The 144,179-nt window shown below is 45.3% G+C and overlaps 1 long non-coding RNA gene across 1 annotated transcript; it reads left to right on the plus strand.

The window, feature by feature from the left end:
- The first annotated feature begins 6,462 nt into the window (after positions 1 to 6,462).
- On the plus strand, positions 6,463 to 112,697 carry LOC115086033. Its single transcript, XR_003855021.1, has 3 exons — positions 6,463 to 6,598; positions 10,414 to 10,573; positions 112,038 to 112,697. It is a non-coding gene; the product is annotated as an uncharacterized LOC115086033 (long non-coding RNA).
- Positions 112,698 to 144,179: the final 31,482 nt, after the last annotated feature.

Raw genomic sequence — 144,179 nt, forward strand, 5'->3', positions numbered from 1 at the left:
GGACTTTTGGCAAGTCTTGTGGGGGTCAGGAGGCCCCCCCAAGCTGGCCAAAAGTCCCTGGGGGTCCAGCGGGGGTCCGGAAAACGATCTCCTGCCGCGAATCGTTTTCCGTACGGAAAATGGCGCCGGCAGGAGATCAACTGCAGGAGGTCGTTCAGCGGGGGTTCCAGACCGCCGCTGAACGACCTCCTGCAGTCGATCTCCTGCCGGCGCCATTTTCCGTACGGAAAACGATTCGCGGCAGGAGATCGTTTTCCGGACCCCCGCTGGACCCCCAGGGACTTTTGGCCAGCTTGGGGGGGCCTCCTGACCCCCCACAAGACTTGCCAAAAGTCCAGCGGGGGTCCGGAACGACCTCCTGCAGTCGAATTGTGTTGGTCTATGGCCGCCGCCATTTTGCGCCGCCATTTTGAAAAATGGTGCCGGCTGAAGACAACACAATTCAATTGCAGGAGGCCATTCCGGACCGCTGCCGTTCCGGACCGCCGCTGGACCCCCAGGTAATTTAAGGCATTTGGGGGGTTCGGGAGGGTGGGGGATTTAATTTAAAGGGTCGGGGGTGGGTTTTAGGGGGTTTTAGTGTGCCGGCTCATGATTTTCATGATTTTCACGATACTTCAAACACCCAAACGGCAACAATACGATTCCCTCCCCCTCCCAGCCGAAATTGATCGTTAAGACGATCGAGGACACGATTCACATCTCTAGTAGCCTTGCTTAAGATGCCTCCAGCTTGATACTCAGGACAGCCATCCCCTTTTCCACCTCTCCTCAGTCCCATCTCTAGTTATTTTTATATAACCCCCACCCTGTAGACGTATTATTGGCAAACTTATAAGTCATTCTAACATTGGTAACATCGTTTCTTAGCCTAGCCACTGTGGTCAGGGGTAATTGATAGTGCTCTCCCTTTTGTATGGGTAATAGTGGTAAGTGTGGGGGTTTACATTAACCTCATGACATGCAAGCAATAGGGGTACAAACAAAAGACAGGTAAGTATTTGAAAAGGGAAATTTTAAGGGAATTGTACATGCAATCTAAAAATGTCTGAAGCTGGCAGAAAGCCATGGACAGATGTTTAGCAATGATGAGCTGGAGCTCATGTTAAAAGAAAATCAAACTAAAGCCAAAGTTTGGAGAATTTTCGTTTTCTAAACATCTGCTGCTACTAAACAGAAGGTATAAACAGAAGTTCTGTTTCTCATTTGCTTCGTTGACTGTGCTGCCAGTTTGTGGTGTTCATTCTGAATTAGTACACTTCCATGCAGTGTTGCATTAGGGATATGTATTTTTTTGAAATAAATGGGTAAAATGCATTGGATGAGTCCATTTTTGTTTCATTTGAAAAACGGAAATGAATGTAGGGCGCCAATAAATTTAAACATATTTTGGCTCATTTATTTATGTTTTCCATTGAAGTCTTTGGCCCATTCAAGTCTATGACTGTACTGAGCAAACAGCAGGTGCAGGCAGGGACTAAATGGAAAATACAGCAACCAACTCTTGCCTGAGTGACATAGCTGCCTCCTGGAAGCCGAGGTAGGACAAGTTGTCAAGGAGACTGGATGGAGGACAAATCACTGTGAAACATCTTTTTAACTAGCCCACAGCAGAAAATTAGATCAATTTACAGTGTCATTCTCACTGAAAGGTTTGAGCATATGCAATGAAACTCCATTTGCTTTGTTAGATTTGGCAATGAAGGATCCCTTTTCAGAAGCCCTCTGAGAGTTAAAGAAAAGCTTTAAAAAAGTAGGCACTGGCAAAGGTATTTTTCTGATCTTCTATGCTGTAGTACTAGTCAGTGGTTTCTCAATCACTGACAGAAAGAGAGGGGCAGTGGGACTGCTATCTGTGTTCACTGGGGGCAGGGTAGGAGTGAAGTGGAAATTGAAGCAGTGCTAGTGTAAGTGAAGACTAATTTTTGTTTAGCTTCACACAAACTGAAGTGAAAAGAAGCATAGCCTTGCCAGACTCCTTGGTTCTGTTTCTAACAGGTTTTTATTTGTGTGCAAAAGGAGTCAGTCAGCTGTGCATACATATGCACTGGATATGTGTGGGTGAGGCAGAGATATTTTTGTACACACTGTAAGGGAAAGCTCTAGAAAGACAGAGACTGAGTTTGTGCCACCACTAACAAGCTGCTGCTAACTCTGCTGGGCAAGTTGGAGCTGCGATTGCTAAACACTGACGTGAACTAGGTCTGTTAACTTGTCCTGCCCTCAGAGTTTGCTTTCTAATTTGAATTCCTAGACATTCAGCTAAACCATGTCTTCTCAGCTTCCAGAGAACTCAATTCTTAACACCAAACAATCGGGCCAATCCTGTATCGTGCGGTAGGAAGAGCTGCGTTAGTGCCTACGGCACCCGCGGTTACCGCCCGCACAGAGCAGCTCACCTACCGCGCGATCCTGAAGCCTAATTATATGTAAATGTAAGCCGCGTCCGAAAAGCCTTAGTCCCGCGCAACCCAGGATACTGGATAGAGCGCCTATACAGGATCCTGGGTGCGCGGGCCTAAGGCTTCACGCCACGCTGGTATCTGTCATTTCAAATGTCATTTGAAATGACAGATACCAGGAAGCAACGGCGGCGACAGCGCAGAAGCAACGGCGAAAGGACTTTTCAGTGTCCCCCCTCCTCTCGGAGCAGGGCGCGAAAAGCTGCCTTGCTCCGGGAGGAAGGGGGACACTGACAGCGACGAAGCTTTCCCCCAGCCCGGACACCGGCGAAGCCAGAAGACAGCGGCGGCGAAACGACTGTCAGTGTCCCCCCTCCTCTCGGAGCAGGGCGCGAAAAGCCGCCTTGCTCCGGGAGGAAGGGGGACACTGACAGCGACGAAGCTTTCCCCCAGCCCGGACACCGGCGAAGCCAGAAGACAGCGGCGGAGAAACGGCGAAACGACTGTCAGTGTCCCCCTCCTCTCGGAGCAGGGCGCGAAAAGCCGCCTTGCTCCGGGAGGAAGGGGGACACTGACAGCGGCAAAACTTTCCCCCAGCCCGGACACCGGCAAAACTTACAATTTTGCAGCCATGAGCCACGAGCAGGAACGCGAAGATCTGGCTCCGATAGCTCCTCCCGACAAGATGGCCGCCTGCACGGGGAAAGAGTACAATTGGCCGCTCAAGACGTGATGTCGTGACGTCACGTCTTGAGCGGCCAATTGCACGCTTTCCCCGTGCAGGCGGCCATCTTGTCGGGAGGAGCTAAGGCAGGCCAGATCGTGTTCGTGCTCGTGGCTGCAAAAAAGTAAGTTTTTTGCCGGTGTCCGGGCTGGGGGAAAGTTTTGCCGCTGTCAGTGTCCCCCCTCCTCCCGGAGCAAGGCGGCTTTTCCGCCCTGCTCCGAGAAGAGGGGGGACATTGACAGTCGTTTCGCCGTTTCTCCATCGCTGCTTGTGCGCTGTCAGTGTCCCCCCTCCTCCCGGAGCAAGGTGGCTTTTCGCGCCCTGCTCCGAGAGGAGGGGGGACACTGACAGTCGTTTCGCCGTTTCTCCGCCGCTATCTTCTGGCTTCGCCGGTGTCCGGGCTGGGGGAAAGCTTCGCCGCTGTCAGTGTCCCCCCTCCTCCCGGAGCAAGGCGGCTTTTCGCGCCCTGCTCCGGGAGGGGGGAGAAGAGACAAGCGGCGAAACAACTTACTTGCACGGGGGAAAGCGGTCTCCGTGGCAGCCCCAGTCCTCTCCCCTCCTCCCGAAGCCAAAAAAAAAAAAAAAGCTTTTTTTTTTGGCTTCGGGAGCAGGGGAGAGGACTGGGGCTGCCACGGAGACCGGCACCCATGATCGCGGCCGGGGCAGGTGAGCGGGGGCTGGGGGAAAGCTTGCCACCTACCCTGACCCCTGCCTCTACCGCCTGGGTCAGGGTAGGCGGTAAGTTTGCAGGTTAAACGCGCGACAAAGCGGCAGGGAAAGGTAGCGTTAGTCGGGGCGCGGGTTACGGGATGCTAGGGGAATAGCTAATTCGCTCGTTTGCATGCAATATCGCGCTAATTCGCTCGTTTGCATGCAATATACATGCCGCGGGCGGAAGGGGTTACCCGGGGAATTTAGGACGCGGTAGGAGTAGGTTAAAGGGGATTCGGGATCGCAGGAAGGGCTAACGCGGCCGGAACGTGAGTTAAAAGCGGCTTAGGAGCAGGGTAAATGCAGCCGCACTTTACAGGATTGGCCCGAATGTTTATTAGAATAAAGAGAAACAGTTTCAACACACACACAGGCCGATACAATAAGGAGCAGTAGGAAGAGCTGCGTTAGTGCCGGGCGCACCCATGGTTGCCGCACGCACAGTCCGGCTCACCTACCGCTCGATACTGTATGCAAATAGCTTGCAAATGCAAGCTGCGTCCAAGAAGTGTCCGTGAGGCCCGCGCAACCCATTTTACTGTATAGAACGCTATACAGTATCCTGGGTGCGCTGGCCTAACGCTTCACGGACATGCTGGTATCTGTCATTTCAAATGTCATTTCATTTGAAATGACAGGTACCAGGAAGTGGACGGTTCTCCTATGCTCGGGATTGCCAGTCCTCTCTCCCCTCCTCCCGAAGCAAGGCGCGTAAAGCAGCCTTGCTTCGGGAGGAGGAGAGAGAGGATTGGCAGTGTAAAGCAGCCTTGCTTCGGGAGGAGGGGAGAGAGGATTGGCAGTGTAAAGCAACGAAGCGACTTACTCGTCTTGCAGCCCCCCTCTGGAGACGGACATCAGCAGAGACGGACATCGGCGGAGACGGATCGCGGCTCCCCTGCCTCCAGTGAAGATGGATGCCTGCACGAGTGAAAGCGGCCCCTGTGCGTGCAATTGGGCCACTCAAGACGTGATGTCACATGCCGTGACGCCAAATGTCATGATGTCACGCCTTGAGCGGCCCAATTGCACACACAGGGGCCGCTTTCGCTCTTGCAGGCATCCATCTTCACCGGCAGCTTGGAGGCAGGGGAGCCGCGGTCCATCTCCGCCGATGTCCGTCTCCGAAGGGGGCTGCAAGAAGAGTAAGTCACTTCGTTGCTTTACACTGCCAGTCCTCTCTCCCCTCCTCCCGAAGCAAGGCTGCTTTATGCGCCTTGCTTCGGGAGGAGGGTAGAGGGGACTGGCAATCCCGAGCATAGGAGAACCATCCACTTCGTTGCTACTTTTTTTTTTTTCGCTTTTTTTTTTCACTTTTTCGTTTTTTTCCGCTTTTGTTGCTTCGGGAGGAGGGGAGAGGACTGGGGCTGCCCCGGAGACCAGCACCCATGGACGCAGCCAGGGCAGGTGAGCGGGGGCTGGGGGAAAGTTTGCCGCCTACCCTTACCCCTGCCTCTAATGCAGGGGTAAGGGTAGGCGGGTAAGTTAGCAGGTTAAATGCGCGGCAAAACGGCAGGGTAAAAAAGCGATAGTCGGGGCGCGCGTTACTGTATGGGAGGGAATAGCTAATTCGATCATTTACATCTAATATACATGCCGTGGGCGGAAGGGGTTACCTGGTGATTTAAAGAGGCGGTAAGAATGGGTTAAAGGGGATAGTGTATGGCGGGTTGGACTAACTCGGCCGAAAAGTGAGTAGAAAGCGGGTTCGGAGCAGGGTAACCGCGGCCACACTTTACTGTATTGACCTGACAGTAACTTGCAAGGTGAGAAGAATAGCTGTACAGACAGCAGCCTGGTTAGCTGTAAGGAATAGTGGAGCTTAGCAATTAGACAAAGATCACTGCAGCTTGTGATAGTTGATGCTACTAGCAATTAAAGCAGATTAGCAGTGCATATGATGTATATGTAGAAAGTAAGGTAAAAAGATGATGGCTTTCTAGGAGCTTGAAGAACATGAAGAACTGTTAGCTTCAGCCTGCTTCTAACTGAAACCTCAGCAGGAAATTAGATAATCCCAGATTGCTTTGAGTCAAAAGACCAATAGAAAGAAGAGAGAGAACACAGGCAGAAATAAAGGGCAAACAAGAACATATGCAATAAGGGTTCAGCAACATGCAAACAATATCCAATAAGGAGAGCTCCACAACATGCAGGGAATGTAAGCTGTGCAATTATCATAAGATAACACAGGGTGGCAGCATAATAAATATATGCATATACTGCAGAGGCAGAATGAGAACTGGATTGGTTATGTGTGACAGACACACTCTGCTATGCCCGACGGTCGCAGACGGCTGCGACCTCTCATGCTCAACTCTTTTTTCTCTGCACTGTCAATCATTGGGAGAATGGCAGTCTCCGCCAACCAACGCCGATCTCCCCGGCATCCCCGGGACAGCATGGGTGCTGCCGACCACCATCTTACTTCCGGCATCACTTAGGCGCGTGCGCACACGCAGGGCCTCCAAATGTATACGTCATAGCGGGAACCTCGGGGGCGTCCCCTCCCGATGACGTCAGCCCGCTAATGTACTTAAACCGACTGGCCCATTGCTAAGACGAGTTAGCAAGGAGTTCTCTCATTGTTAAATCCACTCTAACTTGGATCTTCTGTTGCAGTTTCTCCTCATGGTATTCGAACGCTCTGAGTACAAGCTCCATGGGGGATCTTCCGCGCCTTGGCTATCCGCTCCTCAGAGGGCCTTTCTGCCTTGGACTTTCCTGACCCGCTCCTTGGGTATCTCTGCTGGAACTTCCTTGTGTGAGTACCTTCTTCATCTCTTTCAACATTGCTGAAGTCTCCACGGTGTACCCCATGCCTTGGGCCACTACGGTTCTTCAGCATCTCAATTCTACTCATCCTGTACCTCAAGATATTGCTCCATCTACACAAGATCTATGGCCTGGTTCCAGCATCACAGACCTATGCCTTCTTGGCACCTACAGTACAATTTCCTTGGCATACGCACGCTGCGGGCCACTACTGGATCTGCACTCAGAGGCATCTCCATCAGCTTGCAGGAATCTCCTGGTGTACCCCATGCTGTGGTCCACTATCAGATCTTCTTATCTATAATACCATCTTGACTACTTTATCTGTTCAAGAACTGTGTTTGTTGCATTTCCTCCTCCTCGGGTTATGCATTATCTTTTTTCCCTAATAAACAGGCCGATACAATAGCCGGCATTTGGACGCGCGTTTTGGACGCGCTAGCTTTACCCCTTATTCAGTAAGGGGTAATAGCACGTCCACACCCCCCCCCCCCGAACCTAATAACGCCCGCAACATGCAAATGCATGTTGATGGCCCTATTAGGTATTCCTGCGCGATTCAGAAAGCAAAATGTGCAGCCAAGCTTCACATTTTGCTTTCAGAAATTAGTGCCTACCCAAAGGTAGGCGCTAATTTCTCTGGGCGCCAGGAAAGTGCACAGAAAAGCAGTAAAATCTGCTTTTCTGTGCACCCTCTGACTTAATATCATGGCAATATTAAGTCGGAGGCCCTGAAAGTTTAAAAAAGTAAAAAATAATTAAAAAAAATTTTTTAATGGGCCCGTGGCAGGCGAGTTGAAAACCGGACGCTCAATTTTGCCGGCGTCCAGTTTCCAAACCCATGGCTGTCAGCGGGCTTGAGAACCAACGCCGGCAAAATTGAGCGTCGGCTATCAAACCCGCTGACAGCCACCGCTTCCGTCAAAAAAAAAGGCGCTAGGGACATGGTAGTATTTCAACAACTGATTCAGAGGAAGATCTTGTCTGGGACCCCTTGAATCAGAAACTATTGAAGAACTAGTACCTGTTGTTGTAAGACAAGCATGCGTACGGAGGGAATGTCTAATAGACCTTGTTGAGAAGATCTTAAATCTTATGTAGGTTTGTATATTTTCAGTAAAGCATTAGACCAAGAATAAGAATACATATTTAACAGCTTAAAAGTGGTCATGGCAATCTTGTATTGAATTCACTTTTGGATTGGCAACCATTTTATTTTGGTAAACACAGGAGTAATATGATCAAAACGATTAGTACCAGTGATTAGTCTTGCAGTAACATTAAGAAGTAATTGCAAAGGGTATAGAGAGCTAGTCGGAAGACCTAAGTATAAACTATTGCAATAATCGACATGAAGGAAAATGATTGCACGAACGATAGTATGAAAAGCCTGATAGTGTAAGAGATGATGTATACCAGTGTTTTAGTAATGGGAATTCAGTATATTCCTGGTAAGAAACAGGCTAGAGTCAGTTAATCCTGTAAGATTAATATCTAGGGCTGAATTGCGTGTGTTTTTATCAGCCATTGATATAAGATTCATGTACTACTTGAACCTGAGAAGCGAGATTGTGAAGGGAGTTTAAGGTCACACATCCAGTTATACAGCTATGTATATCTCTGCTATACCTCTGTCTCTCCAATAATAAGGAGAACAGGAAAAATTAAAAAGTCCAGGAGAGAAGTTTATTTCCTGAGAGGGAAAAAGATTCATTAATGACATCTGCTATATGATAACCAGATCCTCTATGAAAGAGAGGAAATGACAGCTTCAGTGATTTTTTTGATAAGGTGTGTTTGGCTAGCTAATATGGGACTTAAGGGTCAATTTGCTTAAACTGCTTTCCTATATTACTTATAAGGTTAAGCAGTAACAGAATCCCAATGCACAAAGTTTTGCTAAGAAGGAAAATAGAGTGCAACACTTTACATTCAGTGTGAGGCTTTCACCTTATCCTGAAGGGAACAAATTAAATGCTGGAAAGGATTAGAACTGTGAGTGTGACAAGAGATACAAGTACAGCGGTGTACTATAATACTTGTACTGCAGCAAAGAGGACAACCCTATATTCTAACCCCAGGATATATATCTAAGAACTGACTCAGCCTTATGTTATTTAAATACCTGGTCTGGAAAACAGTGACCTGAAGTAAGTGTGAGAGAGTGAGAGTGTGTAATTTCTGTAAAACACACAGAAGAAACCGCTGAAGCAATTCCTCTGTGCATAGATAGAAGAGAGGGAAACAATTATTTTTCTATTTCATTCACTAAGCTAGCCAAGTCCAACAAGACTCCTGGGAACTCAAATTAGTACACTTGCAGAAGAGACTGTCGGTGCTAGTGTAGTTAGGAGTACTCTGTTTCTGCTATTTAAAGCTTAGCTAGGAACAAAGTCAAGCCAGGAGACTATGCTTCCCAGTTGGATCCGGTGACAGTGACCCTCTGGTTGCTCAAGCTGCAATATCTAACAGTGGTTTAGCCAGCTACATTATCAAGCATCAGTGGAGGGGGCGAAGATTGACTAAAGAGCAAAGGAAGTAGCCAAGTGTATCCATCCCAAAACCAACACAGTTTAGATAGACTAGGGAAAAACTAGGGATGTGCATTCGTTTCATACGTTTCCTATAAAGCATGTAAAATGAAACGTATGAAACGAATGCACATCTAATTGGCATGAAATGGGAAATGTATGAAATGAATTAAACGAATGAAATGAATGCACATCCCTAGGAAAAACTGAGATATCACCAACAGTTACACAGGGAATCCTAGAGAACGAGACTGAGACCATCGTACTTCCCTAGCTAGATTTAAATATTATAAAGGAGAGAAAGAGAACACTTACAGAGTTACAGTATAAAAAGAGACATAAAGAGAGAAAGTTACCTACATATCATAAGGAAAACAACCAAGAGAGAGTCACCAACACCAATTAAAAAAAGGGAGAGTAACAGTTTAATACCATATCCAGGAGAATCATAACTCCCTACACCTGGAAAATATAAAGTTAGTATAAAGACTCAATTTCGAAACGCAGTAAACAAACACATTTTACAAGAGAAAAGTGGCCAACTTATCTGAGAAGTACTCTTTTGGGGTAAAGAACTGGTTCTTTTCATTTTTTTTAAATGCGTAGATATCTATTGAGATAGAACAAGAAAATTATTAAACGATGATCCTGACAGTGTTATTGCTATTGCATACTTGTTTTTAAAACTTGATAAAATATAATAAATACAAGTTAATACTTTCAGTTATTTCCATATAACTGCATTCCATCTAAGTTATTTCCATCAAGACTCTATTTTCCCTCTCTACCTCTGAGAGGCTGCCTGTGTGGGTTTTGTCCCATATTTCTTTATCAGTACTTTGATAACATATGATAGTGACCCTCTTATTAACATCTGAAACCCTATTTGAAATTTTCCACTCAGTCACCGAAGCGGAAGAGTCACTACCACAAAGTGTCCAATTGGTGAGACTGGAACTGCAATCCAGTTACCCTACCTTTCAAAGGGAGGGGCTCTTGGACATGGATGATGGTACAAAAGGGAGCAGAGCAGTAAGAAGACACATAATGGACAAGGAAACCATGATTTTCTTATTTTGATCTTCCTTATGTTGTTTATAATTTTTACGATTTTGGCCAGGATACTCTTCTTTAAACTGAAGTAAACTATCTTTATTTTAAGCACCAATTTTGGTTTGGTTTTTTTTTTTGCCTTGCTCTTGCTGAATGGATGGTGAGTGGGGTGACTTATTGGACATTTTTGTTATTAGACTCCTCTTTGGTCTTATTCTAGGTTCTCCTACACCTTGTGAGCATCATCCACCTGGAGTAGGGACCTTTGGATTTATTCAAGACTGACCACGGCAGGGGACCAGAAAGTTAGTTTTCTCCCAAGCGGAGTTGAACCTGGATAAACTGTAGTATCCTGGATGATGTCAGCAACACAAATGGAGGTACCACTAGATAAAATTATTGCATTTCCAAAATAGTCGTTATATGTTTCAGCATTTGCTGATAATGTTGTTTTAAAAAAATGTGAATACATGGAACAGGTTAATTTCTCAATTTATCTGAAATGGCAAGAAACTTAGGGGCGGATTTTCAGAGCCCTGCTCGCGTAAATCCGCCCAAAACCGGGCGGATTTACGCGAGCAGGGCCCTGCGCGCCGGGAAGCCTATTTTACATAGGCCTACCGGCGCGCGCAGAGCCCCGGGACTCGTGTAAGTCCCGGGGTTTTCGGAGGGGGCGTGTCGGGGGCGGGCCCGAACCGCGCGGCGTTTTCGGGGCGTGTCGGGAGTGTTCCGGGGGCGTGGCTACGGCCCGAGGCAGCCCGGGGGCGTGGCCGCGCCCTCCGGACCCGCCCCCAGGTCGCGTCCCGGCGCGCAGGAGGCCCGCTGACGCGCGGGGATTTACGCCTCCCAGAGGGAGGCGTAAATCCCCCGACAAAGGTAAGGGGGGGGTTTAGACAGGGCCGGGCGGGTGGGTTAGGTAGGGGAAGGGAGGGGAAGGTGAGGGGAGGGCAAAGGAAAGTTCCTTCCGAGGCCGCTCCGATTTCGGAGCGGCCTTGGAGGGAACGGGGGTAGGCTGTGCGGCTCGGCGCGCGCCGGCTATACGAAATCGATAGCCTTGCGCTCGCCGATCCAGGATTTTAGCGGATACGCGCGGCTCCGCGCGTATCTACTAAAATCCAGCGTACTTTTGTTTGCGCCTGGAGCGCAAACAAAAGTAGGCTATTCGCGCTCGTTTTAAAATCCGCCCCTTAGTATTTATGTAAGGAGGCTGCCGATAACACTGGAAGTTAGAGATCTGAATTTACCAGATATTAGGTTACATAATAAGTTATAAAGGTTTGGATTGCAAAGGGTTGAGAGTTGTAAAGGACTGGGTGAGTGGTACATTAAATTTTACAGATATTAGTTTGGCAGGACAGAGCGTGAGCCCCCTGAAGTTAATGTAAATCCTCGAGGCAGCCTTCCCAGCCTTGGAGAGCACTGGATCCACTCAATCAGGATGGGGGAAAGGGATTCTGGGCTCTGTGGATTGGGGGCAGGACACACCTGCAATGCCAACCGGGCAGAGGTAATCGTCAAAAATAAAACACCAAGTTTGTGCTCTAAACAGACAAGAGTTTACTAGAGAAATTAGCCAAGTTTCAGCCAGCACAAAACATAAAGTCCAAAGCAGAAAAGCTCAGACACAAGAATACACAGTTCAATGCTCCTCCAAACTGACTTCTCCTAAGCAGATTTTATGCTCTGTAAGTCTCTACAAGCCTTAACACTGCTCATTCCTTCACAGGATCTCTACTGCTTTCCAGAAGAAGGCACAAAGTTTCTCATGCTCTTCTCACAATATTCACAACTCAGTAGATGACCCAATTCTAGTGGACAGAAGTTCCAGATCGCTCTTCTGAACACTTACACCGGCGTGTGGGCACACATTGCCATGTGTGCATCAGCGCATGCCCAGGGACTCAGCCATTTTATAACTTGGGGCCGTATATGCACATGTATATGCACTAGGGATGTGCAGACCAAAAGTTTATGTTCATAAGTCCATAAGTAGAAAGGGGGGGGTCAATTTCGGTCAGTATGGACATATGGAGAATTCCATAAGTTGAGTCTATGTCCATACGTGCACCGATTCCCTAAATAAAAATTTAAACCCCTCACCCTCCTTAATCCCCCCCAAGACTTACCAAAACTCCCTGGTGGTCTAGCGGGGAGTCAGGACGCCATTTCTGTACTCCTTTGCGAGGAGCACGTGACGTCGGCGTCACGTGATTCCCCGCGCGTTCGCTCCGGGACCCTCGTTGGACCCAAAAGGAACTTTTGGCCAGCTTGGGGGGGAGGCCAGCTTGGGGGGGAGGCCAGCTTGGTCAGGAGGCCCCCCCAAGCTGGCCAAAAGTTCCTTTTGGATCCAACGAGGGTCCCGGAGCGAACACGCGGGGAATCACGTGACGTCCGTGTCACTCCGACGTGACGCCGACGTCATGTGCTCCTCGCAAAGGAGTACAGAAATGGCGTCCTGACTCCCCGCTAGACCACCAGGGAGTTTTGGTAAGTCTTGGGGGGGGATTAAGGAGAGTGAGGGGTTTAAATTTTTATTTAGGATCAACAATCGCGATTTCCAACGTATTCAACATAGCTATGTTGAATAAGTTGGAAATCCGATCGTTTTCGCCTCATCACTTTTTTAAGTTAAAAAAAAAAAAGTTGCGTTTTACCTATAAGTTCAAAACGAATGCACACCCCTAATATGCACGCATGTTATAAAATAGCCTGGCTGCACGCACATGAGCACTTAATTTTAAGTGGGTGTGCTCATGGGTGTACAAATCCCACTTCTATCACATAAGTCAGGGGATTTTAAAAAGGACACGTGCCTATGCCATTGCCAGTTTCACCAGTTCTTCCACCAGCTCACCCAATTAAGAGCTAGGTCTTTCAAACTTCCCCTAGTTTACTAGCCTTTACTCCCCCCAGTTAGCCCAAACCCTTAATACCCCATAGATATGGCTAGATTTTTTTTTTTAACTTACACCTCCTCCATAGCAGAAGTAAACTTACGTGGCTCTAGACCTGGGTGTGGATGGATATCTCAGCCACACCTCAAAATGCCCATGCCCCACCCAAATTCTGCCCAGACCATGCCCCTTTCTGAATTGGAGTGAGATATGCACCTTGTGAGACATGGGTGGCTTTTAAAATATGGTGGACGCGAGCCCAACTTGTTTGCACTTTCCCTAATTGATGCATGCACCAGGCTTTTAAAGTTCATCTTTAAGAGATTAAGGTGGTACACAGAAATAGATTGAAGGGGGTGGCTGCTTGGGATGAGAAGATGTGACGGGTGAAGTAGGGGAAATGAGGAGGAAGTGGTAGTTTGGGGTGAGATAAAAGGGGGAATAAGAAGGAATTCTGAGGAATAAATGAAATAATGTTTTGATGTACATTGCAAAATGGTACATAGCAAAAAGACTTATGCACTGTTTTGTTCATTGGAATCTTAATTAAAAAGGTTTTTGCATAAATATATCTATTAGGGATGTGAATCATTTTTCAACGATTAAAATTATCGTCCGATAATTTTAAAATCGTCTTAAATCGTTAAAGAACACGATACAATAGGAATTCTAACGATTTATCGTTAAAAAATTGTTAATCGGGTTAGTGCGCACTAATGAGGGTTAGTGCGCACTAACCGGGAATTAGTGCGCACTAACAGAAAATGATACAAATTGACACTTTTCAGGACAGTTAGGAATGAATATGTATTCCTATTGGCTGGCTGCCCTCTTATTTATTGATGTTACCAAGGTTCCCACTGAGGTGATGGTTGGGGGGATGGAAAATGGAAACGGTTGGTAGCTTGACAAAGAAAGTAATGTGATCAGACTAGAACTTGTGCCTATCCCTGATACCGGGAGTGTTGTGATCTTCCTGCACACAGTTCCCTAACCCTGATACCAGGGGTGTTGTGATCTTCCTGCACACAATGCCCTAACCCTGATACTGGGAGCGTTGTGATCTTCCTGCACGCAGTGCCCTATCCCTGATACCGGGAGTATTGTGATCTTCCTGCATGCAGTGCCCTATCCCTGATACCGGGGGTGTTGTGATCTTCCTGCACTGAGCAGGGATAGGGCACTGCATGCAGGAAGATCACAACACTCCTGGTATCAGGGTTAGGGCACTGTGTGCAGGAAGATCACAACACTCTCGGTATCAGGGTTAGGGCACTGCATGCAGGAAGATCACAACACTCCCAGTATCAGGGTTAGGGCACTGCATGCAGGAAGATCACAACACTCCCGGTATCAAGGATAGGGCACTGCGTGCAGGAAGATCACAAGACTGCCGGTGTCAGGGTTAGGGCACTGTGTGCAGGAAGATCACAGCACTCCCAGTATCAGGGATATGGCACTGAGTGCAGGAAGATAACAACACCACTGGTATCAGGGATAGGGCACTGCGTGCAGGAAGATCACAACACTCCCGGTATCAGGGATAGGGCACTGTGTGCAGGAAGATCACAACACTCCCGGTATCAGGGATAGGGCACTGTGTACAGGAAGATCACAACACCCCTGGTATCAGGGTTAGGGCACTGGGTGCATGAAGATCACAACACTCCCAGTATCAGGGATATGGCACTGAGTGCAGGAAGATCACAACACCCCTGGTATCAGGGATAGGGCACTGTGTGAAGGAAGATCACAACACCCCTGGTATCAGGGTTAGGGCACTGTGTGCAGGAAGATCACAATACTCCCAGTATCATGGATAGGGCACTGCATGCAGGAAGATCACAACACTCCCGGTATCAGGGTTAGGGCACTGTGTGCAGGAAGATCACAACACCCCTGGTATCAGGGATAGGGCACTGCATGCAGGAAGATCACAACACTCCCAGTATCAGGGATAGGGCACAAGTTCTAGTCACATTGACTGATCACATTACTTTTTTTGTCAAGCTACCAACTGTTTCCATTTCCCATCCCCCATATATTGTCAGTGGGAACCTTGGTAACATGAGTAAATAAGAGGGCAGCCAATAGGAATACATATTCATTCCTAAATTGACCTTAACTGACCTGAAAAGTGTCAAATTGTATCATTTTCTGTTAGTGCGCACTAACAATGGTTAGTGCGCGCTAACTTCCTGTTAGCGCGCACTAACTCCCGTTAGTGTGCACTAATCGGAAAAACCGATTTTTTAACTAAAAAATCGTGCCAAACACGATTTTCTTCTCCTGCCAGACGATTTCGATCGTTAAGACAATCGGGTACACGATTCACATCCCTAATATCTATCTCACATTAATGAATGAATGAATTTATTTAGTTTACATTTTTGTATTTCGCCTACCCATGTAAGCAGATTCCAGCAATAAACTTAGAACAATGAAACACAAAATAAATCCATAAACAGACACGTTTATAACAAACTTTCTCAGTAGGCTAATTACATCTCCATTTGTGAAAAAGCTTCCCTACCAATACAGTTTTCATTTTCAATGTCTTATGAAACATTTTGAAATCAGTTAAATACCAAACTTCTTCAGAGAGATTACTCCATAATATGGACCCTACAATAGATATTGCTCGTTTCTTGTTTCCTGAAGATGAGACTTTTTAACAGGAGGGACTTCAAGAGGTAGGCTCCCAGCAGCATGCAATATTCTTTTGGAACATACCTTCTCATTTCTCCCTTTCCCTCCCTTTCCTATGTTTAGATATTTAAGTCTGTCCTATATGCTTTACAATGAAGACTGTTGACCAATTTAAAAGCTGCCTTCTGGACTAACTCTAACTGGTTTATAACCTTTTGAATGTTCAGTCTCTAGAATTGTTCTCAGTATTTCAAATGAGGTCTCAACAGAGACTTACACAGCATCTATATCACCTTTTTTTCTGGTTATTCCTCTTGCTATGCACCCAAGCATCCTTCTGCTTTTATCATTTCCCTGTCTACCTGTTTGGTCTCCTTATGATCATCATATATGGCCATCTTTTGATCCCGTTCTTATTTTGTGCACAGAAGAACTTCACCCCCTATTCTGTATAACTCCCTTGGGTTTTTGCAGTCAAAATGCATGACCCTGTATTTTTTAGCATTAAGTTTTAGCTGCCTGAGTCTAGACCATTTCTCAAGCTTCACCAGATCTCGTCTAATGTTTTTCACACCTCCAGCATCCTGCCATGTTGCAGACTTTGGTATCATCCATAAAAATGACAAACCTTTCTCAATAACAAAAATTCCCAAGGGGACAAACAAAATTCAATAATCTTTTTATTATAAATTCTTACACTTTTCAAAAGAATTACACTAATAGTTTATCAAAATTAAATAATACAAATACCCTGACAATGTGTCCTCCATTAATTCATGTTAACTTAAATATACATATAGAAATAATACAGATAAAAAAAACATTTATAATCATACACCCTCAATCATCCAACAGTCATATCTCAATATTACACCATCAGCCATATATTTAAAACCAACACATACATGTATAACATAAGAACATGGTACATACACTGGGTAACTAGAAAATTTTCTCTATATAGCCTACATCACACAACATAAGAGAAAAACACAATTTTATTCATATATTTTCACAAATAGTTATAAAGAATGTGTCCAACGTTAAAAAACATACACTCACACTCATTCACTCATTAAAATACTGGCAAGAGAGATACACAAAAGGCCAGCATATACCCGTATTAACAATATCTTCTCATAATTTTGTAAACATGGTTCCCTGTGGAAACCTCCACTTACAATCTAACAAACATTGGGGCGGATTTTCAGAGCCCTGCTCGCGTAAATCCGCCCAAAACCGGGCGGATTTATGCGAGCAGGGCCCTGCGCGCCGGGAAGCCTATTTTACATAGGCCTCCCGGCGCGCGCAGAGCCCCGGGACTCGCGTAAGTCCCGGGGTTCTCCGAGGGGGGCGTGTCGGGGGCGGGCCCGGTCGTCACGGCGTTTCGGGGGCGTGTCGGCAGCGTTTTGGGGGCGGGTATGGGGGCGTGGCTACGGCCCGGGGCGGTCCGGGGGCGTGGCCGCGCCCTCCGTACCCGCCCCCAGGTTGCGGCCCGGCGCGCAGGAGGCCCGCTGGCGCGCGGGGATTTACGCCTCCCTCTGGGAGGCGTAAATCCCCCGACAAAGGTAAGGGGGGGGGTTTAGACAGGGCCAGGTGGGTGGGGTTAGGTAGGGGAAGGGAGGGGAAGGTGAGGGGAGGGCAAAGGAAAGTTCCCTCCGAGGCCGCTCCGATTTCGGAGCGGCCTCGGAGGGAACGGGGGTAGGCAGCGCGGCTCGGCGCGCGCCGGCTATACAAAATCCATAGCCTTGCGCGCGCCGATCCAGGTTTTTAGCAGATACGCGCGGCTCCGCGCGTATCTACTAAAATCCAGCGTACTTTTGTTTGCGCCTGGAGCGCAAACAAAAGTAGGCTATTCGCGCGCCTTTTAAAATCTGCCCCATTGCATTTATATATGTTCACAAAAGCTGATCTGTGTAACCTCCCTTGTAAAATTTTCCAAATTTAAAGTTGATTGCATCCACGTGGTCAAACCCCGACAAGCGGCCCTTGTTTCACACACGTTTGCTTCCTCAGGGGGACTGCAACCACTGAATATGCTTTTATGACAATGGTTCACCAGGCCAGCACCATTAGATTTTCAACATATGTACGCCAAATATATTCACGAATTTTCAACGAAAATCCTTTTGCACACATAGCACAAGATCTTCGTAAACCTTCTCTTGGACAACACCGATACACTTATCATTTCCAGCTGCTTGCAACGTCTCTTGTTTCAGCATCAACTTCTAAATCTATGGCGCAGTTACAAGTTGATGCTGAAACAAGAGACGTTGCAAGCAGCTGGAAATGATAAGTGTATCGGTGTTGTCCAAGAGAAGGTTTACGAAGATCTTGTGCTATGTGTGCAAAAGGATTTTCGTTGAAAATTTGTGAATATATTTGGCGTACATATGTTGAAAATCTAATGGTGCTGGCCTGGTGAACCATTGTCATAAAAGCATATTCAGTGGTTGCAGTTCCCCTGAGGAAGCAAACGTGTGTGAAACAAGGGCAGCTTCTCAGGGTTTGACCACGTGAATGCAATCAACTTTAAATTTGGAAAATTTCACAAGGGAGGTTACACAGGAGAGATCAGCTTTTGTGAACATATATAAATGCAATGTTTGTTAGATTGTAAGTGGAGTTTTCCACAGGGAACCATGTTTACAAAATTATGAGAAGATATTGTTAATACGGGTATATGCTGGCCTTTTGTGTATCTCTCTTGCCAGTATTTTAATGAGTGAATGAGTGTGAGTGTATGTTTTTTAACGTTGGACACATTCTTTATAACTATTTGTGAAAATATATGAATAAAATTGTGTTTTTCTCTTATGTTGTGTGATGTAACATAAGAACATGCCATACTGGGTGAGACCAAGGGTCCATCAAGCCCAACATCTTGTTTCTAACAGTGGCCAATCCAGGCCATAAGTACCTGGCAAGTACCCAAAAACTAAGTCTATTCCATGCTACTGTTGCTAGTAATAGCAGTGGCTATTTTCTAAGTCAATTTAATTAATAGCAGGTAATGGACTTCTCCTCCAAGAACTTATCCAAACCTTTTTTAAACACAGCTACACTAACTGCATTAACCACATCCTCTGGCAACAAATTCCAGAGTTTAACTGTGCATTGAGTGAAAAAGAACTTTCTCCGATTAGTTTTAAATGTGCCACATGCTAACTTCATGGAGTGCCCCCCTAGTCTTTCTATTATCCGAAAGAGTAAATAACTGATTCACATTAACCCATTCTAGACCTCTCATGATTTTAAACACCTCTATCATATTCCCCCTCAGCTGTCTCTTCTCCAAGCTGAAAAGTCCTAACCTCTTTAGTCTTTCCTCATAGGGGAGCTGTTCCATTCCCTTTATCATTTGGTCATTCTTCTCTGTACCTTATCTATCGTAACTATATCTTTTTTGAGATGTGGCGACCAGAATTGTACATAATATTCAAGGTGCGGTCTCACCATGGAGCGATACAGAGGCATTATGACATTTTCCGTTTTATTCACCATTCCCTTTCTAATAATTCCCAACATTCCGTTTGCTTTTTTGACTGTTGCAGCACACTGAACCGATGATTTTAATGTGTTATCCACTATGACGCCTAGATCTCTTTCTTGGGTGGTAGCAGAACCTAACATTGTGTAACTATAGCATGGGTTATTTTTCCCTATATGCATCACTTTGCACTTATCCACATTAAATTTCATCTGCCATTTAGATGCCCAATTTTCCAGTCTCACAAGGTCTTCCTGCAATTTATCACAATCTGCTTGTGATTTAACTACTCTGAACAATTTTGTATCATCTGCAAATTTGATTATCTCACTTGTCGTATTTCTTTCCAGATCATCTAACTAGATAAATGAAGCTTGACCGACGTGCCGCAAATGCGCAGTAGAGAGCAGCTCTACTGCGCATGTGCGGCACAGAGAACTCTGAGCGACAGAGGGGAGGAGGAAACGGCAGGGAGCTGCCGCTGCGATATGTTAAGAGCCTGAGCCCGTCCCTCCTTCACCACCGGGGGGGGGGGGGGGGGGAGGAGTAGGGAGGGACAGCCGGACCATCACGAACAGGGACAGGAGGAGGAAAGAAGAGTCGCCAGCAAATGCAGTAGAGACCCACGTGCTGCAAAGGGGCCTTGCTCCTTACCTCCAGCTGAACATTAGAAGCAGCAGGAGCACAGCAAAGACAATGGAAGGGAGAAAATTTGAGTCAGACCGCCCCCTGAGTCCCGCGGATAAGGAGAAGCCAAGTAAACATTCAGTAACTGCAGCAGGGGGGAGGGGGGAGCAGTGCTATCAACCCGTGGGGGGGGGGGTCTCAGCCACCAGGGGAAGAGTTTACTTGGGCATTCCTCCACCCCCACTCCCCACATAGCAGAGCAACAAAAGTGAAAGCCAGAGCCCTTCTCCCTGCTCCCTCCTCCCTCTCAAGTCCCTGAGCAGATTTCTTAAAGGCACAGGTCTCCCAGAAAGAGAGCAAAGCAAGCCTTTACTTTGATGGAGCTCCAGCACTGCTCTCTGCATCAGTGGCAGAGAGGAAGAAAATTAGAAAGAAAAGGTTTCCAATAAGGGCCAAGAGTAACAGACTGCTGTGCCACAAGGGAAGGAGTGAGTCACATAGCGTAGTGACTGAGAGGGGACGGGAGGGGATGAGAGTGAGGGTGGGGAGTGACTGAGGAGGGGAAGGAGTGAGAATGAGGGAAGGGGAGGTGAAAGTGAAGGAAAGGGGGTTTCAGTGAGAGGGGAGGGAGGCAGTGGGAGAAAGAGGGTGAATAAGACTGAGGGAAAGGAGTTTGAGTAGGGGGCAGGGGAGGGAAGGGAGGTGAGTGGAGGAAGAGTGACCAAGGTGAATGAGAGAGGGAAAGGGGGAGTGAGGGAGAAGAAATGAGGAAGAGTGCCGTTTCCGAAAACCAAACCGAAAAAAAATGTTTTAATGTAGCCCGTTGTTTCGGGCTTACCAGCTTGTTTGTAAATATATTGAAAAGTACGGGTCTCAATACAGATCTCTGAGGCACTCCACTGCCACTCCCTTCCACTGAGAAAATTGTCCATTTAATCCTACTCTGTTTCCTGTCTTTTAGTCAGTTTGTAATCCACGAAAGGACATCGCCACCTATCCCATGACTTTTTACTTTTCCTAGAAGCCTCTCATGAAGAACTTTGTCAAATGCCTTCTGAAAATACAAACATACTACATCTACTGGTTCACCTTTATCTATATGTTTATTAATTCCTTCAAAAAAGTGAAGCAGATTTGATATTTAGAACACTTTCCACTATTTTTCCTGGCACTGAAGTCAGGCTAACCAGACTGTAGTTTCCTGGATCGCCCCTGGAGCCCTTTTTAAATATTGGGGTTACATTAGCCACCCTCCAGTCTTCAGGTATAATGGATGATTTTAATGATAGGTTACAAATGTTTACTAATGGGTCTGAAATTTCATTTTTTAGTTCCTTCAGAACTAAACATTTGGCCCAGGTGATTTACTACTCTTCAGTTTGTCAATCAGGCCTACCACATCTTGTAGGTTCACCGTGATTTGGTTCAGTCCATCTGAATCATTACCCATGAAAACCTTCTCCGATATGTGTACCTCCCCAACATCCTCTTCAGTAAATACTGAAGCAAAAAAAATTATTTAATCTTTCTGTGATGGCCTTATCTTCTCTAATTGCCCCTTTAACCCCTCAATCATCTAACGATCCAACTGACTCCCCCACAGGCTTTCTGCTTTGGATATATTTTTAAAAGTTTTTACTGTGAGTTTTTGCCTCTACAGCCAACTTCTTTTCAAATTCTCTTCTTTTTTTTTGTTTTTTTTTTATATAATTATTTCTTTATTGATTTTCCAATATTAACAATACAAGAAAAAAAAATATTATAACATAAAGTAATTAGGACTGCTTTCCATCCATAATCCAAAAAGAATAAATTACATTCCATCATGTCACTAAGTCAGCTCTAATCTTACTTTATATAATCAAATGCAATTTATACAGACACTAAAATATCCCTAATGGGGGGTTTATGAGATCTAAAGGGAGTTACATTCTCGAAATTAATATCTAAACAATACAAAGCTTAACATAGCAACCTGCACTCATATTTTTAGCTAGATACTGGGGACGAAGTGACAATTTTCCTTTGCTCAATAAAGCTTTTCCAGTGTTCAGGCAAGAAAAACACAAATATATCCTGTTGCTTTTTTACCATACATTTACAGGGAAACCTCAGCGTGAAAGAAAATCCCAGAGAAATAACCTCCTGTCGGAGGCTTAGAAATTCTTTTCTCCGTAGCTGAGTATATAAAGCAAGATCAGGGAAAATCTTAACTGGTTTATCATAAAACATTATGGGGTACTTTGAGAAATATTTCTTCATAACCTTATTCAGGTCTAAGTAACTTATAAAGGAAATTAATAATGTGCCCCTGTCAATTACTTGATCGGAATTCTCTAAAAACTCAGTTAAATTTCCCTGAAAAGGTAAATCCTGCGAATTTATATTAGATGCTCTTCTTGGCAGAAAATAACAAATGTTGATATTTGGAAATTCAGTTTCTTCAAAGTCTAAGACTTCTTTAAGAAACTTTTGAAAAGTACTCAAAGGTACTTCCCCCACAACTCTAGGGAAGTTTATTACATGCAAGTTCAAACGTTTAGAGTTATTCTCAAAAGATTCTATTCGCCGTGCTAACAAGGCTCTGTCCTTAGCTACGGCTGCATGGAATTCCAAATTTTTCACCTCTTTCTCTTCGAGGACTTTAATTCTTTCTTCTGTGTTTTTAACAGATTTCTGAACCAATAGGATATCTTGTTGGTTTTTCCCGCTATTATAATCCATCTTAGTCTCAAGCCTTTTAATATTAATGTCCATTTCAGCCATTAAGTCCCACATAGATTCTAGCATGACCACGGCAGGGGGCAGGGCGGGTAGGAATGACCACGGACTCACTGCTGGCAGCTTGTCCTATTCCTCTGGTCACATTGTTGCTCAGAGCCAGATCTCTCTCCTCCTCCTCTGTGCTCTGGTCTGTTGTTTCCTCGGTCGGATCTTCTACTCCAACTCCCTTTGCTCGGGTTGGCGTCCCTGACCCGGAAGGGGTACCTCCTTCAGCAGTGTTTCCAGGGCACTCCTCTCCTTGCACGTTTTGTCTTGATGAGTAATTGAAACCTCCCATTATTACCGCACTACCAATTTGGTTAGCTTCCCTAATTTCTCTTAGCATTTCACTATCCGTCTCATCATCTTGACCAGGTGGATGGTAGTATACTCCTATCACTATAGTCTTCCCCAAGACACAAGGAATTTCTACCCATAAAGATACAATTGTGCATTTAGTTTCGTGCAAGAAATTTATCCTGTTGGACTCTATGCCATCCCGGACATAAAGCGCCACACCGCCTCTCGGGTGCTCCTCTCTATCATTGCGATATAATTGGTACTCCGGTATAGCACTGTCCCATTGGTTATCCTCCTTCCACCATGTCTCTGAGATGCCAATTAAGTCTATGTCATCATTCACTGCTATACATTCTAATTCTCCTATCTTACTTCTTAGACTTCTGGCATTAGCATACAAACATTTCAAAGTTTGTTTTTTGTTTGTATTTTCCTTCTGCTTTTTAATTGATAGGGATAAGTTAGAATTTTTTAGCTCAGGTGAGTTTTTAGTTACAGGCACTTGGACTACTTTTCTTATTATTGGAACCTCACTCTTGGGATGCCCTAATTCTAATGCATCATTAGCATCCTTTGAAGATACCTCTCTCCTCAAATTACAGACAAAACTTTTAAGGGTACCCCAACAGAATATTGCATTTCCTGGCGGTGGCAGGCCTGTGGCTGGCTCCACTTACCCCTGACACTCGGGTTCCGGTCCGGGCCCGTCTTCCCTGGCAGTGGTAGGCAGCCATTTATGCAATTGTGCTCTGCCTGTGCTCCCAGGCCCTTCCACCATTGCTGCGGTCTCCTCCGGTCCCGGTCGGGTCTCCCCATGTGTGTTGCGGGGAGACGCCGCCACCTCTTAGCTTTCGGCCTGTCCATCTTAGGCATCCACGTGCCTTCCCTGGCTTTAAAGGGACTGAGGCAGGAAAGCCTCCCGTGCCCTCGGATGATGACATCTTTCAGTATCCATATATAAGGTGGTTCCCGCCATTCAGACTTCGCCTTAGCAACAGATCTCCACGCTTCCTGTTGTGTGCTTCATTGCTGTTCATTACAGTCCCTGTTCCAATTCATGTTCCTGATCCAGTACCTGCTCCAGCGTTCCATTACCTATTCCTGTTCCAGTACCTGTTCCAGCATTCCAGGACCTGTTCCAGCTTCCTGTTCCTCCTACCCTTAGGACAGATCTCCCTGGCTTTGACTCTCGCTTGACCTGACCTTGTCTCCAGCCTCCTGCCCTAACTTCTGTTTGAACCTGACCTCATCTCCAGCTACCCACCCTGACTTCTCCTTGAACCTGACCTTGGCTCCAGCCACCTGCCCTGACTTCTGCTTGAACCTGACCTTGTCTCCAGCTGCCAGCCCTGACTTCTGCTTGAACCTGACCTCATCTCCAGCCGTCCACCATGACTTCTTGCTTGGACCTGGCCTTGTCTCAGGCTTATGCCTGACTTGCAGTCTGGACTTAACCTTAACCCTAATTGCACTGCCTGCTTTAGTCTGTCCAGACTTTGGAACCTGGCCTTGTTTTCAGCTCTACCTGACTTGCAGTCAGGACTTGATTTAGTCTCTAACTGCATTGCCTCTGCTCCAGTCAGTCCGGACTTTGGATCCAGCCTCTCCCTTTGAATCCTGCATCTTCGATGCTTCCTGGCACCCTGCCTTGGACACTCTTTCCGGGATCAACCATGCAGAGGTCCACCTAACTCCAGCCGGCCCAGGTACCCAAGGACTCAATCTGAGGGGAATGATGGCTGGCATTGGTGAAGCTTCAGTTGGCCTCCACTTCCCATTTGGCCTCGCCTCCCGAAGGTAGGAGTTTCCCCCATGGGTGGCGCCAACACCACCTAAGGCCAAGGTTCCACCTCCTCAACAGGTTCCCAAGGCCATGGACCCGGCAGAGCCTCCCACTCTCCAGGCCATTCCAAGCCTGGCTTTGAAGATCCAGGAACAGCAACAGTTATTGTTGGCTACCTCTATCGAATGCCTCAGTGCCATCTGGACTCCCATTCTGGCTCTGCAGTCTCCACGTCTGTACCGCTCAGTTCTCAGGCACAGGCTACCTTGACCAGAGCTCTGCTTGCCCTGCCCGCTCCACCCCGGTTCAATGGGGATCCAAAGTTTTGCAGGGGCTTCATAAACCAATGTTACATGTAGTTTGCTCTACAGTCATCCGTTTTTCAAGATGACCTCACGAAGGTGACTTTCATCCTTTCTTGCCTAGAAGGCAAGGCTTTGGCTTGGGCTTCTCCCTTATGGGAGTGAGCGGACAGTCTTCTCCAAGAACTATCACGTTTTGTGACTATCTTCCGTCAGACCTTCGATGATCCAGGGAGGCAGGCTAAGGCTAGTTCAAATCTTCTGAATCTGTGGCAAGATCACCGAGCACTCAATGAATATACTATAGAATTCTGTACTCTAGCTACAGAGTTGGGCTGGCAGGAAGACTGCCTCCGAGCCATTTACTTAGATGGCCTGTCACCCCAGCTCAAGGATGAGCTTGCAGCCCATGAGCTGCCCTTCTCTCGAGGATCTCATTGACCTCACGGGTCGCATAGATCATCACCTCCAGGAGTACCACCGGGAAGCTCGGGTGCCCCAATGCCCTGCAGTGGAACATTCTCACTCTCCACCTGTGGTGGGCCCTGCAGTCAGTGGAGCCTTGCTGTCTACTAAGCTCGAGGAACACATGCAGCTGGGATGTGGACGCCTCACTCCCGAGGAGCGCCTTAAGTGGAGGCATTCGGATCTGTGCTTCTACTGCGGAGCTGCAGGCACCGCCTGTCTTCATGTCCTGTCTGTCCGGGAAACTCACTGGCCTGAGTTCAGTAGGGGTCCTGAACTTGGGTGCTACCTCTCCGGCTCCCCAGCTAACGTTACCAGTTACCCTGAACTGGAACTCCTGTTCCTTCCCCACCTTTGGCTTTGATCGATTCAGGAGCCGGTGGGAACTTCCTTGTGAAGGATTTGGCCCAACTCCTGGGCATTCCTACCCACACCATCAAGAAACCACTACTTATTGCCTCCATCCACGGCGACCCTCTACCCAGATGGATTTCTCAAGTCAATGTTCCTATTCGCCTCCTCACCGGAACCCTGCATGAAGAGGAGGTAGAATTCTTCATTCTGTATAAGTCCATCCACCCAGTGTTGCTAGGATTACCGTGGCTTCAATGCCATTCATCCTGATTTGATTGGGGAACCCTGCAACTCTCCAAATGGAGTCCCGCTTGCCACCATGCCTTTCTCAGGAAAGTGGAACCATCTTCGGTGATCCCGCTGGCTGTCACTGTCTTGGGCCTTCCTGCATCTATGCTGACTTTGAGGATGTCTTTTCCAAACAAAAGATCGACATTCTTTTGCATATTGTGAGTGTGACTGCCCCATTGACCTCTTGCCTGGTACTACACCCTCTAGAGGCAGGACCTATCCTCTTTCTGTACCTGAAATCTGAGCTATATCTGTGAAAATTTGGCTAAAGGATTTATTCGTTCTTCCACATCTCCTGCTGGTGCAGTTTTTATCTTCGTCACCAAGAAGGATGGGTCATTACGACCATGCAGAGACTACCGTGGCTTGAATGCCATCACTTGCAAGGACAAGTATCTTCTGTCTTTGATTAATGAGCTATTCAACTGCCTCCAGTGGGTGACTATCTTTACTAAGCTTGACCTATGAGGAGCCTACAATCTGGTTTGCATTCACCCTAAAGATGTTTGGAAGACAGCTTTCAATACTAGGGATGGACATTATGAATATCTCATGATGCCATTTGGCCTTTGTTATGCCCCTGCGGTGTTCCAACACATGATCAATGAAATCTTCCGTGACCTGCTGTATGTGAAGGTTGTCGCCTACTTAGACAACATCCTTATCTTCTCTAAGGATCTCACTACCAACCGTTCAGATGTCTGCAAGGTGCTGCAGCGCCTAAGTGAAAATCACCTTTTTGCCAAGCTAGATAAATGCTTGTTTGAAAAACAGAGCTTACCCTTCCTGGGATATACCATCTCTCAAAATGGCTTCTCTATGGATCCTGGTAAGCTATGTAGCATCCAAGATTATCCCTGGCCTCCGGGTCTCCAGCACTCCAGCGGTTCCTAGGCTTTACCAACTACTATCGTCACTTCATAGTTAATTACTCTCTGGTTGCTGCGCCCTTCACAGCCCTTACCCGTAAGGGAAATGACACCAAGAACCAGTTCTCAGAAGCCAATGCAGCCTTTCAGGCCCTCAAGGATACCTTCCTGCAAAGTCCATGCTTACGTCACCCAGACCCGAACCGCCCCTTCATTGTTGAAGTTGATGCTTCCGCTATCGGAGCAGGGGCGGTTTTGAGTCAGCATTCCCTAAAAGGGGTTCTGCACCCGTGTTCCTTCTACTCACATAAGTTCTCCTTATGGAGTGAAATTATAGCATCGGGGATCGAGAACTCCTTGCGATCAAACTCGCCCTCGAAGAATGGCACCCTTGGCTAGAGGGCCCTCAACATCAGTTCACGATATTCACAGATCATAAGAACTTGGATCATCTCTGACATGCCCAGCGTATGAACTCTCACCAGGACTGCTGGATGTTGTTCTTTACCTGGTTTGATTTTGACCTATGCTATTGTCCAGCCGAGAAATATTTGCGTGCTGATACCTTGTCTTGCTCGGTTGAACCTGAGGATTTCCAAGAAGAGCCTCGACACATCATTGACCCAGCTTGCTTCTCCTTATCTGCCACCATGACTGTGCCTGCCAGGAAAACGGTGGCACCCCGCAGGCTTCATGAGAAAGTGCTACAACGGGCACACGACACCCCAGTAGCTGGCTATCCTGGACGTGCACGGACTGTCCCTCCTACAATAATACTACTGGTGGCCCACCATGTTGTCCGACACAAAAACCTATGTGGATTCATGCCCCATGTGCGCTCAGCAAAAACCACCTGTGGGCCAACCTTGGGGGCTACTGCAGCCATTGTCTGCCCCCCCAAAGAACCCTGGATGCACTTTAAACCAATTTTGTGGTGGACCTTTCAATGTCCAAGGGGAACACTGTCATCTGGGTGGTCATGGACAGCTTCTCCAAGATGGCTCATTTTGTTTCACTTCCTAGTTTGCCCTCTGCACCTGAACTTGCACGCCTGTTCTTTCTCTATATCGTTTGTCTCCATGGATTGACCGAAGATATCATTTATGACAGAGGGCCTCAGTTTGTTGCCCACTACTGGTGTTCACTGTGTAAAAGGTTTGGGATCTCCATCAGCTTAACCACTGCCTATCATCCCCAGGCCAATGGCCAAGTCGAGCAAATGAACCGCACCCTTAAGTGCTTTCTTTGTGTATACTCCAACGGCCAGTAAGACAACTGGGCTCAAATACTCCTGTGGGCGGATTTTTCTCAGAATTCCCACATTGCTGCAGCCACAGGAGTCACCCCCTTCTCTCTGGTGTATGGAAGACAGCCATGGCCACCTCTGCCGATTCCTCTTACAGTGCAGTCTCTGGGGCCTGAGGCCCCAGAGACTGCACTGTAAGAGGAATTAGTGGCCCTGTGGACACGCACTAATTAAAGATTGCGGCAAGTTGCTGCACATGCCAAGAAAACCCATGATGCCCTTCATAGACCTGCTCCTGTGTTCCAACCTGGCGACAGAGTATGGCTAACACCCACCATATCTGCTTGAAGCTTCCTTCCCAGTGGTTTGCTCCCAGGTATATTGGGCCATTTCCTGTTGCTCGATGCATTGGTCCAGTGACCTACCAGCTTTGTCTTCCTCCTACGCTGGGAGTGCACAGCTCGTTCCACGTCTTGCTGCTCAAACCTCTAGTACTTTCTTGGCCATCCTGTAAGGCTTCAGTAACCTCACAAGTTGTCTCGGAGTTAGATACCCCCTACCGAGTACAAGAAGTCCTGGATGTCTGGAGGAGAGGCCACCATTGGGAATACCTCCTCTCTTGGGAGTAGTATGGTCCCGAAGAACACTCCTGGGAACCAGCTAGTAACATCCTTGACAAAGGGCTCCTTCGGCAGTTCCATCAGTCCCAAATAGGCAAACCCAGACCTCCAGGAGGGGGGCATAAAGGGGGCACTTCTGGATGTGGCAGGCCCGTGGCCGGCTCTACTTACCCCTGATGCCTGGGTTCCAGTCCGGGCCCATCTTCCCTGACAGTGGTAGGCAGCTGTCTACACACTTGTGCTCTGCCTGTGCTCCCAGGCCCTTCCAGGCTTCTGCGGTCTCCTCTGGTCCCAGTTGGGTCTCCCCACTTGCATTGCAAGGAGACACTGCCACCTCTTAGCTTTTGGCCTGTCCTCCTTCCCTGGCTTTAAAGGGACCATGGCGGGAAAGCTTCCAGCGGCCCCGGATGATGAAGTCTTTCAGTCTCCATATATAAGGCGGTCCCCGCTGTTCAGACTTCGCCTTGGCAACAGGTCTCCATGCTTCCTGTCGTGTGCTTCATTGTTGTTCGTTCTAGTGTTCCAGTTCCTGTTCCTGCTCCTGTACCTGTTCCAGCTTCCTGTTCCTCCTACCCTTCGGACGGATCTCCCTGGCTTTGACTCTCGCTTGGACCTGACCTTGTCTCCACCGCTTGCCCTGACTTCTGCTTGAGCCTAATCTTGTCTCCAGCCGCTTGTCTAGACTTCTGCTTGAATGTGACCTCGTCTCCAGCCACCTGCCCTGACTTCTTGCTTGGATCTTGCCTTGTCTCAGGCTTCCCTGACTTGCAGTCCAGACTTAACCTTGTTCCTAACTGCGCTGCCTGCTTTAGTCTGTCTGGACTTTCGAACCCGGCCTCATCTTCCGTTCTGCTTGACTTGCAGTCCGGACTTTAGTCTCTAACTGCATTGCCTCTGCTCCAGTCAGTCTGGACTTTGGATCCAGTCTCTCCCTTTGAATCCTGCATCTCTGCTGCTTCCTGGCACCCTGCCTTGGACACTCTCCCTGGGATCAACCACGCGGAGGCCCACCTAACTCCAGCCGGCCCCGGTACCCAAGGGCTCAACTGCGGGGAACGAGGGCTGGTATTGGTGCAGCTCCAGTTGGCTTCTGCTTCCCATTTGGCCTCGCCTCCTGACGGGGTTCCCCCCATGGATGGCGCCAACACCACCTCGGACCAAGGGTCCACCTCCGCAGCACAGAGACCACTGTTTTGCTGAAATCAGTTTCTTCAGGGGGCTTTTTGTGAAACTGAATAAACAGATATCAATTTTTTATACCATCATTTTTTTTTTTTTATAACTCACAAGTCCTATCAATGACCCCTGTTCAGGGCACTTTTTAACCAGTGTATTAAAGCAGATGCCCAGATGGGAAGAACCCATGCTCATTATCAAATGCAGAATCCTATCTGTTTAGAGTTGCACTGATGGAAATCCTTAACCTCTGCTCTATAATAAAACAGCATCTTCCCATCTGGACATCTGGTTTAATACACTGGTTAAATAATGTCCTGGGCAGGGGTCATTGACAGGACTTATAATTTATAAATAAACTGATGGTGTAAAAAATTGATATCTGTTTATTCATTTTCACAAAAAGCCTCCTGAAGAAGCTGATTTCAGTGAAACAGTGACCTATGTTGGGGTACCCTTAAAAATTTGGTCTGTAATTTGGGATATACAAAAATTTGTTATACATGTATGCGTTGGTTTTAAATATATGGCTGATGGTATAATATTGAGATATGACTGTTGGGTAAATGTTTGAGGGGTTTTGATTATATATGGGTTTTTTTTTTATCCGTATTGTTTCTATATGTACATTTAAGTCGACATGAATTAATGGAAGACACATTGTCAGGGTATTTGTGTTGTTTAATTTTGATAAACTATTAGTGTAAGTCTATTGAAAAGTGTTGTAAGAATTTATAATAAAAAGATTACTGTATTTTGTTTTTCCTCCTTGGGAATTTTTGAAATTGTATAAATAGAGAGGACTGTTTTCAGTACCTTCTTGATTTAATTGCCTAAAACCTGTCTCAATAGCCATTTCACAATAATGCTATTGTTGAAATGTTGAACAGAGGCAGTGAGCAGTTTATTGTTTTTTAATTAACAGTGCAAGAATTTTGAGTTCTAACAGAGGATAGTGATGTTGACAGTATGAGAGTTTGTTACTGACCAAATCCGATTGGCTAATGCCAAGTTTCACTTGAATGACATAAAAGTATTAAAAGAAAATGCAAAATGCACCATATGGGTGCTAGCCAATAAACTGCTATTTTCTTTGTAAGTAAATGAATAAAAATTGTATTAGGCAATTGAAAAGATCATTTCCAATTACAAGGATATAAAAATGAGGCCACAGAGTATTTTCAGGCTTGTCTTGAATAAATGCTTGAAGGGGTGAGCAGAGCACAGTGACACTGCAGACTTGGAGGTGTCAATTGTTTTCAATTGTTGATACACACCTTGTAGCATGTTCAGTCTACAATGCCAATTATTGTACAGCTATTATAGTTGGTTAATAATGTAGCTAAGTGTAGCTATGGTGACAGTAGCAAATTAACTAAATAGAGCTTTCAAAGATAAAAAATAATATTTTTACATATTCTAATGCCTAGAAAGTAAGCGATATAGTTACAATAGTTTGATTTCTTTTGTACATAGTATTAAACTCTCCAGTTAGTGAAGCTATTAATAATATTCATACTATTGTATGTATTTGCAGAAGATTGATGGTTCTTTTGATAAATAATATAATTTCATTTTATGATTTATGAAATAATTTAGAAGACAATAGCAATTTATAAAATAATTAGAGTGACTAGGCAAGGATGCAGTAGAAATATACAAAAATACAGAAAAATAATTTAAGTCAGAGGCACTGTACAGAATTCCTTAGTCAGGTGATTCTCTGCTCTGTTCTGGAGGCACCTAATCAGTCTGATTTTCAGAATGTCCTTAATGACAAAGCATGAGATATATTTGCATATGATGGAAAATCATGATATGCAAATCTTCCTCATTCATATTCATTATGGCTATCCAATAAACCAGACTACTTTGGTGTGCATCCAGAACAGGGTTGAGAATTAGTCTTAGTTCTCAAAGATAAGAGGAATCAGAGGGTTTGAGAAGTGCTGCCACAAGGATCTTTAGTAGGGATGTTCATTTGGTTTAAATGAATGGGAATTCTAAAACAAATGGACCCTATTTGTTTCATTTTTGGGGTACCCAAAATGAATGGAAGGGTCCTACGAATAAAACAAATCATATCCACCCTATTCATTTCCATTCCCCATTCATTTCTATGGCCCTTAGACATCAATGGGCTATAGCAATGAATGGAGAGCAGGTGTAAGTAACTATAGTAACTCAGCCCTTCCTTATAAGTCATGTGTGACCTCACTGCCTTATCAGAGATTGGGTAGGATATACAGGCCTCAGGTATTACATATCACAGTGAAACAGTTTTCTTATCTACCCTACTGCTGCCATCTGGATCAATGAAACTGATCCTGAAGTCTGAGCATGTGCTAGAAGTACCATACATTTCTTTTGTAGACTTTGAGAAGAACGTAACATTTGGAGCTCTCAGAGTTTTAAAGTTTACAAAAAAAAGCTTTCTGGCTGGTGGCTGCTGCTAATTTTAGTCTGTGCTACACTGGTCTCACCCACTGTAACAGTCAGCAGTGAAAGACAGGCAGTTCCAGTGGACTTTTATGCTGATTTTTCTCTTCCCTGGGGGAGGGTGAAGGGTCTGGATTTGGTGGGAAAAAGTGGGGAGAGTTATAGCAGTGCTACTGATTTTGTCTCTGTCTGGGCAGTCCAGCGAGGTGAGTGGTGCACAGAGACTGAACTGAAGCATACTATCCAAGCTACCAGCCAGTTATTGTGTGGAGGCTGTCAGCAGTCCTAATAAAGAAAAAAATGCTTTTAATATCTAAATCCCCAGTAGGCAGTTACAAATTCCATCATGTCAGGAAAAAGCAGAGGCTGAGGTAAAAATGTTGCTGGCAGAGGTAGCACTAAAACAGGGAGTCCTGCACTTAAATTAAAAAGGGACTTTTTCAAATCCAAAAATGTCAGGAGAGACAGGCAGCCTCAGCCACAATAAATTTAAATTTGGATAGGATGAACAGAGTGTAAAGGTGGCAGAGCCATCCCAGGCAGAGAGTAGCAGAGAAGCAGAGGCAGCAGAAGTGCGAGACTCAAAACCAGCAGCACATTCTTCTTTAGTTACCGCTGCTGAGACAGTGAAGGAACTATTTACATCTGATTCAGAAGAAGGAACAATGAAGGAACTATTTATATCTGATTCTGCCCCTAGAATGCCCTCTACAAATGTAGTGTCAAATCTCTGGGGTTTGCATGGACCCCCTGTCCCACCCACCTCCGCCGCCCTTGCAGGAGGTCCATTGTCGAAATAAAAAAAACACACTTTATTTATTTATTTTATTTATTTATTTATTTATTTATTTATTTATTTAATTAAGTGTTTTTATATACCGGGATGCGTTGGGAACATCATCTTGGTTCACAGATAACTAAATACAGCAACGAGCTTCACAGAGAACAAGTAACAAAGTGTAATGAGTTTCACAGGGAACAATTAACAATAGTTAACCATGAATAGTAACTGGAAACATTACATTGGGTAAGTTAATTGAGGTGGGGGGGAGGGCGAAAGAGAGAGGGGGAATTGCAGGGGGGGACTAGAAGGTAAAAGCATGATATTTTAAAAGGGGCAAGTTGGCATGAAGGAATTATAAGGGGGTAACGGTGGAGGATAAAGGGTGGGAGAGTACAGGGGGGGGAGGGTATTAGAGGGTTTAAGAGAAGAGTTAGGTGTTAGCCTGTTTAAAGAGCCAGGTATTGAGGTTCTGTTTGAATCTTTTGTGACAAGATTCTAGGCGAAGGTTAGGGGGCATTTTGTTCCAGAGGGAGGGTCCGGCGAGGGAGAGGGCACGTTCCCTGGTGGATTTAAGTTTGGACAGTTTGGGTGAGGGAGTGTGCATTGTGGCAAGGTGTTGAGCCCTGGTGGGTCTGTTGTGGGTGCAGATTTGGAGGTGTTCCTCGAACCAAGGCATGTCATGGTTGTAGATGGTTTTGTGGATAAGGGTAAGTGTTTTGTTTCCAGTGATCCTGGAGTTAATTGGCAGCCAGTGTAGGTGCTTGAGGACGGGGGTGATGTCCCCTCGGTGGGCACTTCAGTGCATACCCCACCCCTACTTCCCCTCCCCTTATCTCCCAAAAATCTGGCCCCCAGAAACCTCTTATAATTATAGACAAACTTAACCTCAGTGGTTCAGTGGACCGCCCCCCCCCCCCCACTTCCTGGATCCCTCCCTTATACATAAAAAGATCCCTGGTGGTCCAGTGGACCTCCACCCCTCCAGACCCCTCTTATTCACCAAGAAGTCACTGGTAGTCTAGTGGGGGCCTGGAGAGCCCCCATAGCCTCTGGGACCAATGGAGGCCATTTTCCAAAATAGCACTGCTCAAGAAAAACACCCCAATGCAGGAACCAGTTAAATGCTCCAAAAAACAGGCCACGTTGGGTTTTGTTTTGTCGCCTCCGAGAGAAGGAGATGTTCACTGTAGATATGAAAGTTAAATGCTGGCATCCACCATTTTATGTGCAGTAAAAAAAATACAAAATATTATTTTCAAAGCAAAACAATTTTTCAACAGAGTCAGTGCAACGATACAGGCACATTATGAAGGTCCTAATTACTAGCCACATAAACTTTTGTCTTATTGAGTGATAATAGTTTGCAAGAATTATAAGATTGTTTTAGTGAGAGGAGGTTACAACTTATTGTTGTGATTCTGCTCACGGGAGGGCCCCACGAGTGGCTTACTGACCTCACAGCCTGGTCTTCTGCCACTGCTTTCCACAGCTGTGGTGCTGCCATTGTTGCCTTGCCTCTCTGTGCAGCCTTGGGATGCTGCTTCTCTTCCTGCGCTGGCTCTCGATGCCGGCTGGACACCGCCTCTGCCATCCATGTACAGCCGGAGCTCTGCTTTCCCTGACACTGCTTCTGCTTGGCTGTCACTCTCCGCGGCCGGAGAGAGGCGCCTGAGACACACATTTGATTTTTTGAATGCGGAGTGAATGAATATGTGATGAGCGCTAACTCATTCACTCCGCGTCGGACGCGCGTTAAATAGGCGCTAATCCCCCTATTGCATTCGGGGGTGGATTAGTGCCTATTTAACCCGCGTGCGGGTTAAACAGTGCCCTCGAGTGTGAGCGCACTGTATTGCATCGGCCCCTAGGTTAGATCAGGAGGTAGGGAAGACTCTTAATGGTGACTCGCTGAGGAGGTTTTTCTGTCTTTTTGTGAAGATTTTTTTCTCGGTTCCCAGGAGGAAGATTTTGGCCACCCTTCTTGCCTGAAGAGAGAACACCTGTATAAAGAATCCGTGTTCCCTGCTATTGAACTTTTCCTAAGAAAAATCCTATTAAGACAACTGAAGAAGAGAACTGTAAGAACTAATTTTCTATTCTCAGGACACCCGACAGAACCTTCACCTTGGGAAAGAGACACTTAGGGGAGATTGCAGAGACTGCGATTCTTTTTGCCCATCAGTATTTTTTGGAAGGGGTTTTTCATCCCATCTAAGGACTCCCTGCCCAACTGGGAACCTTGCTTGACTGAACCATAAAAGGTGAGGGTGTCCCCTGCTTGATACTGAGAGATGGTTACACAGACAAATCAGAGAAGTGTACATTTCATCTTCTTAAGCCAAGAACTGTTGCGAAAGTGCCATTTCCACATTTAAGAACACTGCCAGTAAAGATTTACTGTGGCACTTACATCCCTTGAAGGAAATAGAGACCTGGTACCCCCTCCCCCCAGGGCAACACACTGAGAGTCACCCCAGCCACCTTGGACCCTGGAGGATTTATCCTTCCGCTCTCTTGGAAAATGAACCCTGTCCCGGGGCCCTTGGACTGGGTCAGAATGAGAGAAAGTTAAAGGATTGGCCACCGGGGCCCCCATGTGCCCCCGGACATTAAACCGGAGAAGGGGGTTACATGTAGATAAACCCTTGTTTGCCTCCCTAGAAATACTTTTTTTTGGAAATGTGCCCCCTCAGGGGAGTGCAGTTTTCCTAGCCTGCTTATTTTTCCCCTTGTGGAAAAGGGGTGGGCCAGGGGGGACGTAGAAGAGAAAGTGTGCACAGGGATCTGAAATCCCCAGGAGAACTTTTCATGGGTAAACTTTGCTCCCGTGGTCCTTCTTAGCCCCAAGTTTTCAAAGGAGGTTTCCGTTTGAAGATGAGTTCGCAAGCTACAGATGGTGTTTAAATGTTGCCTCCGCGGCGAGCAAGAAGCAGAACTGAGTTGATTCGCTCCTTTCTCCTAGCTTTCCTTTCTCCAGGGGTGTGAAGAGTGGCTCTTAAGTAGCTGAAAATGGTCACTAGTCCAACCTGTTACGCTTGGGCTGAGTTCAGGGGTAGTGAACACCACCCAAAAGGGTGGCTCCAGGTGGAGAGAGACAGGGATGGATGGAAACCGTGTCTGGGGCCCGGCTGGGTCAGGGCAGACAGCAAGTAGCAGTGTCTGGGTCTAGGCTGGGTCAGGGCAGGCGGCAGTTAGCAGGGTCTGGGTCCAGGCTGGGTCAGGGCAGGAGGCAGATAGCAGTGTCTAGGTTCAGGCTGGGTCAGGGCAGGCGGCAGATAGCAGTGTCTAGGTTCAGGCTGGATCAGGGCAGGCGGCAGATAGCAGTGTCTAGGTTCAGGCTGGGTCAGGGCAGGAGGCAGAGCAAGGCAGGTCAGAAGGCCCGTAGGCCACACACACACAGAAGGCCCGTAGGCCAGACACCGTAAGCGGGGCAAGGCAGGTCAGAAGGCCCGTAGGCCACACACCGTAAGCGGGGCAAGGCAGGTCAGAAGGCCCGTAGGCCACACACACACAGAAGGCCCGTAGGCCACACACCGTAAGCGGGTCAAGGCAGGTCAGAAAGCCCGTAGGCCACACACACACAGAAGGCCCGTAGGCCACACACCGTAAGCGGGGCAAGGCAGGTCAGAAGGCCCGTAGGCCACACACGCACAGAAGGCCCGTAGGCCACACACCGTAAGCGGGGTAAGGCAGGTCAGAAGGCCCGTAGGCCACACCCACACAGAAGGCCCGTAGGCCACACACAGTAAGCAGGGCAGAGAGCCCGTAGGCCAAACACACACAGACAGTAGAGCAGAGGGCCCGTAGGACTGCACGCACAGTAAGCAAGGCAGGGCAGGGCAGAAGGTCCGAAGACCATACACAGCACAAGGTAGAAGGCCCAAAGGCCGCGCAAGGCAAGGCAAGGCAAGACAAGGTAGAAGGCCCGAAGGCCGTGCAAGGCAAGGCAAGGCAAGACAGAAGGCCCGAAGGCCGCGCAAGGCAAGGCAAGACAAGACAGAAGGCCTGAAGGCCACGCAAGGCAAGGCAAGGCAAGACAGAAGGCCTGAAGGCCACGCAAGGCAAGGCAAGGCAAGACAAAGTAGAAGGCCCGAAGGCCACGCAAGGCAAGGCAAGACAGACAAGGTAGAAGGCCCGAAGGCCGCGCAAGGCAAGGCAAGGCAAGGCAAGACAGAAGGCCCGAAGGCCACGCAAGGCAAGGCAAGACAGAGCAAGGTCAAAGGACCACACGCACAGCAAGCAAGGAAGGCTAGAGCAGGGAGCCCAGGCGAGCTCGATGCCGAAGCCCTGAGGGAACTGTCAGGCAGGGTTATAAGGGAAAGCCCAGAACATAGAGAGGAGAAGGGAGATGGACTGGGCCTGTCAGGAGATCCAGCTCTAGAGGGACCCCTGGTGGTGAGGCGGTTGCACAGCAGCCATAGCCGTAACAGTACCCCCCCCCCCTCAAGGCCTCCCCCTCCTCCTGGATCCCATCTGTGCAGGGGGTAATCAATAATAACGTGAGACCACTCCGGGGGTGATGCGGCAGGTTCCACTCCTTCCCGAGGCAGTAAGGCAGTCCATAACCCCACCTGGGGTGATAAGGCAGACACAACCCCAACCTGGGGCAGCAAAATAGTCCATAACCCCTCCTGGGACAAGGCGGCAGGGTTAGACCCCTCCTGGGGTAGCAGAGGCGGTGCAGATTTCCATAACCCCTCCTGGGGTGACAAGGGGAACACAAACCCCACCTGGGGCAGAGAAATAGTCCGTAATCCTTCTTGAGGCGACAGTAGGGCCGGTCTGGACCCTTCCAAGGTCGGAATCAGGACCGGTACAGACCCCTCCAAGGGCGGCAGCTGGGCCAGTACAGCAGGCTCAGATAGTTGAGTAACAAAGTCAGTTGGCAGGCCCGGTTCGGACCCCTCCGGGGGCAGCAGCAGGACCGGTACGGACCCCTCCAGGGGCAGCAGCAGGACCGGTACGGACTCCTCTCGGGGAGGCAGCTGGACCGGCACGGACCCCTCCAGGGGCGGCAGCTGGACCGGTACAGCAGGCTCAGATAGTTGAGTAACAAAGTCAGTTGGCAGGCCCGGTTCGGACTCCTCCGGGGACTGCAGCAGGGCCGGTTCGGACCCCTCCGGGGACGGCAGCAGGACCGGTTCAGCAGGCTCGGATGGCTGAGTCAGAAAGTCTGTCAGTAGGACCGGTTCGGACCCCTCCGGGAACGACAGCAGGACCGGTTCGGACTCCTCCGAGGACGGCAGCAAGACCGGTTCGAGCCCCTCCGGGGGCGGCAGCAGGGCCGGTTCGAGACCCTCTGGGAGTGGCAGCAGGGCCGGTTCGAGACCCTCTGGGAGTGGCAGCAGGGCCGGTTCGAGCCCCTCCGGGGGCGGCAGCAGGGCCGGTTCAGTAGACTCAGATGGCTGAGTCAGAAAGTCTGTCAGTAGGACCGGTTCGGACCCCTCCGGGAACGACAGCAGGACCGGTTCGGACTCCTCTGAGGACGGCAGCAAGGCCGGTTCGAGCCCCTCCGGGGGCGGCAGCAGGACCGGTTCGGACCCCTCCGGGGGCAGCAGCAAAACCGGTTCGGCAGTTTCAGACGGCTGAGAGACACAGTCTGTCAGTAGGACCGGTTCAGATCCTTCCGGGGCCAGCAGCAGGACCGGTTCGAGCCCCTCCGGGGGTGAAGCAGCGGGCTCGGACTCCACTCGAGGCGATGCAGCGGGCTCGGAACCCTCTCGGGATGATGCAACAGGTTCGGGCCCCTCTTGGGGTGATGCAGCAGGCTTGGGCCCCTCTCGGGGTGATGCAACAGGTTCGGACCCCTCTCGGTGTGATGAAACAGGCTTGGACCCCTCTCGGTGTGATGAAACAGGTTCAGGCCCCTCTCGGGGTGATGAAACAGGCTTGGACCCCTCTCGGGGTGATGCCACAGGTTCAGACCCCTCGCGGGGTGATGCCACAGACTTGGACCACTTGCGGGGAGATGCAGCAGACTTGGACCCCTCTTGGGGTGGTGCAGCAGGCTCAGGCCCCTCTTGGGGTGGTGCAGCAGTCTTGGAACCCGCTCGGGATGATGCATCAAGTTCAGGCCCCTTATGGGGTAATGCAGCATGCTTGGATGGCAGAGCAACAAGGTTAGAATTGAGGCGCAGGGAGGACAAAGATTGTACTGCCGTGGGCTTGATACCTTGAGTCAGAAGCTCCTGCTTTTGTTTCTGGAGGAGCTGCTTAGAGAGGGCACAGGCAGTTCTAGGACGTCTAGGGAAGGTGCTCGTTAGTGTCTTAACTGCAGCTGTGGGAAGCAGAGCTCTGCTAGAGTTAATTACTTCTCTCAGCTTTCGTTTCTGAGGCTCTAGCGTGGAAGTTATAGAAGGCTTCTTAACCCGGTGAGTTCTAAGATTTTCAGAATTAATACTTGTTTCCTGGTAGCAAGTTTTTTCCAAAGTGTCCAGAGATGAAGTGCTAGAATGCTTAATCCATAAACTGTTACATGAAATAGTGTTGCTAACTGGGCCAGAAGCTGAACACCCGGTAGTAGAACAAGCTGAGCTTTTGGGAGAAACAGATGGCCCGTTAGCTTTGCAGCGGGGACAGGGTTCGCCTGGAGGCAAAAGGCATGGAATACATGAACATTTCCACCATCCTGGCTGTGGAGTAGAACAGTTTAAACACTCTTGATAGACAGAGACATTTCTCTTATTGCAGTTACTGCACGACCAGTGTTCCTGACCAGCAAGTTGACAGGCTAGACAGTTCTGATAGCTTAGGTAATTCAAGGTCTGACAGGAATTGCAGGTATAAAACTTTGAAGGAGGCATCTTGTAATAGTGAAAAAAAAGTTGACTCACCGGATTAGCACACAGACCTATCTCTTCCCCTGGAAATTTGATGGCTTCGGCATACTGTTACGCTTGGGCTGAGTTCAGGGGTAGTGAACACCACCCAAAAGGGTGGCTCCAGGTGGAGAGAGACAGGGATGGATGGAAACCGTGTCTGGGGCCCGGCTGGGTCAGGGCAGACAGCAAGTAGCAGTGTCTGGGTCTAGGCTGGGTCAGGGCAGGCGGCAGTTAGCAGGGTCTGGGTCCAGGCTGGGTCAGGGCAGGAGGCAGATAGCAGTGTCTAGGTTCAGGCTGGGTCAGGGCAGGCGGCAGATAGCAGTGTCTAGGTTCAGGCTGGATCAGGGCAGGCGGCAGATAGCAGTGTCTAGGTTCAGGCTGGGTCAGGGCAGGAGGCAGAGCAAGGCAGGTCAGAAGGCCCGTAGGCCACACACACACAGAAGGCCCGTAGGCCAGACACCGTAAGCGGGGCAAGGCAGGTCAGAAGGCCCGTAGGCCACACACCGAAAGCGGGGCAAGGCAGGTCAGAAGGCCCGTAGGCCACACACACACAGAAGGCCCGTAGGCCACACACCGTAAGCGGGGCAAGGCAGGTCAGAAAGCCCGTAGGCCACACACACACAGAAGGCCCGTAGGCCACACACCGTAAGCGGGGCAAGGCAGGTCAGAAGGCCCGTAGGCCACACACACACAGAAGGCCCGTAGGCCACACACCGTAAGCGGGGCAAGGCAGGTCAGAAAGCCCGTAGGCCACACACACACAGAAGGCCCGTAGGCCACACACCGTAAGCGGGGCAAGGCAGGTCAGAAGGCCCGTAGGCCACACACGCACAGAAAGCCCGTAGGCCACACACCGTAAGCGGGGTAAGGCAGGTCAGAAGGCCCGTAGGCCACACCCACACAGAAGGCCCGTAGTCCACACACAGTAAGCAGGGCAGAGAGCCCGTAGGCCAAACACACACAGACAGTAGAGCAGAGGGCCCGTAGGACTGCACGCACAGTAAGCAAGGCAGGGCAGGGCAGAAGGTCCGAAGACCATACACAGCACAAGGTAGAAGGCCCGAAGGCCGCGCAAGGCAAGGCAAGACAAGACAAGGTAGAAGGCCCGAAGGCCGCGCAAGGCAAGGCAAGGCAAGACAAGACAGAAGGCCCGAAGGCCGCGCAAAGCAAGGCAAGGCAAGGCAAGACAAGACAGAAGGCCCGAAGGCCACGCAAGGCAAGGCAAGGCAAGACAAAGTAGAAGGCCCGAAGGCCACGCAAGGCAAGGCAAGACAGACAAGGTAGAAGGCCCGAAGGCCGCGCAAGGCAAGGCAAGACAGACAAGGTAGAAGGCCCGAAGACCGCGCAAGGCAAGGCAAGACAGACAAGGTAGAAGGCCCGAAGGCCGCGCAAGGCAAGGCAAGACAGAAGGCCCGAAGGCCACGCAAGGCAAGGCAAGGCAAGACAGAAGGCCCGAAGGCCACGCAAGGCAAGGCAAGGCAAGGCAAGACAGAAGGCCCGAAGGCCACGCAAGGCAAGGCAAGGCAAGGCAAGACAGAGCAAGGTCAAAGGACCACACGCACAGCAAGCAAGGAAGGCTAGAGCAGGGAGCCCAGGCGAGCTCGATGCAGAAGCCCTGAGGGAACTGTCAGGCAGGGTTATAAGGGAAAGCCCAGAACATAGAGAGGAGAAGGGAGATGGACTGGGCCTGTCAGGAGATCCAGCTCTAGAGGGACCCCTGGTGGTGAGGCGGTTGCACAGCAGCCATAGCCGTAACACAACCTTCCTGATATTTGCGCATTATTGAACAAAGAAGTCTGTGCTAAAGGGTCAGGCATGCTTAAAACGTCACGGAGGGCACTAATGTTTTTCATGCAGTATCAGTTTAGCATAACATCTGGAACGGCGGTGTTTTCTGCCTCGCAAGTTACCCCAGAGATGGAACGCTGCTGCTGCCACTGAAAGAAAACAGGGGGAAAAAGAGCACGAACCTCCAGTGGGAGCTAATGGCATGACTCGTTCTCCTACCTAATGGCTGATACCCATGGTAAATAACGTATCCGGCTCTGGATGGCATGGAGCAGACCAGGCTTTTCAGCTTCTGTTTCGAAGTCTGTCAGATGGATGTTAATGTTCCTAGAATGCATTGCATTGAAAAAACTCAGGATAGTCTCAGTTAAAAGCTCCGGGCATCTCCAGGGCCTGCCTAGCCCAACAATTTGCTATGCCTTGAGGTGGTCCAAGTTGGGGGAAAAAACAAACAAAAAAAAAAATGTTCTGTCACCCATTCCTGGGCCCTTCCCCTATGGAAGGGATCCGGCGAGAGGGGGAAACCACACTAAATCTATCACCGAAGAAAACACCAAGATTTAGCTGGTAAGACTGATGCGTATTATTTTTCACTGAAAAGTGGAGCTTACCACAAACGCTGCTTTGGCTCGTACATTTTAAAATTCCAGTTTCCAGCTCACGCTCCTCTTCCCTCAGCAAGAGTATCTAAAGTTGAACGGTCCTTCTGGGGGATTTTCTGAAACAGCAGTAGAAAACTGTTTAGAATGCTGCTAGGATTTTCAAACCATTCAATTACTGGAATTCATTTGCAAGCTGCAGTTATACTGATTAAAAAAAGCTAATGGCATCTGAGCTTTGAATTTCCACTGTAAGCTTTTATGGCCTCTCTGGGGAATACCCATAAATTGAAAAAGTCTTACAGGGGGTCTAGGGTCAGGCCTCAGAACTGTTTACCTCTTGTAAACCAGTCAGGATCCAGGGAAAAAAAAAAAATCCCGTGGAAGATTGTAATCTGCAACACGCAGGGTAGTGGCTTAAATGATTATGGATTTGATTGTAATTGACCTATAATGCAATGAGCTGCAAAATAGACCACCTTCCTTTGCACATGGTTGTTAGCTGCCAGTCAAGAGTCAGGAAGTACCCCCAGGTATTTATATGTTTATTATTTATTTTAGATTTAGCTCATGACTTATCATTGGGAGTTCAAGGCAAATTACATTCAGAAGCAGTACCTATTTCCCGGTTCTCAGAAGGTTTATAAGAGCCTGATTTTATTAAGCATTTGCATGCTTACATGCTTAAAAGTGGGTTTTAATTGAGTAAATGCACTTTACCTGTGTAAGCGGGCTTTTGAAAATAGCTAAATATATGCCATTGAATTGTCCAGAGGTTATACATATGCTAGTGCACTTTACATGCATAAATGAGTTTTTAAAACTGCTATAATTGTATGTTACTTTTAAAGGCACAAATCATTTTAAAATTATCACGTTATGAGGTAATTTTTCATATTCAACAAATTCTTCGTGCATGGAGGAGTAGCCTAATGGTTAGAGCAGCAGGCTACAAGTCAGGGTTCAAATTCCCCTGCTTATCTTTGTGGACTTGCATAAGTCACTTTACCCTCTGTTGCCTCAGTTACAAATATACTGGGAGATGCATCAAACCGCATTGGTGTGTCCTGCAGTGTTTGTCTGCAAGATAAAACAAAGCACCATAGAGCTGTGATGCTTTTTTGGGGGAGAGGCCCCACTCATCGTGGCGACCCCACCTCTGTGATAGTGGGGCCCCCTCATGTGAAAAAAAAACCATTGTGGCTTACTGGCTCTAGGTGTTAGATTGTAAGCCCTCTGGGAACCTAAATGTAAGCCACCTTGAAGTGCCAAAATACAGAATATACATTGTGGTTGCTTTGACACCTAAGATATATTTTAGATCATGATGACTTTTGTAGAATAGTTCAATTCACTATTGTAATTCATTGTTTGTGGGACTTCCAGCTTATTCTGTTCGGGCATTACAAGTCATCCAAAATTCTGCTGCCCACCTGATTTTGGGGGGGGGGGGGGGGCGGGGAAGGGGAAGGGGGCATAGATGGGACCATATATCCCAGTTGTTGCACATCTTGCATTGCCTCCCTCTTACTAAGCATTTGACATTAACTTTTAAAGTGTTGAAGGGCTTTCCTATCTGTCAGTTTTATTAAATAGGAGTACACCTTCTCGTAATTTGTGCTCCCAGGGTAAATTTTTATTAGAGGCTCCATCAGTAAAGGCTGATCGTCTAATGGAGACACATAACCATACCTTCATGTGATTGGTCCTTTCAGTGGAATACTCTCCCTGATCCACTGAGAGCTTATAGCGAACCAGTCATGCTAAGTGGGTTACAAAACACAAAATCTATGCAAAAACAATTAAAAAAAACATTCATATACTTTATGTGAAATCATCATAACCAAGATAAATACATTACATTAAAATCATCCTAAAGAAGGATAAACACTTCAATCAAAACTCCCCAAAAACCTCTTGGAACAAATGAGCTTTCAATCGCTTATGAAATGTTTTTATATCATTAATAGCCTAAAAAGTACTGGGTAAGAAATTTTATATGTGGCAGCCTCTCCCCCAGTCTGGCCATCAGATGTCACTGTTTCTGTCCCTCTGGATTGGATGCCTGAGCACTATTTAGCCCAGCCATGTTAGAACACCGTGGGATCAGTTTGAGGAAGCCTTTGAACAGTAAGGATGTTTCAGTTTCACACTCTGGTGAGGCCTCCAGGTTTCACCCAGAAGGAGTTTCTTTTAGAAGTGACACTTCATCATGCACTCCCTGCCTGAGGGTCCTTTTCCTACTAATTTACAGAGAGATAGATTTTTGAGCCTGATACCCTTTTTGGGCGAGAGGGCTCTCACCAAAGACCTATGAGCCCAATCTAAACCCTAGGTGGGCAAACACCAGTGATGGATCCTGCTGCGAGAGACAGTGAAGCCAGAAGATGTATCCAGTTTAAAACTTAAGAGGTATTTTTTGGACTTGAATAGAGTGGGGAGGTTTTTGCATCCCCCTCCCCACTGAGATGCAGAGTTGAGGTTTAGCCTGATCCCCTCTGACTTCTTCCCATGAGAAGTTCTCCTGAAACAACAACCAAGGATGGAAGAACAAGATTGAGAGACCCCAACCGGATATCCACAACCAAGGTACCAGGATGGGCTGGGTGTCCGAGGAGAAAATGACTCAAGGTAGGATTTTTGTTATGAAGTCGGGACCCCTCCAATAGGATTCCCGGATAGCCGTTGGGAGAATTTGCGCATTGAATATCACCATGGGCTCTACTCACATTTCTGAATAAAGAACACCTACCTACTTAGAAATACACTTGCAACAGCAGTCAGATGTAAATTCACTCTAATGAATAATGGACTTAATTTATTCATTACCAATCAGCAAACTATTAATTTATCTCCCAGACCCTGATCCTATCTGATTTCTCCTAGCCTCTCACCTCATGGGAAGCACTGACTGTTTACATACACACTGGGAACAGCACAACATTGTCTGGGCCATAAGCAAGAGCTTCCCCCCATAAAAAGAATACCCTCCAGGGATCAGGAGTCTAGCATGGGAATTAAGTGCTAGCTGGAGCAGCCCCGGAAGAGAAACAAATTAGTTTGTATGCACTGGGATTAAACACCCTGCTAAGGGTTACATATATAATTTTATGGAATTCCTGGTTTCCTTTAAGTGGGCATTCTTAATTGAAGGGACCTCTAAACAGCCCATTTTCTGGGAATGAAGGGTCCTAACAGAGGCAGAAGTGTGGCCACTGTGTGCACAGAAATCTTTGCAAAGAGTAATTGCAGAGAGTGTATTGTAGTTAATGTGATTTCCCCCTATGGGAAGTAATAGAAAGAGGACAAAATATCAGGGAAGGTTCCAGCTAGCAAACGGTTATCTGTTGGTCAAGTGGTGGTCCTGAACTTGACAGACAGACTGGTTCAGTCCCTAGGGTCTGGGTTTTGGAAAGAGATTATTACCCTATTTAGGGCAAGGGCTGGGAATCCCCAAGAGTCACCAAGAGTCACCAAGCCAAGAGAAGGATGGTGAAACTGGAGTCGGTTGTTGACCCAATGTCACAGGTGGTCTTGACTGTGGGGGAAACCACAGCCTGACTGGACAATCTTACAGAGAGGGCAGAGGAGATGGAAATGTCCCTCACTGTCAGGAGGCAGCGATTGGAGGCCCTGGAGCGTGCACATGGTGGAGAAGCAAGATGATCTTAGAATAGGAATCGGCACAATAATTTGAGAATTATAGGTGTACCTGAGAGAGTGGAAGGGGCTGACACGGTAAGCTTTTTTTCATTCTGGTTGCCAGAGTTGGTTAAAGCAGAATCTAAAAGGAGCAGAGTGAAAAATTAGACCATGCACATCGAGCGTTGGCCCCAATGCCTAAGGCAAATGAATGGCCCAGGGCAGTTATAGTCTAGGTGCATAACTTCACAGACAAATGCCAACTCATGGAGGCAGGGCGGCACCAGAAGGAACTGCGGTATCAGGGGGCATGGATATACCAGTTTCAAGACTTCTCTGTGGAGGTTCAGAAGTGCTGTGTGGCATTTGCGGAGGTTAAGCGTGAACTGAGAAACCAGGGCTTGAAATACACCATGCTTTATCCGGTACGGATGAAGGTGATCCATGGTGGTAAACCAGTGATCTGCGAGTCTGTACAAGCGGTGCAGATCTTCCTGCAGGAGCTGTGCAAGGCAGACGATAATGTTCCCAAGGACGAAGTGTAGTGCTATTGGATGCCTGATATCCTTTATTCTAACATGTGGGATGGGGAACCTTTCCCCATTGCTTTCCTTATTTCCTTTTTCTTTTTGGATGTGCATGGGGAAGGGGGTCCCACTTCATGTTTCTCCATTTCCAGCCTTATTATGATAGAGGTTTGGTTATTCTTGTTATTTCTGTTTTCTTTTATTATACATTTTGGGCCCTATGGGGTAAGGGTTAGGTATACTAGGGTGAGATGATATATGTTTTGGGGGAGGTCTTGAGGGTGGGGGGTTGGTTAGAGGAAATATATGTTTTCTTTTTTTACTGCTCTTGATATCACAGAGATTTGTGTGCATGGGATCTAGCTGATGGTGGCCTCATATTCTGTGGAGGTTGGCTGCAATTTCATCTACATATGTGGAAGACATCTGGGGGAGATCCCATAAAGTGGACTGTGCATCAGTTGTGATATGGAATGTTTCTATTACACAGCTTGCAGGACTTTTGGATTTTTACAGAGTTGCTCTGCAATATTTGAGGAGGGGTGGGTTGATTGTAGAGAGGTGGGTATTGGGGTGGATCTGGAGTGAACAGGTCAGGTTTCAGGTTGTCCCACATTTGTTCTGGTTCTCATCTGCTGGGGGAGGATGGTCAGCTGGATGGCTTTATTTGTTGGGATGGGGCATCCTCGGAGTGCAACGTTATAATGAACATGGAAATAAGGCAGGTGCCTTGCTGGCGTGTTTATTAGGGCGGACGTATCAGTTGACCTTGATAACGAAGATCAAGCGAGTGGATGGTACGCTGGTTTATACAGATGAGGTATTAATGCATGGTTCAAGGAATTTTTTATTTCTTCATATTTTGCGGAGGGACAGGCTTCTGCTAAGGCGATAGTTGGTTACTTGGACAGGCTGGATATACCCGCCCTGTCTCGAGTACAGAAGGATAAGCTGCTGGCTCCTTTTCTCTGCAAGACAGGGGCTACTGGTGCCATTGGTCGGCCCCTGTTACATGGTACAGGGGCCGACCAATGGCACCGGTAGCCCCTGTCACATGGTAAGGGCAAAGGGCCACCAGCACCATTTTGTTTACTGGCAGCCGACGGCCAGTGAGAGATCACTCCCAGGACCCCCGCTGGACCACCACGGATTTTAGGCAAGTTTTGAGGGGGTCCGGAGGGTGGGGAGGTTGTAATAAACTAAATTTTAAGGGTTGGGGTGGGTTTCTTTTTTAGTGAAAAATTGCCAAAAAAACCCAAACAACCTGTTGGAAAACAAAGTTTTCCACGGGTCGCCCAAGCTGAAGCCCGAGCCAACATGTATAACCTAAACGCATCTCTAGAATAAATGTCGTTAAGATAAATGTATTGCCATGATTGCATTTGGTATGGCATTTCTGGATTTATAAGCTAATTTCTGGGCCACCCATTTACGAGGAATCTTCTCATGGCTATATATGTTGGGAAACCTGGCTGTGGACAGCAGCGACTGAGCACCCCCTCTCTTACCCGCAGTATCAGGGGCTCCCGGCCGGCTCCATCATGCCGGTTCAACCCATGGCAAGGCCTTCCTGCGGCGCTCTCCCCACGAGGGAGAATCCGCCAATCTCTGCTGGGGACTCAGCCCCTTAGGTGCACGTGCACAATAAAACCCGGGATTTAAAGGGGCCATGGCGGGAAACCTTGGCCCGGCCCCCAACCTGATAGAAGCTACAGAGGCCTATAAATAGGTCACTTCAGACCTTCTTGCTTTGCTTTAGCAACAGGTTGTACTCTTGGAGTAGCTAGTTGCTGTCTCTCTTCAGTTCCAGTTCCTGTGTTCCTGTCTCTGTGTTCCTGGTCCAGTTCCTGCTCCACTCCTGCCTCTGTTTTCCAGTTCCTGCTCCTACTTTGGGTTGACTTTCTGGTTCCTGATTTCAGCTTGTCTTCTGGTATTCATTGTCTCCTGCCTGTCCTGATCCTTGGCTTGTCTCCGGTGTCCGCTAGTCTGCTGCCTGCCCCGACTTCCTGTCTGCCTCTTTGTCTTGCACCACTGCTGCCTGCCATGACCTCTGGACTGTCTCTGTTTCCTCTGCTCTTCTGCCTGCCTCGACTCGGACTGCCCACTGGATTCCTCTTTGCCCTGCCCACTGGATTCCTCTTTACCAGGAGACCTCCGCCTAAGTCCTGCTGGCCCCGGCACCCAAGGGCTCAACCTGCGGGGAATGTGGGTTGAATGTGGCAGGTCCTGTTCTGCCTCCCGGCTATGAGTTCTACTGCGGGCCTTCCTTCAGCGCATCCACTACACATTCTAGCCAGCTCAAGGGCCCATGTTCACAACAATATAGAGACCAAACAGCATCTTGGTTACCCATTGAGAGGTATATGGCTGGGGAGACTGATCTTCTTTCATTAATCACATCAACCTCACTGACTCATGGGCAGGAGGGTATGTCGAACTTGCCCTACTGTTGCTTGTACAATTAAAGCCTGGAGAGCTCTATGTAAAGGGCTGGGTATTAGTGGTAAGGGCCCTGTGGCCTTTCCCCTCTGTGGAAGAACCCAGCCCTGTCTATACATACATATATCTATGCTGAAAAACACTGGTGAGAGGTGGAGTTGCAGTGTTTGTATGAGGAGGACAGAGTTAGAACTTTTGATGACATTCAAGAAGAGGTTGAAATTCCCACCCAATCATGGGTTTACTATAACCAACCATCTGCTTGAAGCCCTGCATAAGAAACAGAGAGAGGGGTGGCAGTGGTCCAGACCTTCACCAGTCTTTGTTAGGAAATTATTGTATAGGGCAATTAAACAAACTTATTTGAATCATTCCCTTATTCTAAAAGTTGAGCAGAGATGGGAAGATGATTTGGGGGTCCAGATATACCCCAAAACATTCAGACTTAAAGCACATATGTCTTCTTTGTGTGTTATAATGGCTGAAATGTTGGTTCACTTAATAATGAGAAATTCTAGATACCCCATGTTAACTGAAAGTGCTCCGTTTTTTAAGAAAAGGCTTAAAGAAACAAAAGAATGAGTAAAATTTAGAAAAATTATGGATTGTTTGGACCGATGATTAGGACCCCGAAGCGGTGAAAATATTGAGTGATAGTGCTCTCTGTCCGAGGGGTGTTATGAAAATTAAAATACAAAATATATATATATGGTAATTGGGATTTCAGTGAATGAAAGAAATTATTGAATTCAAAATATTCTTGTAGTTTAACATTTTGCTCAACAACTTTTGGATTTGTTGACCAAGAGAGGATTATATTTTTACAATAACTAGGATTTAATGCCAAGAAGTGTAGAGTCATGCATCTGGGATGTGGCAATCTAATGGAACTGTATGCGATGGGGGGTGAAGCACTGCTGTGCACTTAACAAGAGAGAGACCTTGGGGTGATAGTGTCTAGCAATCTAAAGATGTTGAAGCAATGTGACAAAGTGATAGCTAAAGCTAGAAGAATGCTAGGCTGCATATAGAGAGAGGAACATCTAGTAAGAAAAAGGAAGTGATAATCCCCTTGTACAGGTCCTTGGTGAGGCCTCACCTGTGTTTAGTTCTGGAGATCGAATCTCAAAAGGGACAGAGACAGGATGGAGGCAGGCCAGAGAAGGGCAACCCAAATGGTGGGAGATCTCCATCAAATGACTTATGAGAAGAGGTTGAAGGACCTAAATATGTATACTCTGGAGGAGAGGACAAGAAGAGATATGATATAGACCTTCAGATACTTGAAGGGTTTTAATGATGCATGATCAACAACAAATCTTTTCCGCTGGAAAGAATCCAATAGAACTAGGGGGTCATGAAATGAAACTTCGTGGAGGACGACTTAGAATCAGTGTCAAGAAATATTTCTTCACAGAGAGGGTGGTGGATGCCTGGAATGCCTTGTGGTGAAGGCAAAAACTGCACAGGATTTCAAAAGAGGCTTGGGGTAATTTGCTGGGTGGCAGACACTACCCTTAACAAATAAGCCGTCGCATGGGGGTAACTTGCTGGTGTGGTGGATTCTACTCTTAACAAATAACTCCATCATTTCTTGCTGCTTTGAAAGCAGGGGGAAAAGAGGAAAAGAGGAATTGGATTCAGTCAACAACCAACAAGGACATTTAACTGTACAGTCTGGGAAAACAAATAAGCATGTGGTAACTTGCTTGATGCAGCAGTTACTACCCTTAACTAAAAAGCCTGATACTACACTTCTGATGCAACTCCAATATTGCTCTCTGCTTCAACTGCAGGGGGAGGAGGGGGAAAGGTAATTGAACCCAAAAAGTAACCAACAAGAGCATGAGGGGAACTTGCTTGTTGTGGCGGTTACTACCCTTAACCAAAAAGCCTAATACTACGCTTCTGATGCAAGTGCAACTCCAATATTGCTCTCTGCTTCAACTGCGGGGGGAGGGGGGAAGGAAATTTGACTCAAACAGTAACAAGAGTCCTGATTTTGGCAGATTGAGTAACTGATAAGTAGGGGAAACTGATAACTATGGGAGCTTACTGGGCAGACTGGCCCTTTTCTGCTGTCACTTCTATGTTTCTATGTTCTTCCTAGTCACCTTTTTTGCTTTTTCGAACTGCTTGATTTTATTATTTTCACTTCCCACTGCATGTATTGCTTGGGGGTGACAAGCCAATTTCATTGGCCACCTCCTGCTACCCCAACCCACTAGTTTAAATGCCTAATAATATATGATTTTAATTTCTCACTTAGCATCCTTTTTCCAGTCACAGACAAATGTAGGCTATCCTTACCTTCTAACCTTTTACTGCTCCACAAACAGTCAAAGCCTCCATGATATCCACTTTCTTTACATCATGTTTTGAGCCATGAATTGAAATTATTTATATGGCACAGCTTTCCTTTCCTTTTCCATGAACAGGTGATACTTCAGAAAAGGCAATAGTCTTTGCCATGTGTCTAATCTTCTTCCCTAGATTTTGGATGTCTTTCTGTACTAAGTGGATATCATGTCTAATGAGGTCATTGGCCCCCAGATGGATGATAACATTGTTATAAAAATCCCTACTTTATTCTATCATTGCTTTGATTACCTGGTTTGCATTTATACTAGCTGAGGGGTCCTGAAAGAAATGTAACTTTTGTGTCCCCATCAAAACGAGTTCCCAAATTGGTTCCTCTGATGACTGAGTCTCCCAGCAGAAGTTTTCTTCTGTGACATTTGATAATGTTTATTTTTCAGTTAAAGGGATCTTGTTTAAACCATGGTATGCTCAGAATTCACTGTTGGCGTAGTAACCAGTGTAGTTCCTGGAAGTCCTATATCATCTAGTGCGTTACAATAATTTATCATAGACAATATGAAAGACTGAACAAGGGCATGAAAATTTCTACAATCTAAAACATATCTTACATGATGTAGAGTACGCAATTTATAAAACCCTGAATTCAAAACTGACCTCAAGTATGGTAAAAAAATTTAGAAGCAAATCAGATAACATCCCCAAATTCCTTGTCACTATTTTAAATGGGATTTTTATCTCATTTACAAAAATTGTACACTTCTGAAGAACAGGGGTGATGTACTCTTACGAAAAAACATAGAACCTTGGTTTTTGGAAAGATTAAAATCAAGTGGGAGAATGTTTTTTCACTTTGGCCTCAAGACAGTTCTAAAGCTTTCGCTTTCCTTTTGCCACTGGGGGATACAATAACATTTGTCACCCCAGAACTGCTGACTTTAGATTATGAAGCTGCAGAGAAATATAAGATTGATTTTGCTTAACTAGTTCTTAAGAATAACCTAACTGTAGAGCAAGTCTATGAAGCAGATGAAACTGGATTGTTTGCTATATAATACCCTTGTCTGTAGCAGTGAGAAATCCACATGTGGAGTGAAGAAAACCAAGAAGAGACAGAGTAGGGAAGCAAGGAAAAGCTGGATGAGTGCTCTGATATTTTTCAGTACAGCTGGCCCACACAAGTGCAAGTTGCTGTTCATTTGTAAACATGCCCATCCATAAGCTCTCAAGAATGTGAAAGTTATCTACTGGCTCAACAAGTGAGCATGTGTAGCAGATATAAAAATGATATCAGAAACATTTTCCTTATTGACTATATTCTATTGGAATTCTTTCTTGTTTCTAATTGTGAGTGAATTTTCTCTGGGTGCATTTTTCTTCTGGTTTTCATACTTGCATAGTCAGTGAAGGGGAAACATAAGTAGATAATCTTCAACCAATGGAGAGACTTTGATGGATTAAATACAGTCTGTTTCTAAAACCCAGTTATAGAAGATTTTATTTCTTTTTAAAGCAAAATCTTTATTTTATAAGATCAAAGTTTTCAAGTTAGTGGTTACTGATATGGTCTTTGTTACGAGCGCGCACGGGCGCGGTCGTCTTGAGCTGGTGGTGAGCCCTTGGGCCACGGCGAAAGCTAGGGAGGAGCCCCAGCCACACCGTGGGAGGTGAGCTGGGCAGGCATGGTGAGCCAGGCAGGTACAGAAGCAGGCACAGAGTCTGACCCTCAGCCGGACCTGCACGCCCATGGTAGCCAACACTGGGAAGTTGACTGATGAACGATCCTCCGACTGTTCCCGGCCCTTTCGGACCTGCTGCAGGGAACGGCAATGGGCAGCAGGCCAGACAGAGGCGACGGCAGGCAGAATCCTTACAAAGAAGACGTCAGACGGGGGCTGAAGCAGACATGTAAGACAGGCTGAAGCAAGTCATTGAAGAGGAGGGCTGGAAGGAAACAAGGCACTGTCCATCAGGGACCGTGGGACTTGAGTCGCGGACCACCACATCCCAGACGCGCCCTACACAGCCCAGGAAGGCTGGTCGCGGACCACGCTGAGGAAAGGAGGGTGCAGGGAAGACAAAGCGGAAGATCCAGGCGAACAGGAACTCCAATGCTGGGATACTGACATCCGAAGCCCTTTCGGCTGGCAGGCAGGGAAGCTCAAGAGCCCGTGGGACGAATCCCTCCTGTTGGCCACTCCAGGGCCCAACAGGACAGAAGGCTCAGGAACCAGACAGGACGTAGGGCAGAAGCGAGCGGAACTGGATCAGGACATCAGGAACACATCAAGGCAGACATCAGGAACATCAGGAAGCAAACATCCGGACAGAGACAGGACAAGGAGCCATCAACACAAGGCAGACCACGATGGACCTGGATCGGCAAGGTTACAGATGACTGTAGAACCCGATCCGCAGGCCAGTTGCAAATGACAAGGAAGTCCTTATATACTGGAGGTAGAAGGCAACTCCCTAGGAGGAGCTTGCCAGGACCGCCCACCGCTGGCCCTATAAGTGGTGTAGAGAGCTGCGGGCCGGCCCCTAGGAGACGGGCGTCGCCAAACAGGAAGTCCAAACACAGAGGCATGCAAGCCACAGGCAGGCCACAGGAACAGCTAGGCCTCTCAGGCCCTGGAGCAAGTCCCGGATGGTGCACAGGAGAGGCCCTGGCTTCGAAGCGGCCTCCGGGAGAAAGGTAAGAGACCACCTGTAGCGCAGCAACAGGGGGGATCGCAACAGTCTTAGTAGAGAGAAGAAAGGAACTTGCAACAACTTGATTAAAGTAGTTGGAAAACTGCAAACACATTTTTCAAAAATTGGATAAAATATTATTTAAAATAAATGTATAGAAAAAATGTAACATGCAAGCAAAGATCTTAATAGGACCATGTAATTCAGGAACAAACCTGAAAGCAGGGTGCCAGTATTTATCATCAACCTGGTATTTGGATAAACACATAGTAATAGTGTAATAAAAAAGAATGGTAAAATAGAACCAATAATAACTGATAAGACTAATGAAACATAAATAGTTTTACATACAAAGTAATATAAACTTTTGGAATAACATTGTATTATTTCTGAGAAAACCATACTTTTCTTAATACAAAGTCCTGTATCTGATAATGATCTTGTCCCTGATGAGGTCAGCAAAGCTTCTGGCTTTACGACAAAGATATTGATTAGCAACTGGTATTTTTTTCATCAAAGTAATTAAATGCAATCAGATTACTATTAGCAATTGCTAAATGTCTCACTGCATCTAGTATTTAACTCTACCAGATCAGATTCTGCAGAACTGCTACCTGGTATGTATTATTATCTCTTGGGAAAGGCTGAAATAAGCAAGAGTTAACTAGAAATTACTGGCTTGCTCAAAATAATTGTTTAATTTTAGTTTACTCAAATCTACGTTACATAGTTGATTGGGCTGAATGAAAAACAGGGGGCCATTGAGTCAAGTCTTGCCTGACAGTTCTGTCTGTATATATGGTAAAACCATATATACAGACAGTTCTGCAACAATTCTGCAACATTAAAAAAATTATCCCTGACCTCCAATTCATATCTTCACCTTTCTGCTGATTCAGTTTTGTAACATAATGTTTCTTTTTCTCCCCTTCTATTTACCACTGGGCTCTGCTATATTCTCCATCCACAAGCTAGGCTGAAAGCAATGACAATAGTGAATCTCAAGCATCTCTGTATAGCATATACCTGGCTTGTTTCACTTGGGCTACTGGAAGTGGTAGTAGGCTCAAGGTCCAAATTCAGAGAATTGCCACTGTGACACAGATCTGATTGCATACAGAAGGTAGAAAGGAATAGAGAAAATTGGAAACATGGTACACTACAAAGTGATGCCAGGTATGCATTTGTATTATTCAGAATTGTGTAAAAATATAGTAAGGTGGAGTGAATGAATCACACAATTAAAGCTGAGTTTAAAAAAACATAATTGTGCAAAATGGGGCTCTTTGCAAAGGGTATTTATACAGTGGCAATATGCACATGTATATGTGCGTACGGTAGCATTTTGATGCATGCAAAAAAGGGATGTGATGGGGCATGGGGCATGTCATAGCTTGACTTACACATATGCATGTAATGATATATTTTATCAGGGATGCACACTTGTGTGAAAGTGCATTTGGCCGCATATATGCACACACATTTGCTACTGCCCATTTACACTAGACAGTGAAAACTTTCATTTTGAACAGTGCGTTTGCCTTTGCTTGGCTTGTCTCTTAGGGTGCTTGTACATAGAAGCAGGTCAGAGAGGTGGGAGGGAGTGTAACAGGGACAGTCTGGGACCTACACCTACTGGGAAAGCCGGGCTCATACTGAGGAGTTATAAGGACATACCGCAGAGGTTGCCGTGAATGAATCTGGGATAAAGAGGGTTAAACTTGTTGGTTACTGAGATCTACAGGTGTATACTAGGGATATGCATTCGTTTGCGATGAAACAGGAAATAGAGACGATATTTCCTATTTCGTCGCATTTTGGGAGGGCGATGAAAAGATAAGAAAACCCACTAAATTTCATGTGGTTTTCTTATTGTACTTGGGGGGGGGGGGGGGGGAGGGCACATTAAAAAAAAGGCACCGTTTTTTAAGATGGCGCCGGCCGTCCATTGCTCCTACCATGTGACAGAGGCTGGTCAAAGGCACCGATAGCCCTTGTCACACAGTAAGGGCAAAGGGTCACTGGCGCCATTTTGATTACTGACAGCCGACGGCCCAAGAGGGGGAGATCACTCCTGGGACCCCGCTGGACCACCAGGGACTTTCGGTAAGTCTTGGGGGGGTTGGTTGGGCAAGTCTTGGGGGGTAGGGGGGTTTCCAATTTATTAAATTTGAAGAGTTGGGGTGGGTTTGGGTTTGTTTGTTTTTTTACACCCCCCCATCTGCCCCCCTGGTTTTCGGGCTTCGTTTTGGACAGAATACGTTTTGGTCAGACAAAATAAAATCAGCCTGAACCACGGGAAAACAAAATTTCCCGTGGTGGGCCTTTGTTATCGGCCCCCCACGGGAAAACAAAATTTCCCGTGGTGGGCCGATAACAAAGGCCAAACCGAAAGGTTCGGCCGAATCACATCTCTAGTGTATGCTGGTGGTTAGAGGAATAGTTAGTGGAAACAGAAATAGAAAGATCTATAAAGTGGGGTGGGAGAGTGTGTTGTAGCAACAATTTGGGGGATAGTCATTCTTGGAGAGTCCCTTTTCAATATGACTATAATAGCTGCATTGGTACTCAGGTCAATTCCGCTGAGGAGTGAAAGAGAGAGGATGTGGAGGAGGTACCCCTTATAGGATTACGACACAGTTTCTGGATCTGTCTGAGGAACAAGTCATACATAGGTTTAGGTTAAAGATGGAAACCATACTGTACCTATGCCAGCAGTTAGAGCAGTACCTGCAACCTGTCATGCAAAGGGACCAAGCCTTGCCAGTACATGTCAAGTTCACCAGGCCAGTAGCTCTGGCCTTTTCTGCTACTGGCACCTTCCAAACACCTTTAGAAGTCACATTTGGAATCAACCAATCTGCCACCTCTATGTGTATAGATCAGTCCTGGCTGCCTTGCTGAGGAAAATGCAATACTATATAACTTTCCCTTGCAGAAGACAACAATAACATCAAAAAGGACAGATTTTTAGCAATTTGCAAGTTTCCCTTCTGCCTTAGGGGCTATGAAATACACTCACATCCCCATAAGGGCACCATGGGGAGATGAGGCCACTTATTGCAACTTCAAGGGTTTCCACTTCCTCAATATGCAGGTGGTCTGTGACACCAAGGGCATCCTGGGCATTGTGCCCAGGTTTCCAGGATCCATTCACAATTCATAGATTCTCTCACAATCAAGAATGTAGGTAGGAAGGCACCTATTACTTCCACCTCACACCAAATAACCTTTTGCTATTGTCTCCCTCATGCTTAGATTGACCGACAGCAATAGCCCTGGAAGACTGCTTAGTTCTGGTCCCACTCCCAAATCCAATGGTATATCTATCTAATCTCACTTTTCTATGCCTTTTCCTGGTTTCAAGTACTTGGCAAGATCCCATACAGTAAATAGATCCCATGCTGCTAAAACGCTGTGATAAGTAGTGACTTTTCCCTAAGTCTACTTGTTCAATAACAGTTTATGGACTTTACTTCCAGGAACTTGTCAAAACCTTTTTTAAACCCAGCTATGCTAACTTCCTTAACCACATCCTCTGGCAATGAATTCTGGAGCTTAATTGTGCATTGCGTGGAAAAGAATTTTCTCAGATTTTTTTTTTTTAAATGTGCTACTTTCTAAATTCAAGGAGTGTCCCTGGTCAAATAGGTTTGATTTTCAGGCTATCCAAATATGCAAGATAACTTATTTCCTGGATCAATTAATGCAAATATCTCTTATCGCAGAAATCTTGAAAACCGGACTTGAGGACTAGAGTTTACTAACCTTGATCTAGTCCTTGGAATATGCAACATAAGATGTTATATAATTAAACTATTTGAAAGATAGTTTAAATACTATTAATATTGTATGGATGACTTGAAGGAGTTAATAAGCATGTAGATAAAGGTGAACCAGTAGATATAGTGTATTTGGATTTTCAGAAGGCATTTGACAAAGTTCCTTATGAGAGGCTTCTAGGAAAAAGGAAAAAGTCATGGATAGGTGGCAATGTCCTTTCATGGATTGCAAATTGGCTAAAATCAGGAAACAGAGAGTAGGATTAAATGGACAATTTTCTCATTGGAGGGAAATGGGCAGTGGAGTGCCTCAGGGATCTGTACTGGGACTCATGCTTTTCAATATATTTATAAATGATCTGGAAAGGAATGCAACAAGTGAGGTAATCAAATTTGCAGATGATACAAAATTATTCAGAGTAGTTAAATCACAAGCGGATTGTGATAAATTGCAGGAAGACTTTGTGAGACTGGAAAATTGGGCATCCAAATGGCAGATGAAATTTAATGTGGATAAGTGCAAAGGGATGCATATAGGGAAAAATAACCCATTCTATAATTATACAATGTTAGGATCTTTATTAGGAGCTACCACCCAAGAAAGAGATCTAGGCGTCAAAGTGGATAACACATTGAAATCATTGGTTCAGTGTGCTGTGGCAGTCAGAAAAGCAAAAAGAATATTGGGAATTATTAGAAAGAGAATGGTAAATAAAATAGAAAATGTCATAATGCCTCTGTATCGCTCCATGGTGAGACCACAACTTGAATACTGTGTACAATTCTGGTTGCTGCATCCAAAAAAAGATATAGTTGCGATAGAGAAGGTACAGAGAAGGGCGACCAAAATCCAGATCCTTTTGACGTCTTTGTCTTCAGTCCTTTCGCTGTTAAGCGTTCAGACCCTTTTGGCTCCTTCATCAAGGAAGCCTTCAGACTCTTTGGCTCCCTCATCAGGGTAGCCTTCTTCTCGGATATCCTGGGTCCGGATCTACCTCCTAGTGGACCTTTCTCTCTTCAACTTTGGTCTTGACCTTCTTATTCATCTTCCGTGCTGGGTCTGAAGCCATCGCTTCTTCAGGTTGGCCTGCGCCGATCACGCCGTGTCCCCAAAGCTCAGTTCAGGATGGTTGCTGCTACGAGTCTTGGCCGGATTCCTTCATACTGAGTTTTTACTCTTCTGTTGTCTTTCCACTCTTCAAGTGCCTTCATCAGTGTCCCTGATGTTCTTCTCTTCTGTTACACGTGTAGTCTACGGCAGACCCATGGCACAGCCCCCTCACCTTCTCACGCAGACTCCAGCTCCTGGTTCATCCTCGCTAGCAGAGGTGGGCCACCGGCTCTGTCCTCGGGCCGCCCCCGGTGCCTCCGGCTCTGCCTTGGTCCCCAGTACTGCAGCTCAAGATGCCATTGCTAGTCGGGCCTCTCTGTGTGGGCCTCTCTGTGTGGCCCACAGAGAGACGCCACTATCCCCACTGCACCCCTCCCTAGGTGTGCGCGCATCTCTGATCCTTATGAAGGGCCCGCAGCGGGAACCTGGCCACGGCCCCAGATGATGATGTCAAACTCTTCAGTGTATTTAAGCTCAGGCCTCACTCCATAGCGTTGCCTTTGCAACAGGTCTCCTCGCTATCCGAGTACTCGTTGCTACTAGAGAATCTGCTCTAATCTTCATTCCTGACCTCCGTTGTTCCCGGTTCTTGTCTTCTTCGTTCCTGCCCTGTCTATCTGTTGGACTGATTCTACGGATATTGACTCTGCTTTGCTTGACTAGGGTACAGCCTATCTCTGGACCCAGACCCTTGCTATGCTCGACTAATGCTAGTGACTTCTCCGTGATCAGACCATTGCCTTGATTGACTAATGCTATTGACTTCTCCATGATCAGACCATTGCCTTGATTGACTTATGCTATTGACTTTATCTGAGATCTGAACTCAGCATTGTTTGCCATGACCTCTGCTTTGCCGCCGGCCCTGATCCAAGCCTGTCATTGATGCCTCCTTCAGCCTACTCCCTGGACGTGAACTATCTAGGCTCCAGCCTATCCTTGCTCGAGTGCCCCCAGCTAATCCCAGTTCCATTGGCACCCGAGTTCCAGTACTGAACCCAGTCCAGGATAGGACTACACCACCTAGCATCTGCTGTCTCTGGGCTGAACCAATCTTTCTCATTAACCAACCTTGAGGCCCACCTAAGTCCTGCCGGCCCCGGCACCCAAAGGCTCAACCCGCGGGGAATGAGGGCTGGTATAGGTGAAGCTCCAGTGGCCTCTACCTTCAGCCGACAGTGGGCCTCTACCTTCAGCCGACGGTGGGGACCCGTAGTTTCTCACCTACAGGTTGCATCAACCCCACCTCGGCCCAAGGGTCCACCTCCGATGCAACAGCTTTGCCTCGGCCTTATCAAGTACCTTCATCTGATCCAGTCTTCAAGTATTGTCTGATCTTGTCTTCAAGAGTCCTCATCTAATTGTGTCTTCAGTCTTCAAGTCTTGTTCCAGTTCCATCATCAGCCCTTGACCTATGTCCATCCTGGCGCATTTGCCGTTCCCGAACAGCAGGTCCAAAAGGGCTATAGTGTGGCTGGAGGGCTACCCCAGAGACCAGCATTGCGTTGTTGGGTCTCTACTGATGCGTCAGGTTCAGTGGAGGTCCGAGTCCCTGGTCTTCTGCCTGTCCGCCTGTGCTTGGACATGACTCACCTGCCTCGGCGCTTCCACGGAGCTCCTCTCTGCAGTTGCGTCATGGTCCAAGGGCACACCACTCTCCCCGGAATTGGGATCTCTCCCTAGCGCTCCCGTAACACAATTAGCTGCCACGTCGGAAACATGAACAAACTTCTTTAGCAAGAATTCATGCAGCTTTCCATTTATCACTTTCCTAAGTATACCAGCCTTCAATAGAAGCTGCCAGCCCTTCCCTTGCAGAAGGGGAGTCTTATTAGAACTGCCTCTCTCTGTATTAGGGGTAGGGGAGCATGGTGGTCAACTGCATGAACCTTTCACCCCCAGAGGAGGTAGGTTTCTGGTCTGTTATGTTGGGGGTGGAGTATTGTGGGGTGTTTCTACATCTTGATATTGGCATGGTTATTTGGGGATTGTGTGCCCATAATGACATGTGTTCCTATTATACATAGGAACTTAAGATAGACTGGTGCAGCTTAGTAAATGTGAAGGGTTTGTCAATCTGCTGGTCTACTTAAATAATTAGTCAAATCTCCCTCGCATTGATCCTGTTTCCATCAAACCCAGCAGTTTAAGACACTGTATACCCTCCCTCAGAGATTCCCAGTGTTTCCTGAGTTGGCCAGCCTGCCAACCCAGGAAAGACAGTAGCACTGGTCTCCCCCAACATACGTGAGAAGCAGAGAGTTGTGGCATTGAGGTTATGATTGGCAATATTCAACTTAATCTGACTATCTAATTGGAGTTTCTCATACAATGCCCCCAATTGGTTAATTTCCATTGGATCAAAAACATATCACTTGGCCCCCCTTCAGCTAGCCTTAACATCCTGTCCTGGAACATCTCCCCAAGTGCTGGTAAATTGTCATGGCTAGCTGCAGGAGTCCCTTGGGGCACTAAGAGCGGATGACCTCTTTCCAAGCAGGTACCCTGCCTGCCAAGCATTGTTCTGATAATTTGAACATATCTTATGCTTGGAATTCTGGAGAGGACAGCATTTGGCCTCATTCCTTATCCTCATCCTAATCCTCTCCCTCACTATCAGTGGAATCCCCCCAGATATCCAGGGTAGTGGCACTCGGGGTACCAGAAACAGTACCAGCAATTTTATGCTCACTGGGCTCCAAGCTACATTGGCCTGTCTCACCATGCTCTTAAGCTGTTCAGCAGCACAGGCTTTTACAGCCACTTTGCACTGCTGCTGTGTGGTTTCCTTCTGTTGGGCAGATGCATCAACTAAAACATTTTTCTCCTGAACCTGGGAGATATGTTCCTCCAACATTCACAACTGCAAATCATCTACTGTGGCTGAGAGCTTCCTGCACACAGCCAGCAACCTCTTACTGAGTGTGTGGCTTCACTCAACTTAAGGCAACTCAAACAATGAGTGACAGCATCCAAAAGAGAGGTACAAGTGGCCTCAGGTTCCATACACCAATTTTCATCAACAATTTGTGTTTTTACCAGACATTGGGCAATATGAAACCACAGGTCACTCCCAGTCAAGCAGGAATTAAGGTCTCCCTATCCATTTCCCTTTTAGACTTAAACATCCTCACTAAGAAGGTAACTTTAAAACAAGCATGTTGGCTTCCATACATGTGTTTATGGGCGCATGAGCGGATATACGGTGGAATTTTAAATCATGCATGCAGCTGCACATGTATGATTTAAAATATGCCTACCACACGTAAGTCTGCTTTTAATTTTAAGCCATTACTGGAGCAAACGTACTTTGCTTATCTTCCTTAGGATTTGTCAGCTTTAACGCGTGCAGGTAAGCAGATTTTAAAGCTGCTCATGAAAAGCACATTCCCAGTTTTACCAAATAGCCCTCTGTTTCTTCAGCCTGCACTCCCCCCAGTTGACCCGGATCCCTAACCCTGTCATGTTAGTCCTAAAATGCGATTTCCATTAGACTTACACCTCATCAGGAGCAGCAGTAAATATGCACGGCTACCGCGTGATAAGGCCTCCAGTTTAAAAATATGGATTTATTCACACTGTTGGCCCTGCCCTTGGAATGCCCTCACCTCACCCCTTTTTCACCTCCTTTTTTTTTTTTTTAGCTCACACATGCGCATAATCAAGTGTAATTAGCGGCTTTTAAAATCTGGGTTGCTCACACGCGGCCCATATACTCACATGTATGGGCCTTCTAGAATGAACAACACTGTTAAAATTTGAACCTGAGTATTTCCATGGAGTAACAAAAGTAGCATTTTACTCTGCTGTGCCAAGTGTAATAATATTTCATACCCTTACTCTTTTGGTGCTGCTTGTTGCTCAGTGGAATGACACATAACACAATTATTTATATAAACTGCAGTACTTCTCCAGTACTTCTCTAGTGTGGTCAAGGCAGCAGAACTGATTTTACAAAAGTCCGAATATACATTCTATGCCTGCCCTGGTACTTCTGGTTGATTCATTATAGCGGATTTCTCACACTGTATGTGGCGCAGAGAAGGGCGTGAGCAGCCATGTCTTGCAGCTATAACCACAAACACAATGCACAACTGTCTTTACGAGGGATATAAATACCATGAGAATATAAACACGATATCACCTCTAATAAATCCTCTATTGATTTTTCTAAACACCTTTCAAAAGGAGAAAATCCCTCAACATTGAAAAACAATCTGCAAAATCCAAATTTTCATCCAGAAAAATTTTTAAGGGAAGAAGAGGAAGGTTTCATACAATTTCATATCATCGCATCCAGCAATGTATGGCAATTTTTAATCATAAACCGACCTCCTCCAACCCGTGAATGCTTTGTCTATTTTTTAACGTGATTAACTTTTTTTAAAGTGAACTGTGAATTAAAACTCGGAGGCACGGAGAAGCACGTGACGTATGCGTCACTCCGACGTGACGCCGACGTCACATGCTTCTCCGCGCCTCCGCTCCCGGACCCCCGCTGGACCCAACCGGAACTTTTGGCCAGCTTGGGGGGGCCTTCTGACCCCCCACAAGCTGGCCAAAAGTTCCGGCTGGGTCCAACGGGGGTCCGGGAGCGGAGGCGCGGAGAAGCACGTGACGTACGTGTCACTCCTACGTGACGCCGACGTCACGTGCTCCTCGCAAAGGAATACAGAGATGGCTTCCTGACTCCCCGCTGGACCACCAGGGAGTTTTGGTAAGTCTTGGGGGGGTCAGGAGGGTGGGGGGTTTAAGTGTTTATTTAGGTTCAACGTATTCAACATAGCTATGTTGAATAAGTTGAAAATCGCGATGCGTTGCGCGTCACGTGCTCCTCGCAAAGGAATACAGAGATGGCTTCCTGACTCCCCGCTGGACCACCAGGGAGTTTTGGTAAGTCTTGGGGGGGTCAGGAGGGTGGGGGGTTTAAGTGTTTATTTAGGTTCAACGTATTCAACATAGCTATGTTGAATAAGTTGAAAATCGCGATGCGTTGCGCATCATCACTTTTTTAAGTTTAAAAAAAAAAAAAGTTGCGTTTTACATATGTGTTAAAAACAAATGCACACCCCTACAGCTTATTATATAACAGGAAAAGCATGATCACAAGCTTCTGATAAATGAACAAGGCAATAACATGGAACATTAAATAGAAATCAATTAGCAGCGAGAAGAGTGCAAGTGGGAACATAGAAACTAAGAATTGCATTTATCCAGGGTGAAGCATTATGTTGTAACAATTTACTTAGATAACAGTGATGGCTGAGTCTACAGATATGTGTGTTGACAGGGCTCAAAGTTTAAATTGCTGAAAATGGATGCATCATCTTTGGCCAGACGCTCCTGAAGCAGCAATGAGTGAAATGTGGCTCTAGTCAGGCTGGGCTCTTGCTTCTTAATATGAACTTAATATGAATACTTCGCACTAAAAATCATGAATGCATAGAAGGAAATAACGTTTTTCTCCCTTATATTTTGTTTCTGTAATTATCCTAAAAGTTTAAAAAAATGAGCTAGTCATAGCAAGACTTTATGATTAAATATGACCCAAAGCATATAAAGCAAACAAGTACTTAGTAAATTGGATATGTGAATGCTGTTTTGTTATAATTTAACAATTTATGAACAAACATCGTTGGGGGGGGGGGGGGGGGACAGGGGGAGAAAAGAAAGGGTTAGGATGGGGGCGGGAATTGTGCCCACAATATGGACATTTTTACATATTAGAGGGAAGTTGGAGCAAGGGGTGGGGGGAGGGTGTTCTCCCAGCACACAAACATTTATTTTTTTTAACAATAAATGGCCCGTTTTGGTGGGAGGCACTTTCGACTCTGTAGGACCTTTGCAACTCAGGTGGGAGGGAGGTGGAGGACAGGCCACGAAATGTGGTTTGTTTGTTTTTAAAGGGAATCAAACGTCACTGGATAGATTATTTTTTTAATCTATCCAGTTAAGCAAAAGTTTTATGGTGAACCATAGCCTAATATCGTTATACATAACCGGATATTCAAAAGAATATCCGGTTATGTTTAAAGTTATCCAGCTATGATTAGTCAGATAACCTTTATCTCTTTGAATATCTGGGGCAAACTATCTGGCTAATTGTAGCCAGATAACTTGTCCACTAAAGGTCCTACTGAATATGAACCTCCAATGATTTTATACTTGATTCGTCATAGTGCAGGGAGCCAATGTAATGAATAAAGAGCTGAAGAGATATGATCACGAGGGACAAGTCCAATTAAAATTCTGGTAGTTGAATTTTGGATCATTTGAAGAGCCCTCAGCGAGTTAGCAGGAAGACCTACGAGCAAAGAATTGCAGTAATCTAGTCCATTTAACCCTTTCTTGCTTTTGGGGGCCACCTAATCAAGGGCTACAGCAAAGTCCTAAGGCCTCAGTTTCTCTCCTGGATCTCTTATTTGCTCAAACTCAGCACACTTTAGCCCTGGGTGCTGGGGATCACCGGCAGGGAAGAGGTAAATACCTCCAAGGCCATTTGTGCTCTAGTGGGGATCTGTGTCACAATCAGCCGCAGTCATACAATTCACAGTCACTGGCCAGTTTATACTCACTGGAAGAGGAATCCTCCAGATGTAACAAGCCCCTAAAAACCTGGCAAGGAGTCAGTTGTGGTGTTCGACTCAAAATTTACTGAATTTTAAAAAATAAATTCAAACTAGGGGCCAGATTCATTAAGGCTTTTCTTCCATTTTGGGAAAAACCCTGCTTCACTAAGGGAAAAACCCTTAGTGAAGCAGGTACTAGGATAGCAAAGATAATGAAGATCATCACACAATTACAATAACTAACAACCACAGTTTCTTTATCCATGCTGCAAGACCTTACAGCTCCTCTTGATGTTACTGAATCAATAGAAAAACACCCTCACTGTGGGAGGGTGGAGAAATTGTCTTCATCCCCTAGCATAGACTTAAGGGGATCAGATCTCAAAACTCTAAAAAAAACCCAAACCCCTCTTTTACAAAACTATTTAAAAATAGCATAGAAGTCAGAACCCACTGTTTCTGGTTGTGGAGAAGGTAACCTCCTGTAGTAGTCACAGCTCAGTGCTGACTGGTCATGAACAGGCAACCATCATCCAAACACCAGCCCTGCCAGCGAGGGTTTGACTGGCCCTCCTGCACAAGTTATTGGTAAAAAAAACCCCTCCAAACTCCACTTCACAAAACTCTGTTCTATTTTTGGCAGACCGTAAAGCCCACCTTGCAGTAATACCTGCCTCTCTTTCTCTCTATAATCCTCACTCCACCGGACTGGTGAGCAGAGACACACCAGAAATCTCCTCTCAACTCCTCAATAGCTCCTAACCCATCTGGATCTGTTCCAGCTCATCTTCCCTGGGAATTAGAGCATGCTCACCCACCAATATGTAGGGAGCCAGACCCAGCCCAAAAAGGGGAATGGCATATCATTAGAAAAGGATCAAAAATGCAAAAATCCTCCTAAAACTGGCCAGAAGACAAAATATTTTGTAAGGACGCAAAACTGTCTTTACATCTGGTTAACACCAGAGCCTGTAAGGTGGTCCTGAAATCAGGCGCAGAACGTAGAAGCTTTATCCTATTGTAACCGTCTCTAATCTCAGAAAGGAGGCCCAGACAACTGATCCGTAAAGATAGACTTTTATTGCCAGCAAGATGCAGCTAAGACAAAGGCTTAGTACAACTGCATGCCCCTCCCCTTCAGGAGCAGACTCTTATGCACTTTACAGTTCTTATCTTTTACACATGCCTTCTAAGCATTGCTGAGCAAGCATATTCCGGCTGAAGGGGCTACTGACCCCCTCCCTAGACACCCTGGAACTTTCGTGAAACTTCTCCCATGTTCTGCAGGAGAGGCTGCTGGGACTTGCAGTTCTGGAAAGGAATTTGCGAGTCTGCAGCAATACAGCCCGTCACATAATACATCCATTGTTCTAATCTAGGTTACAGCAGTGAAAGCTTATCAGAGAATAAGAACAGCGAAGCCAAAAAAAATGAAAATGTGCAATGTGCTGACAGAGAGTTTCTCAATGTCCTAATTACAGCTGTATTGCAGACTGTAAGTAAACCCGTCATGAAGCAGGGAATTCTGGTACATGAAGTCCTGTTTGGCAGGAGTTTCAGGTTGGCCTTTGTCAAGTTGTAGCCTTCAGACCCCTTCACTATGCCACATCCTCAACTTGGCAAAAGATGATTTGACCAGAAATCTTATTTGAGGCTTCATAGATAATTCAAAATCTAAGATGATGCTGAGATTATGAAAAATTGGAGAATACTTATAATTTTGAGATTCTTACATTTAAAAGTAGAAGGAGCATTGTTCATAGGGAGCCTACTTAAAATCACGATCTCAGTTTTATCAAGATTCAATGGTTGTGTGTAAAGCTAGCAGGCTCTAATTGTTGAAAACCAAATACTTAAAAGCTCTCTTTGGCACGAAGAACTGTATGCACAATGGGGCGGATTTTAAGAGCCCTGCTCGCCGGTAGGCCTATGTTCAATAGGCCTACTGGCGCGCGCAGACCCCGGGACTCGCGTAAGTCCCGGGGTTTGGCGAGGGGGGCGTGTCGGGGGCGGGCCCGAGCCGCGCGGCGTTTAGGGGGCATGTCGGCAGTGTTTTGGGGGCGGGCCCGGGGGCGTGGTTACGGCCCGGGCGGTCCGGGGGCATGGCCGCGCCCTCCGGACCCGCCCCCATGGCCGCGCCCTCCGGACCCGCCCCCATGGCCGCGCCCTCCGGACCCGCCCCCAGGTCGCGTCCCTGTCTAAACCCCCTCCTTACAAAGGTAAGGAGGGGGTTTAGACAGGGCCGGGCGGGTGGGTTAGGTAGAGGAAGGGAGGGGAAGGTGAGGGGAGGGCGTTAGAGGATTCCCTCCAAGGCCGCTCCGATTTCGGAGCGGCCTCGGAGGGAACGGGGGTAGGCTGCGCGGCTCGGCGCGCGCCGGCTATACAGAATCGATAGCCTTGCGCGCGCCGATCCAGGATTTTAGCGGATACGCGCGGCTACGCGCATATCTACTAAAATCCCACGTACGTTTGCTGGCGCCTGATGCGCCAGCAAAAGTACGCCTATTCGCGCAGTCTGAAAATCTACCCCAATGGGATCAAATAAAGATTGAAGAGAGCAGCAGAAAGGGCATAACCTTGTGGTATTCCGGTTGTTATGTTATGCGAGCTTGTTTTAAGTCATCCGCTATGGCTAGCTGGATAACTTTAATCGGGGATATTCAATGGAACATTTATCCCACTGAATATCACGGATAACTTATCTGGCTAACTTCAGCAGAATAAGTTATCTGTTTTTGTGGTTTTTACGTATTCTCCTCTCTGTGTCCGCAAGCAACATTTATCTATCAGTTCAGTTTCATATGGTGCAATCGACGTTGCAATTGCTAGATCATTATAACATATCCTTAGTAAAGGTCTGTGCAGACTTTCAGGCTTCAGTTGGGGAATGGTAGCTGCTTCTCCTTGCAGGTCTTCCCTCAAAAATTTTCAGTCACTGTTGCAACCTTTGCAACAAAATGAAGAATTAGGATCCCTTTTTAAACTATGGGGAAGATTTAATGAGCCTCAATAGATTATTATGGGAGGGGCCACATGTAAAACTAGGGTGTTCCCATGATATTTTGTCCCTCTGCGACAAAATGTCTTGTTGGTCTTGCCATGCAATTTTTTTTAGTCTATCTGACTAACCCCTAGATTCAGATAGCTGGATAAGTAGGCTATCATGCTAAATAGCCTACTTATCCGGCTATCTAGCATCTGAAAATTGACCTCCAGGAGTATTAGCACTGGGGACTTCATTTCAATTATGTTTTACAACTAAATGTCATGTAAAGTTGGTTACTTCCAAATTTATCTTCTTTGATCCTGATCATCTAATGAAGTTGTATCCTGAGGTTGGTATTGGTTATTTGACATTAAGTGGAGGATGATTCTCAATTATCTTTCTTTTTTTAATTTTGTTCCCTTTAGAGGTCTATACACAGGACAATCACTTTAGCTGGATACCTTTATATGTTTCTTTTTACATAATTTTGCTGATATTGTATCTGTCTGGTTCTAACTCAAGCTTTTTGAATTAATGTAATTGGAAATTGTAAAACTAAAATTTAAAACAATAAAATAGTGTGCCCTAACTTGGAATAGTACAAACTAATAAATGTGCACTCACTCAAATAGTGTACATTAACTAAAATAGTGCACACTGCTTTGAGATAATTCACACTATTTCAATTTAGTGTGCACTATTTTGATTTATTGTGCTCTATTTTAATTAATGCACCTTAATATCAATTATTAAAAACAAAGCTAAAAATGGAAATAAAGAAAAGAAATAAAAATAAAATGAAACAAAATATTTTGCCATGTACACCCCTAGTAAAAAGATTTTTAATAATGAAAGAAATGTCCTGCTTATGCTGTGATAATTAACTGCATTTGTATTTAAAAAAATATTTGGCAAAAAAAAAAAATGCTACTCTTCTAATTGCAATTAATTGTACTAGTTACTTAAAGAAGAAGCATTGTAAAATGATTCACATGCATGGTATATGAAGTTGCAGAAGTTTAAATTTTGTGAGGTTGATTGTGAGGTTGTCCATCTAAATGGCAAAACCAGCATATTCAGTGACTTATCCATCTAAATTCTTGCTGGATTCATTTTAAGGTATGAAGGTTCAGGGAGTGGTGGAGGGGCCTGGGGGGCCCAAGACCACCAGCAAATTATTTTGAGGCAAGGGAGGGACTTTTTTTTTCTTAAGGAGGGGGAATGGTGGAGGGAACTAGTTATCCAGCTAGAATTTAGCCAGATAAGTGGGGTCCAATTTGGGGGCAAGAGGGAGGTGTTCTGGTTAGCTCTGGTTGGTTCACAAACCTGTCCTAAAGATAGCCAGATAAACATTTCCAGCTATTTTGAATATACCCTACTAAGCCTTATAAATGTATCTGGCTAACTAACTAAGCCGCACAATGGCTGAAAATTGACTTCCATATTGCTTGGTAAATATTTTAATGTTTAGTCAGTTGGAATTCAGAGGCTGGAAGTGTTGCAGTGAATTTCTCAAGCTAATATAGGCCTAGATTTACTAAGCCATGTTAGGGCTATAAACTGTAAATTTAATCTCCTAGCAAGATTGTCTCTCTTATCTATGTTATTGTGCAAAATCTGATTATCTTTCATAAGAGCAAGGGATGAATTTTGCAATGTGACTATTTAGTCAGACATTTCATCAGTCTTCTTTGGAAGATCATCTATCGTCCATGCAGATTCATCACATTCCAGATTGGTAGTCTCAAAAGAAGTCATAACTTTATCTAGCCTGCTAGCCAAGGATTTCTTCCTTGTTGATATTGCCACCCATAAAGCCTCAAGTGTTATAGATGAAGGTATTAAGCATGATCTGAGTCCAGATTAAACATTGCTTCCTTGGGATAAACCCACTTCAATATGACCCCTTAGATGTTACTGCAAAACATTAGTAAATTCTTAAAGGGACCTCAGCATTTTTATTAACCTCTAAGAGCAGGGACATCATAATAGTGTTCCTTGTGAAGGTCCCATGTGAGGATGCTCCTTCTTTCCTTCAGATTGAGGATTTGCAGCTCCCAATCTCTACCTGTGCATTGTGCAAGACATTTGGGATTTATATTTGATACCTTGCTGTCATTGCGTCCACATGTTAGGACCGTTGTTAAAAAAGGACTTTTAAAAATTATGAATTTTATATAGATTATACTCATTGTTGTTGTAGTCAGATCATTTTTGGTCAGTAGTATAGGCACATGTAATCACTGGCCTTGACTACTGTAATTCAATATATGTTAGCCTCCCATTCTCAAAATTGAAGGCTTTTACTGGTCTAGAATGTGGCTGTAAGTTTAATAGCAAACGTAGTGTTGGGAAAACATTACTCCTATTGTATGGCATATAAAATTCAAGATTTCATTATTAGTCTTTCAGGTGACATGGTGAAATGTCACTATGTGTAAGTTGAGACTTAAAGGTTTATGTGCCAACTTGTCAATTGAAATTGCAGGGGAAAAATGTACTAGTCATACCTTCATTTTGTTAGCTGCTTCTATGTGAAACTAGCAGAGAATGTTTGTAGTTGCTGGCCCAGTAAAGTTGAACATGATACCTAAGGAGCTTAGATCTGAGATATGCATTAAAACATCTAGAAAGAAATTTAAGAGGTTTCACTTTACACATGAATTTGGAGATTAACAATGTTGTTATCTATCTGAGCAGTAGCTGTTGCATCTTTGAGTCTTGTGTGATGAAATTGATAAAAGCATTTTTAACTGTTTACGACTGGCAGCTAATTTATTTATGAGATCTCAATTTGCAAGTAGCTATAGAGTTTGTCATAAAATTTGTTTTAATGTATTTATTTATGTTTTTTTATGTACTCTGCCTAAGATTATAGATCATGTGGGCTAGAAATATTTTAAATAAATAAATAAACAAATAAGGGTTACACTTACAGGAATTGTAAGTGGGAATCTGAGGGATTTTTTGGGCCTACATGCTAACAATTTAGCTCCTGTACATTTGTAGCTATATATTTATTGAAATAATAGATTATTTTTTGGATGCGCATGTTCTCCACCCCAAAGAAATGTTCTATTTCACAGCTAACTTGGACACTGGCAATCATGTGCAGTACATAAAATAGTTTAAGTCTATACCTACTACACATGAAGACAAATATAAACATGTGATAATAAAATCATGTGAAAAGCTGAAAGCAAAATATATATAAAAAGGAATAGGAACAAAATTATATGAGAAAGCAAACTACTTCTACTGTATAGACTATAAACTCTAAGAATCTGCAGTGGTAACAGCATTATGCAATCCCTAATAACTCATTGAATGGTTAGATCTTGTGACTCACTTTGTCAAAAGCAGATGAAAAGTCTAACATGAAAAGATCCGACAGCATGCTGTTATTAGCATGCATATGTAAATCACTGCTGACCTTGAGAAGAACTGTCTCTGAATTATGATAAGGGCTAAAAACTGATTGAAATTTCTCATAAAGGTCATTATTCCAGAGGTGATCTTTCAGCTGTGCAGCAACCAATTTCTTAATAATCTGAACAAAGAACAGTGGATTGGAAAGGGGCTGACAACTGGTCTAGTAATTATGGAAAATAATGGCCTTTCCCGACTTCATTCCCATCTTTCTCTTATTCTTTCTGTGATGCAGAGACATGACTTTATAATTGTCATGGTTGTGCCATTGACATAGATTTATTTTTTGATAGTTATCACCATTTAGTTTTTAAAAGATCATTTTACTGAAAGTCAAAAGTCCAGCATTTCAACTTTTCAATACAATAATTCAAGCATATACAAACTATAGACTCTGTAAATCCCCATACATTCCAGGCTCTATTAATGTGTATACTTTAATAAACATCATTATCACACTCCACTTCTATCTGACTGTTACTTGTATTACCTTATAAGTCTGACCACCATGGTTTTTATTCTAGATGTCAAAACCCTTGGTGCTAATAAATATTAATTGTATATGTATGTAATGACTGATAGGGTCATTTTTCAAATCGCGTTATGGCATTTTCGCATGCGCTAATGCGTTTTCGCAAGTGTAAAATGCTTTAACATGTGTGAAAATGCTTTAACACATGCGATAAGCACCATAACGCAAAGCGCAATGTTAATTTTTAAAAGGAGAGGGATTGAGGATTTCCAAAAAAGTGGGCTGGCTTCGAAATTTGTGAAGCCTTAACACACTTTTTAATGCCAAAAATAACTATACTTTTTTCAATTGTTTTAAGCTGTGTAATATGCCCATAATGAAATTTGTGAGGAGGGAGGGAGAGAACCTCTGGGGAGGCATTATAGTAAGCAGCTATTAATGCTACTATAGGAGGTCCACCTAGTAACTCGAGGTGAGGTTTAGGTAGTAGTGTAGAGGTTAGGGGCCACTTTTACATGTAGAGTGAGATTTACAAACAGAACAGAACACTCTTGTGAAGATCTGATGTCATTCAGAGTGAGGAAACTCACACAAAGATGAGATTTGTACAATGTTCTCTCAACCTAGCTTGATGTTACCCAGGGAGAGAGTCCATCAGGATGGTGCCATATGAACAGCGGTTCAACATGGGTCAACAGGTACTAAGAGATAGGCCGGCTACCCCGGGGAGAGTTCCCTTTCCTTTGAGGGACTCCCCGGAATGGGTTGGCCTCTAGAGTGTATAATGGTACAAATTGTTAGGATTTAAGCATGTGCAAACAGATCATGACTTCCTGAGCAAGACAGAGGAAGTTCTCTGCTCTGCCCTGAAACTAAAAGAAAATTGTTTGTTTTAATTAAGGATCCATGCTGTGAAGGATTAGTATTTTGAATTTCCAGAGACTGAGGGTTCCCTTTGCAATGAGGGTTTAGCCGTTAGGACCAAAAGAAGCGCTGACGTCATCTCCCACCCAAAACTACAATATCAACCTATGTTGACTTTGTAGTTTACACAGTGCCTCTGTAAACTATGGGAAGACAGAGGATGAACTAGAGTGCAACTATTACCAGTTTTCTCTAGTGCTAGAAACATTACTGATGGCACCTAAGAATGATTTTGGGAACATGGCCCATATTATGAAGGTCATGAAAACTATTGAGCATATGAAATATGCAAGCTCCAAACATCTTAAGTCAGCTTTTTATGTTCTTACGTTCCAAATGTTGCAAAACAGGAAAAAGAATATTCTGGAAAGAAGTGATGCACAAATACATGAAACTGAAATTAGAAATACTAGAACTAAACTCAGACAGGCACAGTGTTTGAGGTCAGGCCCTTGTAGTGACATATGGCCTGGACAGTGGATGGACTGGCACAGCGTTTGAGGTCAGGTAGATGTGCTGATATTATCTGGAACATAGGAGGGAGTTGGAGCTGCTGCAAGGCTTTCAACTGCTTTTATTCATCTTGCCATTCACAGGAAAAATTTGGAAACCCAAACAAAGGCATGCTTATTTTCAAAAACACTAGCATTTCCATCAACTCTGTGAGGGCTCATGATATCCCCTGTCATTGAAAATACATGTTCACTGGGCACACTGGTTGGTGGACATGACAGATATCACTGAGCCACTTTGACTAGGTGTGGCCAGACAGTGGATTTGTGTGCCCAAGATGCCAGTGGATCTGTCTGCATGTCTTCTGTGGGCTCTAAGAGATACCGTGTCACTGACATTTGTGCTGGTCTCTCCTTTGTTTGGGTGGGTTGAGAGTCACTCATGCCAGCTGCTTTCTTTCTAGCCCATAGCAGAACAGATGAATCTTTATGGGCAACATGCCTTTCGCGTACTGAAGTGGAGGAGAAGGAGGTACTCGCTGTCGCTGACAAAATGCTGCTCCTGCTTGGGCTAGCACAACTCTCTGAAGTGCCCGCCACTGTTTCCTCCTCTGCTTCATGCCTAATCTGTCTCTGCCTATGGCGCTCCTGATCATGGACATTTGCTAACAGCAGGTCCTTCACAAATGAGAGACAATTGGACTGTAGGGCGAGTTTCCCTTTCACACGGGGATCACAGACTGTAGCGAGCATGTATGTATGGTCTTCTGTTAAAGGCCTTAATCTCCCTTGCATCTGCTTCTGCAAAAAGTCCAGACAATGCAGCACCTCAGCTGTCATTCCCTCTTCCCGTTTAAAGCCCTCCAAATTTTCCTCCAGAAAATTAACTATAGGGATGATGTCAGCCAAGGTGGCACTTCTGGAACTCAGCTCCTCCATGACATCCTTGAAGTGCTGCAGGATTTTTACCAGCTGACTCATGACTAAGCAATCATGATGCCCTAGGGGATTATGCACACCTATGTCCATTGAACCAGAAAGTTCATGAAGAGGTGTCTGCAGTTCCACTAACCTCTGCAGCATCATAAAGGTGGAATTCCACCAGGTGGCAATGTCTTGAATGAAACGCTTCTGAGGCATGTCCAAATCAGTCTGCTGTTGTCAGAGAACCTGCCCCGCCTTCACACTTCTGTGGAAGTGCTCCGCTATGTTCCTGCACTTGTGTATTAACATATGCAGGTATTCATTCTCTTGGTGATTATACTCCAACCGCAGAGCTGACTTCATTACCATGTGCAGAGTGTGTGCAAAACATCGAATGTTCTGAAAGCACCCATTGTATATTGCCTTTACCATGTTTGCGCCAATTGTCTGTGACAAAGAACCCTGCCTGAGTTTTCCTGTCTTACTGGTGTAGTTGCCAGCCCGCCAGCATGCTAGAATTTTGGCTGAGGTATGGGCCTCATCCGTCAGGTGGGTGTGCAGTAAAGCCCACTTCCACCCTGATACTTGCTCACTAATAGAACTGCTGCCTGCCCCTGCCTCAGCCAGGCCCCACCAGTGTGCTGTAAGGGAGAGGTAAGAGTGTGCAGCATTCATGGTGGTCCAGATATTGCAGGTGAAATGCACAATCCCCTGTGCCTTAGCTAGCAGCGCTTGGATGCAACTGCAATACTGGTTGTACAGGCTGGGGAAGTCCTTTCTGCTAAATGTCGTTCTGGAGGGGACTTTGTAATTTGGAACTACGACCTTCAGCAAATGCTTGAAACACACATTCTCCACTATCTGCAAGGGCTGGTCATCAAGGGCAATCATTTCACCAATGCTCCTGGTTATAACCTTTGAGGCTGCCTGCCTCCTTACCTGAGATAACGTTACCGAACACCACCCCATTTCCTCCATGGTGGGTTGTCACTTCTGCCACATGGCAGGGGGCTTCTGGCCTGCCTCCTGACTGCTAGAAGGGACTGAGGGCGTGTTGTGACTTTGCTCCTTTTCAACCACTTTACGCTGCCTGGAAAAAGGGGTCCCCTGACTGGTACTGCCACCATCCCCAGATGGCAGTACTGTTGTTGGGTGTTGCATCTTCATATGATGCATCATGCCAAAATTAGTTAGATGTCCCATTTGCTTGCCTCTGCTAATAGCCCTGGCACAGTAATTGCACTGAGCAAAACGTGGGTTGTCCATCACTTTAAAGTGGCTCCAGATTACAGATTTATTTTGTGATCCCTTCTCTATAGCCTTCGGGGTGGATGCTGGCACTGGAGCTGAAGTAGTAGGTGCACCCTGAAAAGCAATTCCAGGGACTTCAGTCACACTCTTGTTTATTCTAAAGAATGTACTGCAGCAGTATGTAACTTGAGACCTTTAATTAGAGAAAGACAGAGACAAAGACAGAAAGGGAGGGGGAGGAACAAACTATTTTGTTCCTCAGCGTAGCACAAGTTTACATCAATCGTGTGGACACCTCACTACTCACTCATCCAGCAATGTTCATAACTTTATATATTCTTCATACTGACCAATCAGAGCATATTCAAAGTGTTGTTTTTAGATAAGTGCAGTACATCTGATTTAAGAATGTATTAGACCAATCAGCTAATGGGTCTGGGGTGTTGGCTCATTGCACGTAGCCAGGATCTTCTGCTTTCTTTGTCTAAAACTAGTATACAGGAATACAGCAGAAAGAGGTGCCTCAGAAAAACAGTGCATACATACACTCTGTGCCTGTGCTGTCTGCTCTTCCTCCTCCTCATCATCAGTTTCATCTCTCCCCTGCTGCACTGAAGTGGAGGCTAAGACAGGACTAACTAATCCTTCTAAACCTTCTTTAGCTATTACTTCTTCCATTTCTGATGATGAGAATCCCACACAAGATGAGTCTTCATTGGAATCAGAAGCAAGCAGTGCCTGTGCTACATTGTCAATGCTAAGTTGCACTGCTGTTTTGGGTGTCACCCTTTAGTAAAACATGGCTCAGCCTCCCCTTCCCTCATCTCCAAAACTACAGGGTCAGAAACAGGTGTTGGCGATGCATCATCTTTAAATTTCATTTTTTGCCAGATGGAACTGCCTGCCCCTCCAGAGATTTTAGATTGGAACAGGTCCCTTTTTAACTTTAATGGGGGACTGGCACTGCCTTTTGAAGTACCTTCTCTGCCAGTTGCAATAACTGGACCACATCTAGCTTTCCCTGACATTATGGTTTTAATGTCACTGCCTACTAGGGATTTCAATTAAAAGAATTATTTCCAAAAGAGGCCCACTGGGGATTTGGCTTCAGAGAGCACCACTGTCCCAATATATGTGAGTATGCTAACCACCCCCAGGCCCACGAGGCAGTGCCTGGATGTACACTAAAACTGGGACCACAGTATGTGCACACACCAAGCTTGTAACTACAAAAGAGACCCACTGGGGATTTGGCTTCAGAGAGCACTGCTTTCCCAATATATGTGAGTCTGCAAAACTGCCCAATGCCCACTGATGCCCAGTGAGTGCAATGTCTTCTTGGCTTAAAAAAGCACAAAGAGTCAGCCTGAATTCAATAAAAAAAAACCCCAACAAACTGCAGTTAAATAAAAAGGATGGCTTGCTTGGCACAACAGGAAAAACAAAGAAATATATTTTTCAATGGAAAATTCTATCAAAAAAGCTAGCAATTGATTATATCTCCCACCCACAACACCCAAATCCTGCTTGCAACTTATCTCAGAGGGTAAAATAAGCAGAAAAATGCCACTGCTAGCAGCTTCTTTCAGTGGCATAGACAGAGAGACCGTCTCAGATCAATAAAAAAAAAAAAGTGCGGTCCAAAAAAACATGGCTAGCTGGCACTGCAGCCAAATAGAACAAATATCTTTTTCAATGGAAAATTCTATCAAAGTAGCTAGCAATTGAAAACAGATTTGAGACACTCAGACCAGCTCTGAGTAAAGCCACCATCCCCGGACCACCTTCCCTGACCACCCCCGCAAAGAAAGTGCATGGCACGCCGCATGCTTAATGTATAAATAGTGCTGCATCATCAGGAATAGCGTCACAGAGCATTGAGCGAGAGCGGCGATTGGGTGCATTAAAAAAATGCTTAGCTCTGATAGGTTGCATTCTGGTCTCCTTGCCAACCTTTCTGACCCACTCTATGACAGGGCTGTGACATCATTTATGACTCACAGGAAAGGGCTGGTTTTTGCTATCTCCTATTTCAAACGGCCGCTAAGATATGTTGCATTTGTGGGGGATCGCGATGCATTTCGCGAACCCACGAATACAACGAATAGGGACTTATGCGTTGCATATTGCCAATGCATTGAAAACGAATGCACATCCCTAATATGCGCACAGTGGCAGAAAACCTTAAACGATGCCTCCAGATGACATCAGCCTCTTGGACTATTTAAGCCAAGGTCTTGCAACAGTTCCTTGCCTCAGCAACAGATCTATTAATTTGCTGTGCATATTGCAATGTTCCCAAGTTTCTGCATCTTCAGCTTCCCTTCTCCTACTGTGCCTTGTGTTTTACAGCTTTGCCTTGCCTCTCCCAGCCTTGTCCTTGCCTTGTTCCACTCTCCTTGTCTTCTCCTGCATCCTTCGTCCAGTCCACCTCATCCAGCTTTGTCTCATTCATCTTGTCCAGTGTCTTCAGTGTGTCTTTGGCCTTCCTTGGCTTGACTTTCCGGGTCTTGACCTTCTGCCTGTACCTGACCACATCTGTTTTCAGCCTGCCTTGACCTTGGCCTGTCTCTGACTCCATCTGCCAGTTGCTTTTCCTAGCCACAATGTGATAATGGACTCTTGCCCTTGTCTCTGCCCTAGGGACCCAGCTGCTGGCCACCAGAACCCATGGGCTCAACCTGTGGGGGAGGCGGCTGATATAGGTGAAGCTCCAGTCTGTCCTGTTACAGTGTGCATTTGCCAGTTGTCGCATAGGCCTTGTAGGTTTACCTATGAGGCTAAATCAACTACAGCTCAGCACCAAGGGCTCATCCCAATATTTATAAAAATAACAAAGTTCCCTATACTAAAATGGAATGTGGTCAGGCAACATGCTAGAGTCTTTCTATTTTTCCTCTTCAGGGCAATAAGGTACTTTCTGTTTAGTTCTAGAGAGTCTCCAGTAATATATATGTAAATGAATATAATAAATATATGAGTGTAAGGGTAGAGTTCACAAAGTTTAATAGAGAAATATGTTTGAAAGTTAAAATGCGGCTAACTTTGCAAGTATTTTATAGTACTACCTATGGCTTTGAGTATAATGTGCTTGCAAAATCCTTTTACGGAATTGTTAATTATATCACAGTACTATAAATGGTGAATTTTAAAAGCACTGTGTGCCCAAAAAGTCAGAAATGTGCACGCATATATTACTTATTCGCACTAGGGCGATTTTATAAACAAAATACTTATGTACACAAGTACCGACTGTGCAAATATCTTTCATCTTGAAAAAAAGGGGTGGAATAGTGGTGGATCAGGGGCATTCCAGGGCGGGGCCAACATATATGCGCATATGTTACGAGTTTATATCTTGCGAATACAGCACGTGTATGGCTGTTCCCTGTGCAGGACGCTGTCCGAACCCCTGTGTTGACAGGAATGTTCCTTTAAATATTGCGCTGACTTTAACCAGGCACAAGCCGCACATAGCCGCACAACTCCACAATCTGCAGCACACAAGTTCACTGTACCCCTGAGGAAGGAACAATTCCGAAACTCTGCAGCATCGGGTGTCCAGACACTGTGCAATATTAAACGTGCCTGGAAGGGAACCAACAACAGGACTTCAAATAGGTAGCGATTACAGTCGCGGACCTGTAAGGAGCCTTTTCCACAGTCAAGTATATCGCAGCAACCAGCGGAACTGAGCGCAGCTAGAGAAAGCTGTTTTACAGCACTCAATTACCAACAGTTAAGCTAAATATCACTATCTAAAAATAACTATTTTGGTTACTAGCTTAACGAGAATCAGAGAGACATGGCCCTAAGCCACTGATGATTAAATCTTTAGCACGAAGAAGCAGCAGCTCTTCCAGGTTACCAGACATACATTCTGGAACCCTATGCACTATGATGGTTGCTGGGCTACTATCACAGTAAATCTTGCCTTCACTAGTCCCATTATTTGTGAGAAATCTTTATATGTGCATATTATATTTTTTCTTTTCTCACACTAAGAAGTTATTTTTATAGAAAATTAGGAGCACACATATGCGCACTAGGCATATTTTATAACATGCATGCATACTTGTGCGGCAAATATAAGATTTAGGGATGTGAATCATTTTTTGACGATTTAAAACAATCGTCAGATATATTTTAAACCGTCAAAAATCGTTAGAGCCGCGATACAATAGCAATTCCCCCGATTTATCGTCAAAAAATCGTAAATCGGGGAAGGGGGAGGGCGGGAAAACTGGCACAGCAAAACAACCCTAAAACCCACCCCGACCCTTTAAAACAAATCCCCCACCCTCCCTGAACCCCCCAAAATGTTTTAAATTACCTGGGGTCCAGTGGGGGGGTCCCGGCGCGATCTCCCGCTCTCGGGCCACGGCTGCGTTAATAGAAATGGCGCCGGTGGCCCTTTGCCCTTATCATATGACAGGGCAAAGGTAGCGCCGGCACCATTTTTGTTCCTGGCACCCGAGGTCACGAGTGCAGGAGATCGCTCCCAGACCCCTGCTGGACCCCCAGGGATTTTTCGCCAGCTTGGGGGGGGCCTCCTGACCCCCACAAGACTTGCCAAAAGTCCAGCGGGGGTCCGGGAGCGACCTCCTGCACGTGGGCCGTATTGCCAATATTCAAAATGGCGCCGGCGCTACCTTTGCCCTCACTATGTCATACGGGCGACGTCGGCCCGTATGACATACCGTGTTTCCCCGATAGTAAGACACCCCTGATAGTAAGACGTAGTGGGAATTTTAGGGGGGTCGGCTAATGTAAGACATCCCCCGAAAGTAAGACGTAGTGTTCAAAAAAAAAATATTTTTAAATACCTGTTGGAGGGCCGCGTGGGTCCAGGCGGCCGGCGGCGGGAGCCGGGTGGTCGCGTGTTAAATCTAGGCCGCGGGCGGGTGGGCGCTTGTTCCCGGGGGGGGGGGGGGCGGGTGGACGCGCGTTAGTTCGAGACGGCCGGCGGGCGGTCGCGTGTTACATCTAGGCCGGGTCGCACAGGCGCGCATTCATTCACTGCCGGTGGGGGCTGCCTCGGCAGCCCCCGGCAGCCCCCACCGGCAGTGAATGAATGCGCGCCTGTGCGACCCGGCCTAGATGTAACACGCGACCACCCGCCGCCCGCCGGCCGTCTCGCACTAACGCGCGTCCCCCCGCCCCCCCCCCCGGGAACAAGCGCCCACCCGCCCGCGGCCTAGATTTAACACGCGACCACCCGGCTCCCGCCGCCGGCCGCCTGGACCCACGCGGCCCTCCGACAGGTATTTAAAAAATTTTATTTTTTTTTGAACACTACGTCTTACTTTCGGGGGATGTCTTACAGGTTTTTTCCAATATAAGACATACCCTGAAAGTAAGACATAGTGGGACTTTTTGGGGTAAAAAGAAAGTAAGACGCTGTCTTACTTTCGGGGAAACACGGTAGTGAGGGCAAAGGTAGCGCCAGCGCCATTTTGAATATTGGCAATATGGCCCACGTGCAGGAGGTCGCTCCCGGACCCCCGCTGGACTTTTGGCAAGCCTTGTGGGGGTCAGGAGGCCCCCCCAAGCTGGCCAAAAGTCCCTGGGGGTCCAGCGGGGGTCCGGGAGCGATCTTCTGCACTCGTGACGTCGGGTGCCAGGAACCAAAATGGCGCCGGCTTTACCTTTGCCCTGTCACATGGTAAGGGCAAAGGGCCACCGGCGCCATTTCTATTAACGCAGCCGTGGCCCGAGAGCGTGAGATCGCGCCCGGACCCCCCCACTGGACCCCAGTAATTTAAAACATTTTGGGGGGGTTCAGGAGGGTGGGGAATTTGTTTTAAAGGGTCGGGGTGGGTTTTAGGGTTGTTTTGGTGTGCCGGTTTTCCCGCCCTCCCCCCTCCCCCAATAAAACGATTTTTTAACCAAAAAAACCATGACGATCAGATTTCCCCCCCCTCAGCCAAAATTGATCGTTAAGACGATCGATCACACGATTCACATCCCTATTAAGATTCCTGCGTATGTAGCTGTGTGCCCACATATGCACATATATGGGTGTGCTTACATTTGTTTTAAATTTACTGTCCCTGTGTAGAAAGTGTTGTTTTTACTAGCTAAACTATTGAAGATGCATAAGTCTCTTTAATTCTCACCATTTATCAGTGTTGTGTTGTGGGAATGTGGGTAGCGATCCCATCTCTGGGGTTTTCGTGTACCCTTGGGCCACGATGCAGCCGCAGAGGAGCTCTGGCAAGTGCTGAGGCAGATGAAGAGTGTCCAAGCATGGGCTGGTGTTTCTAGAAGTATTGGAAGTAGCGCTCTGGCCACTGCCGAATCTACACAGCAGAGAGTCCCACAATGCAATGTGGTCTCTGGAGTAGTCCTCTGACCACTTGATAGCCCTTTCAGACCTGCTGCATTGGAGTATCAACTGTGACAGGATGGACAATGGTTGAAGGATGAAGATATCAAACGAAGACAAAGACTTGAAGTAGGACAAGACTCTGGATACGTGGAGTGGAACAACACTCTGGATATATGGAGTGAGATGAGACTCAGAACACGTAGAGAGAAAGGAGATTCTGGATACATGGAGTGAAGTGAGACTCTGGTCACGTAGAGAAAGAAACTCAGGAGGGCCATGAGTTGCTTGAAGAGTACTGAGTCGGTACTGTACATCATGCGCCCTAGACAAACTAGCCAGACTGGTTCCGGACCATGCAGGCGACATGCCCTACACAGCTGGGTAGGCTGGTCGTGGACCAAGCTAGTGGTTTCCCACTCGAGTTGCTTGCATAATGCTGAGTCGGTACTACCACGTCATATGCCCTACTCAGCCAATGAAGACAGGTCACAGACCATGCTGGTGGTTCCCCACACAGGGAGAAGAGAAGATGAAGTAAAGACTTCAACGAAGCCTGCACTGAAGTGTACCCTGCACAGCCATTCAAGGCCAGGCATGGACCACACTGACACGGAACAGGAAACAGAGTTTATTCATGGAGTGGAGGCAAGTAGAATACTCTGAGGATCCAGACAGGGTTCAGGATTCGAGGGCATACCTCAGCAATGAAGTCAGGATAAGGAAGATAAAAGCTGGAACCTCTTGGAGAATTGCATTGCCATGAAGAAGGAAGGTCATCTGGAAAAGGAGACATCTAGACGTGAAGATATCTGATGGACGAACATCAGGAACATCTAGAACACAGAAGTTTGATAAGACGAGAGACCAGCAAAAGATGAAGACACAGGATCCCACATAGAACGAAGTGCCTTGAGAAGCTTGATGAGAAGTCCTAAGGAGGACTGGCTCCATGTGATGGCAAGGAAGGAATGAAGACTGAAGCTTTTTATACTGTTGGAGAGGCAGCTCCCAAGATGATGTCAAAAGTGCACCACTCCCACGCTGTCCCTTTAAGAAGGGAGAAGAGGCGTGGCTTCGCCCCTTAGGAGAAGGGGCAGGACCTTGGACAGTGGCCTTGCTGTGATGAAGACACCGAGGAATGCAGGAGCAGGAACTAGGCCACAGGATGGGCCCCGAGGTGAACCACAGCATCCCGGCCGCTGAAGATGGACCAAGGATGGCCTTGGACATCAGGCAAGGCCGGGGATGATGACCACCTTCCCACGGAGGAACCAGAGGTAAGTTGGGGCAGGAAGAGAACATAAGAACATAAGAGCATAAGAAAATGCCATACTGGGTCAGACCAAGGGTCCATCAAGCCCAGCATCCTGTTTCCAACTGTGGCCAATCCAGGCCATAAGAACCTGCCAAGTACCCAAAAACTAAGTCTATTCCATGTTACCATTGCTAATGTCAGTGGCTATTCTCTAAGTGAACTTAATAGCAGGTAATGGACTTCTCCTCCAAGAACTTATCCAATCCTTTTTTAAACACAGCTATACTAACTGCATTGACCACATCCTCTGGTAACAAATTCCAGAGTTTAATTGTGCGTTGAGTAAAAAAGAACTTTCTCCGATTAGTTTTAAATGTGCCCCATGCTAACTTCATAGAGTGCCCCCTAGTCTTTCTACTATCCGAAAGAGTAAATAACCGATTCACATCTACCCGTTCTAGACCTCTCATGATTTTAAACACCTCTATCATATCCCCCCTCAGTCGTCTCTTCTCCAAGCTGAAAAGTCCTAACCTCTTTAGTCTTTCCTCATAGGGAAGTTGTTCCATTCCCCTTATCATTTTGGTAGCCCTTCTCTGTACCTTCACCATCGCAATTATATCTTTTTTGAGATGCGGCGACCAGAATTGTACACAGTATTCAAGGTGTGGTCTCACCATGGAGCAATACAGAGGCATTATGACATTTTCCGTTTTATTCACCATTCCCTTTCTAATACTTCCCAACATTCTGTTTGCTTTTTTGACTGCCGCAGCACACTGAACCGACGATTTCAATGTGTTATCCACTGTTTATTTATTTATTTAACACTTTTATATACCGATATTCATATAAGAAATTACATATCACTTCGGTTTACAATGTAACAATAACTAGCATATGAGTGCTTTTACATTTAACAAGGAATAAAAAATTGGAGCAATGGAATAGGTATCAAAACAACATTTAAATAGTGAGGTCTTTAATTGTGCCAGAAAATAGCTGGCAGAAGATCTGAGGGCATAGCGAAATAACTTAGGGTGAGGGATATGAACACAATAGGAGAATCATCTGCAAGGTTGGGGTGCTGCCCAAAGCGCTATACTGTTGGTATGAAGGAAAAAAACATACTAAGAAGAACCCGTGCGTAGATGAAAGGCTTGGCTGAACAGCCAAGTTTTGAGTCTCTTTTTGAAGGTCTGGTGGCAATGTTCCTGTCTTAGATCAGGGGGAAGAGAGTTCCATTGGGCCGGGCCTGAGGTGGACAGAGCTCGTTTACTTAAGGAAGTTTTAATGGGTGGGGCCAAGAGGGTATTTTTGTAAGCGGATCTCACTGGTCTGGAGGGTAAATGTGGCTGAAGCGGAATGTTGAGCTCCAATGGCATGAGATTGTGAATGATTTTGTGAATAGTTGTTAGTACTTTGTAAGTGATTCTGAATTTAATTGGGAGCCAGTGCAGGTTCATCAGGATGGGAGTAATATGATCTCTTTTGTTGGTTTTAGTCAAAATCCTGGCCGATGCGTTCTGAAGCATCTGTAACGGTTTAATGGTGTTTGCTGGAAGGCTGAGTAAAAGTGAATTGCAATAGTCAATTTTGGAGAAGATAATTGATTGTAGGACAGAACGGTAGTCTTGGAAGTGGAGTAGTGGTCTCAGCCGTTTTAGTACTTGTAGTTTAAAAAAGTCTTTCTTTGTGGTGTTATTGATGAATCTTTTTAGGTTCAATTGGTTATCCATTATGACTCCGAGGTTTCTGACTTGAGAGGAGAGGGATGTTTGTCTGATGAGGGGTGAGTTGGAGAGTGCATAATTGCCATCTTGTGCGACGAGGAGTAGTTCTGTTTTATTAGTGTTAAGGATTAAGTTAAGGCTTGTGAGGAGGTTGTTGATATCTTGAAGGCAGTTGTTCCAGAATTCTAGGGTTTTTTGTAGTGATTCTGTCAATGGAATGAGTACTTGTATATCGTCTGCGTATATGTAATGCGTTAGCTTAAGTTTAGAGAGGAGTTGGCAAAGCGGTAAGAGATAAATGTTATGACACCTAGATCTCTTTCTTGGGTTGTAGCACCTAATATGGAACCCAACATTGTGTAATTATAGCATGGGTTATTTTTCCCTATATGCATCACCTTGCACTTATCCACATTAAATTTCATCTGCCATTTGGATGCCCAATTTTCCAGTCTCACAAGGTCTTCCTGCAATTTATCACAATCTGCTTGTGATTTAACTACTCTGAACAATTTTGTGTCATCTGCAAATTTGATTATCTCACTCGTCGTATTTCTTTCCAGATCATTTATAAATATATTGAAAAGTAAGGGTCCCAGTACAGATCCCTGAGGCACTCCACTGTCCACTCCCTTCCACTGAGAAAATTGTCCATTTAATCCTACTCTCTGTTTACTGTCTTTTAGCCAGTTTGCAATCCATGAAAGGACATCTCCACCTATCCCATGACTTTTTACTTTTCCTGGAAGCCTCTCATGAGGAACTTTGTCAAACGCCTTCTGAAAATCCAAGTATACTATATCTACCGGTTCACCTTTATCCACATGTTTATTAACTCCTTCAAAAAAGTGAAGCAGATTTGTGAGGCAAGACTTGCCCTGGGTAAAGCCATGCTGACTTTGTTCCATTAAACCATGTCTTTCTATATGTTCTATGATTTTGATGTTTAGAACACTTTCCACTATTTTTCCTGGCACTGAAGTCAGGCTAACCAGTCTGTAGTTTCCCGGATCACCCCTGGAGCCCTTTTTAAATATTGGGGTTACATTTGCTATCCTCCAGTCTTCACGTACAATGGATGATTTTAATGATAAGTTACAAATTTTTACTAATAGGTCTGAAATTTCATTTTTTAGTTCCTTCAGAACTCTGGGGTGTATACCATCCGGTCCGGGTGATTTACTACTCTTCAGTTTGTCAATCAGGCCTACCACATCTTCTAGGTTCACCGTGATTTGATTCAGTCCATCTGAATCTTTACCCATGAAAACCTTCTCCATTACGGGTACCTCCCCAACATCCTCTTCAGTAAACACCGAAGCAAAGAAATCATTTAATCTTTCCGCGATGGCCTTATCTTCTCTAAGTGCCCCTTTAACCCCTCGATCATCTAACGGTCCAACTGACTCCCTCACAGGCTTTCTGCTTTGGATATATTTAAAAACGTTTTTACTGTGAGTTTTTGCCTCTACAGCCAACTTTTTTTCAAATTCTCTCTTAGCCTGTCTTATCAATGTTTTACATTTAACTTGCCAATGTTTATGCTTTATCCTATTTTCTTCTGTTGGATCCTTCTTCCAATTTTTGAATGAAGATCTTTTGGCTAAAATAGCTTCTTTCACCTCCCCTTTTAAGAGGAGGAGCAGTAGGGCAGGAAGAGGAGGAGCATTGCACAAAGTAAAGAGACATGTGCAGCCACCAATGAACCCCATCCCATCTGAGGCAAAGAAAGGAAGAGCTTGCTGGTGGACCTCCATGCCATTGGTGGCAAAGAGGCCCGTGCAACTGCCAATGAACCCATCTTACCAGCGGCAAAGAAAGGAAGAGGCCCATCTCTTCAGTTTGCCCAGTGGTATAGAAGCTGCACATCTGCATCGCTGAGTGAACTGATCCCCTCTCATTGTCTGTGCGGCCCTCGTGGTATTAAAAGCTCATGAAGGCAGCACTTTCTCTGTGCTGATTTTGTGGTACACAGAGAGGCTCGAGACTGCCGTATATGTGTGTATGTGTAAGGGAGAATGAATGGATGCCAGCCTGTGTGTGTGTGTGTTTATGTGTGTATTAGAGATGTGAATCGTGTCCTCGATCGTCTTAACGATCGATTTCGGCTGGGAGGGGGAGGGAATCGTATTGTTGCCGTTTGGGTGTGTAAACTATCGTGAAAATCGTTAAAATCGTGAGCCGACACACTAAAACCCCCTAAAACCCACCCCCGACCCTTTAAATTAAATCCCCCACCCTCCCGAACCCCCCCCAAATGCTTTAAATTACCTGGGGATCCAGCGGTGGTCCAGAACGGCGGCGGTCCGGAACGGCCCTCTCAATTGAATCCTGTTGTCTTCAGCCGGCGCCATTTTGCAAAATGGCCGCCGCAAAATGGCGGCGGCCATAGACAAAAACGATTCGACGCAGGAGGTCGTTCCGGACCCCCGCTGGACTTTTGGCAAGTCTTGTGGGGGTCAGGAGGCCCCCCCCCAAGCTGGCCAAAGGTTCCTGGGAGTCCAGCGGGGTTCAGGAAGCGATTTCTTGCCGCGAATCGTTTTCCGTACGGAAAATGGCACCGGCAGGAGATCGACTGCAGGAGGTCGTTCAGCGGGGGTTCCGGACCGCCGCTGAACGACCTCCTGCAGTCGATCTCCTGCCGGCGCCATTTTCCGTACGGAAAACGATTCGCGGCAAGAAATCGCTTCCTGAACCCCGCTGGACTCCCATGAACTTTTGGCCAGCTTGGGGGGGGGGGCCTCCTGCCCCCCACAAGACTTGCCAAAAGTCCAGCGGGGGTCCGGAACGACCTCCTGCGTCAAATCGTTTTTGTCTATGGCCGCCGCCATTTTGCGGCGGCCATTTTGCAAAATGGCGCCGGCTGAAGACAACAGGATTCAATTGAGGGGGCCGTTCCGGACCGCCGCCGTTCTGGACCACCGCTGGATCCCCAGGTAATTTAAAGCATTTGGGGGGGGGGGGTTCGGGAGGGTGGGGGATTTAATTTAAAGGGTCGGGGGTGGGTTTTAGGGGGTTTTAGTGTGCCGGTTTTCCTGCCCTCCCCCTTCCCCCTTCCCCCGATTTACGATTTTTTAACGATAAATCGGGGGAATTGGTATTGTATCGTGGCCCTAACGATTTTTGACGATTTAAAATATATCGGACGATATTTTAAATCGTCAAAAAACGATTCACATCCCTAGTGTGTATAAGAATGAATGGGTGCCTGCCTGGGGGGCTGTGTGTGTGTAAGATTGAATGGGTGTCTGCCTGGTGTGTGTGTGTGTGTGTGTGTAAAAGTAAGAATGAATGGAACCTGCCTGGGGAGCTGTGTGTGTATATGAATGAATGGATGCCTGCCTGGGGGGCTGCGTGTGTGTGAGAATGAATGGGTGACTGCCTGGGGGCTGCGTGTGTGTGAGAATGAATGGGTGTGTGTGTGTGTGTGTATGTGTGTGTGTGTGTGTGAGAATGGATGCCTGCCTGGGGGGAGGGGGGGATGTATGTGTGTTTAAGAATGAACAGGTGCCTACCTGGGGGGCTGTGTGTAAGAATAAATGGGTGCCTGCCTGGGAAGTTGTGTAATTGTGTGTGTGAGAATGAATGGGAGCTTGCCTGGGGGTCTCTGTGTGTGTGAGAATGAATGGGAGCTTGCTTGTGTGTGTAAGGGATCCAGTGAGAGTGAGTGCATGTCTGTGTGTCAGGGACCAGTGAGAGTGAATTCGTGTGTGTGTGTGTGTGTGTGTCAGTGAGAGTGAGTGCATATTTGAGTATATGTGGGTGGGTGAGAGAGTAATGTGTATTGGTGAGTCAGAGCACATTGTGTGTATGGGTGAGATAGAGCTTAAATATATGGGTGGATGAGAGAGCATTGTGTGTATGAGTGATGGAGGATGAGAGAAAGAGAGCACATATGTGTGCAACAACCCTACCCCCTCCTCTCTGCCTGCTAATCCATGACAAACTCAGGGTATCTGGAAATCAAAAGTTCTCAAGTATGGAGAGCAGGAATTTTTTGTAATCCTTCCAAGTTTTAATTATTGGGTATTATTTGATCTCTTCTACAGCATGCTGTGAGTTGGGTATGTGGGAAGGAATACGTTTAGACTAGCGTCTCTCGGCATTGAGCTGGAACATGATTGGAATGTGGCACATTTTGAATTGCTTGATTATGGAGTGGGCGATGTACGTAATTGTTTGAAATGTCATTGTTCCCCTGACGAAGCCTTAAAGGCGAAACAAGAGGAATCGTGATTACAAGGAGGAAGCATTGTGCATATGAGAAAAGGAATATAAAGATGAGAATATAAAGATGAGAACAACATTTCGAGAAAGATATAAGATAAGAATTTGGTGGTTTATATAAAGAAGAACTGTGTGAGTGAAGAACCTGTTTAAAAAAAAAAAGCCTTTTATGAAAAAGAATTCCATGTGTGGACAACATCAGAGAGGGTTCTATATGAATGTGTGTACAACAGTATGGGAAATAATTGAGCAATGATTCTGATAAAAATAGCCACAAGGAAAAAGAATTTGATGAGGAAATAGCATTGTACTTGGGAGAAGTAACGAGTTGTTTGATAGGGTATATAAAGAACATATATGCAATGTACTACTGTATATTATATGTATGTGATGTGTAAAGAACATATGTTTTATATATATGTAATGTAAGATCTATACATCATACTTGTTTTTGTTATTGTTGGGATATACTGTATATGTACAGTAGATTTTATGATGTGAATGAGGTGTGAATGTGTACTTTTTATGTGAAATCATGCTGATTAATAAATGGAGATTCACATTGTGTATAAGTCATATAAAAGACTCTCAATTATGTGATTTGTATTATTTGATGTGTTTGGAACATTTTTTTATATGTTTTTTTAAGTATTTGATGTTAATTGTGTTAATTGTATTTGTAATAGGGGTAGGTACCATAAAAAAAAAAAAGAAAACACATACCTGTGCTTCAGGGCTGGGCTGGAGGCAGGATGGAGCAGGCCGGAAAGGCAGTCAGATCCCCCTCCCCCCTGAAATGGAGGGTCTTATAAAGAAAGGAGAGGCATTGGACAGAGAAAGAGAACCCCCCCACCAAAAAATAATGTGGCATTAAGTTGCTGCATCTGGCGGTCAGGGCTGCGAGTAGGCAGAGCTAATATCAGAAATAGTCAAGAACAAAGAGAGTGAGAGCCATGGTAATAATAATAATAATAATTTAAAAAAATGAAATGATGAAGGAGGGGCCCGAGCAGAGGTAGTATTGGAGAAGAGGCTACCATGATCAGGAGTGCCGTAACAGTGCCGTGACTTGGAGAGAAAGAGAGACTGAATTGAGTGGTGTCATGATGTTGTTGAGACCCGGGCCCATGTTGCTCCTGCCCCTTGTGCTGTCGCTTGCTGTTTGCTGCTCTCAAAGAGAGAAAGCGTGAGAGGAATCTGCCAACTGGCACCTGACAGAGGAAACTACAATCACCATTGCTGCTAGCAGCATCCTCCTTCTACACTGGGACTGCTCGCTGCTTGCTGTACCTCCCGACTGTGTGAAGTGCTGCTGCACCGTCAACTCTTGCTGAAACACCGAGATCAGGTTAAGTGCCCGATTCTCCTTCTGCCACCATTGACGTGATTTGTTTATTTAAAATGAGAGAGTAGCATCGGGGCTTTGGGGACGTCCCAAAGCTGTGACCCAGCTGACATCAGTGATGTCATCAATGAGATACTGGTGACTCAGGGGGGACGGACCTCAATTTTAATAAAAATAAGAAAAAGTAAATGAAATTTGGAAAAAATTAAGGTGGTGGCCTGGTGAGGAGACCCTGGCCATCTTTCCAACCCCACCTGCTGACTTTAAAAGTTATTTAAAAATTTGTCGCCAGACCAGTTTGTAATCCAGCCTAATTTGGGGATTAAACCCCCCCTAAAATCTCTAGAACCCAGGATATTTGAATAATGGTCACTATTAGAGATCCTTGGAACCCCAACCCAGGCTTTATTTAACAAATGGAAATTGTAAAATGTAAATGATAATAATAAATGTCTCCCACCAGCTGTAAAATGATTTGTCAAGGTATAAATGACATGTGCAGGTTTTATTAAACTGGGATATTCTTTTTGCTGATGGGAAAAATACTTCTGAAGGTCTGTAGTAAAAACTAAATTTAAATTTAAAAACATATGGTAGCATCTGTCCACCCTCAAAAGTAATGGACCAGTGAGATAATGAGGACCGCTATGGAAATTGAAAAAATTCTGACGTCATATCCAGGGGGGTTACATGGTTACGGCTTCACTAGCAACCGGTGAGCAGATCAGCATAACACCACCAAAATGGGTTAAAGCACAGGTATGATGTAAGATGTCAGATATCGCTACACAAAAATAAAATTATAAAAAAATTCTTAACACTCTGTACAGTTGACCCAGGGAATTGGGAAAGCTGACCATTGCTTGTTTAGGGAACACAGTTCAGTGACAATTCATAATAATGCTCAATAACATCTTGGTGCAGGGATCCAGGGAAGCCAGAAAAGCCAAGGACAGTTTAGATTTTCTTCAGACCAGAAGCTGAATTTGATCAGAGATGAAGCTCTGTCTTCATGCTCCACTCAAAGGCTTCAGAAAGTGTTAATACACTGATCTAAGGGAGAAAGAATAGTCAAAATATATACATGCATGAGCAGCGTGTTAGAGTACATTTAAGCACTGTTTTCCAGGCAAGGTAAGGTGAAGGATAGAGGAGTTAAAGATAATATTGATGCTGCAACGTGATGACTTAAGGCAGCTTAATTGAGATAGAGAGTGTGACATTGTATGCTTAAGTGAAAATAACTGGTGTAATAAGTGTGCATAGCACTGGACCATACACCTTCACTTACTTTGTTTATGCATCTATTACTGAGGGGGGCAAAGTGTCCCCTTCAAAGCAGTAGATGCTTAAATTATTAAGTGACAGCTACAAAGTAATAACCTTGCCTGGGCCACTCATATAGGCTACAAATATAGCCAGTTTAGAAAAAAACAGTACAAAGCTATAGGAGTGAGTGAAGACTGTGAAAGCACTGGCACACTGAATTTTTCCAAAGCTAGGATCAACTTACCGGTAATTATTGTTTTCTTTTGAAAATAGATATACAGTTTCCAATAAGTTGTGGAAGACACACACTGAGGGAACATTCATATTCTAGTCTGCAGACGATCTGACAATGCAAGGAGGCAGACTCTCTTTTTGATTTTGTTAAGAAATAGGTAGTAGCTAGAAGCAAGAATGAAGAAGCAGAAGGACTACCAATCAAGATAAACAGCTAAGTGTGTGCACATATCAACTAGGGATGTGCAATCGTTTTTTGACAATTAGGAAATTTGTACGATATTTCCTAAATTGTCATGGATCGGGAAACCAATAAAACAATTGCATTTTCCCCGAATTTTCGTTAAAAAATCATTTTTCGGCTTAGTGCGCGCTAACTCCCATTAGTGCGTACTAAAAAAACTAACAAAAACTAATGGCTTTTTGTTAGTGCGAGCTAACTCCTGTTAGTGCGCACTAAGCCGAAAAACGATTTTTCACGAAAAAAAAAGAATGCCGATCCGTGGGAATACAAGATTTTCCCACAGCCACACGAACCCGAAAGTGGAAACGATCGGGCACCCGATGCACATCTCTAATATCAACATGAACTCTATCCCCAATATATAATAGGTATTTTAAAGTCATACAAATAAAGATTAAAAAAGAAAAATTTGACATGAATAGCAGGAAACACAGAAAGGAGCTAAAACAGGAAAGTAATTATATTTAGAAGAAAGAAGAGACAAGAAAAAGAAAAACAAAGATAAAAAAGATAAAAACAACACTAATTTATTTTCTTAACTGGAATACTGGAAAACAGTAGAAAGGAAGCTTCAGGTCTCACATCTCAGTCACCTGAAAAACAAGCATACACAAAGACTCAATTCGGAAAATAATATGTTTTAGTTGTTACAGAATATACATTCTTATTGGATATGAAATATATCTATACTATCTATCTAAGTACTTATCTACAGAGAATTCTCGAACGTACAATGTACTAAAGCCAGCTCTGTAATTTGGTTATATCCTAAAAAGAACAGGATTGTTATTAGTTCTTAGTACATTGTTTATGAAAGAAATATTATTTAACTTATTGCTAAGAAAATGAACTTGGAAAAGTAAAAAGAAAAACAAACCAAACCGGTGATTTCATCACGTTTTTCATCTAACAATTCTGCTTTTCCCCTCTACTCCCGAGGGACTGTTTGGGTGTATGTTATTCCCTTTAGTCCTAGTAAAGTGACCTGACAAGAAGGAGGGTATTCCTCTTAGCTACCCCTCTTGTGAACACCTAGTAAATCCCCTTTGAAACTATCTTTGTAATAGTTCACTAACACTTAGGGCTGGATTTTCTAACACCGCAGGGATCTGTGAATCCCCCGGTAATGGGAGGGGGGGGGGGCCACATGGGGGGGCGGTCCTGTGAAAGCCAGCAGCGATCTCACCACCGCGGTGTAATCGTTGCCGGCTTTTGCACCCAATAGCGCCACCGTGAAAGGTGGCGCTATTGGGTGCGCTACTGGTGGCGATAACGTGGCCTACCTTATCGCCGCCAGCGAAGTCGTCACGGAGTCTGCCCCAACACCGCCCCGACTCTTCCTCTTCTGGTGCGGACTCTGCCCTGACTCTGCCCCTAGTAAGCTATCGCACGCGTGCGATCCCATTAGAAAATGACCCCCTTAGTTACTAAAAGCACACCGCAAGGAAGGGGGGTTAAATGCATTGAATTATTCTTTTTATTGGTATGGTTGCTGCTTTGGTCCTCTGACTGTGGGGTACAAATGCCAGAGTAACTGCCCCTTCCCCCATTCACGAAGTTCTAAGGGGGACTCTGGCCCTTGACTTCGATAAGCACCAGTAATGTGGCCCTCTTTGAAAACACGTTGCCCACCTGTGCTTTAAGTTGTTCTAAGGGGGTTTCTTATATACTCCCTCACTTACCCAGTGAAATGGCTTTGAAAATTATTCTCTAAAAGATGAGCATTGTAATCCCTGGCCAATGTTTAAAAACAGGGGATGGATCTTTACATTTTTTTGTAATGTAATTTGATAAAGTAAAGAAGATACTTTATTCCAGCTGGTTTTCCTAATTTTTCACAAGTGTAAAAATGTTTTAGAAGGAGCAAAATAATAACTTCCCTGGGAAGCAGAGGAAGCTGAGCAACTAGAGCATGGCTATAGCCTGCCCTAGACTGAAATCATGTTGATTTCGAGCAGGCACTGGATAAACAAACATATTCCTTTCTGAGGTATTCAAGTAGCAAATAAACGGCATGGATATATTGGATGAATAGGTATTTATGGGTATAGCTCTGGGTGAAACGGAGAGTGTTAGTACAGCCTCTATGTTTTTCTCTGTGTGCTCTTTTTTCAGGGGGTTTGAATATATTTTATTTACTTTTTTTATTGAATATCTCTTGTCATGACAATTAGCTCTTTAGAAAAAACCCCCAGAATATTTCTTTTTGTTTGCCCCTCAGAGGCCTGAATGATATCGTGTGAACTGAGCCCAGAATGTTAGCTATAGGTGAGAAGAAATTATTGAAAACAGTATTTGCATTCAACAATTTTTTTCTTTAATTTTGTGTTTGTTTATTTTAATTGAGTTTTCTGTTTCTTAGAAAATGAGTAGATAAAATCACCAACTTAACAAATACTTTGTAGATGCCTGTTTGTGACAACTTTAATCTCTTAGTCGGAATGAAAACTGACTAGGGCTCTTTTCTGCTCTTTAGGCTTGGCTTAGCCCTTGCTGGTTTGCACACATTTCCCATACAAAGAAGATTCACATGCTGGAAGAGGTCAAATAGAAAGGGTCAGATTGGACAATTTATTCTTTTCTGGTATAAAAATCCTTGCTCTGTGGGAGATGTATGCTCTCCAGCAAAGTTTTAAAATGGCTGTAAAAGTATAAAGAATTAACAAATTAAATTCTTTGAGACAAAATGGATTGTTACAGAAATCAAAACATCAGATAAAATAGAGTGAAATTCATGAGATTCTTTCTCAAATTGCTAGTGAACTGGGAAATAAGATATGTAAGTTGATTACATCAAATGGATAGTTTTACAAAGGATTCTCTCAAGGGATGTGGGATAGTACAAAGCAGATTTGCTAGGTAATTAAGGATAGAAAGAAGAGAGTTGGTTTAATGTAACCCCTAGGCTGATAGTCCCGGATAAAGGCCACACCTCAAATACAGTCTCCAAAAGTCAAACTTTTCCCAGTGACCCTGATTCTCTGAGCGGAGGGTAGAATTCTCTTCTAGGAGCTATGCATTGCTTTAAGTTCCAAGTTAAAGTTAATTGAAAACAGCATTAACCATCACAGTAGCAATAATGATGCTGGAAGCATTGGATGGTTTCCAACATAATTTTACTGATGAATAATGAAATTGATGAAAGTTCTTTACTATTTCGATGTTTCAATATGTGATGGTATATATTAAAGTCTTTAAGTAAATTTGTGACCTTCTCTCTTTTCAATCAAATTGATATTAATAGATCACTTCCAAACCCAAATGAATACATTTAAAGTCTCTTCAATCCAATCGTTCTAGGCAGTTTATAAGCTTCCTCCCAGTTGATAGGGGTTAGTAACTCAGGGATACGAGATCATCTCTTGGCTCTCTTCCCACACCAATAAACAGAAACACAGATTGGCATTATAAAAGGCTGCAGTTTATTATTATTATTAATCCAAGCTCTTACAATTAACATAACACAACACCTCCACCCCCCTTTCCTTATCTGCCTCCTAATCCGCCTCAACCACCACATCCCAATGGTAAGGCATAAGGAATAGGACCCCCCCCCCCCCTCCTTTGCTTACCCCGCCTCGTCCCAGCGAGGGTAAGCTTCGGCCTTAAGCTTAGCCCCTCGCTCACTGGCCATCTCGTGTAGCAGCCCCCCCAACTACACAGGACTCTTCCTCCCCCCCCCTCCTCGATATCATTTAACAATACATTATTACAAACATAACCTGGGCTCGGCTTTACCGACTCCACTGTGACAAACTGCACTCCAACAATTAACCATCACCAAAACAGATAATATATAGGGCGGGAGGGAGGGACGCCAAACCAACTGCCGAGCTGCTTGCCACATCCCGAGAGTCTGAGGAGCCCCCCACCAATGGATGCACAGCGATTCAAATCGCTGCATCCCCATTTGCTGCCCCACCACCTCTTCCCCCCCCACCACGCTTGACACCCACCCCTCCCCCCGTCACGACTGCCGCTGCGTGATTCGTCCCTGGTTGCCATTGGCGGCGCGAGACTAGCTCGCGCCGCCAATCATTTCTTATTGTCCAATTTAGTCGAAGACCATACAGAAAACTCCCTATGACGCCTATATTTCTTGAAGTTCTTCTTCCTTCGCACTCACTGTATTTGTTGAACACCTTTATGTGCCGCTTCTCCTTAAATATCTTTGAGATGATGATGAACCTACTACTAGGTCTAGACAACTTCTCTCCCCTTTAATCCTTCCTCCAGGAATGGAGGAAAACCCACTTCTTTCCAGAACTACTCACAATCTACCTGTGTTCTCTGGTTGAGAAATTTCATTCCTTTTATTTGCATACAGTGAGCCTCTGGGAGAGTTCTCGGGCATGCTGAAAAAATGTTTCAGAGAAGTGAACTAAAATTATGAGATGAAGAGGGTGAAAAGAATTACCAAGTTTACAGACATGGTTTGCACATTTCCAGACCCAGTCCTTTAAAAGGGTGAAAGCTCTCTGCCTCTTCTCTGAACCCAGGTCTCAATCCAGAGACCCCAGATTCCTTCCTCCTTAGAAATAAACAAAACCAGTGAATAGCTATGGACATGCTGTCCCTGGAAGATTGTTGCGCTAGTGGACCCTTGGACCAAGGGGGACTTGACGCTACCTGTGGGAAGGAGCCCCACAGGTCCCCACCATTGGTAGGCGAGGCTAGAGACAGGCAGAGACTCCTCTGGAGCTTCACCACCACTAGCCCACGTTCCCCTTAGGTTGAGCCCTTGGGTACTGGGGCCTGTTGGATGTAAGTGGGGTCTCTGTGAGGATGGAGGCAGGTGACGTGCCTTATGGTCAAATTCCAGGCAAGGGTCGAGGTAGGCGGCATATCTCGTGGTCGGATTCCAGGCAAGGGTTGAAGCAGGTGGCGTATCTTGTGGTCAGTGTCTGGCCCTGGATGAAAGCCGAGGAGATCCAAGAAAGCGAGGAAGGAGGCAAGGAACTCAGGAACTTGTAGCAACCCACAGCTTACTAAAAGTAAGGAGACCTGTTAACAAGGTGAAGGCTGGAAGCAGGGTCCAGCCTTATATAGCCATGAAGGGCTGACATCATCTGGGAGGGCTGGCGGCATTTTCCTGCCGCGGACCCTTTAAATGTTGGCAGGAAATTTGTGCATGTGCCTAGGGGAAGTCCTGTGCAGGAAGAGGTCGACGGCATCCCTGCCGCAGAGAGGAGAGAAGCGGAGACATCGGCTGGTGGCTCAGAGTCGTGAGGAGGGCCGGGACAGAGGATTACATCAACAGAGGCTCCTTGCTGCTGTCAGGGAGCCCAGGCCTGCTCCAGCCATGGCGGGGCAGCAAGGAGTGAGTGAGTGAGGCCAGTCTGGGGCTCCACAGATTCAACTAAATTTTCCACACCCTAAGATGGTGGTAGGGATTTATATTAGAGATGTGATTCAGCTGAACCTTTTGGTTTGGTCTTTGTTATCAGCCCGTCGCAGGAAATTTCGCTTTCCCGTGGTTCAGGCCAATTTTATTTCATCTGTCCCCCGAAACGATGCCCGAAACCCACCCCCAACCCTTCAGATTTAGTTAATTGCAAACCCCCACCCTCCTGACCCTCCAAGACTTGACCGACCCCTCCCCCATGACTTATTGAAAGTCCCTGGTGGTCCAGCGGGGTCCTGGGAGTGATCTCCCCCTCTCAGGCCGTTGGCTGCCACTAATCAAAATGGTGCCGATGGCCCTTTGCCCTTACATGTGACAGGGACTATTGGTGCCATTGGTCGGCCCCTGTCACATGGTAGGAGCAATGGATGGCCTGCGCCAAATCTCTTTTCATTCTCTCTACTCCTTCAAGCTTGTCCATTCTGGTGTAGCTTATTCGCAAATAGACACATTTTACCTTCTATCCCTTCTGCAATGTTGCTTTCAAAGATATTGAACAGAACCGGTCCCAGCACTGAATGGCTCTCTCTTCAGAGTAGGTTCCATTTACCATTACATGCTGACTCCTATCAGTCAACCAGTTTGTAATTCATGCTATCACCTTGTTACTCACTCCCAAGCTTCTCATTTTATTCAAAAGCCTCCTATGCGGGACAATATCAAAAGCTTTGCTGAAATTCAAGTAGATCACATCAAGTGCTTTTCCTTGGTCCACTTCTCTAGTCACCTAATCAAAAAAATCTATTAGATTTATCTGATATGACTTTCCCCGGGTGAATCCAAGCTGCCTCAGGTCTATCAAGCCTCCTGATTGTAGATAGTTCACTATCCTTTACTTCAGCAGAGTCTCCATTAATATTTCCACCACTGAAGTGAGGCTAACCAGCCTGTAGTTTACAGCTTCCTCTCTGCTACCACTCTTATGAAGCGGGACCACCACCGCTGTTCTCCAGTCCCACATTACCACTCCTGTTTCCAGGGATCTGTTGAACAAGTCATTCAGCGGACCCTCCAGCACATTTTTGAGCTCTCTTGGTGCCCTGGGATAAACCTCATCTGGCCCCATACATTCTCTTCTGTAAATGGAGTTTCATCTACCGCATAACCATCTACAGTCTTGTGAAACAGCAATGGTCTTCTCCAGGGTCTTCCTTAGTGAACACCGAACTAAAATATTTGTTTAATATTTCTGCCATTTCTTCATCTCTCTCCACACAGTGCTCCTTGTCATGTTTCAATTTCATTATACCACTTTGGGTCTCCCTTCTTTCTCTGATATATCTGAAAAATGCTTTGAAACCTTGCTTTACCTCTTTGGAAATCCTTTCTTCTGCTTGACCTTTTGCTTTCCTGATTCGTCTCCCTCCGTTTTAACAGATATTCTTCGTTTTTGGGATCTTTTACACTTCTTGAATGCTGTTCTTTTTTTCCTTAATTTTTTCAACCATTTCCTTAGAGAACCATATTTATTTATTTATTTATTTATTTATTTATATATTAGCACTTATTAATTGGTTTCCAGATAAAATATTTCCCAAAGCAATGTACAAAAATTCAAAACTTAAAATATTAAATCAATAAAATCAAAATTAAATTAAAATAAACATACAAAAACATTCCCAGCATAGACCTATCACCACCCTTTAATTATTGAGGTCAAGAACTACCTATTGTCAAACCTGGATCAGATTATAATTGTATATAGACAAATATTAATTATTTGCCGACAGAAACCAAGTCTTTAGTTTCTTCAGGAATGTATTTATTTATTTATTTAACATTTTTTTATATACCTAGGTTCTGGTAACAATGTTACCAATCACTTCGGTTTATATATAACTTTGGGATGACATAACACAAGTGTCTTACATAGAATAAGGAAATGAAGAACTGGGTGAATAATTAAATTAAATTAAATTGCATAAAACATTATGAGAAACAACATTTTAAATTAAATTACTGAAACAACATTTTAAATTACTGAAACATTTTAACTTACTGAAATCTAACATACTAGCGATTCGGATCAGTCATGTAACAAGTAGTCAATCTTAGGCAGGAGGAGATTGTATTTGTTTCTGGGATTATTAAGTAGTGGGACACATGATGTGTTGACCCATATTTAACCCATATTTAACATGATGTGTTGACCCATATTTAGCCATATTTAACTCTTCTATTATCTCCAAAGGCACTCTGTCCATAAACTCGAGATTACATTTGAAAATGATCTTGCACCCAACCAGGAATAAATACATTTTTTTACAGATGGAAGATCTAAATACCGACTTCCTACAGATTGTAAAGTTCTTTTAGCAACATGCCATTGAAAGTTTCCCTCAAAGAGGGAGAACTTTAACCATTTAAGATTTTAAATGCCAACATTAAATTCTTGAACCTGTTTCTATCTACTATGGATATTTGGGAAATTTAAAACTCATGTCTTTGTGTGACATCTCTGATTCCTATTCACAATATCGAACCATTCTATCTGATGATTACTGGTGCTCAGATGTGCCCACATCCGAACATTCAATTTTCCTAGCTCTTCCCATACATTTTCTGTAAATGAGGTTGCATCTACGCTGCTTCCATCCATGATCTTGTCAACCAGCAGCCGTCCATCCTTAGAGCCTTCTTTAGTGAACACCAAACTGAAGTATTAGTTTAATATTTCTGCTTTTTTTCATCTTTCTCTACACATTGATCTTTGTCAACTTCAATTTCACTATACCACCTTGGGCCATCCTCCTTTCTTTGATATATCTGAAAAATGTTTTGTTATCTCACTTTGCCTCTTTGGTGATTCTTTCTTTGAAAAATAGAAACATGGAGGTAACCTGCACAGCACGGCAAACACTACCATAAGAAGCTTGCTGTGCAGACTGGACTGACCATTTTGGTTCTTTTGTGCTGTTATTACTATGTTACCATGCATGTTCCTGATTTCTTTCTTCATCTCCTTCACTTTCGCCAGATAATCTTCCCTATCTCCCTTTTTTTGGAATCCTTTCTACTTCTAAAATGCTGTTCTTTTCCTTCATTTTTTCAGCTACCTGCTTTGAGAATCAGATTGGTTTATTTTTCATCTTATACTGTTTACTTTCGGTGAATTGTTGATTTAAAGGTCTCTATAAATGGGGTTGGTAACGGAGTTAGATCACCACGCTACAACATGTGATTTCTGGTAGTGAGGATGTCAGTCCTGCTGAAAGTAAAGTAGAGGACATGGCGGGCGTTGTGAGAACGGCTTGTATGGGTAAGTCGTTTATATTTACTATAGCTGAGCTGTTCTTGTTTGTTTCATTTATAGGCTTCTGTGCCTATGGCACATTGATGAAGAGATGTTTGGATAAAGATTATTGAAGTTGGCGAATTAGTGTTTAACTTGGATATAAAGAATGTGAACAGATAATACCGGCATCTTCTATTTTAGGTTAGTTTCTATCTAGATGTTATTCCGTGATAGGTATAGGAAATCTGGAAATGTTTATGGGAGTCTATTCTGATGTTTTTGATTTTTTAGAAATCGTTGAGGAACAGTATATCTAGGATTGATGAATTGTTTATTGTGCACGAGTCCCTGAAGAAGCCCCAACAAAGAGAAACCGGTATGATGTATGCATACTAATACCGGTATATAAAAGTTTTTAAATAAATAAATAAATCTTTTGTTGGACAGTTGAGTGTGTTTACACTGTGGCGAGCAAGAGGTGGCGTTCACAGTGTTAAGGAAATAACCAACGGTTTAAAAAAACCCATCTGAGAAACAATGAATAGTGGATTATGACCTAATTGAGGCGAGCAGTGGTGGTCATCCACTGCATTAAGAATATATAATAAGAGATTTGTAAAATTGAACAAATAATCCATTGTAATATTCATGTGATTTCATATTTATAGTGCATTGATATAAAACTGATGGTAAAGCCTATTAGGGGTCACTATGTTTATCAGACATATGTTTTTAACAGTTTTTAGTATGGTGTGTATGAATGTATGATATAGAGAGTTTTTATTGTCTAGATAGAATGAGGATTGTGATATGATTCAATAAAGTTTGCACATTACTGTTTAAATATTCTCTGGGTATTGTATTAATTATCCACCATTAGGGCCTGCAGATCTGGGATTTTATTGCTCAGACCAAGAACATTTATGGTCATAATTTTCCAGCTGCTCTTCTTAGATACCTTTTCTCTGTTTTGAACTGACTGACTACATTCTATTCAGAACACCAGATGTGGTCTCACCGCAGAGCGAAACAGAGGTATTATGACATTCTCCATTTTATTCACCATTACTTTCTTTATCTTAACTACTGGGTTACATTGGTTACCCGCAAACCTTATGTTAAAGGTAGTAATATTTACAATCAAAATAAAGCAACTGTCAAACCCGTAACAAGATTACTGCTAGCAACATTTTTTATGGGATTTATTTTATTTTATTTATTTATTTGTTGACTTTTCTATACCGACATTTGTGGGTACATCATTCCGGTTTACATTGTAACTGTTCAAAAAAGAAGAGAAATACAATTAACAGGAGGGGGGAGCGGGAACAGCGGAGAAGAGAGGAGAAACAGCAGCAGCAAGAAGGAAAGGGAAGGTGAGAAGCTGATGGGAACAGAACCGAGAGCTGGAGATGCTATAATAGTGGACCAAGGACAGTGGCCCAGAGTGTAGCGCTGAATCTATTGGAATATGTTATGATATATACATGATATACAAAAAACAATATGGGCTAGATTTTAAAAGCCCTGTGCACATAAATCCTCCCGGATTTATGCGCGCAGGGCACTCGCGCGCCGGTGCACCTATTTTGCATAGGCCGCCGGCGGGCGCAAAGCCCCGGGACGTGCGTAAGTCCTGGAGCTTCGTAAAAGGGGCGGGAGGGGGCGTGTCCAGGGGCGTGTCCGGGGGTCAGGGGGCGGTCACGGGCGGTCCCGGGGGTGTGGTGACGGTTTGGGGGCGGGCCGGGAAGGCGGTCCCAAGTCCCCCGGCACTGCGGCCTGTGCCGGGGGATGCGAGGCGGCGCGCGCAAGTTATGCCTGCTTCAAGCAGGCGTAAGTTGCCCAACAAACGGGCCGATATAGTAAGGTGCGGTAGAAAGGGGTGCGTTAGTGCCGGGCGCACCCGTGTTTGCCACACGCACAGTTTGAAACACATACCGCTCAATACTGTATTTAAATGGCATGCAAATGCAAGCTGTGTCCACGCGCGTCCAACGCACGTCCAGGAAGCGCAATCCATTTTACTGTATAGGCGCTTTACAGCACCTATACAGTATCCTGGGTGCGCTGGTACCTGTCATTTCAAATGACATTTGAAATGACAGGTACCAGGAAGTGGATACAGGAGAAGGGCTGACTGACCCCCTAACTGACCCCCTAACTCCCCCCAAACGTTCCGCCAGCCCCCGCTCACCTGCCCTGGCCGCGTCCATCTCCCACACTGACAGCTCCGGAGCAGCCCCAGTCCTCTCTCCCCTCCTCCCGGGGACAGCCGGCGGCGAGAGCGGCTTCAGCAGCCAGGGGCGGATCGGGCGCTCCCCATGGCTCCCTATTCTCTAAAACGTAATGAGTGCACGCCTTGACCTCGGACGTCCAACCGGGTGCTCAGGTCATGGCGTGCGACGTCCGAGGTCACGGCGTGCACTCATTACGTTTTAGAGAATAGGGAGCCATGGGGAGCGCCCGATCCGTCCCGGGCTGCTGAAGCCGCTCTCGCCGCCGGCTGTCCCCGGGAGGAAGGGAGAGAGGACTGGGGCTGCTCCGGAGCTGTCAGCGTGGGAGATGGACGTGGCCAAGGCAGGTGAGCAGGGGCTGGCAGAATGTTTGCCTGATTCACTTCAGTCTTGTCCCGGGGAGTTAGGGGGTCAGGCTGTGAAGTGGGGCTGGCTCTGGCTGCTCTGGAGCTGTCAGCGCAGGGGATGGACGCGGCCAGGGCAGGTGAGCAGGGGCTGGCGGAAAGTTTGCCCGATTCACTTCAGTCTTGTCCTGGGGAGTTAGGGTGTCAGGCAGTGAAGCGGGCTTGGCTGTGGCTGCTCCGGAGCTTTCAGCGCAGGAGATGGACGGGGCCAGGGCAGGTGAGCGGGGGCTGGCGGAAAGTTTGCTCGATTCACTTCGGTCTTGTCCCGGGGAGTTAGGGGGTCAGGCTGTGAAGTGGGGCTGGCTCTGGCTGCTCTGGAGCTGTCAGCGCAGGGGATGGACGCGGCCAGGGCAGGTGAGCAGGGGCTGGCGGAAAGTTTGCCCGATTCACTTCAGTCTTGTCCTGGGGAGTTAGGGTGTCAGGCAGTGAAGCGGGGCTGGCTGGGGCTGCTCCGTGGCTGCTCCGTGGCCCGTGAAATTTCGTCTCGGCTTGCCTGACGCTCCACACTAACGCAGGGGTAGGGGTAGGCGGTAAATTAGCAGGTTAAATGCACGGCAAAACTGCAGGTTTAAGAAACGATAATTGGGGCGCGCAATACTATATGGGAGGGAATAGCTAATCCGATCGTTTACATCTCATATACATGCCGCGGGCGGAAAGGGTTACCCGTTGATTTAAAGAGGCGGTAAGGATGGGTTAAAAGGGATAGTGAATCGTAGGTAGGACTAACGCGGCCAAATTATGAGTAGAAAGCGGGTTAGAAGCAGGGTAACCACGGCCGCACTTTACTGTATCGGCCTGAAAGGTAGGGGGGGGATTTAGGTAAGGCCGGGGGTTGGGTTAGGTAGGGGAAGGGAGGGGAGGGGAAGGTGGGGGGATGCGGAGGGAATGGAGGCAGGCTGCATGGCTCAGCGCGCGCGGGCTGCCGATTTTGCGCAGCCTTGCGCGCGCCGACCCCGGATTTTATAAGGTGAAGGTGAAGGTAAAGATACATGATATACCAAAACGAAATATGTACATTTTATCAAGGAAAGATACATATGGGAAGCATAAATGGCTAAATACAACAGCTGGGATCCAAGGGGAGTCAAGTGAATCGAGTGGCAGTAAACGGGGTGACAAGGGGTAATAGAGATCAGGAAAGATACACACGGGAAGCATAAATAGCTAGATACAGCAGCTGGGATCCAGGGGGGAGTCGAGTGATACGAGTGGCAGTAAATGGAGGAGACAAGGGGTAATAGAAATCAGCTGAGAAAAGCGGGATAGATTTATACATTACTTTATTCATTGTGAGAAAGACAGAGGAGAGATGTCCTGGAGGGAGGTGTCAAAATAATTAGGGTCTAAGCTATGTTTGGGTTTTACGCGCGCTGGGGTTTTAAAATCCACCCCTTAATGTCTGTGTTTCAGTACTCTGGACCATAAACGTTGGGGCCCAATGTTGGCTGTCATTTAAGTGCAATTCCTCTTTTTTGCCCGCCGAAATACAGAGTGATGTCGCAGTTGAATCACAAACATCAAAGCTAATTGGATAAGGATAGTAATTCCTGTGCCTTCTATTAAGGGTAGTAATTAATACCACTCTGTGCAGGTTATATCAATATACTCTTTTCTTAATTTCTAACCTCTAGTCTTTAGGGATCCTCCGTGTTCAAGGGCTAAAATGGTAGTTTACTTTTCAGCTAATTCAATTTTTGTCTTTCCTCCTACTAGACTATTGCATCAGCATGAAATGTGTAATGCCACATCCATCCTCATACTTGGGACTGAGATATAAAAAGATGTGTGAGTTACTTGTCCGCATGATTCAGAAAGATGTTCTATGAGGGTTTTAAATTACATTTCTTCCTAATTCAGGAATGCAATATTCTAATTGGAATAAAGTGACAAGTGGGGCTCCACATGGGGTATGAGTTGGGATCACTATTTAATATTTTTTTTATCAAGATTCTGGAGGAAAGAATAAACAGTGTGGGAATTTTAATCCTTATGTCCTTTTGTATTTACCCTTAATTAGACTGAAAAATAAAATGACACAGCCAGTCTTTTTGCAATTAATAAGAACCTCTTTTATTCAGGTTATGTGTATTCAGCAGTTTGCAATGACAAAAATGGAGAAGTAATCTAAGCATTTGCAGTTACAAAACTTTCTTTTACAGATTCTTTAACTTCTGCTTTATTCCAAACAAGTTATAATTTTATAATTTTATTTGCATTACATACATATGCCTATCTAACATTAAAAATTCTCTCTAACTCATACATCCATCACATACACACCACATAAAATCCCATATCCCAATGATTTCAATTTCAAATAATTTACACTTTGAGGATCATATTCGGTGTTGTGATTTGATGTGGAAAGGTTTTAATGTTTGGTAAGTAATATGATCCATGGGTAAGTTAGGTAGTCATGTTTCAGCACATATTCAGTTAGTTTTTTACTTTGTTTCATTATTTTGAATTTTTTCATTGTTTTGAATTGATAGATACTTGAAGATTATACGAGTTTTGATTGAAAGTGCATGGTGGAGAAAATTCAGATATTTGATATATGGATATGAGGCGGTATTCTGAATATTTTGGAAGTCCATCCCTGAGGAAGCCCCTAAGTTAAAGGGGGTGAAACGTAGATCTTTGTTCGATAATACTCTAGGGAATGGGTCAGTTTCTGTGTTTTAATACAAAACAGTGAAAGCTAATTACATTACAATAATGATAAAAATGCCTTCCTTCTAAAAATCTTTTTCTGCCTTTGGTCAGTTTATTTACTGCAAATTTCTTGTATTCCACTTATTTTGGACCAACTGTTCTAAGTGTAACCAGAGGTTAGATATGAAAACAAAGATTATTTTTTACTGACTTGAGTCCTGAAGCAGTAAAAAAGCATTGCTGGGATGTGGCATGCTTTTCCCATTTCTCTCAGAGGCCAATGAAATATAGTTCACTCAGCCTATTGCACAGCTTGACGCGTGGTTGGACATGTGTTTAGGAATCAATAAAATAACTCCCGATGCAATAATGGGATTAGTGCATACAAAATGCATGTTCCAACCAGCATGTAGCTAATAGCACTCATCACATGTAAATGCCATGTAGATGAAGCTAATAGCTAGTGCACCAGATGCAAAAAATCACTGGCTGCCTAACGCACATGTTTTAACCCGCAAAAATGAATGCCAGCCCAGAAGCCAGCGTTAAGTTCTGAGGCACCCCAAGCCTCAACAAAACAGACAAAAAACCTGCTTTTCTATTGTTCTTCTGACTTAATATCATCATGATACTAAGTAGGAGGAGCCGCGGAAAGCAGCATCGTGAAAACAAAAGAGTCTTGCGTCTGTCAGGTTAGGAAAACAGACGCTCAATTTACCAGTGTTTGTTTTCCTAACCCGTGTCTCTGTGCCGGTTAGGAAAATGGATGCTCGTAATTTGAGTGCTCGTTTTCCTAACCCGCAAAGCCACTTCTCCCATGTGCCTGAAGCCCAGTATTTATTTTATTTATTTTATTTATTTATTGGTTTTTTATATACCGAAGTATTGGTGGAGGCCTTCACTCAGGTTTACATTTTAAACAACAAGATACAAAGAACAATTTAATGAAATCTTAAACAAATAACTTTAACTAAAATAATCAGGTGTTAACTTTAACATATAATATTGAGCAGGTGTATCTACAGGTAGCGTATGTGAGTCGTTAGATGTGGATAGTCTTTAAATATGAAGAGGCTGAGTTGGAGAATACAGTGTTATCGGAGGGACAGGGGTGTTGGGAGGGCTGGAAGGGAGCAGTAATAGGAAAAGGAGGGGTATACAAGGAGTGGGAGGGGGCGAGGAGTGGGAGTGGAGGAGAGGGCGGTAGGGGAGGTAGGGATGTGCTGTGGTTTATCCAATCCCATCTTTGTATGCTCGTTTGAAGAGCCATGTTTTAAGTAATTTTTTGAACATAGTTGTGTTGCTTTGTGTCCGGATGTTGGATGGGAGGGAGTTCCAGAGGTGGGGTCCTTCTATAGAGAATGCTCTGTTCCTGGTGGTGGTTAATTTGGCTGCACTGATTGGTGGGATTTCGAGTTGAGATTTGTTGGTTGATCTGGTGTATCGTTGGGATTGGTGGGTTTGGATTAGGGGTTCGAAGCAGTCAGCGTTGTTGTGGTGGATAGCGTTATGAATGATTGTTAGGGTTTTGTATTCTATCCTTTTTTCGATGGGGAGCCAATGTAGGACCTTCAGTACAGGTGTGATATGATCTGTTTTTTTGAGTCCAGTGAGGATTCGTGCAGTGGAGTTTTGGAGAATTTGCAGCGGGTGTATGACTGATTTAGGTAGTCCTAACAGGAGGGAGTTGCAGTAGTCGATGCCAGAGAATATCAGGGTTTGGAGAATGGTTCTGAAGTCGGAGTGGTTGAGTAAGGGTTTGAGGTGTTTGAGGATGGAAAGTTTGTAGAATCCTTCGTTTGTTTTAGTGGTGATGTGTTTTTTGAGGTTGAGTTGGGGGTCGATCCAGAATCCTAGGTCTTTGACGGATTCTCTTAGTTTGATGGGGGTGTTATCTATGAAGATGGGGTGGGTCAGGTGATCGCCGGAGATTTTTCTTTCGATCAGCATACATTCAGTTTTGTCGGTGTTGATGCAGAGCTTAAGTTGGTTTAGTAGGTGTTTGATTCGGTTGATGGTTGAGGCGGCGAATTTTAGCGTGTTTTCAAGGGAGGTTGAGACAGGGATGATTAGCTGAATGTCGTCGGCATATAGGAAGTGGGTAATGGAGAGGCCTGATAGAAGTTGGCAGAGAGGTAGTAAGTAGATGTTGAAAAGGATGGCAGATAGTGAGGAACCTTGGGGTACACCCGTATCAAGGGGGATGGGGTCGGAGATGTGGTTGTTTAGGTTGACTTTGTAGGTTCTGTTTTGGAGGAAGGAGGAGAACCATTGTAGTGTTTTTCCAGATAGGCCTATTTCAGAGAGCCTTGTGATTAGGCTACTGTGTTCGACTGTGTCGAATGCAGCAGAAAGGTCGAGTAGGATGAGAACGTACCGTTGACCATGGTCGAATCCTCTTAAAATTGTGTTGGTTAGGTTGGTGAGCAGAGATTCTGTGCTATGTTTTTTTCTGAAGCCGTGTTGAGATGAGTACAAGATGTTGTTTGTGTCAAGGTGGTCGTTCAGTTGTTTAAGGGCGGCTTTCTAGGTTAGCTTTGCAAGGAATGAAAGGTTTGAGATTGGGCGGTAGTTACTTAGGTCTGAGGGGTCGAGGTTCTTCTTTTTTAAGATTGGTTTTATGGTGGCTGCTTTTAGGTTGGTCGGAAGAGCACCTTCTTCGAGCGATTTGTTGATGATTGAAGAGATGGTCGGTGCGATTGTTTGGGAGATTTCTTTTAGAGTGTGGGTAGGTATTGTATCAAGCTCGTGTCTGGCTGGATTCAGTGTTTTGATGAGTTTCTCTGTATCCGAATTTGTTATTTGATCGAAATGGTCCCAGGGAGGGATGTTAGTGTGATCTGTATCTGATATTGATGTTGGATCGGAATGGTTCCAGGGAGGGGTGATAGTGCGATTTGGGGTTGCATTATTGGAGGGGGTATTGGTTATTTTTTCTGATATTTTTCTGATTTTGTTCTTGAAGAAAATTGCGAGGTCTTGGCTTAGGTTTTTTTGTGCATCCCTAACAGTACATGTTTTTTTGTGCATCCCTAACAGTACATGTTAGGGATGCACAATTTATCCCCAGCACATCCTGTTTAGCATGGCACCCACCATTTTGAAAGAGGAGCAGCATGTACAGAAAGAGACAAGGGTCACAGTTCAGAGAAGGAACTCAGAGCAGCTACTCTTTCATAGAGTCTGTTTAAGTGCCATTTTTACTGGAAAAATGACACTGAGGGAAGGGATAAGCACATTTAATATGAAATAGGATGTTTGTGTGTGTGTGTATGTGAAACTTATAGTGGTTAAATGCAAATTTGAAGAATTTTGCCCAGGTAAGAAACATGTTAGGATCAGATAAAAATAAATTCTAGCCAAGGCCATGGAATATTTTCTTGGCATTTGTTAGAAAAAGTGTGAAAGGCTAAAGAATTCTGGAAGTGTGAGAGGTATCACTTTTGAAATAAATTTCCTTACCTGTTAGCTACAGTGGTACCTTAGCCCATAATAATTATTTGGGGATAAATACCTTTTAACTTACTGGAAGAAATATTGTTCAGGGATATTGTCATTATTTCCAGTAAAATCCGAGATAAAATAAATGTGTTGTATGAGAAGGCAAGGGAAGAGCCCACCTCTTCTTTAAATAAGCACTTCTAATCTTAAAGCTGGTTGGTGTACTAAAAATTGTAAAAATTAAGTAAGCCTGATATTTAAAATTCAGGAAAGCAGGATTTATGTGAAAACAATTTTTTCTACCACAATAGTGAAGAGAAACAAAAACACAGAGGAGAAAATAGTGATCCTTGCATTTTATACAGCTTTGGTATAAAAGGATCAAAAGTGTTCTAGATTAAACACTTATATGCCTGGGGAAGGAAAAAGTGCAGGATAATTTTGCATTGGCAGGACATAAATGTCCCATCACAATACAAAGCTGCACTTGTATTATCTGTCTAGATTACAAATTTAAAACTCTAGTGACAACCTTGAACTGAGAAAGTTTAAACATATAGGGCTGGATTTTAAGATTTAGGCGCGGGCGTAGATTTGTGCGCGCAAACCGGCGCGTACAAATCTACGCCCGATTTTATAACATGCTTGTGCAGCCGTGCACATGTTATAAAACCTGAGGTTGGCGCACGCAAGGGGGTGCACACTTGTGCACCTTGTGCGCGCCGAGCCACGCAGCCTTCCTCCGTACCCTCCCGTCTCCTACCTAACCCGCCCCCCAGCCCTACCTAAACCCCCCCTTACCTTTAACTTAGAAGTTGTGCCTGCCTCTGGGCAGGCGTAAGTTGTGCTCGCTGGCCAAATGGCCACTGTGCCTGGAGGCTCTGGCCCCGCCCACTCCACGCCCCCTTTTTCAAGCCCCGGGACATACACGCGTCCCGGGGCTTGTGCGCGTCGCTGGGCCTATGCAAAATATGCACAGTGCGCGCAGGAGGGTTTTTAAAGGGTTACGCGCATATATTACTCACGTAACCCTTTTAAAATCCGCCCCATAGAGTGAGAGGAAATTTTCTGTGTGTTTGAGTCAGCATTTCCAACACTTGCCAAAACCTACCTCTTAATAGAAATAGGATACTTAATTATCATTATTTTTTGAAGCCATAGCTAGTATTAAGTAGGGATGTGAATCGGAACCAGAATCGATTCCGATTCTGGTTCGATTCACATCGTGAATTTTCCTTCGTGCAGTCCGATCGGGTTTTTTTTTATTGGCTGCACCCGAGCCGATAAAAAAAATCCCCACCCAGACCCTTTAAAACTGCTCCCTTAGCTTCCCCCACCCTCCCAACCCCCCCAAAACATTTTAAAATTACCTGGTGGTCCAGTGGGGGTCCTGGGAGCGATCTCCCGCTCTCGGGCCGTCGGCTGCTACGAATAAAAATGGCGCCGATGGCCCTTTGCCCTTACAATGTGACAGGGTATCCGTGCCATTGGCTGGCCCCTGTCACATGGTAGGAGCACTGGATGGCCCATGCCATTTTTAAAGATGGCGCCAGCCATCCATTACTCCTACCATGTGACGGGGCCGGCCAATGGCACGGATACCCTGTCACATGGTAAGGGCAAAGGGCCATCGGTGCCATTTTTATTCGTGGCAGCTGACGGCCCGAGAGTGGGAGATCGCTCCCGGGACCCCCGCTGGACCACCAGGTAATTAAAAAAAAATTGGGGGGGGGGGGGGAGTTGGGAGGGTGGGGGAACCTAAGGGAGCAGTTTTAAAGGGTCGGGGTGGATTTAGGGCTTGTTTATGTGTATCGTTTTCCCCACCCTCCCCCAAAACGATAAGAGAACCCCACAAACAATTTTGTGGGGTTTTCCTATCAGTTTTGGGGAGCCCCCGATTTCTGACAACTTTGAAAATACGATTCACATCCCTAGTATTAAGTATAACCAAGCTGGCAAGGCAACACTTAGTATAATGTATAGTTTCACTGACCAAAAGACTTTATCACGTTAGTGATGTCAGTAATCCTGTTTTTCATTTATTTAAAGTACAGCATTGGAGAAGATCAGCACATTTTGATAAAAAGAGTTCCTGAGATGGAATCTACCAGTGCCTTTCAGCAAATGCAAACAACACCCCTTATCATTGACTCCCAGACTTGGTGAGAGGACGAAGAACCAGCGTACCCTAATACCAGCACATTCTACTAAAATTACTCAAATAAGCACACAGATAAGTGTATACTGACACCTCAGCCACTAGAAAGTCTAGCTAGACCAACAGCCACTTATACCTTCAGAGAGTTTTAAAGAAAAAGAAAGGGCACTCACAACTAGAAAAGGCAATAATGAATATCACAAAGAGAGAGAATGAGAGAGAGAGAGAAAGGAGATTAAAGAAATAAAATTAAAGAGTGACAGAAAAAGCAAAAGGAGACAACAGGAGAAAGAGAGACACAAATAGTTACATACTTATCAGAGAAGTCTCCTAGTAATCTTGACATTCATCAGCTGGCTGCAGTAACAGCATCTGGAAAAGAATTTACACAAAGATTCAGCTTTTTAAAAAAAAAACCTATTGATTTAAATCTTCATCTTTAAAGGAGAGGACATATCTGATAGTTATCTTGGTTTATATTCAGAACCCGTTCTGTTAGTTCCTGGAGCTAAGAAAAGGAATAAGAAAAGAGTTCTCATTAGTTAACATGTATATGAACACCTGTTATCCTGTTTTGTAGTTAAGATATTATTCATGGTAGATAACAACACTGATAATTCTTGATTGAAAATAAAATGTATCAGTTTTGAAGTATCTTGAATGCTTTAAGGGTTTTCATCTGTTTACATTTAAATTTTGCTTTTGTAATTTGGCTTCTACCTTCCTCCTCTACCCTAAGGGACATGTTGGGTGGTTTTGGATTCATTTTTTCCATTTTAAAGGAGATTCAGTTAAAGGAGAATTCTCTTTCTGTCCTCCCCTTCTTGGTTTCCTTCATAGGGTGACCCCCTCCAATAACATCTTGAAACTCATTTTCATTATTGTGCCTCATTCACTGGGGGGGGGCGCATTATATTATGCCAAAAGGGCAGGGGGTTAGATAAGTTTGTATAAGAACAGGATTACGTCTCCATGCAAACAATAGGGTAATACCAGGACTGACTGAGCTTGTCCTCCTTGACATTGGAGATACATGGTCACCCTAGTTATAGGATGCAATTTTGCTTTAAACATATGATGGACACAGGGACTATTTTATTTTTACCATTATAATCTACTTACTATATATAGATTCCAAGTATTCAGCAAAGCTTTGATTTATGTGGGATTCAAGCACACTCCAAGAACAGTTCTCTAAGTATCACCACGAATGAAGCTATTTTCATCTCTTCAGAATAAAACCATTTTCAAAATTGGTTGGTATTATTTGTAAAGCTTGTTTCCTACTATGATGAGATGGCCAAGAACATTTACTGATTCTAAAGAAGAAATCCAATTAGAAACACTTGGCTTAAGAAAAGAGTAAATCTGCAGCTCTCTGCTTTAAATAGAAAAAGAGAAGTTATTGTAAAGAAGGCACTACAAATTGAAGAGCTACTACAATGTTTCACAGTGCGTTTGCGATTAATTCATAAAACCTTGAAGTAAGATAACCACTTGAAGTTAACTATTTAGATTCATACAAAAAAAAAAGGGACTGGCTGGTTCACCCAAAAACTGTCAATAAATGACAAGTGTGATTTCAGTTCCATGACTCAATTATCAAGTGAAAAGTAGGGGGGCAGATTTTAAAAGCCCTACGCGCGTAAATCCAGGAGGATTTACACGCGTGGGTGGTTATGCGCACCGGGCCTATTTTCAAAAGGCCCAGCGGCACACGTAAAGCTCCAGGATACGCATATGTCTCGGGGCTTGAAAAAAGGAGTGGGGCTAGGGGCTGTCCAGGGGCGGTCAGGGGGCATGGGTGTGGCCAGAGGCCTCCATACGGCTGCTGGGCCGGGGGATCACACGCCGGCACTTGGCTGGCGCGCGCAAGTTATGCCTGCCTCTGGTAGGCGTAACTTCCACAACAAAGGTAAGGGGGGGGGGGGGTTTGGGCTGGGGGTGGGACAGGTAGGGGAAGGGAGGGGAAGGCGGGGGGTGGAGAGAATGGGGAAAGCCAGCTGGTCTCCCCGAGGGCACGGCGTGCGCAAGTTGCACTAGTGTGCACCATCTTGCGTGCGCCGACCCTGATTTTATAACATGCGTGCGGCTGCGCGCGCATGTTATAAAATCGGGTGTACATTTGTGCGCGCCGGGTAGCACACACAAATTCAGGCTGCACGCGTAGGTTTTATAATCTGCCCCTATGTGTACAAGTTTGGTAATGTATAAGCATATACTACTTACAAAATACTAATTTGTGTGTGAACTTACAAACCCTGACTTGAAATATCCTAAATCACCCTTTTCTTTCCCTTTAACATTTATATCCAACACTGAAAGTACTTGCATACTTCAGGCTTTTAGAAAATACTACTTGCAAGCATACATGCTATTTATGAGCATTACTTCCAATTTTACATGCTGAAACCTTTCGAAAATGTATCCTTGCCCCAAACAAATCAAGACCCACAGGCAAGACAAATAAATTAGTGGTTATAACCAATGTTATTTTAGTAATAGTACAGTGATCCTCAACCTAGTCTAACGGGTCTCCCTAGATTGTCTGGTTTTCATGATATCCATACTGAATATGCATGAGATATATTTGCATTTATTGAGTCTGTGAGTCAGGTTAATGTTGGCAAACATGTCTCACAGCATGGTAGAACAAGACAAAGCATCCCATTCAGGTTCTCATGCATTTTCTTTCCTGGGTGCAAACAATTTACAGAAACAAAAAAGGCCCAGGGAACTAAGAAGGCCAGGAGCTGCTGACTGAGGAGTCTGGTCGGTGTGGTGAGAGCCTCATGGCCATGAGCTGCATTGCCATGGTGAGGTGCTCTTGTGTCTCATTGAGGTGACCCATCGTACAGAGCAGACTTCTGAGGTCAGCTCGGATCCCTGTTAGTCATAGAACATGACTTCCTGTAGGAATTCTCCTCTTACTGAAGGCAGATTTTTATCTTCATTGCATTTCATCCTACTGGGCAGCTGAATGTACAAGGTCCTCTTTATAGTACACTTCCAGCACCCTTCACCTACCATTGTGCAACCATAAGGTCCCACAATAATCCAACCATATACTGTATGTTATATAGTGGTTTTAAAAAATCAGACCTGTTGGGATGCCTGTAAGACTGGGTTGATAACCACTCTTATAATATTAATTTTGGAGTTTGTGGTATGGAAGAAATACATTGAAATTGAAAACGCAGCACCCTGCTGTATTAAAGGGTGGTGTAAGATAGAGTTCTGTGGGGAAAACAGAAAATAGTTCATGCTGATGATTGCAAGAATTTTACCCATGGGGAGGACAAGTTTTCAAAGAAATTTCTCAGATAACTAAGCAGTTAGTTTGGTTTATTCCTGGGCTGAAATTGCCCTCCTTCCTGCAGCAAAATCTAGCCACTGAGCTTTGTAAGGTTGGATTTTGCTGTAGATTAAATGGGGTGGGGGTGGGGGCAAGACCCAAGGGGCAGGGTGAAGGAAGGAATATACGTGTAATGACCCTTTGGGATCATTAACAGTAGTGCCCTTAGTTTACTCATTTACGGGCCGATTCAGTAAAGTCTGCAAACGCCAGCTCTCCCGGCACGCACATAGGCCACTCGCTTGTGCGCGCGATACAGTATTTAAATGAGGCCGCGGTGTAGAAACGGGCAAAAGGAGGCGCTAGGGACACTAGCGCATCCCTAGCGCCTCCTTTGGCCCGGAGCGGCGGCTGACAGCGGGTTGACATCCCGACGCTCCAATTTTGCCGGCGTCGTTTCTCGAGCCTGCTGACAGCCACGGGCTCGGAAACCGGGACGCCGGCAAAATTGAGCGTCCGGTTTTCGACCCGACAGCCGCCGGCCAACTTCAAATTTATTTTTTTTTTACTTTTTTTACCCTTCGGGACCTCCGACTTAATATTGCCATGATATTAAGTCGGAGGGTGCACAGAAAAGCAGTTTTACTTTTTACTGCTTTTCTGTGCACTTTCCCGGTGCCCGAAGAAATTAGCGCCTACCTTTGGGTAGGCGCTAATTTCTGAAAGTAAAATGTGCAGCTTGGCTGCACATTTTACTTACTGAATTGCGCGGGAATACCTAATAGGGCCATCAACAGGCGCTATTAGGTTCGGCGGGTTGGACGCGTGCTTTCCGCCCCTTACTGAATAAGGGGTAAGGGAAAACGCGCGTCCAATGGCAGGTTAACAGTGCGCTCCGTCAGAGCGCACTGTACTGTATCGGCCCGCTAGCTAGGGACAGTGAGGTTTAGTAATTAGGGGAGTCACTATTCAGCATAGCCCTTCCCTTTGAGGGAGCTGGGATAGCCGTCACCCTGGTGAGGCAATAAAAGCAGCTCGCTACTGAGAGACTGGAGGCAGTGCTTTTGAATTTCAGAGTTAGGTGGCAGTGCAAGAACATTTTCTGATTTGGTTTTGGCCTGCTTAGAGAATCCAGGCAAGCCCTGCCTGGAGATCCTGAGGTAGGCTGGGAGGCTGCACTACCAGTCCACTAACTGGCTGGTTGGGCTTCCTCTGGGTTGTTTTCGGGTTTTTGGTGGACATTTTTCATGGTAGGAAGCATTGTGAGACTCCTGGATGTCACCTGGGTAAAGGGCATGGGGAACTCTTACCCTGGGAGGGCCCAAGATAAGGAAGACCTGCCCTCGTAACCTTTTTAGGGGCCAGAGGAATGGTGGCATCCTGATTCAAGGACATTTTGGTGTTGTTGGTATACGTTTTGGGGAAGAGGATTTTGTTAGAAGAGCCAGGAGGAAGTGTTTTTTGGCACCCTTCCTACCTAAAGAGGAATATAGAGAGCTGCATATTCTTAAGAGGATCCCTTCCATTCTGGGATTCAAGATGTAGTAAGAGAGACTGAGAGTGTGAGAGCAGAACTGTAGTTAAAACCAATCTGAAACCTATTGAGGACTCCCAATTGGAATCTTTACCCCTAGGGAGAGATGAATTGGACTCTCTGTGCAGATATTATATTTTACTCTTTATCAGTGTTGGAGGAGCTTTTCCTGCACACACAAGGATACCCAGCCCACCTGGGATCTTCACTTATCCTTGGAGGGTAAATGCTTCCCTTGCCCTGGTAGTGGAGACCCATGCACAGATAGAGGGAAAGAGATAATCTATAGTTCTAAGGACTGTGTTAACTGAGCCATACACTCTTTCTGATTCACCATCAGTATCACATTTTTTTTGGACACTAATCCAGAGCCTCCAATGTTTTATTGACACTTGCAACATCCACAGTGGGGAAAGAAAACATATCTTTCACAGGGAAAAGAGTTGTAAAGGCACCCTATCACTCTGGGCCCTGAAAGGAGATTTCCTGTCCCCCTGCTAACAAAGGACTCAGGCCCTGGGGGATAGAGAGTTGTACAAAGAGCTAGCCTGTGTTCCAGCCCCAAGAAAAGTACAAATTCTTTTGTAGCCCCCATCTGTGTTAAGTCAGCACTGAGAGATGGGGTTACATATGCATGGAGATTTCATTTTGAAATCTCTACATGTACTTTACCAGATGTATTTCACAGCCATGGTAAAGCAAGTGCAAAGTTCACCAGCCCTTTTGTAGTCATGATCTTTGCTGACCTGAATTTTCAAAGGGTAACTCCCCAGGGAGTTAGCTTGCAAGTCTTGTACCTGTGGATTTGGAAACTACTCAGGCTGCAAGGAAATTGCTTTCTTAAAACTTGGGATCAGCTACTAAGGAAATTATCATAGAAAATCCAGCAAACTGTAAGTATTTACTGGGTTAGTTTTCTTCTTGCCTTTTTCCATCCATTCCTTTGCTTAGCTTTGCCCCTTGGCCTTATCTCTGAGGTTACCTCCAATGCTCCTCCTATTGTCTTTTGTCTCAGGTGTACAAGGTGGACCTGGAAGAAACCTACATCCCCATGCCTTATCTATTTTCTGCAGACTTACTGTTTCCATGCTAATCATCCCAGGAAAGGTTGGAGGAATAAGCAAGAGAAAAGCCATATTGTTCCCTAATATTCCTAAATGAAGCAAGAACAATTTTTAGTGAGATTATCTGCATAGCAATGCACATACTCATTTTTCAGTCCTCACAAACCTATCCACATTTCAACCACAAAGTACCCACATATATTGTCTTTGAATATTGACTTGCTAAACAGGTAAAAGGATGTGCAGACACTTGTACAGTGCTAAAATAGGGAGTAAGTAATGCTAAGTTCTTAATGCAGCTCATGTTCAATGAGTCTGGTTTTCAAATTTCTCATGGTTTTTTCCCACATAAAATAAGTTGCAAGGACAAATAATCACATAGACCACATGTGAAGAGTGCCAATCAATCAGATGTTTAATTGAGATGACAGAACTGCCAACTTTTCAAGCTGAGTAATTATGGATACAGATCTATTTATTTATTTGGATTTGATCATGTACCTTTACAAAGCAGAGCACAGAAGGAGAACGATAACTACAATAATCAACATATCACAAAACTGTAGCGGTCACGATGGACGGAGCGCTAGGGGGCACTCTCCATTGCGGGAGTAGGGATGTGCGCCTTTGCAGTGAGACTTCCCTGCTGGGAAGACTGAATAAACCTGGAGACCCTGGCCCTCTACTGGTCTTGCATGCTTCCATGAGGCCACCAACGCAATGGTGAACGGTCCTCCGACCGTTCCAAGCCTTTTCGGACTGGCCGCTGGGTAATGGCCAGAAGCGGCAGGCCAGACAGAGGACAAGGTTGGGCAGCTTGGGCAGCAGATTCACAGAACCAGCAGGGGGCAATTAGATCATTTAAGGGCTGTGCATAGACAGGAAACAGCACATTGGAAGGCTGTGTCAAAGCAGAATAGACTCTGTTCAAGCATCTAGCTAACAGATAAGGAACATTTTAATTTCTAATTTCAGAGTGCTTTTGTGATAGAATATATTGCTGTCTGTACTTCATATTTCTCTCTCTCTGCTTTTAGATATTGAGATTGTATATTAATTTTGCTGTGGGTTAATTATTTCAAGACAAAAAAAACAAACACAAAAAATTCCTGTTGAGATACTCCTGTCTCTATAATCACTTTACACCTTAATCTCTATCTTTAACTACATATAGCTGTTATTAAAAATCACTGTTTGTCTAGATATAAGCATTGGGGCCAAAAATTGATGTGGAGTGAGTTTTAAAGCAAAACTGAAAGCATTACTGAAACAGCATTACTGAAACAGCCTTGGGCAGCAGACTCACAGAACCAGCAGGGGCAATTAGATCATTTGAGGGCTGTGCTCAGCCAGAACACAGGAAATACTAAAGCCTCTTGTGTCCATCTACGTAAAAAAGTTTAACATAGTAAGCCAATCTGGGGGAGGCTATTGTCAAACGCAATAGCAGATACAGGGTCCTGAGAGCAACCTTGACCAAGGGTAACTGTTTAACTCCCTCCCACCCTGCCCCACTACCCATCCACCCCTGGGGTTTTGTTTCTGTTATAATCTGCCTGCATACATAATTTTTCACCGTTATAGGCTGGTAATTTGGTAATTCCTTAAGTGTTATCCATCAAATTTACAAAAATGAGGACTATCCAATGCAACGGCTGTGGAGCCTTTATATTGAGGGTAATTATATGGAAACTTAAGGCTTGCCCCATTTGTTCAGAACTCTCTACCTTGGAAAAGGAACTGGCTGGTTAAAGCTGAATTAGCTTCAATAAAGAAAATCCCAGCCACTTTACATTATTCAGGAATTAATTACCCATTACCACAGAATAACCAAAAGTCAAGGAAAAAGAGCTTTACTGTGGGCTCAGGAAGGATAAGACCTGTGACCCACAGACACCCGTTATTGACAGCTGTGCAGCCCACAACTCTACACCCCCACCCCCCCACTCACACAGGGCATTAAGGAACTCAAAAAACAGTATTTCAGTGGGCTCTGGAAGAATTAGACCTGTGATCCAGAGACACACACTGTATCAAGTGCAACAAATACAAAATTCCTTCTCTGTACTAAATACTGAAGAAGTTCTTGAGACCACAACAATTTATTAAAAACAAAACTTCTATACCTTACCCTTCACTCATACCATTCATATCATTCATACCTCATAAAAGGTATGAATGGTATGAGAAGATATCAGTACATCAGTGTATAATTATAAATGATTTAATATGGCAACATATCCAGTGTTGAGAGAATTATAATTCCCTGAAGAAGCCCATATTTTTGGGCGAAACGAGAATCTCGGTGGATTAATTAATTAATAATATTCCAATGGATATTTGTTTTGACGTTAAATCGATGTAATGAGGGAGAATGAAATGTATTATGGATTTCTAATGATATTTGTCCTTATTGAATTGTTACTGCACTAGTTATTCGATGTTATACGAGGGCTGTTTTTATGAGGTATGAATGGTATGAGTGAAGGGTAAGGTATGGAAGTTTTGTTTTTAATAAATTGTTGTGGTCACATAGTGGGATCTATATAAAATGGTTGTTAAATAATGAGTGACAAAATATATGTATAATAAAAAGGGTTAGGACTTTTCAGCTTGGAGAAGAGAAGGCTGAGGGGGAATATGATAGAGGGTGTTTTAAAAAATCATGAGAGGTCTAGAACAGGTTAATATGAATCATTTATTTACTCTTTCAGATAATAGAAAGACTAGGGGGCACTCCATGAAGTTAGCATGTGGCACATTTAAAACTAATCGGAGAAAGTTCTTTTTTACTCAATGCACAATTAAACTCTGGAATTTGTTGCCAGAGGATGTGGTTAGTGCAGTTAGTGTAGCTGTGTTTAAAAATGATTGGATAAGTTCTTGGAGGAAAGTCCATTACCTGCTATTAATTAAGTTGACTTAGAAAATAGTCACTGCTATTACTGGCAGCAGTAGCATGGAATATACTTAGTTTTTGGATACTTGCCAGGTTCTTATGGCCTGGATTGGCCACTGTTGGAAACAGGATGCTGGGCTTGATGGACCCTTGGTCTGACCCAGTATGGCATGTTCTTATGTTCTTAAGGACTCCTCTCTTCATTGTGGAGAGGACACGGCTCTTCTTTTGGCTGGGCCCATGCTCCTCTTGGCCATGTGGCCCAGTCCCTGCTCCTCTTTCGCCACAAGGTCCGAACTGCCAATGTTGCTTCTCTCTTCAGCCATGTGGCCCAGCCTGCTGCAGTTCTACAACTCTTCAGACACACGGCCCAACCTGCCACAGTTCCATCGCTCTTCGGTGAGGAGAGCCTCCTTCTGCTTTTGGATGGAGTGCTTTTTTCTTCTGGCGCAGTGGAGCCGAGAAGATCAATCCCTGCGGGTCATGCAAGCAGTAGTGGCCACCCACAACCTGTAGCACCCTAGGTGGCTGCCTAGTATGTCTAGTGCTTCCACTGGCCCTGTCATAGGTAGCAAATGGGAGTGAAAAAAGGGTTTATTTATTTTTTATTTAACTCATGCCTTTTCATTGGAAACTCAAGATGAATTACATTCAGGTACAGTAGAAAGTTGCCCTGTCCCCACAGAGCTTGCACTGTAAGGGGCTTTATTTACTAGCATTTCCCATAGACACAAAATGGGAAAATCCTTTGGTAAATTGTCCCCTCAGTTGGTACCTGGGGCAATTGGGGGGGGGGGGGGGGGGGCTGAAAGCGATTTGTCAAGGTTACAAGGGGTGGCAGCAGGATTTGAACCCTAAGACCAAGAGAAAACAGATAAGTTTGAGAAAAAAAAAGTTGCGAAGCTTGCTGGGCAGACTGGATGGGCCATTTGGTTCTTCTTCTGCCATCATTTTCTATGTTTCTATATATTTTCTGGCTTTTAGTAGTTTCAGCCTGTTGTTCTTACCAGTAGGCTACCCCTCCATTCCCCAATGAGGAATCAGTATTGACACAAAAGCATGAAATATACAATACAGTTTTTATGAACTGAAGAGCCTAAAGAAAGGCAAAAAGAAATCAATGGCAAGAATGCTATAATTCTGAATTTAGAAAGAAATAAATAAATAGACTGCAGCTTGTTATCATCAGAATTGAGAAATGTGTAAACTGTAGAATTATACAGAAGCAGCAAAAAAAGTGGAACCTAAAGAACAGGGACATAAAAAGCCAAAGAGAATCATCTGAAAATTCATTGAGCACATAATGCAAGGGAAAAATCAGATTAATAAACGGAATTGATCTTGAACTGAACAGAAGAATTTGGTAAAGAAAGTTAATTCTTCTTGGGCTGCTCTTTCACATTCAATTAATGGCCTAACTATGAAAGGAAAAGTGCAAAATTTGCCATCTTTAGACTGCTTGCTATCTCCAGTTCTACAGATCTTTGAAGAACATCAGTATCAGCAGGAAAAATGGTTGTATGAAGTCTCATTATGTTGTGACGTCTGTCATTATAGAAGACAGTGTCTGAAGTCCAGCTCTTCAGAGGGCATTCCGTGACTAAGGAAAAGACTTTAGATTTAGCACTGAGAGAGGGACATACAGCCCAAGGCACCAGCATAGGAGCAAAATGAATTTATTATTTATTAAGACTTTTTATATACTGTCTTTAGCAAATAAATTTGAACAAAAACGATTTACAACATTGAGCATAAAATAATAGATACTAAACTTTCATAAAGTGAAAGTAAAATAAAATAAAATAGTAATAAAAGTATGAATAAAATTACATAATAACAATGTATCAATATCAACAAGGCACCAAAAACAGCAACATTAACAGACCAAGGCACTGTGAGAGCGGCAAGGCAGCACAAGCAGTACCATGAAAAGCCGAAGCAGAAAAGTAGGGGCGAAGAGCATTAACAGTGGCATGAAGACTCCAAGGCCCCAAAAGATAGTCATAGGGCACCAAAAATAGAAGCATTAATACCATATGGCACAATAACATAGAAACATAGAAATGACAGCAGAAGAAGACCAAATGGCCCATCCAGTCTGCCCAGTAAGCTTTCACACTTTTTATTTTCTCATTCTTATCTGTTAGTCTTGGCCTTTATTAGTAACTTTTTGGTTCTAGTTACCTTCCATCCCCACCACTGATGTAGAGAGCAGTGCTGGGAGCTGCATCTAAGCTAGAGCTGCATCTAAGTGAAGTATCTAGCTTATTGGTCGATACAGTTATGCCGCGTTAGAAAGAGTGCGGCAGTGCCAGGCGCACCCTCGTTCCCCACACGCACAGTTCTCTTCACCTACCGCTCGAGTCGATACTCTCTTCAAATTGCTTGCAAATGCATGCCCGCGTCCTGCGAAGCGTTAGGTGAAGGTTAGGCCCGCGCAACCCATTTTACTGTATAGAGCGCCTATACAGTATCCTGGGTGCGCGGGCCTAACGCTTCAACGGGCACGCTGGTATCTGTCATTTCCAAATGTCATTTCAAATGACATTTGAAATGACAGGTACCAGGAAGTGGACAGTTATGTTCTCCGATGCTCGGCAAACTTTCTCCCAGCCCCCGCTCACCTGCCCTGGCCGCGTCTGGTCTCCGGTGCAGCCCCAGTCCTGTCCCCTCCTCCCGAAGCAAAAAAAAACCCCCGAAAAAAAAGTAGCGAGGGGAGAGACGGGCAATCCTAGGCTCAGGCCTGCTAGTCCCTTCTCCTCTCCTCCCGAAGCAGGGCGCGAAAAGCAGCCTTGCTCCTGGAGGAGGAGGGGGGCAGTTAAAGTGACGAAAGCGACTTACTTTTGCAGCCCCCCCCTCCGGACATCGGCGACGACCGCGGCTCCAGCCTTCAACTGTCAGATAGACAGTTTGGCGTCACGGCATGTGACGTCACGTCTTGAGCAGCCAATTGCACGCATAGGGGCCGCTTTCCCCACGTGCGATGTGTCTGTCTGACAGCTGGAGGCTGGAGGCAGGAGCCACGGTCGTACGGAAGGGGGAGGCTGCAAAAGTAAGTCACTTCGTCGCTTTAAACTGCCCCCCTCCTCCTCCAGGAGCAAGGCTGCTTTTCGCGCCCTGCTTCGGGAGGAGAGGAGAAGGGACTAGCAGGCCCGAGCCTAGAATTGCCCGTCTCTCCCCTCGCTACTTTTTTTTCGGGGGTTTTTTTTTGCTTCGGGAGGAGGGGACAGGACTGGGGCTGCACCTGAGACCAGACGCGGCCAGGGCAGGTGAGCGGGGGCTGGGGGAAAGTTTGCCGTCTACCCTTACCCCTGCCTCTAACGCTGGGGTAAGGGTAGGCGGTAAGTTAGCAGGGTAAACGCGCGGCAAAACGCAGGGTAAAAAGCGGTACTGTATGGGAGGGAATAGCTAATTCGCTCGTTTACATTTAATATACATGCCGTGGGCAGAAGGGGTTACCTGGGGATTCTAAGAGGCGGTAGGGAAGAGTTAAAGGGGATAGTGTATCGCGGGAAGGGCTAACGCGGCCGGAAAGTGAGTAAAAGGCAAGTTAGGAGCAGGGTAACCACGGTTGCACTTTACTGTATCGATCTGCTAATTGGTTAGGGGGTAGTAACTGCCACAATAAGCAAGCTACACCCATGCTTATTTGTTTACCCAGACTATGTAATTCAGTCCTTGGTTTTTGTCTGAATATAAATCCTCTTTTCTTCATTCCCCTGCCATTGAAGCAGAGAGCTATGCTGGATATGCATTGAAAGTGAAGTATCAGGCTTATTTGATTTGGGGTAGTAACTGCTGCAACAAGCAAGGTACTCCCCCACTTTTTTGTGAATGCAAATTCTTTTTTCCACATTTCCTCTTGCCATTGAAGCATAGAGAGCTATGCTGGATATGCATTGAAAGTGAAGTATCAGGCTTATTTAGTTTGGGGTAGTAACCGCCACAACAAGCAAGCTACTCCCCCGCTTTTTTGTGAATGCAAATCCTTTTTTCCACATTTCCTCTTGCCATTGAAGCAAAGAGTAGCCGCGCGTATCTTATAAAATCCAGCGTATTTTTGTTTGCGCCTGGTGCGCAAACAAAAGTACGCAAACGCGCTTTTTTAAAAAATCTACCCCTATATGTTATACTTTAATGATATCCATTGTTATATTTATAAACAATAAAAAATAGATTTACCATAAATGAATTCAAAAGGGCATGGGATAAACATTGCAGATCCCTAGAGGCTGGAGATTGGAAATGAAGAATAAATTGCATGGGGTAACCTGCACGGAGCGGCAGTTACAACCATATGCAGTGTGCTTGCTCTATCTGCTGTCATTACTATGTTACTGTGTTGTCGGGGCCCTTTACCCCTCTTTTGGTGCCGTTGGCTTTAAATGGCACTTTTAGTGCGGCATTGCCTCTCTTATGGTTTCATATCACAAAAAGGATACAGAGAAGAAGCACGAAGACCCGAGTTTTGCAGTTTAAAAAACACAGACTTTAATGAAATGGGGAAGTACCTGGAGGAAGAACTAGAAGGCTGGGAGAACAAGAGAGATGTCGAATAACAGTGAACCAAACTAAAAGGAGCAATTACCAAGGCAACTAATCTATATGTTACAAAAGTAAAGAAAAGCAAAAGAAAAAGGAAACCTATCTGGTTCTCAAAGGAGGTGGCTGACAAAATAAAGGCTAAAAGAACAGCATTCAAGAAATATAAAGGATCCCAAAGGGAGGAGCACAAAGAAGAATATCTGGTGGAACTGAGGGAGACAAAGAAAGTAATCAAGACGGCAAAAAGTAAAGCAGAAAAAGGATTGCCAAAGAGGTAAAGAGAGGTGACAAAACATTTTTCAGATACATCAGAGAAAGGAGAAAAGTTCAAAGTGGTATAGTGAAATTGAAAGGTAAAAAGGATCAATGTGTGGAGAGAGACAAAGAAATGGCAGAAATATTAAACAAGAATACTTCAGTTCGGTGTTCACTAAAGAGGACCCTGGAGAAGGACTGTCGCTAGTTAACAAGAAACTGAAGGGGAGTGGAGTAGATATAATTCCATTTACATTAGAGAATGTATGGGAAGAGCTGGGGAAACTGAAAGTGGACAAAGCCATGAGGCCTGATTAGGTTCATCCCAGGATACTGAGGGAGCTCAGAGATGTGCTGGCGGGTCCGCTGTGCGACCTGTTCAATAGATCCCTAGAAACTGGAGTGGTGCCAAGTGATTGGAGAAGAGCAGTGGTGGTCCCGCTTTACAAGAGTGGGAGCAGAGAAGAGGCTGGTAACTACAGACCAGTTAACCTCACCTCGGTGGTGGGAAAAGTAATGGATTCGCTGCTGAAAGAAAGAATAGTGAACTATCTACAGTCGGAAGAATTGCTGGACCAGAGGCAGCATGGATTCACCAGGGGAAGATCCTATCAGACAAATCTGATTGACTTTTTTGACTGGGTGACTAGGGAATTGGATCAAGGAAGAGCGCTCAATGTCATCTACTTGGATTTCAGCAAAGCTTTTGATACAGTCCCACACAGGAGACTGGTGAATAAAATGAGAAGCTTAAGAGTGAGTGCCGAGGTGATGGCCTGGATTGCAAACTGGTTGTCGGACAGAAGACAATGTGTGATGGTAAATGGATCTTAATATAGAAGAAAGAGCGGTGTTAAGTGGAGTGTCGCAAGGATCAGTGTTGGGACCGGACCGTTCAATATCTTTGTGAGCGACATTGCAGACGGGATAGAAGGTAAGGTTTGTCTTTTTGCAGATGACACTAAGATCTGCAACGGAGTGCACACGCCGGAAGGAGGGGAGAGAATGAGATGGGATTTAAGGAAGCTGGAAGAGTGGTCGAAGATATGGCAGCTGAGATTCAATGCCAAGAAGTACAGAGTCATGCATATGGGGTGTGGAAATCCAAAAGAACTGTATTCGATGGAGGGTGAATGGCTGATGTGCACGGAGCAGGAGAGAGACCTTGGGGTGATAGTGTCTAATGATCTGAAGTCGGCAAAACAATGTGACAAGGCGATAGCTAAAGCCAGAAGAATGCTGGGCTGCATAGAGAGAGGAATATCATGTAAGTAAAGGGAAGTGATTTTCCCCTTGTACAGGTCCATGGTGAGGCTTCTCCTGGAGTACTCTGCTCAGTTCTGGAGACCATATCTCCAAAGGAACAGAGACAGGATGGAGGCAATCCAGAGAAGGGTGACCAAAAAAGTGGATGGTCTTCATCGAATGACTTATGAGGAGAGATTGAAGAATCTAAATATGTACACCCTGGAGGAAAGGAGAAGCAGAGGTAATATGATACAGACTTTTAGATACTTGAAAGGTTTTAATGATCCAAAGACAACAACAAACCTTTTCCGTTGGAAGAAAATCAGCAGATCCAGGGGTCACGATTTGAAACTCCAGGGAGGAAGACTCAGAACCAATGTCAGGAAGTATTTCTTTACGGAGAGGGTGGTGGATGCCTGGAACGCCCTTCCAAAGGAAGTGGTGAAGAACAAAACTGTGAAGGATTTCAAAGGGGCGTGGGATAAACACTGTGGATCCATAAAGTCTAGAGGGTGTGAATGAAGAGAAGAGGCATAGGGGTGGCTTGCGGGAATGACAGTTACTACCTGAAGATTAATACCCTTATTCAATAAACATACACATGGTTAATGCGACTTCTAAAATCCTGGATCGGCGCGCGCAAGGCTACCGATTTTGGGCAGCCGGCGTGCGCCGACCCGTGCAGCCTGTCACCGTTCCCTCCGAGGCCGCTCCGAAATCGGAGCGGCCTCGGAGGGAACTCTCTTTCACCCTCCCCTCACCTTCCTCTCCTTTCCTCTACCTAACCCCCCCCCCCCGGCCCTATCTAAACCCCCCCCCCCTTACCTTTGTCCATAGATTTACGCCTGCGAGAAGCAGACGTAAATCTACGAGCGCCAGCGGACTGCTGGTGCGCCGTGCTCCTCCCCCGAAATGCCACGTCATCGGGTCCCACCCCCCGACACGCCCCCTTCCAAAAACCCCGGGACCTACACGCGTCCCGGGGCTCTGTGCGCGCCGGCAGCCTATGGAAAATAGGCGCGCAAGGCCCTGCTCGCGTAAATCCGGGCGGATTTATGCGAGCAGGGCTTTTAAAATCCGCCCGATAATGTATACAATTAGAAACCTCTTATGGTCATTCTTTCTAATCCACTACCCCTATTTGAGGCCACTTCCCCCCCCCCCCCCCACCCCACCCTTTTGCACCAAAGGGAGATTATTCCATCAAAATATATGTTTATATAAAAACACCATGAAATCTAAATATCAAACATCAATTCGATTAAGAAAGAGACTTTGTGAGTCATGTGGCAAAGTTTGTATAAATGGAAGCCAGATTGCATTTATAGCTCTCCTGGTTCGGATTGGCAGATGATTACTGGCTAATGTTTCCAAAGTAAGTAGATCGATAATAGACGAACGCCAGTATATAAGGGAAGGACTTTCTGATTTCCTCCAGGCAACCAATATAGTTTTACAAGCTAGCAAGTAAACTTTAATAATCCAGAGTGCTTGACTTTTTTTCCCTCGAAGGACCTTGGGAAAATACCAAAAAGAGCCACCAGTGGTGAAAATGGGATTTTAAAGTCCACAACATCACTAGTAGATCGGAAAATCTTTTTCCAGAAAACTTGAATTACAGGACAGCACCAGAGGGCATTTAAGACATAAGTCGGACACAGAAAACCCAGCTCTGAACGCTTGATGTTGAGAAATGTACATTCTGTAGATGATTTTGTATCTGGTTTCTCAAAGTATTGAGTTGCTTGTAATTTTCTTTGCCATAATGAAGGCAGTCTTTAACGATGTAACCGGAATTGGATAGCTACGTTCTCTCTGCCATTTGATCTGAACTTCTTCTAAAAACCATCTATTATGTATATCTTCCAACTGTTTATATAAATAAGAAATAGATCTTTTCTGGGGGTTGTCCAAGTCAAACCATGTCTTTAGTAATTGCCATTTAGCATCCAAAAAGGTGGGAGAGCCCAGAGAATGCAAATAATGTCTGGCTTGGAGATATCGGAAATAGTCTGTAGCTGCTAGGCCATAAGAAGACTGTATTTCCGAGAAGGTAAGTAATGTTCCATCCAAATGGATCAATTGCCCAATACAATATAGTCGAGATCTATCCCAGAGGCGGAATCGTGAAGAGTCTGAACCTGCAGGAAATGCTGGATTACCGCAGAATGGAAGGAATGGCGATATCTTGTCCGGTAAGGAGAGCTTTTGTAATAGCCACCTTATTATTTTCATCTTCACCACCTCTTCCGGAAGGGCATTGCAGGCATCCACCACCTTCTCCACGAAGAAATATTTCCTGAGGTTGTTTCAGAGACGTCTTCCCTGGAGTTTCATTTCATGACCCCTAGTCCTACAGTTTCCTTTCCAACAGAAAAGGTTCAAAGTTCGTGCAGCATGGCACAGTAGTGACATGAAGACTTCAAGGCACCATAAGAGGAGAATAGGGCATCCACAGCAGGAGCATGAAGCCCTGAAGGCATGGGGTGTGCATTCGTTTTCGCTGTATTGGCAATCCACAACTTATATTGCACTATTCGTAGTATTCGTGGGGAAGCGAAACGTATCGCGATTCCCCACGAATACACGAATCTTCCCCGAATCATATGGCCACCTAAATAAAAATTTAAACAAACCCCCCACCCTCCTGAACCCCCCCAAGACTTACCAAAACTCCCTGGTGGTCCAGCAGGGGGGCCGGGAACCATCCCCTGCACTCACACCCTCGTTGCCGGTTTCATCATGGCACCGATAGCCTTTGTCACAGGGGCTACCGGTGCCATTGGTCAGCCCCTGTCACATGGCCATCGGTGCCATCTTGTGCTCCTACCATGTGACAGGGGCTGACCAATAGCACCGGTAACCCCTGTGACATAGTATGGGCAAAGGCTATCGGCACCATTTTGAGTACTGGCATCGGATGGCCGGCGTGCAGGAGGTCGTTCCGGGACTCCCGTTGGACCCCCAGGGTCTTTTGGCCAGCTTGGGGGGGCCTCCTGACCCCCACAAGACTTGCCAAAAGTCCAGCGTGGCTTCGGGAGCGACCTCCTGCACGCCGGCCGTAAGATGCCACTACTCAAAATGGCGCCGATCGCCTTTGCCCTCACTATGTCACAGGTACCGACGGTCGGTCTCTGTGACATAGTGAGGGCAAAGGCGATCTGCTGCCAGTATTCAAAATGGCGCCGTTCGCCTTTGCCCTCACTATGTCACAGGGGCCGACTGTCGGTACCTGTGACATAGTGAGGGCAAAGGCGATCGGCGCCATCGGACGGACGGCATGCAGGAGGTCGCTCCCGGACCCTCGCTGGACTTTTGGCAAGTCTTGTGGGGGTCAGGAGGCCCCCCCCAAGCTGGCCAAAAGTCCCTGGGGGTCTCGGAGCGACCTCCTGCACTCCGGCCATCCGATGCCACTACTCAAAATGGTGCTGATAGCTTTTGCCCATACTACATCACAGGGGCTACCGGTGCCATTTGTCAGCCCCTGTCACATGGTAGGAGTACAAGATGGCGCCGATGGCCATGTGACAGGGGCTGACCAATGGCACCGGTAGCCCCTGTGACAAAGGCTATCGGCGCCATGATGAAACCGGCACCGAGGGTGTGAGTGCAGGGGATGGTTCCTGGACCCCCCGCTGGACCACCAGGGAGTTTTGGTAAGTCTTGGGGGGGTCAGGAGGGTGGGGGATTATAGTTAATTTGAATTTTAGCTGGCACACGAATAGAAATCGCCGTATTAACGCATCGGGGCGCCATACGGCCGAATGCAACGTATCTGCTCCTCGACGAATCCGAATCACGAATGCAACGTATGGCGTCCCTCTGCACATCCCTACTGAAGGCTGTAAAAGAAGGACAAAGCAGCACAAACAGGGGCATGACGACCCATTGGCATACACAGATGGTCCCTAACTAATCAAAAAGATTTCAGATTCTCTTTAAAATACATATCTCTTTTCTGCTGCATTTTCCTTGCCTCTCACAACCAGTCAGGCTACCACTCAGTAAGTCGTGCCCTCTTTATTTTTTTTTTAGCCCAAAACTTTTTAATTATTAAACAACGATACATACAAACAAATCTCTGGAGTACAATGGTTCCTTATGCACTCCAGAGCAACATCATGTATAATAGCTATTTGCTATAAGAAGCAAAGGAAAAGGGAGAACAAAGAGAAAAAAACAAAAGGGGGGTGGAGTCATACTGCCCTGAGCAGCAATTTAAAAGATTAGGCAGTGAATCCGTTTAATGGCATTTTGCCATTTCTGAATTGTTGTTTTATTTCTGTTTGCATTTTATATGTAAAACAAGTATTTTATGTTTGTAAATGCTGTTACCTGCCCTTAACATTGGAGGGGTGGGATACAAAATATTTTAAATAAATAAATAAAAATGGGGCAAAGTGCACCAAGAACAGTGGGATGAACATCCCAGGGCAGCACAAGAGGGGCAAAGCAGCAGAAACAGTGACAGGAATACCGCAAGGCATAGAGTGAGGAGTAGGGCAGCAAACATGTTGCCATCATGCATTTGTTGCCTTACCCCCTCACTCTAAGGGGTGAATTTTCAAGAGGAGCTATGCATGTAAATGTAACTGCTCTTGTAGCATCCATGGACACGCCGATTTTATAACATGTGCGGGCAGGACTTCTGCAATTTCCGTGCAGTGACACATTCTGGCCTTCCCCAATTCCCTCCCGGTCCGCTCCAATTAAGGAGCGGACCGGGAGGGAACTTCCCTACCACCCCCTCCCACCTAACCTTCCTTCCCCTTCCCCTTCCCCTCTCCTCCCTATCCCTTAAAGCCTACCTATTCTTTTTTTTTTTGTTTTGTTTTATTACTTACTTCAGGGCCCTACCTGAAGCTAGTTGCACGCGCCGGCAGCCGAGTTTTAGGGACAACGATCAATAGCGCTGCCCGGCCCGCCCCTTCCCACCCCCTGGCCTGCCCCTTCGCAGGGGTTCTGGGTAGCAGCTGCAGGAAGACTCCAAGATCCAAAAGCATCCAGAGAGGGGCAGAGTTGAAGAATTTTTTATTTTTTTTTCTTGGGGAAGGGGGACAAAACTCCCTAGTAAAACCAGGTCAGGAGGAGCAGGCCAGGCAGTGGAAGCAAAAGCAGGAACAACATTTCGAGGTGCTGAGCCTAAACATGTGGGCATTGGCTCAAATTAGCTATGCATTCAGTCCTTCTGCCACTCAAATGAATATTTAGAGAAACCCTGCAGAGGGAAGCTTATCATAATGAAGACCAACTTTTCCACCAATTCTTGTGCCAGCTGTGAATTATGTGGGCTCACAATATCCCTGCCAATGAGAATACAAATTCATGAGGCACATTGGTGGACAAAAAAAGGAAATATAGGGCAGCTTTGGTGAGATCAGGCCAAACTGTGGTCTTGTATGCTCTGTATACCAATGGGTCTATGTCCATAACCTCAATGGGCTCTCCAAGAAACTTCATGAATGCAATTTGTACAGGGGTCACTTTTGTTGGGGGGAATACTGGTCTCTATTGCAATGCCAACCACTGAAGTTATGGCCTGTGGCAGGAGAGCTCAGTCACATAAAAGGAATCATACTTTAATTTCATTAATCATCAATACAAATTTACAGTGGCAATATCTGTTTCACAAAGGAATTGAATATGTTTTTACAAAAGACCAAATATATGTCCCAATAAATTCACAAACTTTAATAACTGCATTGCTGTCTTTATGGGTCGGAGTGCAGTTATTAAAGTTTGTGAATTTATTGGGACATATACTTGGTCTTTTGTAAAACCATATTCAGTATCTTTGTGATACAGATATTGTCACTGTAAATTTGTATTGATGATTAATGAAATTGAAGTATGATTATTTTTATGTGATTGAGCAAATGCAATAATTAGGAATCCAAATTAATCTTCAGGGTGTATTGCAGCCTGGGGCAGGAGAGCCCATTGTTTGTTAGCCACAGGGGACTGAGGAGGAGGAGGAGGAACAGGTAGCTTTCAGGATACTACTGATAATGACAGCACTGCATTTCCCTTTCCCCTCTTTCTCTAGGTCTCCAGTTCTTGCATCCTAATCATCAACTACTCCTTCCAGCAAGTCAGATTGATAGGCTGGAAAATGATACTTCCTTTCACGTGTGAATCACATAGGGTAGCCAGCAAATCAAGATATAGCTGGTAGGGATGTGAATCGTTTTTTGACGATTTAAAATATCGTCCGATATATTTTAAATCATCAAAAATCGTTAGGGCCACGATACAATACCAATTCCCCCGATTTATCGTCAAAAAATCGTAAATCGGGGGAAGGGGGAGGGCAGGAAAACCGGCACACTAAAACCCCCTAAAACCCACCCCCGACCCTTTAAATTAAACCCCCCCCCCCCCCGAACCCCCCCCCCCCCCAAATGCCTTAAATTACCCTGGGTCCAGCGGCGGTCCATAGCTAAATCGGGGGAAGGGGAGGGCAGGAAAACCGGCACACTAAATCCCCCTAAAACCCACCCCCGACCCTTTAAATGAAATCGGGGGAAGGGGGAGGGCAGGAAAACCGGCACACTAAATCCCCCTAAAACCCACCCCCGACCCTTTAAATTAAATTCCCCCAAATGCCTTAAAGTACCCTGGGGTCCAGCGGCGGTCCGAAACGGGCTCCTGCTGTTGAAGCGTGTTGTCTTCAGCCGGCGCCATTTTGCAAAATGGCCACCGCAAAATGGCGGCGGCCATAGACCAACACGATTCGACCGCAGGAGGTCGCTTCCGGACCCCTGCTGGACTTTTGGCAAGTCTTGTGGGGGTCAGGAGGCCCCCCCAATCTGGCCAAAAGTCTCTGGGGGTCCAGCGGGCGTCCGGGAGCGATCTCCTGCCGCGAATCGTTTTCCGTACGGATAATGGCGCCGGCAGGAGATCGACTGCAGGAGGTCGTTCATCAGAGGTCCGGAACCCTCGCTGAACGACCTCCTGCAGTCGATCTCCTGCCGGCGCCATTATCCGTACGGAAAACGATTCGCGGCAGGAGATCGCTCCCGGACGCCCGCTGGACCCCTAGAGACTTTTGGCCAGCTTGGGGGGGCCTCCTGACCCCCACAAGACTTGCCAAAAGTCCAGCGGGGGTCCGGAAGCGACCTCCTGCGGTCGAATCGTGTTGGTCTATGGCCACCGCCATTTTGCGGTGGCCATTTTGCAAATGGCGCCGGCTGAAGACAACACGCTTCAACAGCAGGAGCCCGTTTCGGACCGCCGCTGGACCCCAGGGTACTTTAAGGCATTTGGGGGGGGGTTCGGGAGGGGGGGATTTAATTTAAAGGGTCGGGGGTGGGTTTTAGGGGGATTTAGTGTGCCGGTTTTCCTGCCCTCCCCCTTCCCCCGATTTAGCTATGGACCGCCGCTGGATCCCAGGGTAATTTAAGGCATTTGGGGGTGGGGGATTTAATTTAAAGGGTCGGGGGTGGGTTTTAGGGGGTTTTAGTGTGCCGGTTCACGATTTTAACGATTTTCACGATATTCTAAACACCCAAACGGCAACGATACGATTCCCTCCCTCTCCCAGCCGAAATCGATCGTTAAGATGATCGAGGACACGATTCACATCTCTAATAGCTGGGCGAGGGGTCTGAGCCAATTCTGCAGTTGCAACTGCAAGGAGTCCATGACCACCACCAACTCTGATGTCAGTCCCTGTTTCTGCTGGAAAACCCTGTAACTTGTCCTCCAGGGTATTATGGCAATGACCTTGCCCTGGAGGACTGTTGTTGAACTCAGATCCTCTGTGGTATCCTCGTAGGGCTTTAGGACTTGTTCTACCTGTATCATGTATAATAAATCCTGATGCCCAAGGGGGCAATACATATCAGTCTTGGCATTCACAGACAACTTGTGAAGGGGTGTGTCTGATTCTCCACTATCCTCTGCATCATAAAATAGGTGGAATTCTACCTGGTGCCTCTAGCCAGAAAAACCTGTGCCCTGACTGCTTTGTGATTCTCACAGTGCTGCCGCCTGCTCATCAATGCTCCGATTAAAATGTCCCACTATTTTCCTGCACTTATCAGTTCTTGCAGGACAACGCTGCTGCCTTCCTTGACCTCTGACCCCAGGAAGTCCTTTACTGCTAAGTGCAGCAAGTGTACAAAGTATCAGTTCCCCCTGGTTGCCCCCAGAGCTCACTACCCTGGTCATGTTCTCCTGCCACCATTTGTATTGAAAAAAAAAAAAAAAGCAACAGGAGTAGTCATGTGTTTCCAGTCTAGCCACCAGCCCTCTGTCATCCCCTTATTGCCTCTATGAATGGGCCAAGGTATGCTCTGGTCCATCATCTGGATATCATCATCATCATCTTCATTATCATTGTTTAATTATGTCACACATTTCCAACAGAAGAGATCAAGGCAAGTTACAACAAGGTTAGATTTACAACGACACACAATAATGATAAGATATTAGCTTGGGTACTGAGATATGGTACAGAGATGGTTCACACAATTAATCACAGGTTGGGTTACAATGAGAGGGTCACAAATTTACATGAATTGGTTACAGGGAGAGAATGAGAAAAAGTTGCAGAAGGTAGATAAGATCCAAGAGAGACTAAGCGAAGCTTTTATATTTGAGAGGGAAGAGGAGGGTAGTTAAATAGGGAGGGTAAATTGTGATTCTAGGCTGCATATTATGTAACTATATGAATTATCCCTATTAGGTCTATAATATAGGTAACAATAGCTTTTACAGATTCATGGCATATCCACATAAGGGCGGATTTTAAAAGCCCTGCTCGCTTAAATCCGCCCGGATTTACGCGAGCAGGGCCTTGCGCGCCGGTGCGCCTATTTTCCATAGGCCTGCCGGCGAGCGCAGAGCCCCGGGACTCGCGTAAGTCCCGGGGTTTTTTGTCGGGGGCGTGTCGGGGGCGGGGCCGATCGACGCGGCATTTTGGGAGCGGGACGTGGCGTTTCGGGAGCGGGCCCGGGGGCGTGGTTTCGGCCTGGGGCGGTCCGGGGGCGTGGCCGCGCCCTCCGGAACCGTCCCCGGGTTGTGTCTCGGCGCGCCAGCGGCCTGCTGGCGCGCGTGGATTTACATCTCCCTCCGGGAGGCGTAAATCCCTGGACAAAGGTAGAGGGGGGGTTAGATAGGGCCGGGGGGGGGGTGGGTTAGGTAGAGGAAGGGAGGAGAAGGTGAGGGGAGGGCGAAAGAGAGTTCCCTCCTAGGCCGCTCCAATTTCGGAGCGGCCTCGGAGGGAACGGAGGCAGGCTGCGCGGCTCGGCGCGCGCCGGCTGCCCAAAATCGGCAGCCTTGCACGCGCCGATCCTGGATTTTAGCAGATACGCACGGCTACGCGTGTATCTACTAAAATCCAGCGTACTTTTGTTTGCGACTGATGCGCCAACAAAAGTAAGCGAACACGCATTTTTAAAAAATCTACCCCATAGTATATAATGCATACATATAGGGGCGGATTTTAAAAGCCCTGCTCGCGTAAATCCGCCCGGATTTACGCGAGCAGGGCCTTGCGCGCCTGCGCGCCTATTTTCCATAGGCCTGCCAGCGCGCGCAGAGCACCGGGACTCGCGTAAGTCCCGGGGTTTTTTGTCGAGGGCGTGTCGGGGGCGGGGCCGATCGACGCGGCGTTTTGGAGGCGGGATGCGGTGTTTCGGGGGCGGGCCCGCGGGCATGGTTTCGGCCCGGGGCGATCCGGGGGCGTAGCCTCGCCCTCCGGAACCACCCCCAGGTTGCGTCTCGGCGCGCCAGCGGCCCGCTGGCGCGTGTGGATTTACATCTCCCTCCGGGAGGCGTAAATCCGTGGACAAAGGTGGGGGGGTTTAGACAGGGCCGGGGGGGGTGGGTTAGGTAGAAGAAGGAGGGGAAGATGAGGGGAGGGCGAAAGAGAGTTCCCTCCGAGGCCGCTCCGATTTCGGAGCGGCCTCGGAGGGAACGGAGGCAGGCTGCGCGGCTCGGCGCGCACCGGCTGCCCAAAATCGGCAGCCTTGCACGCGCCGATCCTGGATTTTAGCAGATACGCGCTGCTACGCGCGTATCTACTAAAATCCAGCGTACTTTTGTTTGCGACTGGTGCGCCAACAAAAGTATGCGAACGCGCATTTTTTAAAAATCTACCCCATAGAGATCTATCTGAGAATGAGTAGACTGGGTCTTGAAGGTGTGGTTCTGTGTGCTTAGTTAGAATCAGACTAATTATTTAATGATTGAGTAAATTGGTGGCCTATACGATGGTTCAGATTTTAGATTTGAGGTTGTTGTGTGCCTGTACGATTCAGAAAAATTTCCTTTTGAGATAGGTCATTCTTCAGGTCTGAAATTTCCTTTAAAATGCCAGGTTTTTAATAGTTTTCTGAAGGCTAGGAGGTTGGGGACTAATCTGGTATTAAGGGTAAGAAGTTCCAGAGGATTGGGACTAATCCTGAGAAAGTTTTGCTCCTAGTGCTGGTGAGTCACATTTCCTTGGGAAGACAAGAAGAGCTTGTTCCAGTTAGCATAGAGAGTGGGAAGGTATGTATGGAATAAGGGTTATATTAAGGTAAGGTGGAGCCATTTCAGAGTCTTGTATTCCAGGACCAGTACCTTGAATTTGGCACAATAAAAAGTAAGGAACCAGTGTAAGGATTTTAGGACTGGGGTGAAACCGCTAAATTTGCTTATATTTTGCAACTCCATGCTGCTGCCTTTTGGACGAGTTGCAGTTTAATTTCATTGGGATTTCAACACAGAGTGAATTACAAAAGTCCAAGCAGGAGAAGATGCATGCTTGGAAGACCATAGTGAATGCCAGAGTCTCAAAGAAATAGTGGAGGTGACAGAGCTGGCAAAGATAGAAAAAGGTAGATTTGTCACTGTATGGACTAGGGCTTCCATGCAGTGACTTTAGAATCTAGTTCGACATCCAGAGCTTGGGAGTTGAAGAAAAGCTCTGTCCCTTTTAAAGATCTTTCAGTCACTTTTGAATATATGTCCTTGGGTTCTTTTTTTTTTTTTTTTTTACCAATCCATAGAACCTCTGTCTTTAGGTGATTCAGTCTTAGCTTGTTTTGGCATAGCCAGATTAATATTTCCTCTAGGCAGGTGTTAAGGTTTGTGATTATTGCATCTGGATTTTGGTTGAGGGGGGTCAGTGGCCTGGATCATCTGCATAGGAGTGATATGTGATGTGGTAGGTCCTAATGAGGTTCTCGATGGAGGCCATGCATATATTGCAAAGAATTGATGAAAGGATGGATCTTTGAGGGGCTCCACATAGGAGAGGGTGGGGATATGGCAGTGCTGATCCATCTGAAACAGTCTGGGTAAGATTTTGAAGAAAGGATGGTAGCCACGTTAGTGCTTTTCCTGTTAGTCCTAGATTTTTTTAATCAGGTGATGAGGATTACATGGTCGATGGTATCAAACATTGCTGAGAGATCAAAGAGTATCAACATGTTTGCCCATGGTCTAGGTAGAGCCAGAGTTCATTGTTTAGACATTTTCTGTGCTGTGAAGGAATCTGAAGCCTGATTAGGACAGGGCTAGGCAGTTTTATAGACAGGAATTCTGATAATTGTTGTAGCTATTACTTTCTCATTGATCTTGCCTAGGAATGACAGGTTTGAGATTGGGCAGACGTTGTTAGGATCACTGAAGTCAAGGTTGTTGGGTTTTTTTTAGTTTTCGTTTGGCTTATTCTATAGAGGCCCGATATTCAAAGCACATTCAGCACTAATTAGCTAGAGAAGCATGACTTATGCGGCTAAGTAGCAGCCACTGAATATGCGAATATGTTCAGGTGCTGCTGCTTAGCTGTATAAGTCTCTTATACGGCTAAAAGTCAAACATACAAAGAGTAGATGTGTACTGGGTGGATTGGGATGGACTGAATTAGTCACAGAAGTATATGTGACATAAAGTACGTCTATTAATCAAAAAACCAGAGGTCCTATGACAATTACATTACATCCCAAAAAATTTTTATTAAATCTATTTTATCATATAATAACCTCCTCTAATACATAGGAACTCCTATCTAGACAGTGTATATATTAAAACATAAGCAACCATTCATTACCCTACAACCACTCTACCCACACATACTCACTTCATTCACATACCCCATAAAATCACCCAACATGATCATTAAATACACATATGTACATATTTATCTTTTACATCTTACAATGTGTAGCGTACTACCTCATAATGATTAATCAATTAATTGGCAAATGCATAATATATAGTCATCCACAGATATAGCTATATATCACCCGACGAAGATCTCGTTTCACCCGCAGATGCGGGCTTCCTCAGGGACTGTGTACACAAACTCGTGATGTTATCATGTTGAAGTACCCAAATCAAACTACCAATCTCCCAATGTAGCGGTCACGACTTTTCTTCTTGCCACATACTCAAAAATATCAAATCCACGTCTAGCAAAGGGTCCTATGAGATACATAGATCATAAATATCAAATATTTAACAACCTAACACTTTATTGTAAACTCTCCTCGAGTCAGCTTGATCCAAGCCCATACCTTAATGCCGGCTTTCCACTAATGATTACAATGTTTCTACCGTCTTCATGAGTTGCCAAGAATACAATCTTGCAACTAAGTAACACTTCCGGCGCTGACAACCTTCTTTATATATACTTTTCTTCTTAATCTACAAACAATCAGTATAACATATTATCTTTTGATACGCATAACATAATCCCCCATCTATCACTACTCACATTCAAGCTTAACCCACAAAATATTTTACCTCAACTTTCACCATTTAAAACACCGCTCTCAACATTCTTCAATCCATCGTTATCCAACCTCAATTCAACTGTCTTCCTCTGTGTTGCGCCGCCATACAAAACGCAATCCTACCCGCCTTCAACAGCGTCCCTTTAAATTTCTAATCTACCAATCAGGATCATTTGCCAGCGCTTACGTGTTACACACTTACAACTTTATTCATACTGCAAACTGCTCCCCATGTTCATTCTACATCCGGGGCTTAAAACCGCCAGCCTAATACGTCAATCATAAACAAACCCACTGCGGAGCACAGACTCGCACCTTATTTAAACGATTAATACAAAAGAAAAAGGTCCTATTCTCCACCACCACCACGAAAATCTTGGTTCACTTTATGCTCCTAAACGGTCAAAAAATCTGCCAAAAAACACGTCTAAACATAGTGGGGTGCCACTGAATATACATGGTAACTTAGCTGGATAAGTTCTAACCAGCTAAGGGGGTTATTTTCTATCCGTATTGCATGCATGCGATAGCAAGTGGGGGGCGGAGTCAGGGCGGGGAGACGCAGTGGTATCTTTGCTGGCGGCGATAAGGTAAGCCATGTTATCGCCACCAGTAGCGGTGGCGCTATTGGGTGCGAAAGGCAGCAGCGATAACACCGCAGTGGTGCGATCGCTGCCATCTTTCTCAGGTCCGCCCCCCCCCCCCCCCTACTGATGCGATTCACCATTCTCTGCGAGAATGGAAAATCCAGGCCTAAATTACTTGCATAACCAGCTTTGAATATCTACCTCTTTGTGTTTTGTAGTTTATCTTGTTTAATGAATGAAGTGTATTATGATTTTTTTTGATGGTTTGTACCTCTGCCTGTTTTTATAGGCATACTTACAGGGGCAGATTTTGTAACCTGCGTGCACAAATGTACACCCGATTTTATGACATACGCGCTGCTGTGTGCATGTTATAAAATCTGGGGTCGGCGCGCACAAGGTGCACAGGTGTGCACCCGCTTGCTCCCTAGGGGAGCCCCGATGGCTTTCCCTGTTCCCTCCGAGGCTGCTCCGAAATCGGAGCGGCCTCGGAGTGAACTTTCCTTCCGCTTCCCCCCACCTTCCTCTCCCTTCTCCCATCTAACCCAGCCCCCAGCCCTATCTAAATGCCCCCCATACCTTGTTTTCAATAGTTACGCCTGCCTCTGGCAGGCATAACTTGTGCGCGCTGGCCGGCTGCCGGCGCCACCCCCGGCACAGCCACTGTGCCAGAGGCCTCGGTCCCGCCCCCGGACCACCCCCGAACCGCCCCTGGACCGTCACCCACCCCCTTCCCACCCCTTTTTTAAAGCCCCAGGACATATGGGCGTCCCGGGGCTTGCGCGCGTCGCCGAGCCTATGCAAAATAGGCAGGAGCAGGTTTTCGAGGTTACGCACGTAAGTTACGTGCGCAACCCTTTGAAAATCTGCCCCACAGTGAATAAGGATCATTGCAATTTTAATGTATATACCCTTGAGGAAGACACTATGCCAAAATATTCATGTCGGGTTTCTGTTAAGATGTTTTTTTGTATTTTCATGAATAAAGGCCTTTTTAAATAGATTATATATATTTTATGTAGCTTTTTGAATACAGTATATATAAAACAAAATACGCAGAATACTATGATTCACTTAACACTTCTATAAAAATATTGCTTCAAAAGGATTATGAGAATGCATGATGATGCATATATATATATATATATATATATATATATATATATATGGGATGAAAATGCCAATTCATAATACTCTGTTCCCAACAGTGAATATTTTAACTTGCTTGTGTAATGCTAACAGAAATTAGAAGTATTTTAATCAATACTGGCATAAAAATCACCCCGCTTTTTAAAAAAAATTAATTTTCTTGTGAAATAACTCACTTAGCAATATATATATATATATATATATATATATATATATATATGTATATAATATCCAATATATTGCTTATTGACAATGCTACTGCAGCAGGGTGAAAACCAGTCATCTAAACATCTTAGCATGAGGTTGCAAGAGTCATCAGAAAAAAACAGTGGAAAGATATTGAGGCCATATATATCTAAGTAGACAGAATGAAAGGCATGGTGTATGTTAATCCCGAGGCATAGCAATGCAGCTACAATGCCTCTGGCAAGGCTTTACCTATGGACAGACTAAAATGGCCATGATAAATTATATCATTTTACAAGAAATAGATCTGCTAAGATACATAGCAATGTGTCTAGGTACTTCTCAGTTAGAGATGTAATCACTGTTATAGAGTGGAAGGTTGCAAGAGCCTAGGGATCTGCAGGAAGGTCTTTGGAATGCATGGTGGGAAAATCGGAGAGATGGTGATGGATCCCACATATTACAGGAGATACATACTAACCATACCCGATTTCCTGATGGAATGAGGAGAGTAAGCACACAATGGTACCAGTGTTACACAAGCTATGACATCTCTGCATGCATACCAGGGGTTTAGAGTGCTTCCGAGAATGAGAGACAAAAGATTTTGCAATCAGAGATGCAGCACATGTTCCTTATCCAAGGAACTCTGATGACAATGGGATATTAACTGCGAGGGCATAGGCCAGCCAAGTAAGATAATCAGTTCCAAATTGCAGAAGGAAAGGAGAAAAAGAGAGGGGATCCTCAATTGTAACATGCATCTTAACCGCATACCTCATGGTTTCAAAAGGGTTGCTGGCAGCAACTTGAGCTCAGTTACCTACACATGCAAGGAACCAAAGCAACAACTGCATGCTTTATAACATATTGCCCACACACCAGAGGTTCACCATGCTTTGCGAGGAAGACAAGGATTTTGTAGAGTGAGGGCTGTTTCCTGGCCTGTACTCAGATAGCAGCCAAACCTCAGGCAAGTAGACAAGATATCCAATAGCTAGAGGACTGATTTTAAGAACATTTATTTTATTGTTATTATTATTGCATATCTGTGATAGGAAAACAAGAATGACCAGCGAGAATAATGACTGCTGTCTACAAACACTGTTGAGTGCTGGCCCAGTAAACCTGTGTATGCAATAGGCCTGTATGCCTGCATACTGCAAGGTGAAAGAGTTAGGCAGGTAACAGAGGTACAGAGTTGACATAACCTAGTAAGTTATCCCCTGAAAACAAGTTGAACACTGTATAGCTCCAAGAAACACAAGGCAGAGACAAGCCCTCAAAGTCCAGTATGCACATGAACCAATTCATAGGGAAAATGAAAGAAAAAGAAGACACTAGGCAGGCCCATGCTTGCTATCAACAGTCCAAGCAACACCCTGCTCAACCACCAGAGGGAAGCTGAGCCCCATAATAATTGACTGCTTGCCACCAATGACCACTGAAGGGAAGACAGAAAGATGACTTACAGAAAAGACCTGCTGCACAAAATAGCTGATCAAGAATTCCCACTTCTCACCATGTATGGAGAACCTTCCATGCAGGAACTGGCTGGAAGGCCGGTGACAAATCACAGTAGTAGGCAAATTACTGAACTGGTGCCCAAATGTAGTTGTCGTGCATAAGGTGAAGCCCTGTGAGTACTGAATAGGCCTTCGCCTCCTCCACTGTTGGTCTGCTGTTGGAAAAGCAGAATTTGAGCCTCCAACTGACTGTAAAGCTTATGCTGTTTCCCCAAATTGGTCAAAGACAAGGTCTGCATCGTGCCATATAGAAGTTACTTATATGTCAATGAATGTTAAAATATAAAGACATGGGATCCGCAACCAAGTAACTCTGTCAGAAAATTACAGAAAGCAGTCCCAGTTATCTTGGGCACCATTGGCCTGATCAAGATAAATGCCCATCACCTTAGTCCTTACAAAGAAGGTTCTCTTTGCTCAGGGTCATTATTAAGAAAGTCCTCAGCAATAACTTCTTTAGGCTGGGTTCACCCCCAGTGTACCTTAGTTAGTGAATACATTTCAATTCCTCTTAAAGTAATTGTAGTTGGTAAGGAGCATATTTGTTTTCAGAAACTACTACCTAAAAAGTGTACATGTTAGAGAACCTGGCATGAGTAGTCTGCAAGTTATGGCAGCATTCGGCAGCCCAAAAATACATCTGCATCCTGACTGCAAAGCACTCCGATGCATCCAATAGAACCTAGAGTTGCCAACTGGATCTAGATTTTCAGAACAGGTTGGTCCAGTCCTAATTTTACCCCATTGCATGCTGGGACTTATTCTGATTTCTGTATTACATTCCCTAAGAAAAGCAATACTGTAAATATCTGCATGTAGGGGAGTAAAACCAGGACTGGATCAACCTGTCCTGAAAATCTGGAGCCAGTTGGCAATCCTAATAGAGCCAATGAGGAATGCTGGTGGGATACCTCAAGTGATAAATGCAGCTGTCTGGAAATTCTAATGCTCTTTAGAACAGTGGTACCTGGGATAAAAATTGCAGTCTGGAGATGGCAAGAAGAATTCTGAGGGATG

The sequence above is a fragment of the Rhinatrema bivittatum genome, chromosome 2 (assembly GCF_901001135.1).
Source record: "Rhinatrema bivittatum chromosome 2, aRhiBiv1.1, whole genome shotgun sequence".
Lineage (NCBI taxonomy): Eukaryota > Metazoa > Chordata > Amphibia > Gymnophiona > Rhinatrematidae > Rhinatrema > Rhinatrema bivittatum.